The sequence below is a fragment of the Microtus pennsylvanicus genome, chromosome 18 (assembly GCF_037038515.1).
Source record: "Microtus pennsylvanicus isolate mMicPen1 chromosome 18, mMicPen1.hap1, whole genome shotgun sequence".
NCBI lineage: Eukaryota > Metazoa > Chordata > Mammalia > Rodentia > Cricetidae > Microtus > Microtus pennsylvanicus.
In genome coordinates this window covers 4,107,501-4,226,546 of record NC_134596.1, presented here as the reverse complement: position 1 = coordinate 4,226,546, position 119,046 = coordinate 4,107,501, and the positions used below count along the sequence as shown (strand labels likewise).

General features: G+C 50.0%; 3 protein-coding genes and 1 pseudogene across 6 annotated transcripts in view; 3 read left to right on the top strand and 1 right to left on the bottom strand.

The window, feature by feature from the left end:
- The first annotated feature begins 18,355 nt into the window (after window positions 1-18,355).
- On the top strand, window positions 18,356-95,234 carry Abcc8 (ATP binding cassette subfamily C member 8). Of its 2 annotated transcripts, none has more exons than XM_075953021.1 (39): window positions 18,356-18,600; window positions 19,795-19,936; window positions 23,668-23,789; window positions 29,285-29,451; window positions 31,683-31,925; window positions 32,708-32,896; window positions 40,059-40,223; window positions 42,667-42,822; window positions 45,371-45,505; window positions 45,754-45,916; window positions 55,315-55,355; window positions 56,730-56,875; window positions 57,929-58,034; window positions 58,170-58,286; window positions 58,645-58,720; window positions 59,266-59,371; window positions 67,233-67,262; window positions 68,563-68,601; window positions 69,424-69,522; window positions 70,344-70,428; window positions 71,127-71,207; window positions 72,587-72,724; window positions 73,836-73,961; window positions 74,767-74,866; window positions 75,416-75,657; window positions 75,750-75,916; window positions 76,901-76,970; window positions 77,427-77,584; window positions 79,378-79,470; window positions 89,466-89,568; window positions 90,202-90,315; window positions 90,580-90,700; window positions 90,799-90,929; window positions 92,533-92,611; window positions 92,817-92,925; window positions 93,139-93,242; window positions 93,887-94,020; window positions 94,273-94,335; window positions 95,002-95,225. In XM_075953021.1, exons 1-39 carry the CDS (start codon window positions 18,453-18,455, stop codon window positions 95,137-95,139), a joined length of 4,746 nt encoding a protein of 1,581 aa, XP_075809136.1. In that variant the 5' UTR covers window positions 18,356-18,452; the 3' UTR covers window positions 95,140-95,225. The 2 variants fall into 2 exon arrangements, with proteins under 2 accessions (XP_075809136.1, XP_075809135.1); XM_075953020.1 differs by having other exon boundaries at window positions 18,374-18,600; window positions 67,230-67,262; window positions 95,002-95,234.
- A 3,402-nt stretch (window positions 95,235-98,636) lies between these two features.
- On the top strand, window positions 98,637-101,945 carry Kcnj11 (potassium inwardly rectifying channel subfamily J member 11). The gene has a single exon (XM_075953022.1). The coding sequence runs from the start codon at window positions 99,305-99,307 to the stop codon at window positions 100,475-100,477; it is 1,173 nt and encodes a 390-aa protein (XP_075809137.1). The 5' UTR covers window positions 98,637-99,304; the 3' UTR covers window positions 100,478-101,945.
- Window positions 101,946-106,806: 4,861 nt separating this feature from the next.
- LOC142837842 (band 4.1-like protein 5 pseudogene) lies at window positions 106,807-108,032 on the top strand (annotated as a pseudogene).
- Window positions 108,033-108,946: 914 nt separating this feature from the next.
- The window catches only part of Ncr3lg1 (natural killer cell cytotoxicity receptor 3 ligand 1), a 14,031-nt gene continuing 3,931 nt past the window's right edge, over window positions 108,947-119,046 (bottom strand). For all 3 annotated transcript variants that reach the window (XM_075952576.1, XM_075952577.1, XM_075952578.1), the window contains 3 exons: window positions 117,330-117,650; window positions 115,251-115,329; window positions 108,947-114,255 (listed from right to left, as the gene is read on the bottom strand). In XM_075952576.1, coding sequence (XP_075808691.1) covers window positions 114,228-114,255; window positions 115,251-115,329; window positions 117,330-117,650 — 428 coding nt within the window. In that variant the 3' untranslated portion in view covers window positions 108,947-114,227. The remainder of the gene's footprint in view (window positions 114,256-115,250; window positions 115,330-117,329; window positions 117,651-119,046) is intronic.

Genomic DNA, 119,046 nt, shown 5'->3' with positions numbered 1-119,046 from the left:
GTCCCTGGCAGAGAGGTGGGGAATGAGGGTGTATGGCAGGGCTTTGCCCTGTTCCACTCAAAGGGGTACCTCAAGGTGTAGAGTGACCCAGCTGCTGCCAGAGCCTACACTGCGTCTTCCAAGGTCGCCCAACAAGTGCGACAAGGTGGGACAAAGATGTGAGTTCACCTCCTGCTCAGAATGTGTCCCAGCTGAAGCTTAGGGAAAGAGAAAGAAGGTACCAGCAGGAACAAGACAGGGCCTCTTCGAGAGAGTCGCCATCCATAATGAACCCAAAATATACAGAGTTAATTACATAAGGATTGGAAAGTTCCAGACAGCTTGTATGAAATAGGGCTTAGGTCAGGTCCTAGGGGACAGCTGAAGCCAGAATTCACGGGGGGACTGCGTCGGGTATGGGGGTCCTCTGCAATGACACAGACTGCTCCCCACAAGCGACAGAACCCCTCTTCTCTACCGCAAACTCAAGGGCTGACAAGAGGTGCTGACTTTATTGATGCTGGTCTGTAGGCATCAGAGAATCTACTCCCATCCCCAGATACTCCTCAGTAAAGCTGCTGCCAAGAAGGGTGACTTGTCAGAGTCCCAGGATGTAATACTGTCCTCTCCTCTGCATCACCCCATAGAAGCACGAACCTGGACAGCTGGGGGCCCACGGATGGTCTTGACCCTCGGCTCTAAGCATCCCGCCCCTCTCATTGAAGTTGCATCCCATGGCTGGTCAGGTTGCCAAGCCAGCTCTGAGCTTCACACCTCTGTCTCTGGGAAGCTGAGGCCACAGCTGTGCCCGGTGGTGCTCCCTTTGGGCCTGGGCAGCTGGAAAGCATCTTCCCAGGCAGGTCCAGCCTGCTCCTCGCTCTCACAGTCATCTGAGGATCTGCTCCCAGAGTTCCGTGATTGTTCTCTCCTCTCCATGGTCGACATTTCTTTGATCCCAGAGCCCTGGGCTAGCCTGGACTCTGTGAAACCAAAAGGAGCAGAGCCAGGTGCAGAGAGAAGGCAGGTGGCTTAGTTGGTACCAGAAGCCAGCAGTGAGGGGGTCAGTCCTGCTGGGGCTTTACAGCTGGCTTTAGCAGCGTTGAGATCTGCTAGCTACACACATCCCCCTCTTCAGGAGGCCAGTTATATGGTACGCTCCTTCAACAGAACCAGTATTCAGTCTCAGCCCTTTCCCTGGCTGGCGGAGTCTATGATGTGACACGCTCTGGTAGTGTTGGGAAGGGAAGGAAGTCACAGCTCCAAAGCGGCCACGCATCAGGGTCTGCTGTGTGCTGTGGTGGCTATTAAGGGTTGCAAGTGCATTTGGCTCACAGTATGTCCTCTTACCACGGTACTGTCTCTCGACCTGTGTGTTAATGCTCCTCTGTTGGGTGCTACCGGCAAGGGGAAAAACTAAAAGTGGGGGAGCTTTGGGTCTTTGAGGGCTGTATGTGGTAGATTGTGATGTGTCTCCTGCAGGCTCAGGCGGGGTTAAATGCTTGGTTTCCAGCTGGTGGCACTGTTTTGGAAGGTTGTGGCTTCTTTAGAAAATGTAGGGGAGCTAGGGGAGATGGAGGAAGTGGATGGCTGAGGCTGGTCCTTGAGGCTTTATAGCTCCTGGTCCCACTTCCCGTCTGCTCACTAATTCCTGGCTGTCGGAGCTGCCGCAGGCTCCCAACCACCATGCCCTCCCCATCATGAGGGACTACCTTTTCCCAGCTGGAAGCCCAGATCAACTCCGCCCACTTTTTTTGGACCCAGCAGTGGGAGGGTTAGAATGCAGGAGTGGCTTCCTAAACGTGGATTATCAGACTCCCATCTCTCCGGCGCCTCTGCAAGGTGCTCCCACCATTATATCCTGCCTCACCACAGGCTGGACAGCAACCTATCTGCTTGATCATAGGTCCTCCAAAGCCATGAGCCCCATCTTTCCTCCTTTTAATTTGATTGCTCCAGGTATTTCCCTACAGTAACAGAAAGCTAACTTAGGTGGAGATCACGGGACATTAGCTGCAGTATGACTTGTAACCAGGTGAGATACTTACATTGGAGATTACATGGAGCACTGTACTGGAATCCAAACCTGAAATCAGTCACAACATCCGTGCAAAGGACTGTAGGAGGGAGATAATGCTGTTATCTTCCGTGGGAAACCGAGGCACCAAGCATCCTGTATCAAGGCTGAGCTTCCACAGGGAGCAAGTGGCAAGCTAGGATGCAGGTCCAAACACCACGGCTTGGTTCCCCTGACTGAGCATTGCTTCAAAGAAATGAGAAACACATGGCTGCCACATGAAAACTGTCCTCAGGAACAACAGGGGACCACTCCCTTGCTTCTCTTTCCCCTGTCTGTTTCATCTGATCTCCCTACTGCAGAGCAAGCTAAAACTGCAACAGGATCGCAGCTGAACTGTTTGTACAAACTCTTACCTGGCTATTACAGCCCTGTGTGACCTGGCCCCTGCCCCCTTCTCTAGCCCTGTCTCCCATCAGTTGCTTTCTTGGCTCTGGCCACACAGACTCTGGTTTCTCTGAATCCTTGTGCTTGCCAGCTTTATTCATTACATCGTCTTCAAACCCTCAGGAGCTTTCTGTGCACCCTTCAAATCCTAGACCATCTGTGAAAGGAAGCCTAGTGTTTCTTTAGGTATGGCTGAGAACTCAGTGAGTTGTGAACTTTAGGGATGAAACTAACAGAAAAATCCAGCTCCAGAGGACAGTTTAAGTACTGGGAAAGAATCCAGGAGTGTTTGAGGAGGTCTGGAGAGCCAGATGCTGAAATAAAGGCACTGGGACCCTGTTGTGGATTCCTGTATCAGCCGAAGTTCCCCCAAAGAATAAGGAACATACATGTACACAGTGGTTCGTGCACACACAAGTGTGCACACACTTGCACACAGTGAAATACACACAATACATATAAATATATGGAGAACTTTTAAGTTGTTTATTATGTTACTTTTTAAATTTTTAATGATTTATGTGTGTTTTGTCAGCCTGTGCACCACATGCATGCAGTGCCCTCCGCAGCCAGAAGAGGGCAGTAGCAGATCCCCTGGAAGTGGAGTTAGTAGATGATTGTAAGCCTCTGTGTGGGTGCTGGGGATCAAACCTGGGTCTTCTGTGAGAGCAGCCCATGCTCTAAACTGCTAAGCCCTCTCTGCAGTCCTTGCTGTGTTCATTTTAAATAATAAGCACATACAAGTATGGGCTCAAGCATTTCTAAGGTCTCTGAGGAAGGCCCGCATGTTGGGGCCATATTCAATGCAAATATAGACTGGTCATCAGCAGAATGTGCTCTTCCTTGGGAATATCAGCTTGTTTTAGGTGCACCTGGGCAGGGGGGTGGTGTATGTACACAGGTACGCAGAGGCACACACTTGGCTATTTACACGGGTAACATGGGTCCTACAGCTTGGACAAGCCCTCTTGCTCACTGAGCCATCTCTCCAGCTGCTGTAAGCTTGTTTCCTGTTGAGACTGTGAACCGACTAAACAAGGTCCACTACATTATGGAGGGCAATTACCCAGAGTCCACTGTAAATGTTAATCCCATGTTAAAAACGCCTTGATGTGTTTGCCCAAACGTCTGAGTGCTGCGGCCTGCCAAGCTGACACGCGAAATTAACCACCGAACCATCTCATGGCTCTGCCGCACTCTGACCAGCTTCATTCTCGGATGCCAAGGTGGCTGCTGGTAACGACACCTCTGTCCTTGAAGCTCAAAGTAGAGTATGGCCGCCCTGATGGCTCAGTGAGGTCAGCACTGCTCCACGTGGACTCCATAAAGAGGCAGGGTCTGCTCAGAAGGAAGACAGGAAGGAAGCGGCCCCCAAGATGCTGCTAAAGGCATCTGCAAAGGACCCCACTCAGAAGGGTCTTCCTTTGCCTTTCCTTCCCTTGTCCCTCAGCCTGGGAGGAGCCTTCTTCCCCCATGTTTGTGTCCCCAGCTTCTGGTGGCGCAGGGGTTGTGACTTGGGACTCCAGGACTGGGACACTGGGGTTTCCATCAGCCAGTCAACTGCCCTGAGAAGTGAGACTTGATATCCTACCTTGGCCACATTTATACTCACTTTCCTTGTTCTTTTAGTCCTAAGATGTCACATAGTGGGATTGTGACGTTCAAAAGAACAAGGACAAGAACTTTAGAAAAGCCCGTGACTCATTGATCACTATTAACTTCTCAAGAATCTGGGGTTCAGGCCACAGAGAGTAGGCTGGGACCATCTCACCTGGGGGTGGAGTTTCCTAAAGGCACTCTCTGGGCAAAAGGTAGTCCCTTACCCTGACTCTGGGTCCCACCTGCACCTGTGTCAATTGAGGGCCCACTTTCCCTCTCCGCGTGTAGCTCAGTGCAGAGCCTTGCACACGCGTGTACACACACACACACACACACACACACGCGCGCGCGCGCGCACTCTTATCCTTTCTCTAGGGGAGTAGGTTATCATTGGCTTAGTGTATATGCTTACACACATGCTCATATGTGTATGCTGAGTTTTAAACATTCATCTTCATTAATTTTATCCTGAATCCATAGAGCCCCTGGCAACCATCATCCCCTCTCTCTCTCCCTGTGTGCCTAGTGGAGGTACCTCCTCCAAATGGACTTCTACAGCATTTTGCCTGTATGTGGTAGGTTTATTTTGCTTACTAAAATTCCTCAAGTAGAAGGGAGGTGAAAAAGAGGACATGATGGTGAGGAGAATAGAGAAAGCCCACCCCTGTGTCAGCACACATCTGTAATCCCAGCCCTCAGGAGGGAGAGTCAGAAGAACTGGCTCAAGGTCATCCTCAGCCACATATCAAGTTCAGTGCATTGGGGCCCGCCCGAGCTACGTCTGAGTTTAACCAAAACAAATACGAGAGATAAAGGGACTGGATATTATCGAAGTGCATTAGATCCACAAATGCAAGCCCCTAATTTTGTATGGTTAACACATATTCATAAATATGTTTAAAGGTTTTTACTATGATTTAATTTCTTCTGTGTGCATATTTGTATATGTGGTATACATGTACCATAGTACATGTATGGAGGTCAGAGGAGGCTTTCAAGAGTCAATTCTCTTCTACCGTGTGCCATGAGATCCAACTCGGGTCATAAGGCTTGGTGGCAAGCGCCTTTACCCACTGAGCTGTATCAACCACACACACGCACGCACCTGCTCTCGTCGTTCACACATTCGTGCTATGTGCTGGGGTGGCACTCAGGGCTTTCATCACTGCACTGTCAGCACTGAGGTGGCTTGTCTGCTCCCAGTTCCCTCCTTTTTAAAGCCTGGATACTGCATACCCCAGTCTGCCCTCAGCTGTGAGGAACATTGTGAGTTACTGGAAACACCCCAAAAGGAGAGCAAGCTCCTTCGATGCACCCCACTTTTCTCCAGGAATTTGTACGCTGTCCAGCACACAGTAGGCGCTGAGTGTAAACGCATCACTAAAGAGTAAAGAGGGACACGGCTGATGTGTGTCAGGGAGGAAGCCGGAACGAGTTCATAAACATCCATTTTTCACTCCGCTGAGCGAGCAAACAGCTGTCACCGCCGGAGGGTGAACACCGCCCCTGATTGACTCAGTCACTCATCTGTCCGCTCATTCATTCATCCGAAAGCAAATACTGATTGGGATTCTTCAGCTCTACGCCAGAGCCAACACCTCATGAGTCTCAACCCAGCCCTACAGATCTCCCAGCGCAACAGGGGAGACTGACCCAAATGGGGACCATTGCATGCTGGGTAACGGCAGTGTTGGAAGCCCAACACAGGGCTGGGGCTAGAGGTGGAACTTTCAGGAGACCCACCTTGTGTGTGGGGGGGGGGGGCAAGGAAACCTTCAGTAGGAAGGGACACTTGAAGCCAGTACTGAGAGTTTAGAAGCTGGGTGTTGGCGGGCAGGGAGAGCGGAGATGCTATCCTCACAGTGAGGACATACATCTTGGCGTCACAGGCGGCTTGTGTGCAGGAGTGGAGTCTCTAAGGGGAAGCCTCAGTTGGACACTCGAGAGCATCAGCAGTCTGTCCCCTCCCACATCCTGCTCCACGACCTCTTCATGCCGAGACTCACAAGCTCACTAGTGTGTCTAGAAAACGCGTCCCAGCTCCGCATGTGTGCACACTTCAGCAGAGCCTTTGTAATTTCCTCTCTTCACCTGGGCAGACTGGGCGTCCGCCACCACCGCGCTACCCTCAAGTTCCCAGCAAGCTGTGTCTCCAAGCACTGGTCTCCCCACTGTTTCTTTTCTCTTTTCCTCTTCTCTTCAACACCCGTCACCATTTATCTCCTTTTCCCAGGCAGCCCATAAGCTGGGAGCAGAGACTGCCTGCTGTCCCTAGCCGGGAGGCTGTGACTCTCACACTTCAGCATGCCCGTTACCCGCGGGCAAGTTTGGGTGCTTCCCTTCCAGACGCCATGGGTTGGGGTTGTCCTGAAAACGGACACCTCCAACAAAACACCAATTAATGCTGACGGTCGGGGGCACTTCAAGAGCCGCTCTGACCAAACTGGGTTCCAGCAGATGTTCTGCACCTTACTGGGCTGTGTGACCTATGACAAGTCACTTAGCGTCTCTGGGCTTGTTTCCCGAGGACACAGTACCACTCGCATTGCTGTTACAGAGGAACCTAACCGGTACACAGCAACTCCAGAATGAATGTTCTTTGCTGACTTTCTCACTACAGCTCACAGCACCCAGCTGAACCAGTTTATTTCTCCAGTTAGACGAGCAATACCTCCACCCATCCTGTCCACCCCAGCACCCTAACTCCCATCCCCCCAGAAGCTAGTCTCTTACAACTGGAAAAGAATTGGATGAATTTCCAGCTTCCAAGGAAAGGGCAGCATTTCTCTCTAAACCACCATGGTTGCTCTTCACCTTAATATTAATATTAAATATATTCACCTATTTAAATTTTTAATGTACACATTACAGCTAAAAATAGACTTGGCTCCACATAGGCCATGTGGGAGCACTTCAACAATACAATTGTAGAGCAGATAAATGTCAGCTCATGGCTGTGAGTCAGACTCAAGGTCGCCGTCCACCTGAGTGGAGGAGTCTTCCCTGTACACAGAATCAGTGACGGTGCTGCCCAGCCTCAAGACGCTCACATGTCCACTGTCACCAGTACACAAGTGTCTAAGTCCACAGGCTGCTGTGATAAAGGCACCATGAACTGGATGGCCTAGAACACAGCCTTAATTTCTCATGTGGTTCTGGTGGCTGCAAAGTCCAAGGCCAGGAAGCCAAGAGATTTGATGCCTGTGGAAGCCTGTTTTCTCCCAGAAGGCAGTCTTCTCCCTGTAACCCACATTAGGGAGAATGTCAATGAATGTTTGGGGGCATTTTATAAAGCATGAGTCTCATCATGGAGGTGAGTCCCTTGAGACTCAAAGACCCTGCCTCCTAATGCCATCGTCCTGTGCGTTAGGATTGGGAGACAGAAACATTTAGTCTTTTGCAGCAAGGAAGTTACAAACTACATAAGAAGTGGGCTTGTTCTGCGAACACTGCTTCCAGAGCTGTCTTTACAGCCACACTCCGAGTCAAAACCCTGCCCATACAGCTGACTCCTACCCTTCTTTTCGCCTTGATATTTTACCTACCCATGTCAGATACCCATTTCTCAGAAGGATGCCCCGAGAAGGAAACTGGACACAGTCACCTATTCTGAAAGGGACCTTGGACCACTGAGTTTTCCTTTCTGCCTGTTTCTCTCCCTGGTCATTACCATGAGCTACTGAGTACCAGCCTCAGTGCTCACTCAGGGTTCAGAACAGGACTTTTGCGACAAATGAAAACTGGCTTGGACAGGATCTGAGGGGTAAAATAAACTGACCCATGCATGTTTTTCCTGCATGTTTCTTTATTCCTTGGGGGAAGATGGAAAAAGGAGAGGGAGCAGCCTAAGGGCAAAGGGGTGATGTCCATGAAGCTTTCAGTTTATATGGGCATACAGACAAGTTAGCAGTCCCATAGGCGGCAACAATAGTATCAAGCATGCATGTTCACAGAGCCACAAGAAACCTGTGGATCTGGCAAGGAGGCACCTTATGTCTCAGAGGGGGCGTGGCTGTGAGGTTCCCCTGCAGCTGAGAACACAGCCTTGGTAGCTATACTAACCTGCGGGCTTGATTTACATTAGCATCTAGCTGGTTGGATAAAGGAATCTATTCTGGGGACCCTGCTTTTGACTCCAGCAGGGTGAGAATTTTTCTCTCTGAAGCTAGTTTTAGAGACTCAGACATTTTCCCGGCATAAACAGTTAATTTCTTGGGCTATGATCCTATATTAGTGGAAACCAAGGTAAATGCTAATACAGAATAGTAGTAGCTGTTAAGTCAGAGCAGAAGACCAGCAGATTTCACCTTCCTGAGTCTGCTGTTAGAGCAGACATCGTACCTCCTGTATGAGGTTCCTTTCTTATTTTCAATTTTTATTTTTCCATTCAATTATTTACACTTCCTTCCCTCCTCCCAATCCCCTCCCACTCCCCTGCACCTCCTCCTCACTCTCCCACCCTGCTTGGGGGAGTGGGAGGGTGGAGATGGAGGAAGGGCAGATATAGGAGCAGGGAAGAAGATATCTACATTAAGGGATTCATTTTAGGGTTGGCAAGAGACTTGGCTCTAGAGGGGATCCCAGGTGTCCACGGGGATGTCCCCAGCTAGGTCCTTGGACAGCAGAGGAGAGGGTGCCTAAACTGTCCTTGCCCCACTATCACGCTGATGATTATCTCGAATATCATCATAGAATCTCAGTCCAGCGATGGATGGAGATAGAGACAGAGAAGTCATCAGAGGCTCCTTTCTTATCAGCGACTACTGGTAATAAAGAAAGTGTGTGTGTGTGGGGGGACTTTTTTATGTAGATTTGACGGTGAGAACAAAGGTTTGACTGAATGAATCCTTTTTCCACCACAGCTTCATGGTGTGGGGGAGGTATCCAGTTACCCTACACTGCTGGGAGACTATAGAAGGGAGAAATGCTATGATTTCACAAGATTTTTTACAGAATTGACAGTGACTTATCCAAAGGACAGATGACCCCGTAGCTCTGCACAAACAGGTCCTCCAGGCAGAGTGTACATAAATACCTCCAGTCCAGTAGCTCTGTCAGCTGTGTATTTACTATACAATACTTGTGGGCTCGCCACAGGTCATGATGCTCCCACATGGGCCACACAAGAGGTGGTGACCAAGCCAGTAAGGCCATGACACTGGGTAGGAGATAAATTTTTAAAACTCATTTTCTTAGGTATTCAAGCAGGAGTGTCCCACCTTTCTTCTGTGGTGGTTTCTGACCTGTGAGCTGCATGAGAGATGATTCCCCTTGCCTATAGCTGAAGTCTGGAGAGGTTGGTGTGCCTGTGGTCCCATAGCTGGCCAGACACCCACACTCCCACAGTACAGACTTCAAGTCCAGGCGGGCTTTACTCAGGACCTGGAGTTAGGTCTCCTTGACTGAGATGTCCAATCTTGGGACACTGAACTATGAATTGTCATCTATAGGTGCACTGGGCCTCATTCACAGACATCTTTGGGTGTGTGTGGCCCTCCAGCCACTATTAGACACTCTCTGGGGGGATGGCAGTTATGGGAGGAGGCAGAGCACTGGTCTCAGCCCATCTTTGGGTCAGTCCTCCAGGCTGGCACCAGAGGCCAGAGAAGGGTGTCCTCATCAGCTTTTCCTGGGGATTCTGCTGCTTTGGGAGGTGGAGAGGGAGCAGGCAGCCCATCCAGGATCTCACATCACTGGCTAGCCTCGAATCTTTAGGGTATCTTGACGATGGTATCTTTAGGGGTCCTGAAAAGAAAATTGGTTAATTGTCAAGTCCCAAGAGAGGTAGCTGTATCATCTGTTGTCCAGTCTCTGGGTAATGGCAAAGTGCAGGGCTTGTCTCAGGTCCTGGGCTATAGCAGTCTGTTAGGCTGGATCACCTCAGCTAGCCTCCTCAAAACTGTCCTGAGCAGTCTGATATCCAAAGCTGACCTGTAAGTGATGCTATCAGCTGAGTGGCAGCCTATGAGTCAGGTGGAATTGTTGCTGTGGGGCCCCATCTTCTTCCTGGGACTTCAGAGATTACTGTAGGAAAATTTATTGCTCACTGTGGAAAACTTAAACATTATTCATACTAAAATGGAAAGTTTGAATTACAATAGACATGTATTCGAAGAAAGGTACCATAGAGACAGAAATAGGTATGGGGTGAAGTAGGATTTTTGAAAGCAGAGTTTTGATTACGTTAGTCCCTAGATATTTATCTTCCTTCCGACCCACACCAGGTACTCTCCTGATATGAGACAGGAACTCTGAATTTTTCTTTTAACAACATGCTTGGCTTTAGAAAAGGATAGTCACTGTCCAACTACAAAGCCAGCTCTGATTTTTAGGTGAGTCGGGACTACCATTAGATTGAGAAGTAAGGAGATATGTAAGTTCAGTTAGTGAGATTTTTACCCTTCAGAGAATATTGGTATTATAAATTGGATTTTTCTTTGCTTGGTGATTCTTTCTGGATAGCTATGTTTTCCTTTTTAGGCGTCTAGATGTCCAAGGTCTTTTGACCTCTTGAAAATGGGTATTTTCTATTTTCCTGCAAAGACAAGAACAGAACCCTGAAAGAGTTCTCCTCTAAAAGAAACAAGAATCTGATTTAAAACAACAATAATAACAACAACAACCAAAAAAAAAAACAACAAAAACAACCAAAAAACCCAAACAAACAAGAATCTGAACTTGTCCTTAACCAGGCTGAAAGGTTATTTTGGCTCATGGTTTGAGTGGTTACAGTGTATCATTGTAAAGGAAGCGTGGTGGTAGAGCGCCAGGTGGCTGGTCATGTTGTAGCAGCAGTGTGGAAACAGAGGGAGGGGCCAGGAAGCAAGGCTACACTCTGCTCTCCAGCAGCTCATTTTCTCCAGCTAGCCCCCCCCCCCCTTCTTGAAGGTTCCACAACTTCACAAAATAGGTGGGAACTGAAAGTTAAACCATATGAGCCTGTGAGAGCATTTTGACACTCAAACCACAAGGTAGATTGTGCACGGGAGTTGTCATTCTTGGTTGGGTGACCCTAGAGAGATTGCCTCTTAGACCAAAACACTAGCAATGCTGTTTGTGGTGATTTATGCCTATCAACCCAGCCCTAGGGAAGCTAAGGCAGGAAGATCAGGATTTCAATGCCAGCCTTGACTACAAACCAAGTGTGTTGGTTTGAATGAGAGCAGCCCCTATGGGCTCATAGCTGTTAGTGCTTGGTCACCAGGGAGTGACACTATTTGAAAGGATTAGAAGGTGTAGCCTTGGTAAAGTAAGTACATCACTGCTGGTGGGCTTTGAGCTTTCAAAAGCCCATATCAAGCCCAGAGTGTCTCTCTTCCTGCTGCCTATAGATGTGGGTGTGGAACTCTCTTCTCCAGCACCAGGTCTGTCTACCAGCCGCCATGCTTCCTGCCGTGGCAGTAATGAACTAAACTTCTGAAACTGTAAGTAAGCCCCAGTTAAATGTTTTCCTTTATAAGATTTGCTCTGGTTATGATTCTCTTCACAGCAATAGAACACTGACTAAGACAGCGAGTTTGAGGCTATCCTGCCCTACATAAGACCCTGTCTCAAACAACTTTAACTAGCAAAAGCAAAATTTTTTTTTTAAATTTTTTTATTGATAAAAGGAGGATAAAGAAAAGAAAAAAAAACAAATTTCCACCTCCTCCCACCAGCCGCCCATTTCCCTCCCCTTCCTCCCACTCTTCTCCCCCTCCTCCCACTCTTCTCCCCCTCCTCCCACCCCTCTCCCCTTCCCCCCACTCCTCTCCCACAAAAGCAAAATTTTAATTTGTATTAACATCCCTCGTCTCGATAGGTCAAGAGAAAGCAAATGTTAGTCTTGATTGTTGTTAGGAGCTTCTTCGCCATGCCTCTGGTTTTATGGTGTCGAGACCAGGGTAGGCTGCCTCTTGCTTCTGCATCAACCCTCCATTCATGTATGATTGAGGGTCCCCGGCCTCCACCAGTCTGTGCCTCCTCCCTGGGGTGAGGGAAGCTTGCCCGATCTATATGGATTACCTCATACAGTCTGCACACACCATCACTGGCAGTTAGGTCCCCAGCCATCTCTCCATGAAGCAAGTAGCAAGGCACCATCTGTCTAGAACTTTCTCTTCTCTCCTGATGCAGGGCAGAGTATGATAGGGAGAGCAGACACTGCTGCTCCCAGAGTTCCAGGCAGAATGTTTGTCTCTACCTCAGTTGTCTCATCTCAGTTCCTCTGCGGAACCACAGAAGCACTGCCTGTGTGCTTCCCCGCTGCTCGCGGCTTCACAGTCATCAGGAAAGGGGCAGGATGAGGTATCTTTCTCCATCGGTACCAATAGCCTACATTGCTCTCTGTACTTCTGCCACGTTCTACAGCCTAGGGGTGACGGTTCAACGCAATCAGTGTGACAGGATGGGCAAACCGAAGAGGAGCTAGGCCTCTGGGCATACCTGTGCAGGGGTTTTCAGAATAGACTAATAGAAACGTGTAGGTGCATCTTAAGGGTGGGTCACACCATCTCATGGCTAGGATCCCCGACCAAATAGGAAAGAGAAAGAGCGCTAAGCGTCCGCATTCACTTCTTTCACATGACGACCACCTCATGCTCTTGCTGCCACACCTCCCTGCCACAGTGCACTGGACCCTCAGACTCTCTTCCTTAGATTCTTTCTGTCACAGCAAAATATAACTAAATACAATACCATGGATACACACTGAATTTGCTTTTGTTTTTCACCAGGCCATTGTTGCTTGGGAGGAGTGAAAAGATTCATTTCCTGAATTGCCACCTATCCCACCATTGGCCTTATCATCATGAAGAAGTGCTGTGTCATGGTCACTAGTCACCCAGTTAGCCACATCAGCACCAGAAGAGACGCCTACCCTGCCTGCCAGCGGGTAAGGATCGAACCCCTAAATTCAGGTCAGTTTTCTGCCAGAGGATGGTTATGAATACTCAAAGTGGGGTACTCTTGCTTATAGAGCACACTTTCAGTCTTCCTGCAAGAGAACTGGCAGGGCCCCCAGAGTGAACAAGCCCAGAGGCCACCCCTCACTATACAGACACAAGCAAGCCTTTCTCATCCTTAAAGAATGCCATATACTGAGTGCTCCTCCATGTCTGTGTCTGGGAGACGTTTCCTTCTCAGTGTGTAACTCCCTTCATTCTCCATGCTTGCCCACTGCAGCCCCGGGAAGGACAACACTCTGCTCTTTGCTTGCATTTTCACTGGCCCTGTACTGATGAGCATGTGAGGTGATTCCACACTGCTGAGTTGATTCAGAGCAATCTCATCACACAAAGCAATCTCATCACGCCTCCGTGGGCAGCTGACACCGTGCTTTTCAAAGGAACTCCCAAAGCAGATGTCAGGCAGTGGGCTGTGTGGTCTCACTTTAGGGCTAGACGGTGGGAGCAGGTGTCCAGGGCAGCTGTATGGTGGATGGCCCTGGGGTAAACAGTCTCTAAGACCTCAGACTAAACGCTCTTCAGGCTATCTGCAGCTCTCTTCACTAGAACTTTATGGACCACACCTTTGGTTTATTTTCACAGCCCAGGAGAGGCAAGTGTAGGGCTGTGGTAGACACTGAATGACCACAGAGAACCTGCCTCCCCCACATGCAAAGCTCCGTTGTAGCGGTGATTAATCCCAACCCATGCAGGTTTTTTTTTTTCATTAAGAAATGAGGAATTTAAGGCTCAGAAAGGAATCCTGTATGGTCGTATGCTGCATCATGGTGGGGACATGCCCTGAGAAATGCCACTGGTGATGCGCACTGAGTCCACAGCAGAGCCTACGGCGGATGATATGAACTGAGATGTCAACGGGAGCAGCAGGCAGTCTAGTCTAGTAAGGTGCCCAGTTATGGATGCAGTCCCCAGCTGCCTAAAATGTTATGCTTCAATGACTAACCTACCAAAAGAGACAATATAGCTGAGCATGTAACTGCACAAACAAAGGATACTGCAGAAAATGTGGAGAAAACTGAAAGAAAAATCCAGCCTAGGGCAGGAAGGTTATTGTGAACTTGAGGCTAATCTGGATCCCACAGGGTTACGCAGCAAGATCCCATCAATGATATAGAAGAAGAGAAACAGGAAGAAGAAGGAGAAGGAGGAGGAGGAGGAGAAGAAGAGGAAGAGGAAGAAGAAGAAGAAGAAGAAGAAGAAGAAGAAGAAGAAGAAGAAAGGAATTACAGAGCCCACAGCAATGGCGTGGATACATACAGACACTTAAAGAATCACATCCATAGGTAAGAGCAATAATGATGCATTAACTTTCTTCACTCTTATACAGACCAGGGCCCTGCCCATGAATTAGTGTTGCCCACAGCAAGCTGGGTCTTCCTACATTAATTAATAAGACAGTTCCCCACAGACATGCCCACAGGCCAGACTTATCTAGGCAATTCCTCCACTGAGGATCTTAATTGATTCTACGTTGTAGCAAACTGACAATGAAAAACTATCAGGCACTGGAGAGATGCATCTGTGGTTAAGAAGACTCCCACGGGGTTTGCGGAGCCCCTGAGTTCTGTTCCCAACAGCACCCATGCCAGACAGCTCACAACCACCAGTGATTCCGGCTTTAGGGCTTCCGAGCTCTATTCTGACTTCTGCTGGCACAAGCATATGGACCTGTTTTTCTTTGTCTGTCTCTATAATTTCTGTCTCCCTATTTTGCTCATAAGTAAAAACAACTAAAGGAGATCATAAAGAACAAATTGGAAAGGATGAAGTCAAAGTACTGCTATTTGCAGATGATACGATAGTATACATAAGTGATCCCCAAAATTCTACCAGGGCACTCCTACAGCTGAATAACACCTTCAATTAAGTGGCTGGATATAATATTAACTCAAAAAGATCAGTAGTCCTCCTATATACAATCTATAAATGGGCTGAGAATGAAATCATGGAAACATCACCCTTTACAATAACCACAAATAATATAAAATATCTTGGGGGTAACTCTAACCAAGCAAGTGAAAGACCTGTATGACAAGAACATCAAGGTTTTGAAGAAGAAATTGGAGAAGATATCAGAAGATAGAACGATCTCCTATGTTCATGGATCAACATAGGAAAAATGGCAATCTTACCAAAAGCAATCTACAGATTCAAGATAATTCCTATCAAAATCCCAACACAATTCTTTACAGACTTTGAAAGAATGATACTCAACTTCATGTGGAAAAATAAAAAAAACCTAGGATACTTAGAACAATCCTATACAATAAAAGAACTTGCGGAGGTATCACCATCCCCGATTTCAAGCTGTTCTACAGAGCAATAGTAATATAAATCAATGCTATTGGCATAAAAACAGACAGATTGGTTAATGGAATCAAATTAAAGACCCAGAGGTAAATCTACACACCTATGAACATTTGATTTTTGACAAAGAAGTCAAATTTATACAATAGAAAAAAGAAGGCGTCTTCAACAAGTGGTGCTGATCTATCTAACTGGATGTGAGCATGTAGAAGAATGCAAATAGATCCACATCTATCACCCTGCACAAAACTCAAGCTTAAATTGATCAAAGTCCTCAACGTAAATCCATATGCACTGAACCTGATAGAAAAGAAAGTGGGGAATAGCCTTGATCACATTGACACAGGAGAACACTTCCTCAATATAACACCAATAACAGAGACAGTGAGAACAACAATTAATAAACGGGACCTCATGAAACTGAAAAGCTTCTGTAAGGCAAAGGACACCATCATTAGGACCAAATGTCAGCCCACAGAGTAGGAAGAGTTCTTCACCAACCCCACATCAGACAAAGGGCAGATATCCAAAATATCTAATGAACTTAATAAACCAGACATCAACAAACCAAATAATCCAATTAAAAAAATGGGTTATACATCTAAACAGAGAATTCTCAACAGAACAATATCAAATGGTCTAGAAGCACTTAAAGAAATGCTCATTATCTTTAGCCATCAGAGAAATGCAAATCAAAACGACTCCGAGATTCCATTTTACATCTATTAGAATGGCCAAGATCTAAAACACGCATGGAGAGCATGCGGAACAAGGGGAACACTCCTGCATTGCTGGTGGGAGTGCAAACTCATACAGCCACTTTGGAAATCAATATGGTTGCTTCTCAGAAAATTGGGAATTGATTTACCTCAAGACCCAGCTATACCACTCCTAGGGATATACCCAAAGGATACTCAGTCATACCACAAGGACACTTGCTCAACTTTGTTCATAGCAGCTTTTTTCATAATAACCAGAACTTGGATACAAAAGAGATGTCTCTCAGCTGAAGAATGGATAAAGAAAACGTGGTACATTTACACAGTGGAGTATTACTTAGATATTCATCATGAAATTTGCAGGCAAATGGATGGAACTAGCATAGATCATTCTAAGTGAGGTAACCCAGACCCAGAAAGACAAATATGGTATGTATAATAAGTGGATATTAACCGTAAAGTAAATGGTGACCATGCTACAATTACAGACCCAGAGAAGTTAAGTACCAAGGAGGGCCCAAGGAGTGGATACACTAATCTCATTGTGAAGGGGAAATAGAATAGACATTGCTACTGGATGGAGGATTCTGAGTGTGGATGAGAACCGGAGGGATCATGTGGGGGGAAGTGAGGGAGAGAGTACTAGGAGAGACAACTGGAATGGGGAGACATCTCCGTGACAAGCTAGAAACCCAGTGTAATGGAAACTTCCAGGAATCTATGAGGGTGACCCTAGCTAAGAGTCCTCGCAAAGGAGATACAGAGCCTGAAGTGGCCATCTCCAGTAACCAGGAAAAACTCCAGCTGACAGCAACCCAGCCTCAAACTCCTTGACCTACAATTTGTCCTGCTTACAAGATGTGCTGGAGTAAAGGTGGTGCAGAAATTGTGACCAACCAATGACTTGTCTGGCTGGAGACAAACACCATTAGAGGCAGTCCATCCCTGACACTGCGTGGAGGGCCAGGACCCAGAGGCTGGACAGCTCAGAGACCCAGAATAGAACCAAACATGACTGGCAAAAAAAAGAAAAGTCAATGAGATGATTCTTAATGATATTCTGCTATACTCATAGTTAGTATAGCCAGTAGTGATCAGAGAGGATTCACCCAGGTACTGATTGGAGCAAATGCAGGTATCTACAGCCAAACATTAGGTGGAGCTCAGGGAATCCTATAGAAGACGGGGAGGAAGAATTGTGGGAGTCAGAGGAGTCAAAGACACAAGAAAAACCACAGAATCAACTAAACTGGGCTCGTTGGGGCTCACAAAGACTGAACAGACAACTGGGGAACCAGGGAGTCTGCATGACTGATCTAGGCCATATGTTACAATTGTGTAGCTTGCTCTTCTGTGTCTGACTCTGTTGCCTGCGTTGGGACCCTTTCCTCCCGTTGTCCAGCTTTAATAGGAGAGGAGGTGTCTAGTCTTGCTGCAACTTGATATACTATAGCTGGTTGATAACTGCCATGGCCTGCCCTTTTCTGAAGAGAAACTGAGGAGGAGTACATGGGGGTGGAGAGAAGGAACTTGGGAGACACTGGGAGGAGGGGCGGGGACTGTGGTGGGGTGTAAAAAAAGCAAAACATTTAAAATAGATATATTTTATAGGATTATAAAGATAAAAGAGATGAAAGTAGTTCTGTTTAATGTAGGTGTTTAGTAATTTGGGTGTGTATTATACATGTAAAATTGCCACTGTGTTTCAATGGGTTATTTTTTTCCCCAGGGTATCTGTTAGATACTCAAATTCATGGATGCTTAAATCTCATCAATAAAATAGCATTGTATTTGAATGAAAGTTGTGTGTGTGTGTGTATAGTAAATATATATTGTGAATATGTGTTTGTATGTATATAATTATCACAGGGGCAGAGGAACTGGATTTAGGCTAGCTTTTCACTGGCTATCAAGGAAACTTTGGGTAGGTCATGTAACGAACCACCTTGCTTTCTTTATGGGAAAGATCAGTACTGGCCCTGAGGTTCCTCTGCAACCTCATGCCAGAGTCACTTGGAAAATTCCCAAGCACTCTCCTAAGTTTAAGTTTTTCACAGTTTCTCTGGACCCAATCTGGTGCGGGCTTGTACTACTCTGTTCCCATGGGGATCTCTCTGATCTCCGTACATCCATCTGGGCCGTGCTGGTCGGATTTACTTTCGGGAATCCCAAATCCACGCACTCCGGGCTCATCCAGATCATCTTGGTTATGACTCCCACTGAGACACCACGGTGTCTGCGCACCCAGGCACGTGCGCATTGGGTGAGACCCCACCCTCACCCCACCAGAGCAGCTGGCGGGGCGGGATGGGGCGGGGCCCAGCGGCAGGTGGGGGCGGGGCGGGACGGGGCGGAGCGGGCCATGCAGGAGGCCTGGGAGCTGCGAAGAACAGAGGCGCGGGAGGCGCGTGGAGCCCGGACCGAGCCCGTGCGCGCGCCGCCATGCCCTTGGCCTTCTGCGGCACCGAGAACCACTCGGCCGCCTACCGGGTGGACCAGGGAGTCCTCAACAACGGCTGCTTCGTGGACGCGCTCAATGTGGTCCCGCACGTCTTCCTGCTCTTCATCACCTTTCCCATCCTCTTCATCGGTGAGCGCGCCGCAGCGGAGGAGGGCGGGAGGGCGCGCGGCCTGGGGTTGGAGCGCGGCCCCGGCGGTCCGGCACCCGCTCGCCAGTCTCCCTAGGTTCTCTGCTCTGCGTCTCCACTCTTGTACCCTTCCCCCATCCCTGAACCCGCGCCGAACAAAACGGGCACTCACGACTCAAGGGGTCCCCAAGTTTTGTCACTGCAGCACCTGACCAGGGATGAGGCCCCGCACGAGCCGTGAGGGGGGTCGGCCACACCCTGAATGGTGCAGCGGCGGGAGCCGGGTCACCCCTTTCCCAGGCTCGCACTGTCACCGCCGAAGCGGGACTCTGACGGGAGCGCAGGCTGCAGCAGGGGAGGTTGGTGGTGAAGGCCCGCGAGCCCCGCTCTGTCCCGGCGTGAATGGACCGTGTGCAGAAGCTTCTCCTGGGCCCGGGATCTAGTGCACGCTGGGCGATGAGATAGACTGGAGGTGCCGGTACCCCAGTACTCCACAGAGCGCGAATCTTTGGAGTGCAACTTCCCCAGGACCATAGATCAGCTTGGGTGGGATTTAGCAACCCAGAGCACTTGCCAGAAAGTGGTCTACAAACTTGGGCGCCCCAGTCAGGACAATCCTCTTCACTCTAGTCTCCTCCTCTCCCAAGACCTTGATTCCTCCCAGGCCAATCAGCTCTCTTCACGGAGGGTGTTGACGTGATTCCTCAAATGTTCATTTACTTTAATTAAGAGAAACAACCACTCTTAAAAATCCTTTGGGGAAGAAGGGCGAGGTGGTCATCAGACTGATTAGTAAGAAGTTGCTGAACTGGGCTACCCTGACAACCCCGGTTCTTGGGAGGTGGAGGCAGGAGGATTGAGAATTTAAAGTCATCCTCAGCTACAGAGGAAGTTCAAGGTTAATGTGGGCAACATTAGACCTGTCTCAAAAATAAAAAGCTGCTGCAGAAGGAATTTGCTAGTTACTGATAAAGATAAATGCTTAGCTAGAAATAGAATACATGCCTACATGTGTATCAGAAATGAAGCAGAATGGATGACCTGTCTCACAAGGGTTCCGTGGGCTACTGTTTAGGACCATGCTGCGGTCCAGGCTTAGACATTTAGTTCATCTGCTTGGCCATGCAGAAGTAGGATTTGAATATACACTCCCTATCCCCACGGTGGTCCTCCTACCTCTGCATATTTCCTCGCAGGATGGGGCAGCCAGAGCTCCAAGGTGCACATCCACCACAGCACCTGGCTCCACTTCCCAGGGCACAACCTACGTTGGATCCTGACCTTCATTCTGCTCTTTGTCCTTGTGTGTGAGATCGCTGAGGGTATCCTGTCCGACGGGTAAGTGAGTGAATGAGGAGGGAGTGGATCGGCTCCAGGGAACTTCTGGGAAAGCCCAGGGAGACCCTCTCTGTGCCTGATCACATGCCTTACACAAATCAGTACCATGACTATTAGATCCCATAACCCTTCGTCTGATGTGACCTGTGCCAAGCCCTAGACAGACACGAAGCGCAGTCAGGAGGATAAAGGGAAGGCAGATTTCTGTAACCGGCCCCTTTAAAACCATTCTAGAGCTTGTCAGAGTGTCCCCAGCTGCTGTGGATAACGCCTGGTCTCTTCCTCAAGTGTCTGAAGTGGGTGAGAGGACAGTTCAGCATGTCACTTGTTCTCACTGAAGCCGTTTCCTTGGTCCTCATTTGTTTGTGAGATTCAGTCCCTGGATTCTCCTGGCACTCATGTTTGTCACCATACAGTCCCGCCGACCTTTGACCCCATTCTTCTCCTCACTTCTGCAGATCAGAACGTGTGTTCAGGTCTCAGTTTGCAAAGCTGTCAGGAAGACTCCATGGGTGTCTGGTGACATCTTCAGTGTTGGTCCTCATTGTATTCACAGTGCAGGGCACCCCAAAGCTCTGCCCAGAGAGCTCCATAAAATGATACCACAAGGACAAGGTCTGGGAGGAGAGGAGAAGGCAGTGTTAGACGGGTTCCATGGTGGAGGGGGCTCTGGAGCTGAGCCCAGAGCGGTGACAAGTGTTCTGATGGGCAGAGGAAGGCGTTAAGGAGCAGAGAGACTATGACCCAGGAGGAAGAGGGACAAAGCGCAGGTGCACCGGGCTTGCGCACAATCTTGATTTGAGACCCAGAGGACAGCTTGATGTGTGGAGATGGCCTTGGGCTCCAGGCTAGCTGTCGGGGGCAGGAGGGGTGGAGAATGCTGAAGCAGTTGCCATGTTGAAGGGAGCCATGGGACTGAGGCTGAAAATCAGATCTAGGACTCAAGAGAAAGCGTTTGGATGGCGCCTGCCTGTCTGAGTTGGACTTGACTCTTAGTTTTGAGCCCAATAGAGATGCCCTCAGCACAGCACTCCTGAGAAGCCAAAGACCTTGTTGGTGAAGCCAGAGGCAGGCCAGGTCAGATAGGTGATCGTTGACTGCAGCGGGCTCAGAAAGCCACACGGGGGGATGTGGAGCAGCCATCTTTAAGACAGAATGGAGAAGTCAGGGAGCCTCAGAGACTGTTTCAGGTGGACATTGGGCTGGAGCATCTGAGGTCCAGCTCACCTGAGCTGTAGTTAGTCCTGTCACCTCCTGCTCCCTAGGCATCCAGGTGTTGGCACTAATGTCTTGCCTTGCCTCCTCGAGGCATTGTGTCCTGCTGCTGACCAAAGCCTTCCAGGCCAACAAGAATACCATAAAGTGTGCTTATGCTTAGTAGCCAGGGACCAGTCAGTACCCCTGCCTCAAGACCCTTCCAAACTGTCACTGGGTACCTAGGAAGGGTACTTGTGAGCCCTTGGGCCAGGAATACCCCTAGGTTATAATTGACTGACAGGAAAATACCCCACTGAAGATAAGGGGGGCCCAGACCCTGCTCAGTGCCAGCTGTGGGAATTGATGTCACTCCTTACCTTCCCGTACCTTGCGGTTTCTACCTGTGAAAAAACGAGAACTGGAGCCCTCACTTGCCTCTCTGGGGAACAGGGTCCTGAGTCCAGCCTTAGAGCCTGGAGCAGAAGATGCATTCCCAGGACACGGGCACTGGAAGGAAGTAGCCCAGACACCTGCGTGCCAGGCCCACCGAGTGTGTCTCCTCCAAGGCACAGTGCGTCTCCAGCAGGATTCTGGGCTCCTGGTTTTTGGGGAGGTCATCCCTGATTCAGCAAGTGTGAGGAAGGAACACGAGGGGCCAGATGGGTGAGGTGATAGACCTGCCCTGTGGTTCCCCATTTCCACACTGAACTCAGGCGTATTTAGTGACTGCCTGAGGTGTCTTGAATCTGTAGTGATGCCGCCTCCTCAGGAGCTTGAGCCTGTGAGTTCATTCAGAGCAGCCAAAGCTTGCAGGGTGATGAGGGGGCGGGGATGAGGCGAGTGCTTTCCCAAATTGCCCTACACGCGATAGACATAAAGAAAACTTTTACCTAATTTCTTTGCTATTTCTTTCCGAGTCACTCAGAAAAACATTTAAGACTGATTCTAACTGATACGGTGGCATAATTGTTCCAATTACCGTTAATATTAAATTCATTCTAACATTATTCCTAGCACAGAGGCAAGAGTTCTGAAGCCCCCTCACCCAGACAGTGATTGTCCTCTGCATTTTCTCCTTTGCGTCTCCTCTCTTAGCAAGACGTTTTACTGAGAATATCAAGGTGAAAGGACATCAGTTAACAGACTCATTTAACAAGAAATGGGAAAACTACCTTTGCAGGGACTCAGCCTCTCCCCACTGCTCTGCGGGTCAGCCACCCCTTCCTCACTGTTCCAAGTATCCCGTAAGAAGGAAGGAGCAAGCTTGGAAAGCCGTGTTCCAGCCGTGCCTCTTCCTTACAGGGAGGTCATGCTCTACAGACTTGACTTTAGCACTTCAGTAACCAGAACCGCACGGCCACCCTCAGACTAACCCCTGGAAAAGGGTATAGAATTGGTAGCCTGCTTCAGCTGATCATCTTATAGCTCTTTTGGTAATTTGTGAATCTTTGTCGAACAACAAGGGGAGGATGTTGTTTGCAAATAGCCCGTGGTGGTTCCATGCCTGCACTTGGACCTCCCCAGAGGCCCCAGACGTCTGGCATGGTACTCTATTCCTTATGGCACGAGTCCTCTGCTGAGCAAATATTTGTCCCTTCAGAGCGCAGCCTGGTTCCACACCCTCTGGGGTGTTTCCCCTAGTTGCCCACCCCTTCTTTGCCCTCCCTCAGCCTTCAGGTCTTACATCTGGAGTAGCCCTTCCGTGGATTGTTGAGCTCTGGTCTTTGCTTACTTTCTCCAGGGTAAGGGCGCTTGGCCTGCTGGATCCAGCAAAAGATAAAAAAAAGGACATTTCTGAGGCAGGAGGCTGAAATGGACCCTTTGGGAATGCAGAGGGTTTCCAGCACTGCTGGTGTAGAAAGAACAGGTTGGGTGGTGCTAGAGAGGTTGCTGGAGGCCCTGTCGCCTGGGACTTTAGCGCTGGACTGGACTGGGTCTCTGGTTTGTTGTCTGTAGGAAGACCATGGTCAGGAGAGCTAAGGCAACCCTCCGCACTTCTTGGCTGAAGCTGAGGTCTGAGAGGACAATGTGTATTGTCACCATGCCTGCCTCCTGCCAGCACTGAGGCCTTTGTGGTCAAAGCAGGAGGGTACTATCTAGTAGTCTCTGCCCTCCAGCCCAGAGAAAGAGGGCAAAGGTGCGGTCTTGGACATATGACTTAGCCAATCTGTGCCTCAGTTCCCTTGGTTATAGAATAGGGTGACTGGGTGTCCACATCATGGGAGCTTCATTAAACAATTAACTACTCATTGGATCATGTTCGGCATGGGGCATATACTGAGAAACATGGACCGCCATCAGCACCATCAGTACAGTGCTTGCAGACACTCTCGGTGCTTACCTGTGCCACTCACGTTAAACGGGCTGTTTGGGATCCAGGCCGGGATACAAAACTACCAGCATATGGTCATCCAGGCCATGGTTATCCGAGGCCCTACTGTGTGCTGAGCAGGAAGCATAAGCCCTGTGCTGCTCTCCTGGGTGCTGGCCTCATCCACATCCTCTCTGATTTTCTCTTTCTTCTCCCATCCCAGGGTGACAGAATCCCGCCACCTCCACTTGTACATGCCCGCTGGGATGGCGTTCATGGCTGCCATCACATCTGTGGTCTACTATCATAACATCGAGACCTCCAACTTCCCCAAGCTTTTGATTGGTAAGGATGGGGAAGGCCTTTCCGCCAGCATTCCCTGTGCACTTACTCCAGGCACCAACCCAGGCTGGGAGTCAGAAGGAAAAGAGGTCTCTGCCTCCACAGAGCAGAGGTCTGGAGGAGGAGGCAGAGGGGCAAAGATAGTGGATCAGCCAAGGAATGGGTGCTGAGGATGCGATGGAGACAAGCAAGTTTGTGCAGGAGGAGGGTGGTGGGTGTGGTTGTCTGTGCAGGGTGGTCAGGGAAGCTCCAAGTGGAGTCAGCCTGCAGAGGTCTTCTGATCTGAACGTGCCTGGCAGTGAGGGCAACGTGGCCAAGCCCAGTGAGCAAGGCCCCCTGTGGAAATCTGGAGCTGACTCCCAGGGGTAAGGCCAGTGAGATGGCCCCAGGGTAGGAGATAAGGGCAAGCTGTGGATCGGAGTTTCGGGCTTGTGGGATTAGAGATGTCACTGGACCATCAACTCCAGGTCAAGTGTGCGGTTAAGTAAATGAGCCGTGTGTTTGGGGGAGGGAGGGAGATGTGTTCAGCAGATGTGGGTTTATGGATGGCACCTAATGCCTGAGCCTGGATGAGCTCTCATGGGGAGCGGGGAAAGGCTTGAGGCCGCCTGACTCTTAGACACTCAGGAAGGAGTAAAGGCTTGCAGCTTCTGACATGGATGACTGACCGGGGTTCCAGGCAGAAACAGCAGCCATGCCGCCTGCCCTTCTTGGAGTGTGCAGCCTGGGCTGGGCTCTATGCCCATAGCTCCCATGGTCTGTCTCACTGATGTCCACAGTAGCTTTGCTGGAGCTGTAGCTTCCCAATGTTGCATACAGATATGAAACAGAAAGGTTTAAAACAACACCAGCAAACACTCACTGAGCGTTTCCTTCATGTCACACTCTGTACTATGCATCTTAAGCCTTGTTGCAGCCCTATCAGGTGGGTCCCACTGTGGTTTTCCTTCCACAGAGCAGAAGCCTGCGCTCAGGGGTTCAGTGACTTGGTCTAGGCTACCCAGATACTCAGGCTGCCTCATGAAAATCAAGCAACTGAGCAGGCTTCTGTCTGCTTCTGAGGGTCCTCAAAGCTGTACGTGTAGATCTGCTACTGTGTAGCCTACAGTCGTTTGCAGTTACAGTCTATGGCCAGGCTGTGCCTCTGGTGGTCCGTCAGCAAGTCACGGATGTTCATAGTCACAGTGTGTAATAGACACTAGAATCTGAGCTCTCTGTGCTCTGTCAGTGACGTGGCTGTCTTGTCTTGATGCAGGCCACGTTTTCTAATATCTATGCACAGGCCTGCCTTCCCATATTAGGTGTGAAGCTCCATCAGGATCCTCCAGCTGTGGCCCTGCCCCCAGGACCCCATGTGAATGAATCCAGTATGCCTGGATTAGCACCCAGAAGGCAGATGTTAGCTCCACGCTTCAGAGAGCAGTCCCCAAGAGAACCCTCCACTTATAATGGATCACCAGAGTCAGGTTAAGCAGAATCTTGCAAACACTGTCGGCACCTGAAAGCCAGCCTCCTCATTTCCTAGCAAGTGCCTGGTTCTGTCTTGGGAGCGCAAATCATCACTATGGGTGGGTCCGTGCTTCCCAAGAAACCGATGACTTCTCCCATTTCCCAGGCTCCCCTGGTTGGAGTTTTGCCCCCAGGAGAAGCTCTACAGTTCCAGAAATTCTAGATTGGGTGAAAGGGGGTGCTGAGCTGTGGGGATAGAGGACAATTCATGGAAAAACCGCCCCCCCCTTCGAAGGCCCACATCTGGTCACCAGTCTGGAGTCCCACAAGAGGGTAAATCATGATACAGCTTAAACTATTCCATACAATGTAATTCTGGGGCCCCAAGAAAGACAAGAACAGAGAACTGGAACTCACAGCAAAGAGAGAAGGGCTCCAGGCAGAGCTGAGGATGTGTGCAAAGGCCCTGAGGAGCCGAGAACACAAAGGGATCTGAGAAAGAGTGGCTGGAGTAGGGAAGTCAGGGAGAAGACCATCGGCAGGCTGCAGGCCTCATAGAGGTCCTGGTCCTCTCTCGGGAGCAATGAGCAGTTGTTTGCCTTTGGTCTTGGTTGTGGTTGCTATTGTGGTTGTTGTATTCTTGTTTGTTCATCTTATTTTTGTGACAAGGTCTTCCTGTGCAGCCCTGACTGACCTTGGGCAAGGTTCTCTCGCCTCTTTTTGGGTTTTGTGTGGTGTGTGTGTGTGTGTGTGTGTGCTCATGTGTATGTAACATAGTGCTGACCATGTTAGCCATTGCGTGTGCATTGCTGTGGAACATTTACACAGCCACGCAGCCATCACCACTGTCCTTCTCTAGGACTTTCCCAAACCAAAGCGCTAAACTCTTTAAACATTAACACCTTCCCTCTCCCTTCCCTAGCCCATGGACCTAGCACTCAACTCTCTGATTTTATTAAGGACTTTTTATCCTTTTTTATTATTTTAGTTAGGATTTCTATTACTGTGAAGAGACACAGTGACCACGGTAACTCTTATAAAGGAAAACATTTAACTGGGGCTGGCTTACAGTTTCAGAGGTTTCATCCATTATCATCATGGCTGGAAGCGTGGTGGCATGCAGGCAGACATGGTGCTGCAGAGGTGTCTGGGAGTTCTACATCCAGGTCGGCAGACAGCAGGAAGTGAGTGTGTGACACACTAGGCCAGGCTTGAGCTTCTGAAAGCCCACTCCCAGTGACACATTTCCTCAAGGCTACATCTACCCCAACAAAGCTACACCTGCTAATAGTGCCACACTTATGAACCTATGGGAGCCAATTTCCTTCAGACCATCACAGTAACTTCACTTAGTTATTATTATTAAGTGTCCTCTGTCCATATTGTAGCCTGTGCCAGAACTTCCTTCCTCTGGGACTGAGTGATATCCCATTATCTGGCTATGGCACATCTTGCTGTTCATTCGTCTGCCGGTGGACATTTGGGTTTCTTCCCTGCCGTTACTATTATTGTTACTATTGTGGAGGGCTCTTTGCTTTGGTTCTTTTCATTTTGCTTTTGTTTTAGTCGTTTGTAGTTTTTTTTTTTTTGAGACAGGATCTCATGTTGATCAGTTTAGTTTCAAATTCAGTATGTAGCTGAGGGTGGCTTTGAACCCCTGACCCACCTCCCAAGTACTAGGATTATAGTTAGAGGACCACACTCCTGGCTTTGAGTATTCTGAGCATCAGTTGTGGCCGTGGGTGCAGTGAGGGCTTCTGAACATGACCTCGTGTGGTTCTGTGAAGGCCAGGGTGGAGTAGAGGGAGAGCAGTGAATGGGTTCAGAATATGCAGGTGTACTATTCAGAACATGGCAGTGGAGGGGTGTGGCACTGAGGAGAAAACTGGGGAGAGGAGTCGGAGTATCGAGAGCCTAGAACTCCACCTCCCACTCACGCCTATGGCCAGGCTCCCGCTGCTCTCAGGCCAACACCAAGAAGCTGGTGGGTGAGGGCGGCTGTGCCCAGTGACAGGTTGGAGGTTGTCCTGTGGGAGGACACTCTCTGTGGGTGCGGGCGGCTGTGCCCAGTGACAGGTTGGAGGTTGTCCTGTGGGAGGACACTCTGGGCTCACCCTGGCTCCACCATTAATTTCCTCTGTGCCCTGGCAGAGGACACTCGGGCTCTTTGAACCTTGGTTTCCCATCCGGGTAGGAACACTAAGTCCTCCTTGGCTAAATCACAGACTTGTTATAGAATCCTAGGGATCAGACATGGGGGCACAGCTCAAGTCTCTGCCCCAGTAGGCGGCTCTCTCATCTGGGCAAAAGATACCCAACACATTGAAATAACCCATGCCAGGGATGGCCCCCAGCTGTGGATCCCCGTGGTCTGGAGCAGAGCACACATGAGGGGCCATCACCGCATTCCCCAGGGTCCTTTCCCTCTCTCCTTTTGCCCACACTCAGACCTGGTCACACGGTGAGGCCTGGTGTCTTGACCTGCTTCTCAGCCCACAACCAGGTCAAACAGAGCTCATCTTTTTCTCAGAGGCTGGCCTGACTGCTCGGGTGTAGGCGAGATACAAGCCTCCTTCACTCACTGTGGCTTGGTTTGTAATATGTCTAGGGACAAGGGGTGCTGGAGCTGCCTGAATCAACATCCCCTTTGGGACCGCTTACCTCGCTGTGTTTGGTTTGCTCTCACAAGTTAACAGTGACAAGTTGGCAGTTTATGGGGAAGGGTGAAGATTTAGGGCAGAATTCACCCAGGGCTTCTGAAGCAGATCAAATCTGAAATCCAGCTCTCATGAAAATGTCAACAGCCAATGCCCAAAGGGCAGCCATGCTACACGGCAGGCTCCCTGTACTAAACGATTTCTACACACAGCTCCCAAACACCTTTGGGCGGTTCTGTCACTGCCCCGTTGATGGATGTGGAAATTCAGGTCTCAGGGGGTTACAGTGCCATTTGACATTACAGTGTGGTATTGCCAGTCTACAAAATCTACACTTGGAGACTCTGCAGTGACAGAACCCATAGTGTTTTAGGTAAGTTTCTGATTTTGTGTTAGGCTGCATTCATGGCTATCCTGGGCCACAGGTTGAACGCACTTGGTGCTCTGTGGTTTACCGAGGCCATCCGCTGTCATGTGTAAATCTAGGTGAGTCTGGAGGCAGGGTTCCACCTCTAATCACTAAACTGCACTCTTCCATGGTGCTAACAGTCACTCTTTCTGTGTCCCCCATAGCCCCAGGTATCCAGGGAACATTACTGGGGTGTTGTGGGCTCCAGACTGAGGACAGAGATTGGCCCTTCACCTCCTGCCCATCACAAGCTGACAGTGAACATGCCTGATTCACCTCTGTGGGCCTCAGTGTCCTTATCTAAAACAACCAGGCTGGGTTGAAAGATCCTTACGATGTTCCCATATTTGGAATTCCACCTGAAGTCACCGTAGACTGGCGAGCCCAGCTCTGCTACTTAATGCCGCAGTGGCCTTGCATGGGTTACCCAGCATGGGTTAACCAGTGCCCTTGACTGGTTGAGACGAGCGTGACAAGCCACTTCCCTCTCAATGTTGTGGCAACATTTAAACACATGAGAAAACGTGTTTAAAGTGCTCACCTGGCTCAGTGCCTGTAACTTATAACTTAGCTGACTTTGAGAAGCTATTTCTCCATCCTTGTTATACGCCTGACCTGTTGGACTTAGGATATCAGTGTTTCTGAGCATGTCTGTAACAAGTGTTAAAATACCCATTCTGAATCTCCAAGCCACACTAGATCTGATAATGACTCATACTTGTAATCACAGCACTTGGAAAGTAGAAGTCAGAAAATTAGAAGTTCAATGACTTTCTCGGACACGTATGAGATCTGTCTCAAAAGTCAGCCCGTCTATTGGTTATCAGAGGGGTGCTGTGACAGTCATGCATGCACACCCCCTTATTAAAAATGGGCTTGAGCACCCCGTGCCTCCTGAGCATGCGTTCTCTCTTCCCACATGCTTGCATGCTTGTAGAGGCCCACAGTGCCGTGCTCAGGCAACCTCTCTTCTGTCCCCTCAGCGCTGCTCATCTATTGGACCTTGGCCTTCATCACGAAGACCATCAAGTTTGTCAAGTTCTATGACCATGCCATCGGCTTCTCTCAGCTGCGCTTCTGCCTCACGGGGCTTCTGGTGATTCTGTATGGAATGTTGCTGCTTGTGGAGGTCAACGTCATCAGGGTGAGGGTAAGCAGGGGAGTGGGAAGTGGTTCTGACCCCACGTGTGCTTTGCATGTGGGTGGGCGCTGCCGCCATCCAGCAGAGCTCAGAGACCTCGATGTCTTTACTGCCCTGGACAGGGCACTGAAACCATAGGTAGATTGCAGGGGAACCATTCCATCAGAGCCCAGCCTTCCACCCCATGTACCCAGAGAAAGAAGATGGCTTGACTCCCGTAGAGAAGAAGAAGCATAAGGGGCTGTTTTTCTCTGCTTCTTTTTTGAGGGGTAGGGATTCAGTGGAGCATTTGTGAGTGAGCAGAGGCCACTGGTCATGTGCCTTTTATGTTCTGTTTTGTTTGGTTCATTTTTTGAGACAAGGTCTCACTATGTAGCCCAGGATACCATCAAACTTTCTATCCTGCCTCAGCCTCCCGAGTGTCTACCTGTGTTCCTTGCTTTGTCTTCCTCTTTCTTCTCCACCTTAGAGTACACCTTCTCCTTGCCCTGGTCCTGTCCCCCACTCTCCCAGGTAACTCACACTAACAGCTTACTTACTTCCCGTATTATTTTTTATTAATAGGACATCATCCACATCTATCTAAACAACTATCTCTTTAGTGGTTTCCCTCAGTACAAATAATTAACTATGTTTATTCCTTCAATGCTTGTTTCATCAAAGTGAATCCTATTATATACGGTGTCACGCTCTTCTCCCCAGTATTTCTTAGAACTCCCTCCAAGCTTCCTGAAATGCAAGTCCAGTCTCTCAGTGGCTGCATGACATTCCACTATATAGATGAGGTATAATTGGTGCAGCCATCGTTCTGTGGGCGGGCGTTCACTAACAAGCTTCCCTCTCCATGTATTGCCACTCTGTCCTGCGGGGGAGACACCAAGGAAGGGAGCTGCTTACGCAAAGGGCATCTGCATGCATTTTCAAGTGAAGCCAGTGTTATTGATTGCTGCCATAAAGGTGTGAGCTACCCACAGTGAGTGACACAATCCTTTGCCTGCCCTCCAGCCCCTCCTGGTGGTGGTGGCCCTTTCTCACTTGGGTCTTCTGCTACTGCCAAAATACTTTTGAATGTGCCTATCAGGCTCCTCTGCTTTTAGCTCGTGGTCCCCAGGAAAGCCAACCTCGGTACATTCCTTCCCACAACTGATCCTCACAGAGACCCTGGGATGTACACCTCACTCCCTTTAATAATGTGTTAGACAATGTTTGTGAGCATGTGCAGGAGGTTTGAGCCAGGTCCTCATGACTTCAAGCTCTGCAAGCTCAGTAGGTGTTCGTTACTCTTACTGTTCTCTGACAGAGTAGCTAATAAATGCACCTTGCGGAAGTGAGGGTTTACTGTGGCTCGCTGTTTAAGGGTAGAGGCACTGGCAGGAAAGGCATGGTAGGCAGGAGTGTGAAGCAACTGGTCACACTGCATCCACAGTTAGGAAGCAGGGAGAAGTGAGTGTTGGCTGGTGTCTAGCTCATCTCTTTCTCTCCCTCTTTCTAAGAGCACTTTAAATTTATATTAAACATTATTTAAATTAGCAAGGCATAGTGGCACACACCTTTAATCTCAGCACTTAGGAGGCAGAGGCAGGCAGATCTCTGTGAATTCCAGGTCTACCTAATGAGTTACAGGCTAGCCAGAGCTACATAGTGAGACTCTTTCTCAAAGAAATGTGTTTTAGTTCCATGCATGCATGTGTGTCTGGGGATGACGGGGTGGGGGGCATTGTGTACATGCGTGCAGGTGCCTGGGGGAGACCATCGCATACCCTGGAGCTGAGGTCATAAACAGTTGTGAGCCACCTAGTTGTGTGCTTAGAACCAAACTGGAGTCTTCTGCAGGAGCTGCTCTTAACAACCGATTCCTCTCTCTAGCTGCTGCTTTCTCCTTTTTATTCGGTTGGGAGCACCAGTCCTGGAATGATGCTACCTACCCACGTGTAAGGTGGATTTTCCTCCTCAGTTAACCCAGTGTGGATATGCCCTACAGACATGCCCAGAGGCCTGTCTCCTAGGACATGCTGACAGTCAATATTAACCTTCACCCTGCACAAAACACAGTGGTGACCTCCATTCTTCCCTAGCCTCAGTGAACAGCCGCAAAGCACAGAGGCCCAGAAGGCCCTTTTCCTGGAGGCCATAGAGGGCCAAGTGCAGACCATCACGCCTAGACCCTGCTGGGTGGTGGGAAGGGGAGGAGTGGCACCCGCCCATCCTCCACCCCTGCCCTCCATCCGTATGCCCCACAGAGGTACATCTTCTTCAAGACTCCAAGGGAGGTGAAACCCCCTGAAGACCTGCAGGACCTGGGCGTGCGTTTTCTGCAGCCCTTTGTTAACCTCCTGTCAAAGGGGACCTACTGGTGGATGAACGCCTTCATCAAGACCGCCCACAAGAAGCCCATCGACCTGCGGGCCATCGGCAAGCTGCCCATTGCCATGAGAGCTCTCACCAACTACCAGCGACTCTGCGTGGCCTTTGATGCTCAGGCGGTCAGTGGGTCCAGTCACACCACCCGTCGCCTGCCTTCCCAGGGAGTCACAGCCAGGGATTTTGGAGGGCAGTAGGCCAAACTCCTGGGGATGGAAAGAGGCTCACCCTCAGTAGCAGGGGAGAATTCTAGGACCAAATATTCATAGGAAGGTCAGAGTGGGGATGGCCCTTACAGTTTAGGCCAGCATGTCCAAAACACTCACTGTCAAAATGGGGAAACTGAGGCTTGGTAAGGGATATGGCTTTATATGACTCGCGCTCTTCATTTTGAAGTACGGTAGCTGCAGTGATGGGGGTTTCCACCCAGTGTGGGAGGCAAGGTGTTGGCATGGTCTCTACCCTGTTTCTGCAAATTTGACCATGAGAAGGTCAGTTCTTGTCAGTAATGAGGAAACTGACGCCCTGAGAACCTCCATGCCCCGCCGGTAGCTCCGGACTCCCTGTCCAGTGTTCCTTCACTGTGTGTGCCTGGCACTCAGGGCAGTATTGAAACATGGTAATGAGTGAACATAGCAGGTGCCAATCCATCAAGATGGCGCTGTTCTGATCACATGACCCCCTCCCAGCCCTGTGACTTCATATGCCTCAGGCCTCAATTTTCCCATCTGACCTGCCCTGTCATAATTCATTGATACCATGATGTTCTACTGAAGTTTGCCTGTTCACAGACAGCATAGCTGCGGGGTTCCCCAGGCAACAGGATCTAGGGGTGATGGGATGAGGGGCTCTGCATGGCTGAACTCTCACCGACTCTGATCTGACTGTGGGACTCTCTCGGCAGCGGAAGGATACGCAGAGCCCACAGAGTGCCCAGGCCATCTGGAGGGCTCTCTGCCATGCCTTTGGGAGACGCCTGGTCCTCAGCAGCACATTCCGCATCCTGGCTGACCTTCTGGGCTTCGCCGGGCCACTCTGCATCTTTGGGATTGTGGACCACCTGGGGAAGGAGAACCATGTCTTCCAGCCCAAGGTGGGCCATCGTTGGGGCAGGGCTAGGCACCCTCTAGAAGGTTTGCCCACAACTGTCTTGTGCAGGTATACGTGTGAGCTATGTTAGTCGTGGCTGACTGGGTTGGGGTCTCTTCAGGAACATCCACTTCTAAAAGAGGCTCTGTGTCCAGTCGGCCGGAATGCTGTGAAGAAAGTCTGTGCCCCAAGAGATTGGAGGGGCCTGACTGTCAGCCCTCTGCCTTTAGTTTGAGAATCCTGGCTCTTGATGTTCTGTAGGGGCATCTAGGATGGCTGCTGATGCAGGAGAAACTGTGCCAATCCCATGGGCAGCCCTACTTCCTGCTCACGTTCCACTACCCCAGTTCTGTTAACATATTAGACTTTCCTCTTTGTTACTATCTCTTTCTTGGTTTTTGGAGACATGTTAAACTCTATGCAGTGGGACTCCTCTTGGACCCTGATCCTCCTGCCTCTGCACCTCCTAAAATGCTTGAGTTTGAAGGTGTGCACTGCCATGCTTAGCCTATAAAGCTTGTTACCTATCCAAGATACTTGAAACCCAGTAGACTACGTGATACTCAGTGGTCTTTTCTGCTCAGAAGGTGCCGCCACTGAAATGTTTTGGACAAGGCTATACATGTGTGTGTTTGTATGTGTGTGTGCGTATTATTATATTATATTAAAAACATATGATCTGAAGGGACCTATTAAGGCACCCAGGGGACCAACAAAAGCAGGAAGAGGGGCAGATGGGGTGAATATGAGCAAATTACTATGATGTATGATAATGTTGCAATGAAACCCATTTTTTTTTAATCAACTTGAAAACTAATGTTAAAAAGGGTTGAAGGGTCAGCAGTTACGAGTGTTTGTTGCTTTTTCAGAGGACCTGAGTTGTTTCCCAGTATGCATGTTAGGTAGCTCACAACCACCTGTAACTCCAGGAGTACCTGCATACATGCATGTGTGTGCATGTGCGTGCACACACACACACACTCACACACACACACACTCACACACACACGCACACACACACACACACACACACAGAATAACTCTGAAAGGAGTGTCAGAAGCCTCTTCTAGGAGTGGCTGAAGGCACTTGATTCTCTGCAGCCACCTGGGTGAAGATGGCCGCAGTGAGAAACTTTGTCCCCAGTGAGGTGCTGCCTTGTAAAATCCCAGTGACAAGTCTATTGTAACATTGCATACATACACAGGCCCTGGTGCTACTGAGAGTAATTAGGGCTCCTGATAGCTGGTGGTGCCCTGTATAATGTTTATTGTCCCCGAACACTGACCTTGCAGACAGCTGTTAATCCTCCAGAGATTTACAAAGTTTTCTCCAAACATAATTAGTCCACAGAGTACTTCTGAGTCTGAAATCCCAGACAGACCCAGTCTGCGGGTCTGACTTACCCAGAATACATTTATTGATCCTAACGTTTGCTGGCTCTAGGCAGGGCTGTGGGGTCCTGGAGAATTACGATCACGATCATTAGCAACAGTGCTCACCTAGCGTCCAGCTAGGACACATACCTGGCTGTAGGCATTTCCCACATTCTTGTTTAATCCCTAAAGGAACCCTTTGGGATGGGTAAAGGGGGATGGGCCATGTGTATATTGAGATATAATTTTCATGACATGTAATTCATGGGATAGACACTCTTTTTCCTGTTTGCAGACGAGAACCGTGGCACTGAGCCAGGCTAAGTAACTTTCCTCAGGGTCTCTCAGCCATATCTAACAGCCTGAGAATTTGAACCCTGCTGTCTTGCTCTGAAGTATGGACTCTCAAGCCATGACACCAAGATGACTATTACTATCAGACTGTCACCGTGGCTCCAAGGATTGTGAAATCCAATGAGGGAGAAATCTAAATAAACTATCTATAGCTACGTATGACTTTGAGGGGGAACATAAACAGCCTTGCTACATAGTAAGGCCCTGTCCCCCCCCCCCCAACCCCAAGAGAACGGTAATTGAATTTCTCAAGCGAGAAACTGTATTAGCCAAGTAGGGACTTTTTTTTTTGTCTGTTTGTTTTGCTTATTTAGCTTTTGATGCTTTTGGAGGCCTTTTCTGGGTATAAATTTTCCCCTTTTTATTACAGTGTGTGTGTGTGTGTGTGTGTGTGTGTATACACACGTGCATGCGCATACACCATGTCATACATGTCGGGGACAGAGGACAACTTACTGTAATCAGTTCTCTTCTACCACATGAGTTTTCTGAGCCATCTCCCTGGCCTCTTTTTCTGGCCTTTGGAGCCTCTGGCTTTTACCAGGAGAGAGCGGGAGCTTATTTCTCTGCCCCCAGCAGTGGCATCTCCAGCTTTAGTCTGGCCATAGACAACCTCAGAATCCTCCACCTTCTCTATTCTGCATGTTAGGGGGAAATAGCCCAGACAAGAGCCCCCATTGGCTTGGCAACCATCTTCCTGTGTTTCCCCACTCTTGGGGAATGTCTTCTAAGGAGAAAGCACCCCATGGAGATGGTGGGAGCGGCCCTGAGAAGGTTGTTCCTGGACCTGCCTCCCTGTCTCAGCCCCAGGGCTGGCTAGGGTTTATTGCCTTCTTGATGGAGTGCGCTTATCGGCACACAGATCCCTGGGACAGATGGCTCTGCCTCAGTGGCAGCAGGTATTATCAGATTTAATACTTGTTCCCTACTGCACAAATGCAATCAGCAAATTTCCGACATAGAAACAGAGTTGAGAGTAAACACAGCCCTAGCCTCTGGAACGCTCTAGCTCTCCAGCCCAAGGTTGCCTCCTGCATTTAATTCTCACTTGGGCATCAGAGCTCAGAAAATGTTGGAAGAGCTCTTTCCGTGCAGCTGTTTGTTCTTTCTCCTTCCACGCAACTCGGTCCCAAACCAACGTTGTTGGGGTCGTTAGGTGTGGGGACAAGGGGGAAGCTAGCACAAGGCTTCAGCCCATGTCCAGCCTGCTCTAGTCTGCAGAGTTGGCACCCGCTGTTGACGCTGTCAGCAGCTGTCTGTCCCTGCTTCCCTTCTAGGGCACACAATTGTCAAGGAACAGGCTGCCTTTGGCATCCAGAAGGATAAGCAGTTTTGATTTGCTCTTTAGACTGTAACCCACAGAACCCACTCGGAAGAACCTGGCCCCACTGCCATCTCTTCCCAGAGAAATCTGGGCTCTACCGAGGATCTAATTCTTTCCAGCCCCACTCTCTTGCCCAACCCCCTCTCCAATCTGTCACCTGCCAGGGATGCCACTGAGTTGGCGGGAGGGTGATGGAGTTGAATTCATAAGGAATGACTGGTATCTGAACCTGCCAGCACCATTCTGGGCTATCAGCTGAGCCTAAAAAAGATCAGCCCGAGGTTGGATCCAAGGCCAGAGCTTTGACCCTTCTAGGCTATGGTGAGAAGAACATGCAGACGGCTTATGTGTGTTTCCAAACAAATTCTGTTAAAAAAAAGTGATATCCTCTTTCTTTCTCTCTCTCCTCCTTCTGCTCTTCCACTTCTCATTCTCACCCCCTTTTCTGTCCCCCTCCCTCCTCCCTGGGTGACCATATTCGTCTCTCTCACTCTTGGTGACATAATGATCGTTAATGTCTTGCTGTTTCTGTGGTGTGGGGATGTCAGTAGCCTCTTAATGACAGTGTTCACATAGTGCCTGTGGTGGCCGTTTCCCTGTCACCGACTCCTCAGCTTTGTGTCTCCTCCTCCAGGAAGTTCTGGATTCAAGCCACAGCACCGTGTATGCACACACACATGTACACATACACCACTACACAATACATACATACAGACAGACAGACAGACACACTAACACCACACACTACATACACACACACAGACAAATAGACGGATGCATACACACGACAGAGACAGACATAGGCAGACTGATAGACACACGACACTACACACGCTCACATACACATACACACACACAGACAAACAGATGCACACACAAACATGCAGAGACAGACATACAGACAGGCATACACACACACACTTTGGGAAATGGTTCTTCAATGAAGAATGAAGACATGACCACATGCAGTCGGTAATCAGAGGCAGGAGGATCAGCACGAGTCCAGGGCCAGCCTGGGCAGTCACTGGCACTGAGTGTGGAGGCTCACATACTGATTGCTTGTGCTCTGAGTGCCATTTGCCCACAGCCCAGGGACCCTCTAAGCTCCAGGGTCAAGGACAGGGCCTTCGAAGCCTTGCCCTGGGAGGCAGTGGCAGGCCCGTCCTCCCAGGAGTCCTGCTTTCACATTTCCGCTCTGGAATCAGTCCTCTGCATCCAGAGGCCTCCATTGCAGGCCTCCGCTGTCGGATGAAAACAGGGAGCATGGGAAAACCTAGGTACTGATTCATTTAAAAGAATATTTTAGGCCCAGAGAGATGGCTCCATGAGTAACGGCACTTGCTGCCGAACCCAGCAGCCTAAATTTAATCTCTGGGGCACACATGATTGAAGGAAAGAACTGACCTCCCAGGTTGCCTTCTGAGCCTACACGTATGTTGTGTCACACATGCACCTGTGCACCTGGGTGTGCACAGAATAAATACATTTAAATGTAGCTAATTTCTTTTTTTAAAAAAAATTATTAACATCAGCTTGCCAAAAACAAACAAACAAACAAACACCTTCCTCAAGAGTTTGTAGAAACATCAGCCTAGGTCGTAAGGCTTTCCAAAGCCCTTGTCTTCCATCAGTTATGGTCCAGGTCTCTTCTCTCCTGCCACAGGCCTTTCACAGGCCTCCCAGAACCCAGAATGTCCTCTTTTCTGCAAGAGTTCACGAGGGTCTCTTAAGCTTCTTGCTTGGCCTGATACCCGTTTATTCCTTTTCTCCATTTTTTGAGACTGGGCTTCATGTGCACAGCCATTGGTTGCCTTAGTAACGATGATACTGAAAGCATGCTTGGTTTTCAAATAATGGTTTCTGTTCTCCAGAGCTGACAGGATGCTGGGATAGGAAGACTTAAGCAGGACTGGGTTTGACAGTAAACTGTAAACAGCTCGTTGTGCCTGTGTTTTTTGACCTAGAGCCAGCCAGATGGGCATATTTCCATCTGCGAAAAGATGCAAGTCTGTTTGTGATAATAAACTGTTGGAGTGTGACTCCAGGGCACACGGCCAGATGAGGTCTGGACAGAGGGTCTGAGGTGGTGTTCTAGCACAGTTCCATATTCACATGATGGCTCTAATGAGGACATAGCCTGTGTTAGCCACGTCACCACCATGAAACTCTGCTTCCTCTTGTGTAAAGCAGGGCCCCACGTGGTGCCCTGCTCCCTGAGTAGCAGAAGAATGAGCACTGTGCTTTCTGATGTCTTGTCTCTCGCGCACCCCCCTCAACCCTCTAGCCCACCCCACCCTCCTGCCTTCCACCCTTCCCTTTGATGGTTTCTCCAGTGACATGGTGACTCAGAAGCTCAGGACCTCGGCAGGGCCGTCCTTAGAGTGCGTCTCATTGGTCTCCTGGGCTGGCACTTGTCCTGTGGCGCTGGGGAGAAGTGGCTGTGGGCAGGACCAGGCAGTTCCGTGGGTTACGAAGGCTGGCAGAAAAATCACCACAGATGCTCTCCACAGTAAGGTCTTCCACCATCCTGGCTCCTAAGCCAAGATTCAGGAACTTCTGGTTCTCAGAAGTGTCCCCTACAGAGCTCTGCTCTTGTTGGCCTGATCACCGCCAAGGCCATGATCTTGAGTTTCTCCTCGTTTTGTTCCCATCTCTCTCTATGCTGGAGGACCTCCCACATCCTTCCAGATGTCCGCAGTCGGGGCACAGTGTCAGAAAGGTGAGAGTGTTGTCTTCATGGGAAGATTGACGTGGCTGTGCTGGAGGGTGATGGCTCACCAAGTTCAAAGTTTTCCTGGGAGCCAGCGGGTCTGGAAACAGACAATGCTGGTACTTCCTGGAATCTTTAGCACAAAGGCAGAATGTTTTTCATGATTATTATCTGGGGCCTTGCTGGAGTTCAGAGAGGGTGACTTAGACTTAAAAAGAGGTCCTGGGAGTTGAAGGGCCAGGGCTCCCGTGCGTTCTTCTCAGCTGCTGTCAGTGTTTTGTTCCCATCTTTCCCCGGGGAACAGTCAGCACCAAGTCCCTTCCCCATTCCCCTCCCCACACACCCCGACTCAGAAGTCACTGCCCAGCAGATGGTTGATTGCCGTTCTGAGGCAGAGAATGCACTGTGCCGTTTGCTGTAGCTGCTCTGTCTGGGATCCTCCGTGATCTGTTCTCTTCATTCTTGTTCCTCCCAGATGCTGAGAGTCATGTACGGTTGAGGTCAGAACTGAACCCCATTCTGTTCCCCCAGGTGGGAAGATGACAGAGGTAGAGGCAGTCTTTGCTGCAGAAGATTTGGTTGGATTTGTCAGTCTAGCAGTGTGTGTGCACAGTGTATGCACGCATGTGGGGCCAGAGGCCAATGTCATATGTCTTCCCCAATCACGTTCTACTTTATTTTTTTTATTTTTTTGGTTTTTCGAGACAGGGTTTCTCTGAGGTTTTGGAGCCTGTCCTGGAACTAGCTCTTGTCGACCAGGCTGGTCTCGAACTCACAGAGATTTGCCTGCCTCTGCCTCCCAAGTGCTGGGATTAAAGGCGTGCGCCACCGCCGCCCGGCTTCTACTTTATTTTTGAAATCCTGAAGTGTTTTATTTGTTGTGTGTGTGTGTATTTGTGTGTGTGTGTGGTGAGTGTGACAAAGTACACATGTGCAGGTCCAGGACAACTTTTTGAAGTTGGTTTTGCTCTTTTGCCGTTATGTGGGCCAAACTCAGGCCTCCAGGCTTGCACAGCAAGCACCTTTATCCACTGCACCATCTGACCAAATCTGTCTTATTTTTTGAGAGCGGAACTCACACTGAAAGCAGAGCTCACTGATTCAGCGACTGGCTGGCCAGCTAGTCCCCAGGAATCTTTCTACCAGGGCTGGGGTTACACACTGCTGCATGCAGCTTTTTCATGTAGGTGCCAAGGACTGAACTTCAGTCCTCAGGCTTGCAAAGCAAGTACTTTCCCAACTGAGCCAATCTCCCGGCTCCTCACTGAGCTCTTCATTACAAAGAATTGCACAGGCTTTGCAAACACGGAGTTTCCCACAGTAATCCAACCATACAGCATGACCTGTACTGACGGGGTTGCTTTTCCAGCAGCAACTGCCACCGCTGGCTTTCTCTCTCCACAGACACAGTTTCTTGGGGTTTACTTTGTCTCGTCCCAAGAGTTCCTTGGCAATGCCTATGTCTTGGCTGTGCTTCTGTTCCTTGCCCTCCTACTGCAAAGGACATTCCTGCAAGCCTCGTACTATGTCGCCATTGAAACTGGGATCAACCTGAGAGGAGCGATTCAGGTACTGGCGTCATACCCTTCTTCACTTTCGCGGCTTTGCTTAGTCTTGTAGATCAGAATAATTCTGCTTTTCCCATGTTTAGAACGAACCATTGGCTGTGGAGTGGAAAGTACCTTGGGGCTGGGATGGGGACTCGGAAGCAGTGGTGGCTCCGGTTCGGCCATGAACTAGACTGATACAAGATGCCAGCTGCTTAGTTCTTGGCTCTTCCCAGTCCTTAAAAGTGGGGGCATCACCAGTCAATAGTGGCATCCTCTCCTGCTGGGTAGACTGTGGCCTCAGACGCCGTCTCTAACTCTGGAGGTCTAGGGGATAGCATGCTTGGATGCAGATATGCAAACATATCATAACATATCAACAAAACATCTAAGGTCCATTTGACCTCTCCAAGGCAGGGTTCACAAAGAGAGATTGGTGACGTGTAGGTCTAAGCTCTTGGTCCTACCTTTTAGAATAGATTGGCAGGATGGTCAAAGCCAGAAAGGACTCAGCACCATGGAGGACAATACTGATGAGAGCCATCCCAAGCCTCAGGACTTCCATTAGGACTTGAGCTAGGTCCTTGTATGGAGAATCCTGGGTGGGAACAGGTCGCATAGGATAAAAGCTTGTCAGTGTTCCGCACGAGTCCAGGGCAGTGCAGTAGCTATACACTCATTTGAGACCACTTGTCTCTGTCTTGAAATTCTCCTCGTGCAAAGAAGAGAGAGAGGCCAAGTAGCCACTTCTACCATCCCTGATGATTGTCACAGAGCTGCACGAAATCCCAAACTTCCTCATCCATTAACGCTATGCTATAGAGAGATTAGATGTTGGAGTCATTTCCGGGAACATGGGCTGATCCCTTGAGGGTCATTCAGAAGCACCTGAAAGGGGCTGAAGAGAGGAGGAAAGCCCACTTAAACTGGGGCAGTACGGGCTGCGGTTGATAGTCGCATTGATGGTGCGGATGTGCAGATGATGCCGTCCAGCTCCAGCGGCTTTCCAGGAGGAAACGGTATGTGCTCAAGAGTACCAGCAGGCGGGAAAGGTGGGGACACCCATGACACCCCAAGACCCTCTCAGGGTCATGGGGGCTCAGAGCTAAGAAGCACCAAACTCGCCCAGTTCTGGTCCCCAGCCTTGGCTCCAGTCCTCCAGAGACAGGCTAGCTTGTGCCACCACAACCAATTTTATGGTTGGATAGCCTTGTCATCAGATCTGTTTTCTGTTTGTGTGCCATAAATCACAGCAGCCCAGTGTTTTCCAATTATGCTGAAAGAGCCCCCAAATGGGATTTTAATATATCATCCTGTAATTGTTTTTTTTATCTAGCTGAATCTTTCACATTAATAAGAGAGAATTATTTATGTGCCACAAAGAGGAAATGATAACATTCATTATGAAAGCAGAGAAGAAATAAAAGACTTCTTTCCTTTAAGAGATTTCCAGAAAGTTACCTACAGAAAATGTGTCCTCATATATGAGAACCTGTATGTAAGTTACCAACCAAAATTCCTAAGTTATACACACACGCACATACACACAGGAATACACACAGACACGCACATACACACAGGCATACACACACACGTGTGTGTGTGTGTGCCAGCGTGTACAGTTGGTTGTGAGTTCGATTCTTAATAATGCTGTAGTCACTGGTTGGCCTTTGAAGTTTAATTGCGTACAACCAGAAAGTACATGGAAAGTACGTGAATCTGTCCAAAAATATCACCGTCATTATTTCCAGCCTTCCCCTGCTGTATCCGAGAGACTTGTGCTTTCAGAAAACCCGGCCCACAAACAAAGGCAAGCTAAGCTTAGCACAAAGATGATTTAAGGCTTTGCCGCAGAAGTGGTGCAATTGTGCCCAAGAGCAGGCGCCCTGTGGACATTTAAGATAGGGCAGGATTCTTCCTTTTTCCAGAGCATGTGGCCTGAAAACCCGATCTTTCTGGAAGGTGCTGACAGCGAGCACATAAAGCTTTCAGATCTGAGCCCTGGAGGCAACCATTACTCTCCGTACTGCCCTGCGGCTGACTGACCCAGGTCTGCTGAGGCTGACCCCTTGCTTTGTTCCATGGTTCTCTGACAGCATGACCTGGCCTGGGGGTGAGGTGACCCCACTAAAATGGGCTGCTCCTCGAGCATCATTTTTATGTCTCTGAAATGTGTTCTGTGCTGGTCTCCAGGAAATCAAGAACATAAATAGATACGAGGACCTGCTTTTGAGATTTAGGAGCTAATTATGTCTTGTCCCTCAAGGGAGAGGTCACACTTGCTGGAGAGTAGCTGCTTTGGCTTGGATTCCTGCCTCTCGACTTGCTTGATCTATGGTATCAGTCATTGCACAGATATAGCGTGGGGGCTCTGTAGGAATGTCGGAGAAGCCACTGGCCTTCCCCGATCTGGAGTGGTGACAGATGGCGGTGACAAACGTGAAGCCCTCTGCTCTCTTTTCTAGACCAAGATTTACAATAAAATCATGCAGCTGTCCACCGCCAACCTGTCCATGGGGGAAATGACGGCCGGGCAGATCTGCAACCTGGTGGCCATCGACACAAACCAACTCATGTGGTTTTTCTTCTTATGTCCAAACCTCTGGGCTATGCCAGTACAGGTATCAGAATGTGCTGGGAAACTCTTGTGCTGTGGAGGTAGGTATTGGGGAGGGGGAGGAGAGAGGACACAAAGCTAGAAGCTATTTATGTCCATTCTGTATTCGCCTGTCTGTTTCCCGGGGTCTGTCCATGTGGTAAGCTACTGGTTTCCCCCAGTGTCCCATGCACTACAGGCCGTCGGGACATGTCTCCGTGATCATAGAAGGTAGTATCATCAGGACAGTGAAAGTGTAGCCCGCTTTAAACGACCCGTAGGACAGTTATACAAGGAACGGATTTATAAGTACTGAAAGCCGTATTGTAGGGTTTCCGGTGTAGCTCGGTTGGTTGCACGATTGCTTAGGTGTATGAGTGCCTGGATTCAGCCACCGCCCCACATATTCCAGGGATGGTGGTGGAGGAGGCCGGCGGATCAGAACCTCGGTCACCCTCAGCTACAGAGCGTGCGCAAGGCCGTTCTATTGAAGTTATTTGAAACGGAGTTTTGCTTTGTTTCCCAGACTAGCCCCAAGGTCCTAAGTTCATGTGGTTTCCTGACTCAGTCTCCTGAGTACCTAAGCATACTGGCCCACAACTGATTTTCATTTTCAGTTCATCAGAGACTGTGCCATCATGCTTATGAAACTGACCAGCACACGAAAAATGAGGGCTGGGATGTAACTGGATGGTAGGGTTTTTGTGTATCATGCGTAAGCCCTGGGTTAGTTCCTGGCCACCACTTCCACCCTGACATACAAATGATATTATCTTAACCTCGTGGCAAGAAAAGCCCCCCTGTTTGGGGTTCTGGGCCTGGCCTGGTGACCCAGTGCATCTGGGCTTTTTAGGATACTGAAAATGGCATTCTGGTAGGCAGTGCTAGTGTATACTGGAGGTCCCAGCACTTGGAAGACTGAGGCAGGAGGATTGCCTCAAGTTTTAGGCCAGCTGAGCTATAGAGTGAGATCCTGGAGTTAGTGACCTGGAGGCCCCTACAAAGAATCTTGGGTACCCTGGAAGGTTTCTGGGAGTCTGTGCAACCCTGACGGCTGAAGGATATCTTGACTACTTCCATGCAAACACAGCTCATGTAAGAATGAAGGGTTGTGCCAGGCAGAATCCCAGGGAAGGAGGCAGTGGAACTATCCAGTAGGAGGTTCATCTCTTATCATGGCCCTCTACCCACTGCTTTTAATGTCAGATACAAGGAGGAGGGCAGCGATGCGGTCATTTCACAGCCTCTGTTACCTGCTAATGAAGAGGACTTTCTGTGATTAATAGAAGGAGTAGCTCCTCGGCCTATTCCGTCCTAGAACTGAGGCAGAGAGCCTCCTGCCAGATTGGCACAGGGCTGACAGACTGCAGGACCAAGCCAGGCGGACTTTCTTTTCTCTCTTATTTCAACTAAGGAGGCCAGTACATCTGTCCTTCTATAGTAAGCCATGCAGTTAAAGGTGCTTGTCTGACTACAGCCTGGAAAAACGGGTATCCGGGAACTTTGGGGGGGAGTAGCAAAGATGATTTACATTTTCATGAATAGTCATGCCATATGTAGGCAGTCATTTACATAGAGCTAGAAACAGAGTGAGTTCTCATTTCAAAGAAAGCCGGTCAGGTTTAATAAAAATTGAGAGACACCAGGCTTAGGTGTGGGGTTTATACCTGTATTCCCAGCTTCCGAGGGACTGCACAGGACACTCTCAAGTCCCAGGTAAGCCTGGGCTATGCCACAAGACCCTCAGAACAAAAGACACTAGTCCCAGCTACTTGGGAGACTGTGTTAAGGGGATTATAGGTGGAAGGCTAAACCGATTAAAGAGCAATTTAGTGCCGCCTAATGCCTATACAGGTAACTTAGTGAGACCTTGTCTCAAAAAAAAAATTTTTTTTAAATGGGTCAGGTGGAACATGGGTCAACAGAAGAACATGTCGGGATGGTATTGGTTAGTGATAGAACCCTTGCCTAGCATGTGAGAAGCCCTGAGTTCAGTCCCCGGTAGCAAAAAAAGGGTTGGTGGTGGGTGGCAATACAGTCAGTCGGTGGAATGCTTGCCTAGATACTGTAATCCCACCCAGGTAGGTGGAGGCAGGAGGATCAAATGGCAGGAGGCCGTCTCCAGCTACGCTGCCAAGCCACCAGGACCACGGATGCATGGCACATTCTCAGTTTCTGTGCAGTGCTGCAGTTCTGCCTGGCTTGGATACTGCAATTCTGTCTTCACTCATGGGTAGCTTACTTTGAGTGAACTATACGTCCCAGCAAATGGAATAAATGGTGCTGACCCAATTCTCAGACCCTCCTCGGGAAAGCAGACTTAGTGAGGAAATCAGTCCTTCAGCTAACTTTTGGGTAAATGACCCTGGTTACCAGCTCAGAGCCTCAACTGTGTGTGTACCCAGTATATTGCTTTCCCATACCTGGTCCTGCACCCTACTCCATCCCCAAGGTGTTTGAAAACTGGGGCACTGAGGCATGCCACACTCGCTGAAGCTGATGGTGGGGATGGTGCCATTGCCTGCTGGCACAGCAGCCCTGGCACAGAGTTCACCCCCCATCACCTTCTCCAGATCATTGTGGGTGTGATCCTTCTCTACTACATCCTCGGTGTCAGTGCCTTGATCGGAGCAGCTGTCATCATTCTCCTGGCTCCTGTCCAGTACTTTGTGGCCACCAAACTCTCCCAGGCACAGCGGAGCACCTTGGTGAGTGTCCCAGGATACGCATGTCCCGTCTCTGCCTTACCCTGTGCCTACCTCCCTGGCCCTCATCTTAGTGGATATCCTCCCCACACTCACAATCCAAGCCTCAGTTTCTATGAACTGCTCGTAACAGGAATGTGCTTGTAGGACAGGAGCTGGGCAGATGGGAGGACATGGGTTTGGTACCTTCTCCCTGGCTGAGCTAGGGACACAGGCATCCCTCTAACACACCACCACCACTCCTGCCCCAGGAATATTCCAATGAGAGGCTGAAGCAGACCAATGAGATGCTCCGGGGCATCAAGCTTCTCAAGCTGTATGCATGGGAGAACATCTTCTGCTCAAGGGTGGAGGTGACTCGCAAGAAGGAGATGACCAGCCTCAGGGCCTTCGCTGTCTACACCTCCATCTCCAGTGAGTGCACCTGCCTGCGAGCCTAGGGCATCAGGCCTGGGTGATGGGGGTTGGGGTGGGGGGTTACAGAATCCAGAGGCTGCTTGGCTGACTGTGGTGGCTAAACTCCCAGAAATCAGTGTTCTTTAAAAAAATATTCCTGGTGCATGCCTTTAATCCCAGCACTCAGGAGGCAGAGGCAGACAGACAGCTGTAAGTTCAAGGCCAGCTTAGTCTATAGAGCGATTTTCAGGATAGTTGAGGATGTCCACAGAAAAAAACCTATCAGAAAAAAGACCCCCAAATTCTTTTATACTGTTTTTACTCATGTCTGCATATGTGTGGGTCTGTGCACATGAGTGCAGGTGCCATTGGAAACCAGAGGTGTGGATCTCCCTGGAGTTGAAGTTACAGGCAGTTGTGACTTATCTGCTGTGGCTGGTAGGCACCAAACTGGGGTCCTATTTGAGAACAGTACATGCTCTTAACCATTAAGCCCTCTTGCCAGCCCAGAAATCAGTGTTTAATTGATGTATGCAAATGTGTGAGGGTCTGCATTAGCTCTAAGACACACCAGTGAGAAAGGACCATGAGGTCGCTCTTCATGGAGCTGGCACAGTCTTGACAGGCAGCAGAGAGCAAACAAATAGCAAGAGTTTCTGTTGTTTTCACCAGCGCAGCAGCTGCATCTGAAGCTACTGCTGACCCAACCAGCAGCTGTGGCTTTACAGTTATTGCCCATTTCTCGGGCAGCAGCCTGGCGGGACTCCGACATCCCACTGTATCTGCCTCCCGCTACTGTCATCGAATACAGTTTTTAAGTAAATCTTGGTTGTTCCTTTTACCAATAAAGATTCAGGAGTCAGAGGTTGGGATGAAAACCTGCTAGCTCAGAGAGATTGTGGAGCAACTACTGACCTTTCCCCTTCAAAGGCATCTCAGAAAGAGAGCATCCGTCTGCTCCGCCAAACCAAAAAAGACTGCCACACAAAGTCCCTCTCTGCTACTTCCTGTGCATCCTCTGTCCGTCCTCCAGACTCCCTCTGACTCTATGATTACTTTCTGTCAACTAGTTGCGGGCTCGGCCTCCTGACCCAAGGTTGATTTTATTTAATTAATGCAAACACAAACTCTTGATTCAGAGTGTGATCAGAATATTCCGAAGCAGATTTCCAATTCTTTTTTTTTTTTTTTTTTTTTTTTTTGGTTTTTCGAGACAGGGTTTCTCTGTGGCTTTGGAGCCTGTCCTGGAACTAGCTCTTGTAGACCAGGCTGGTCTCGAACTCACAGAGATCCGCCTGCCTCTGCCTCCCGAGTGCTGGGATTAAAGGCGTGCGCCACCACCGCCCGGCGAAACTAGATTTCCAATTCTTACGAATGTGAAATTTTTTCAGAGTCAGAAGTAGCTGTCACTGCCCCCAAGGAAACCATCGTCTCCTGGGAGTATGCAGAGGAAAGGGCTATCTGTACAGAGCAGAAGCCCAGGCTAGCCTTTCCCTCTGCATAAAACATTCTGTGTTTAGAGAGATACACATATGAAAAACACTTTTCAGAATAGAGTGGAAAAAACCTGTCAAACTCTAAGCTAACTAATAACAAAGAAGTTAAAAATCCACAGGCGAAACTTCACCATCAGAGAGAATCAGCAGCTTCAATAGTCCCCATAGACAGGGCTATGGAGACTGCTCAGTGGTGAACTGAGTGTGCCAGTGTGAGGACCTGAGTTTGAGTGACAAGCATACAGTCTGTAATCCCAGTGCCCTCATGCTGAGCTGGGAGTTTGCAGCCAGAGAATCCCTGAGCTCAGGAGCCTGATAGATTGCCATATGCCGAGCAAAGCAAGCGACCCTATCAGAGACAAGTGGAAGTTGAGAATGGACATTGGAGATTGTCCTGTGGCCTCTACACATGTACCATGGCATGCGTACGCCTGCACTCACATACACACACACACACACACACACACACCATACACACACACACCATACACAAACACAAAACAGCAAAATATATTAAGAGAGCCAGGTATCGTGACCCACACCTGTAATCTCAGAACTTGGGAGGTAGAGATAGGAAGATCAAGATTTCAAAGTTGTCCTCAGCTACACAGTGTGTTTAAGGCCAGCCTGGGCTACTTGAAACCTTGTCTCAAAAAAAAAAAAACAACACCAGATAGACAGACAGACAGAAGAATTCTTCTTTCAATGCCTTGAAATAATAAATTATCCAAATGATAATGAGGTTAGCATGTTTTATATGACTAAAGAGTTTTTTGTTTTTAAGATGCAAAGGCAACAGAACTACATAGGAGATTATTGGGGAAGAAAACTTAAAAGAACATTCTAGAAGATAAAATTTTAGTTACTAAAGTTGACTCCATGTACAGTCTCCTGGCCAGAAGGAGGGCTCATGGAGGTCAGATGATCATGGGGCACTGGTCCAAGTTTGATTCAGAGCGGATGCTAATTTGTTCTTCGTGAACCTACCCCATAGTGGTTGCTTTCACAGTTTGTTATTGGGATATAGACATGTAACCTCTGTCAGACTCTGCTTCCCTGACCTGTCCACGTTAACAACCAGTAAGAAGGGCTCCTCCCCCAAAGAGAAAAAGGAAGCAAGCAAGGAAGTAAGCAAATCAATTCAGTGAATAGGTTAATCAAATTGCTATAGATGAAGAGAGATTAGTGATTTAGAAGCTCCGTGCAGTGGTGAGTTGGGGCAGTAATGGGGGACATGGTGGGAATATCACTTAGACTCTTAGAGCAGGTCCGTGGTCCTGGCATTTGTGCTGCCTAAAGTGAGGCTTTGATGGGACCAGGTAGCCACCATCAAACAAGGACTGCTTAGCCCTGAGCATCCCAGAGAGTCAGTACTCCCCACTCCCTACCAGGTCTAGCTATAGAGTTTGGTCCAGGTAGCAGTGGCTCGGACACCTACCATGAATGACGTATAAGGCTACATAGGGAGCCTTAAGACCTGGTTGTCTCAGAATAGAGCCATAGGCATGGTCAGGTTCCTGGTCTTCTTCCCTCATCTCCCTCCTCTGACCTGATTCTCAGAGCAGGTACTAGGCACTCCAGGAGATGGAGACATTAGAACAGACCGTGAAGAGAAGCAAGTGTCCCAGACCCGGGCCCACTTCCACCTTGCCTCTGTTGGCTACCTGCCTTCCCACATGGGCTGGTTTATTACCATAGCTCTACCCTGAGTACAGCCTGGTGAGTGAGAAGGAAACTGGTACTGAGGAATGAGATTGGTGTGGGAGCTTTTCCCCATAGCTAGGAGACACCTTTTCCCAGGGATACTGGCAGCTCTGCCTTAACTGTCACCATGCACGCATGAGTTATCACGTAGTAGCCCATATACAAGCATAATTAGAATAATAACAACGCTGCCTCCTCTCGTCCCTTCAGGGACCAGTCTGTCGCTCTGCTTGTCCCTTAGGCCTCGTAGATAGGTACAGGTCTCTGTGCAGGCTCCTGCTTGGCTCCAGATGCCCTTGCTACTTCTCGTCCTTTCCCCAAATCCTGCTGACCTTGAGTCCCAAAGCCAAGGCTTATCTTGCAAGATCCGGGTGCAGCAGACAGCAGCTGTCAGGGCCGCTAGGCTTTCCATCTCTCTAGGCATTTTATCTGTAAATTTTGATTAACATAAAATAGTTGTACATATTTATGAGAGACAGTGAAGGCTTCGATGTATGTTCAGAATGTTCATACATCAAGCCAGTTCTTTAATGTACCCACCTCATTATCACTGCTCCTGTTAAACTCTTTGGAGATAGTCTCCAGGCATTCAGAAATATGTAAGAAGTCATTGGGAGCTATGGTCTCTGGGCTGTGCATGAGAATGTTAGAAAAGAAAAGTAGGTAGGACACAAAGACAGCTAGGGCAGGTTCTCTCTCACGTGGAGGCTCGGGTGTAAAGCATTAGTGAGGAACTTGCCACACAAGCATGGGGACCCAAGTTTGAGCCACAACACTCACATGGAAAACAGCAAGTGGGGGCCTTGCTTGTAAGTCCAGTGCTGCGGAGGGAGGCCCGAAATTCCCCGGGGCAACTGGCCAGCCAGTTGGGCCTCATCAGCAAGCCCAGGTCCCATGGAGAGATCTAAACAGTGGATGCCTTCCGAGGCATGACACTTGAGGCTGGCCTCTGGCCTGCACACACACAGTCTGTCTCAGTTTAGGACAGTGGCTAGACATGGAGAGGCGGCTACATAAGGGTATGAAGCTTAGCTGTCTGAGTGCAGTGACTGGGAATGGAGAGGCGGCTCCATGAGGGTATAAAGCAATGCTGTCTGAGGCTTAAGTGTAGCTCCCTGTCCATGAGCAGAAGTGCTGTTTGCTTGGCGTGCCTGTCCTTGCTGGGGTGTCTGTTCTGAGAGGGAGAGTCGGGTGGGGACCCCTCCTAGCTGCAGGTACATGCTTCGTGCTTCAGGTGAGATCTTGCTGTCACCTTCCAGGACTCCCTACTTCTGTTTCCAGGGACCAAGTCACAGGTCATTAGGTTGAGCTAATGGGAATCTCGTATTTTCGCCCTTGGCGCCAGCCATGGGTTCCTGGCAACGTGAAAGCTTCCTGGCGTTGTGTTCCCATGGGGCCCAGCCTGGGTGTGCTGGATGAGTTTCCAGTTTGGTTGTATACACACCCTGCGGGTAGGCTTTGGGGCAGACGTGATTCCTCCTGACATTTTGTGATGGTTTTATAGACGGGGTCACCAAGAGTTCTGGTGTCTTGGACAGCCAGTGGGGGGAGGGGCTAAAAGAGGCCTGGGAACTTCTACCTCCCCAGCGTCTCAGAGGAGTGACAAGGAGACCTTTGTCCTGCCAGCCAGCCAGAGTGCCACCACCTCTCTGCTGAGCTTTGCTGAAACCCTGGGTGAAGAAGGTGTGGGCGCGGCTCACACAGTCTTAGGGGACACGGACTGTGACTGTCATCGGTGGTCCTGCATGTGTCAGGACCACAGGGTCAGTTCCAGATGTCCGTCTTCTGTGTTAACTCACCTGGCCTGTGCCTGTGTTTCCTTCAAGCACTTTTTGACTGACTGAGAACTGTCTCCTATGTGCCAGGCCCTGTGTTTGGCACTGGTGAGAAGGCACACGAGTCCTAGCCAGATGTCGTCTGTAGTCTCCTGGGGAGGCCACCGCGCAGCAGTGCAGTGATTGGGAAGAAGAGAGGGGGACACTCTGAACGCCCATAAAAGTTACGAATTGTGCTCAACCTCATCTTAGAGGTGGTGAGTGTCAGAGAGCACCTGTCGGGGGGGGGGGTGGCCCGAAGTGGTTCCCAGGATAAGCTTGAGTTGCCTGGTTGAGGCAGGAGCATCCAGGCACAAAGGCCTCAAGGTGGGAAAAATGCTGGTGGATTCCACCTCAGACTTCCTTTGGTAGAACTAAACGAACTCACAGAACATGTGTCACGTGTCAGGCCACTAGGCTGGCTCCTGGGGCAGGGAGCCGTGGAAGGAGCTTAGGAAGACTGAAGATGTGATTGCCATCTCTGTCAGTGCTCTGTGCTCAGGGATCTGGACCCCAGACAAGCAATGCAACAGTCTCAGCTGGGTCAGCTCAACCCTGTGGAGGGCTGGGGACACTCCATAGGCTGCCTGTCTTAACTGTCTTGTCTCTCTGCGGCCTCCTCGATGGAAGCCCTGGCTCATTTGTTTTGCTCTTGTTTATGTCTTTGTCTTTTTAAGACCATTTCTAACAACTGACCTGGAACTTGCAATGTGGCTGAGAATGTTCATGAGCCCTGATCCTCTTGCTTCCACCTTCGGGTGCTGGGGTTCCAGATGTGCACATCACACCCATCTCCTGGTCCTCTTCTTTCTCCAACTCCTCTCCTTCGTTACCTGTCCTTCCTTCTGCCAAACAGTGTGGCCGCTGAGGGTCATTTATATGCATCCTTTCAGGTTGAGCAGCGAGGTTGACTGAGGAGGAGCCAGGAGAGCAGAAACCAGTCCTGCTGGGCCTCCTGCTCTGCCTTCCTCTCCACTCTGCTGACTCTGCTCACATCAGAGTAAATGGAAAATAGCTCTCATCCACTTCAAAATACATTTTCCTTCCTCCCAGCACAGCTTGCAGCTAGGACGGAGCTGAGTGCCCGTCCTCTGTCCTCCCTCCACAGGAGGCAAAGCTGGAGTTAACCAGGGCACAAATGGCCGCTGTGCCTCCCTGGCATGTGACTCTTAAAATATTTATGGCAACGTAGAAAATGAAAAGCTTCTGGTATACAGTGCCAGGCTGGTGCCCACAAGGCTAAGAAGCATCGCTTGGACATAGCCAGGGAAGCCAAGGACTGGGTCTGCTCTGGTTTGGGTGGGTTTGTTATCTTCTTTGCAGAGGGAGTGGGGAAAGCTAGCACAGAGTTCGGCTTAGGACAAAGATTGCTAAACAATAATTATTGAATTGAGTGAGGGATCTTTGTAAAATACTCACATCTATGTACCATTGCGGATGGGCTTCACCTTTATAGTGGCTTTTTAGGACAGGGCACATGAAATTAATCTCATGCTAACTACCTAGGTATAGTGAAACACACCTGCAATTCTAGTGCTTGGAAGGTGGAGATGGGAAGTTCCGTAAAGTCACAAACCACACATACACACATACTCAAACACGCAAACATACACACACTCTTTCACACACATACACACACACACATACTCAAACACGTATGCATACACACAAACACATAAATACATTCACACAGTGTACTCACACATTCACATATGCTCACGCACACTTAAACACACAATACACTCAATGCATATACCCATACACACACACACACACACACACACACACACACACACAGAGAGAGAGAGAGAGAGAGAGAGAGAGAGAGAGAGAGAGAGAGTTTGATTTTTGCTCCCTTCACCATGGTGTTGGGGTCCGATGCCCCAACATAAACTATTTTTTACTCTCTGGACCGGTGTGGAGGCACAGGAATAATTATTATTCCACAGCCTGTTCACCCCTTCTCCCTGCCCCACCGTTATCTGCCATACTCAGAGAGGTGCAGGGCCATAGTCCCAAGACCCCAGTCTGCAGCAGTGACATCCCCAAGGTGGCCACATCCCCCCATGGTGATGGGGTGTTCTTCTGAGGGACATTGGAAACTCAGCAGCCGATGATCCCACTCCCCTAGCTCCCACACCAGACAGAACCTGGGACCTCTAGCGGCAGACATCCTTCCAGGGGAGGGTGAGCAAGCCAGAAAATCACATTCTCATCCTTCTGCCTCTCCTGCAACAGCCAGCACAGTGCAGAAATTAATTCTGTCACAAGCAGGCTCCACATTGCTGCATCAGCTCTGAAATGTTCATTTTTAATTTATTTATAGCTTGTCTCATTCCTCAAAGGAGTTCAGGCATCTCTAAAAATAAAGACAATAAAACAGAAAAATATACGTATTTAAAAAATCATGGCCACGGGAAACATGCATTAGAATAAAATATCAATTATCACACACTTTCTGCCTGCCAAGTGTCCCCCAGAGGTGTACACCATCACTTACTAAAGTGGCCCCTCCTGCTGGAGGTTTCCAGCCTGCCCTATTCTGGGTGGCTTGTTGCCACAGCTGGAGCTGTGTTCACAGGGATGGCGCTGGGGCTGGTACCATCTTGCCGATAGCCTTCCTTTCTCTTGAGTGATTATTCAGGATAAATGCCCAGGAGCTGGATTATAGGATCAGAAGGTAGGGACTTCTCGGTCGCTCTAGCCACATGGAGCTAGATTGCTTGCTTTGCAGGCTGTTATCAACCCCCAATCCAAATCCCGGCCTGCCCTGATGCAGCGAGGAGAGCCCAGCATCAGACAGAGGTCTCTTGGATTAGGGCAGTGGCTGGAAGGTGCTTCTTTCACTAAGTCCTCCACATTCGTCTTTTATCTTGAGAGGGGCAGGAGTGGGGCTACTCCAGGCTTGCAGCTATGTGGCTGGTGACAGTCACGGGTCCAGGACTGGCCGGTGTGTGTTTTCCTCTTTTGCCAATATCTCCCCAGCGGCTGCTGATTATGCTATAGCTTATCCCAGACCCTCATACCACGGATATAACCAGTAATGTTTCTACAACCCCAGAAAACCCCATAAAGCAGGTGGCAGCGTTGTGTGGGTACCTCTGGAGAGCAATCCTGCCTTTGTCAGGAAGGGCAGTTGATTAGTACAGGTACTGAAGTACATGGCCGTCATTAGTACTGGTACTGAAGAAATGCCTTTGAGTCTCACAGGAAGGTTAGCACTGCCCAGGGTCTTCCCTGTATAGGGTGTGGCCATCTCCCCTTTCAGAGTAGCAACTCCTCAAAAAGATGCTTGATAACTCCCCCAGGATCTTGTTCTCATCACACCAGGGTTTTTCTGGGAGAACAGTGCTGGTCTCCTTCTGGGGGAGGGGGCTTTAAGTGCAAGGACCGTGCATGCCCTTCCTCCAGGACGGGATTCTCTGCAGCACTGGCTGCACCTCCAGTGCTTCTCTGGAAATTAGCTCTTGCATGAACGTTCCTGCTGTAGCGGGACGGCCAGGCAGCCTCTGGACTTCAGAGTTTGGGGGACTTTGCTATTTAGCAGACAGGGCCCTGTACAATGGCCAAGCCTTTGGCTGCAGGCCCCGCCTCCTGGTCTTTGAACTTTAATCTGAGTGATTGTAGAACCAGCCTTTTCCTCGCTGGGCTTTTCTGAGAGGATGGGAGAAAAGTGGATGAGACCTTGAGGTTGAACTTTAAATTTATTTAGTTTATGTGTGTGTGTGCTCACACATACACATGCACACAAACATGCCAAGGGCATACATGTGGAGACAAGAGGACAAACGTGGGAATCTATTCTCTTTCTACATTGTGGACTTCAGGGATTGAACTTGGGCACGCAGAGTTGGTGGCAAGTGCTGTGACCCACTAAGCTACCTCACCAGCCCCTGAGGCCGTACCTTCTAACAGAATGAGGACGGTGCCTCTATTCCAGATATCAGCTACCCAACCTGAGCATGGAGTCCGAGCCTTAGATCTAAGGAAGACCCTGATTTATGCTCTCAGCCTCTAGCCCCTTAGTCGGAAGGAGTTTGCAATCTCTCCCAAAGCAGACAAGAAAGCTTCTGTTCCGCACAGGGATGTGCAGGAGGCCCAGGTAGAGGAAGGAGCGGCCTTTGGGGCCTCCTAAGACACAGATGCTTACCACTCAGCCTTGTAGCCATGTGCTGGCCCTTCCAGGAGACTTCCTCCACTAATTCCTCACCGGACAGAAGCAAGGGCCGGGGTAAGGGGACAAGAAGCCCTAGGAAGAAGCAAGGGAAGGAACTGCCAGTGCCGTCCCTCTAGACGAACCCAGCAAGCTGGGCGTCAACCCATATCTCTACCTCCGCCATCCCAGCCACCTTCTTGTTTCCACCTCCTTCCTCCCCAACCTCACCTTGTGCTTCCTTTACAGTCTTCATGAACACAGCCATCCCTATTGCTGCCGTCCTCATCGTAAGTGGATCCTTCTCTTCTGCACAGGGCTGGGGAGAGGGCAGGAGGAGAACCCCTCAGGTCCCACCCTTTTGCACAGGGATCCCCAAAGTTGTGTCCGGGGTGGGGGGTGAACATAGATGGATCCCCTCTCACTCCACACAGACAGGGCCCTGTCTCAGGTCTTGAGGAATACGAGACATAATACTTAGAGGAATGGAATTAGATAATAAGGCTGGGGATGTCGCTCAGAGGGTAGAGTGCTCATCTAGGATGCACGAAGCCCTGGACTCCAGGCCAACACCACGTAAACCGGGCATGGTGGCACATCTGTACTCCCAGCATGTGGGAGACGGAGGCAGGAGCTCAGTTCAGTCACTCTTGGTTACACAGTAGGTTCAAGGCCAGCCTGGGCTACACAAGACTCAGCCTCAAAAAGAGGGAGGAGGAGAAGGAAGAAGAGAGGTGATGTTTGTAGAATTTTAAAATGGCTATTTGTTAACTGCAAACCCTTACAAGATGCAGCATATCTGTTGTGGAAATGACGAGAAGGTTTGGAAAAAGAGTAAAAATGGAGGCAGATTCCACCCCTCCTCAGCACCTTCAGGGTGTTTCTTCTCGTCCTTTTAAGCAGACGATATGTCACTTCTACAGAAATAGAACCATGTTGCACACACAGTTGTTTAACCTGCCTTTTTAGATGTAGGAACAAGCCACACACGGCTCCCTTATTGTGGGCTGGCATGATGTGTTTTCTCCTGGGCATCTTTGATGGAAGCTGTGCCTGAGCTCAATGCCCTACAGCATAGGCACCAGGTCTACCCTGGTGCCCACACGCCACCCCGCCTCCCCTCCCCTCCATGTTTCAACTGGTTTTTGTTTTGTTTTGTTTTGTTTTTTTTTTTAGAAAGATATCGATACTTCCCCTGAAGCTGGCTTCCCTGAGCAGCTCAGAGTGCACAGGCTGTCAGGCCTGGTTGGGAATTAATTTTCAATGTGATTTATTGAGCTGATTCCTGGCCTGCACTCTGGGAACTGTGCTACAGATCCGGTCAGGTAGCCAGGGACAGACCCAGGAGGCGACAGTTTTGTAGCAACTATTTTTGTGCTTTTACCAAACTGAGGGCTAGGGGAACTAGCAGCCAGAATTCTAAGTGGAACAGGAACAGATCCAACCCCAGGGCTCCTCCCTGCTTATTCCTGGCTCAGAGGGGTGGGGCCACAGGGAACAGCCCCACCCCTAGCACAAGTCCTGAGTTTGCTGAGGATGTTTCCATGAGCGGCTGAGGAAGATGGCTGTAACTGAAAGCTTCCTCACAGTCCCTGTCCTCTCTTGAGCTTCCTTTCCAGGATACACGCCCGAGTCACCTGTCCTCCCTGTGCCTTTATCCACAGACCTTCGTGGGCCACGTCAGCTTCTTCAAAGAGTCGGACCTCTCACCCTCAGTGGCCTTTGCCTCCCTCTCTCTCTTCCACATCCTGGTAACACCACTGTTCCTGCTGTCTAGTGTGGTTCGGTCCACTGTCAAAGCCCTAGTGAGGTGAGAGAAGGATCCAGGCAAGGACATCCCCGAAGCTGTCCATCACAGGACACACCTCCTTGTCATCCAGGCCTCTATTGAGCAGCTGTTACGGGAAAAGACTCTATGATCCTAACATAGCAATTATCATGGCGTCTGGCATATAGTACATGCTTTCCAGACACTAGCCGTGGTGAATAACTGGTCTTAACCCCAACTAATAGTAACACTAGCTAACCTTAATTTGAATGGTTTAACTAGAAAAACCCAACACCAGCCAACCTGCAGCCTTATCATCCAACTAATTGTCTTTGACATTAAACTAACCCAAACTAAACAAAGATATCTACTATAGGTCAAATCTAGACTACTATAGGTCAACCTTGAAAAAAAACAAGTCTTAGGAGCTGTGGAGTGTTAACTTGATGGTAGCGTGTTTACCTAGTATAGGCAAAGCCTGGTTTCAGTCCCCATCACTGGTGTGTGTGGGGTGTGTGTGTGTGTGTGTGTGTGTGTGTGTGTGTGTGAGAGAGAGAGAGAGAGAGAGAGAGAGAGAGAGAGAGAGAGAGAGAGCGAGCTTGGGTGTGCTGGTGCACACCTGTAACCCCAGAACTTGGGAAGTAGAGGCAGGAGGATCAGGAATTCAAAGCTGTACTAGTAAGTGTGGGGTTAACCTGGGCTATATAAGACCTTGCCTCAAAACAAAACAATGCAATAATACGAATATTAACGGGCAGCTGGTGGAGGGGTGTTAAGATGACCTAGTGGGTAAAATCTGGTGCCCTGAGTTCAGCCCCCAGGACTCACATGGCAGGAGAGACCCACTCCCTAAAGCTGTCATAGCCCGTGTGCTTCCCCAACCCTACCACACATAACCAATAAATAAATCCTGGTAACGTCGGTTACTCAGTCCCTTGGAGTTGCCTACTGCTCAGCTCCCCTGCAGCATGGTCTTTGTGGAGGCACATTTAGGACCAGGTACCCACGAAGAGCTGTTTTCTCAGCTCACACTTCCTCCTCTCCCCTCCTCTGCCCTGGGCAGGGGTGAAGGGTATCTCTTCACTTCCCCTTCAGCGTGCAAAAATTGAGTGAGTTCCTGTCCAGTGCAGAGATCCATGAAGAGCAGTGTGCCCCTCGAGAGCCTGCACCCCAAGGCCAAGCTGGCAAGTACCAGGCAGTGGTGAGTTCCCAGCCTCCCCTTGCTGCTCCCAACAGTTTTATCTAAGTCCTGAAGCTTATGTCTAACTGTGTTGAGCTCTCACATTCCCCCAGAAGGGGTCCAGCCCAGGGGCCCTCACCTCCTGACCATTCACAGCCCCTCAAGGTTGTGAACCGCAAGCGCCCAGCCCGGGAAGAGGTTCGGGACCTCTTGGGCCCACTGCAGAGGCTGACCCCAAGCATGGATGGGGATGCTGACAACTTCTGTGTCCAGGTGAGTCCTCAACCCTGAACTCACCACACACCCACCATCTTCCAAAAGAAGCTTAACACCACAAGACCAAGAGCCTGGGTTCTGGGTCCTCCATCCAAAGTCTCCCTGCCTGCTGAGAGGAATACCGAAGCCAAGGACATGACATTTCCACTCCACTCATCAGGGGAACTCACTCCTGACACCCACGAGGGTACCTGAGACAGGGCTTGATCCCGTCCTGTCCTGCCCAAGAAAGCACTGAAGGGGTTAGACATAGTATCCATTGACTTTCATAGGGGAGGGGAGAGAAGAAACACTCCATAACCAGAAACCCCATTGCCTTCTGTTTCTTCTGTTCCATGGGGGATGGACGATGAAGATCATCGGAGGCTTCTTCACCTGGACCCCTGATGGAATCCCCACTCTGTCCAACATTACCATCCGTATCCCCCGAGGTATGGCCCAGCTCACTCCTCCAGACATACCCCCCCCCATGTCCCAAACAGAGGAAAAACAAAATCCATATTTGCTAAGTACCTGCCCACTGCTGCCTAGCTGGGTCTGAATTCTAGACAGAATCAGGCTATGCCCTCTAGGTGCCCATAGACAGAAACAGACAACTGTTAAACCATCCACTGCCAGGTATCAGGCTTGAGTAGTCTAGGAGGATGTATGGACCTGGAGGTTCTGAACAAGGGCATGTTCTTATCAGCCTGGGGCAGAGGGTCCTAGGGGGGTGCCAGACTGGCACTTTGGGGAGACTACAAGGAGATGAACTATCAGGAAGCTCTGCGGGGAAGTGCAGGAAGAATCTGGCCTGCTAGAGAAGGCTGTAAGCTTCAGAAAGAAAAACTCAGGAGAAGAGGGCTGCTTAGCCCTTCCCGGCAGGGGAGGCGACAAGGGGCCCAGGGCTGAGAGCACCTGCCCGTCAATTCTTCTGGGTGACATTGTTGAGACTCCACCCCGCGCCTCTCCCATCTGCTGCCCTTCATTCACACAGGCCAGCTGACCATGATTGTGGGGCAGGTGGGCTGTGGCAAGTCCTCGCTCCTCCTCGCCACCCTGGGGGAGATGCAGAAGGTGTCGGGGGCCGTCTTCTGGAACAGGTACCGTTGGCTTTTCTCGCTCCAGCCACCTCTCTCTGGAGGATGCCTCCGCACGGGTGGGCACTTAGGAAATGCTCTTCTTTTCCTCGGTGTCGTCACGATCGCCCGTCAGCCCTTGCTCTGCCATGTGCCAGGTTTTTGCACAATTCTATGCACGAATGATTTCCTTGAGTCCTTATAACCAGCAGAGTGTTAGTACCAATTCTCATTTTATAGATAAGAGCTGTGTTTGCTGTAATCCACACAACTAAGCAAGAGGGAGAGGGGAGATTCGAACTCAGTTATGCTCACTCTTAAATCTCATATTTCCCCCCTGACAACTTTGGTTTCAGGTTTTTCATCAGCAAAACTGACTGGGCCGTTCTGGGTGTGTGTGGAGGGCCCAAAGTAGCCTAGAGAAACACTGTTTCCAAAGATCACTATCTTAATTAAAGAGTCTGAACCTTGGGCAGAGTCCTTCATGACTCTATTATTTATACCCACCTGCTTCCAGAAGGCGGTGAGATCAGCTGATGAACGATGGCTATCAAGTGGAATCTAACAGGCAGGGACGCTGAGATATGAGCAGGCTGGAGAAGTGTTCAGACCCGCAGCAGGAGACAGCTGCAGCCACCCCACAAAGCCTGTGCTCTACCATTGCCAAGGCAAAGAGTTGCCCCAGTCCCCCAACTTGGGCTCACAATTCTTAATCAGGGCCGCAGTCAATTTAGCAGGAGGGCCAGTTTGTCCTGTGGGTCATTTTTTAAAGGAAATTACCCGAGATGCCAGGTTTTGATAAGCCTGAGCAGGGAGCTTCACAGAAGGACTTCAGACATCAATATAGACTTCATATCCACTGCCTCTTTTCCAAACTGTCCCTGAATCTCTCTCCCTGCTGTGGCCGTGGCCTAGCAGGTTCCCTTTGGGTTCCCCAAACATCATATAAGCCTTGAATTCCCACGGGGATTGGATCCTATGAGGGAGCAGAAGCGTCCCTGTCTCCATTCCACTGAGAGATCCCTCAGCGGTTCCCTGGGAAGCCCTGGGACTCATGAGAGCTCACTATGCCGGCTTTGGTAACAACAACTCCTCGAGGCTTTGGGTGAGGAGCCCTTGCCTGTTAGCTGAGCGTCTGCGACAGGAAGACAGGAGCCTCAGTGAACTGAGCTGAAGGAAGTCAGTGTTTGCTGGGTCCGTGCTGTGGACCAGCCCCTTAGCAAGCACGATCTCACCAAAGTCATCCCCTTCACGGCAGCAGCTGAGGTTCAGAGGGTTTGGGTTGCTTTCTGTTGGCGTATACATCAGAGAATGCCTTGAGGCTTGGCCATTGCTTCAGGATAGAGTGCCCTGGATCCTGTTGCCAGGGAATTATTCTCTAAATGACATGTTGGGGGCCATATGGGTCCAGTTTCTCCCCAGGGAAAACCTTTTCTAGAAGGAATTGCAGAGTTCACACCTGGAGCTGCCCCTGGGGTTCTCTGGCCTGTGTCCCACACGGCTCGAAAGCCAAAATGTTTCTGAACCTGTCTGCTGCCTCGTCTTCCTCTCTCTTCCGCCCCACACACCATTACAGCCAGCTCCTCTGGACACCAGAGGTGGCAGATGCTACCCCAGGGGTCTGCTGACTCTACTCCTCCTCCAAGATGCTCCAGTTTTAGGGTCTGGCTGCTGCTTCTGTCCCTTCAGGGGGATGCAAAAAGCCTCTCCATGGTGACTAAGCCTGGGTACCTCCCATGTGCCAGGCCCTGGCCAGGATCTTCGTTGTCTCTGTCAGTTCCCTCACCCTGAGAGGCAGATGCTGTTCTCCCCATCCAACAGATAAGAAACTGAAGTGAAACAAGTTACCCAATTCTTGTCATGGCTGAAGTAGAGTCTGCATCCAAGTGGGCACCTGAGCTTCCACTGAGGCCGAAAGGGCGTGAGGGCGTAGGAAGAAGTAACATCTCATCTGATGACCTGAACGTTATCAGCCTCTTTGCGCTCTCTCTCTCTCTCTCTCTCTCTCTCTCTCTCTCTCTCTCTCTCTCTCTCTCTCTCATGCATGCATGAATGCAGGCACATGCTCTTCACAGAGCCACTACATGAATCCTTGGGCTTTGCACACATCAAACCCCACCTTCCTCAGTGGACGGACACATTTGAGGCACGGAAGAAGACTGAGGTCATAATAGGCTGACCTGTAGCTATCCCTAGGCGGCTCTTAGAACCCATTCCTGACTCAATTCAAACTCTGGCTTCTCCACACCAATACATCAATCTATTGATCTCACCTGTGATGCCAGGCCCTGTGCCCAGCAACAGGAATGCAATGCTACTTAAGATTTGGGTCTGTTTGCAACAGAAGGCGAGAGAATCAGTGTGGCAGCAGAGCACCCAGAGTACAAGGAACCCTGTAGTCCAGGGGGAACCCCTTGAGGATGAGTGTGGGCTCCTCTAACGGAAAAGGTAGGGTGGGAGAGGAAGGTATCCCAAGTGAGGCGACTGCACAGGCAGAGGCTGGCTGACCGTGAAGAGCGTGGCTCTGGGTGCCTGGAGCACTGTGTGGGATGCAGTGATGAAAGGGACGGAGGGAGGGAGGGAGGGAGGGACTGATGGAGTGGCCTGACATAGATTAGATATACCAGGCATGAGAAATAACACTGAGCTAAAAGACTGTAGAAGTGCCTGCTTCTGATAAAGGATGAGGGAATGGGGGAAGGGACCGGAGAGGAGGTCAGTTAGGAGTTCATTATAATGTTGGGGGGGGGGGAGACTAAACAACTGACTGTTGGCTTCTGCAATTTGTCCTGCAATAGCCTGGTACCCATCTGGACTCCTTTATCAGAGCAATGAGCTAAGAATGGGAACTGTGTGTTCGGTGCCTATCATTCCTGGGAGGATACCCGAACTCAAGATGTTGGACTTCAGGTCTTCAGAGAGATGTTGCACTTGCAAAGTGAGCCAAGAACAAAATAGCTTTTGACTTAGAGGTCTCTCCTGATAGTGTATGCCTACAGCCAGAGGCAAGGGCCATGTCAGGACACTCTTCCTTACCAGGGTCAAGCTCTGGTGACCAGGCAGCCAGAAAGTTCCAGGGGGCACAAGGCAGGAAGCTGGGAGATTAGGGAGGGGCGGTGTAGAGAACGCTCTGGGGAGATGGTTGTTGGTACAACTGTTCATTTATTCCTGCAAGGACCAAATGAGCTAAGTATGGCTGAGCAGCCTGGAGCAGATGCTCTGGGCCAAGCTGCCTGAGTTCAGATTTGATCTTTGTGTTTTGGAAAATTCCATAAGCGTTCTGTACCAGTTTTCCCTTTTAACCCATGGGGTTGATGAGAGGATTAGCCTAGCATGTAGCGAGAGCCCTATAAATATTATGATAAACATTATTCAGCCATGTGCCTCCTTGCCAAGAACAAATTTCCCGCACTGTGCCCTAGCCCGTCTCCCAGGAGAAACCATAGTGAGCTCCCTGGAGACAAGAACCACATTTTTTTTCTCTCCAAATCCATAGTCACTTTAGTAAATGAATTCATTTACAAATGAATGAGCCAGAGACTGCTTGGGACTGTGTCTCTCTCCTACAAGCCTTTGTTCAAGTTGCTCATGTTCCTGATGGGAACTCCAAGCTTCTTCACCCACTTTGGGATGGAGCCAGCCCCATGACTGCACCTTTCACTGTGTGGTGACCTGTCTGTGTGACTCTGGGCCCCTTAATGTTCCATGTTTCCCCAGTGCCCAGTGCAGATCTGGGGCCCTTCTCTGTGTAACTCTAGGGGATGGAAGTCTGGCCTTTGCCCTCTAAGAACTCCAGGTAGATAGAACTCTGTGGAAGGAGCCCTGGAATGGACACTGAGACTCCATCAGCTGAGACACATCAAAGCTGGAGAGCTGTCCTGAGCAAAACTTGGTTCTGGGTCTCTGAGCCATGTGACCCACCCCCCCACATTCCCTCTCCTGAGTCCTCAGCCTCTTCCTGGCTTCCTGCCTCAATGAATGCCAACCTGGGAATTTGCAAGCTCTCCGTGTAATATCTAAGAAGAAAACATGTTAATAAAAAGTCAATATTAGCAGATGCACTCAGGTATAATTTGTTTCCCAGGAAGTGAAAAGTAAGGCCATTAGTCCGTAGTGTGACTTGTAATGTCCCCAAAAAGTCATCAGGAAGTAGGCCTTAGGAAAGCACAGGGTGGGGAGAAGTTCCCACCCCATGAGGAAGTACAAATCTGTTTTTCCAGGACTCCCTGCCACCTTTTCCCTACCACCCGCTGAGATGCCCACATGTGACCTGTCACTGTGTGTGGCTATGCCCAGTAGGGGCCCTCCTAGCTCTGGACCTTTCTCAGAGTCTGCCTGTTGATTTGTGGTGTTTGGCTCAAAGTTGCCTGACTCCTACCCTTAGTTGTAGCCAAGTGTGTTGAGGAGGGGCTGGGGGCTCAGGCACTCCTAGGTCTCCTTGAGGCAGGCTTGGGAACCAGGTGGTGTTTAACTCCTCACTGCGCCACTCCCTCGCTTCATGACCTTGGGCAGGTGGTGCTGCCTCCCTGGAACTCAGTTTCCTCCTGTAAAACAATGAAAACTACCCTGCCTTTTCTGTCTCAGAGGTCTGGCCTTGGCACTAACTGTGCAGGGGACTGTGGGTGGGAGGTAATGCAGGGCAGTCACAGGCCTGCAAGAGGGAGGAACAGTGGACTTTGGAGGCTGTAAGTCCCATCCTCATCTCACCTCAGTTTCCTCCTGTTCCCTTCTCATCTGTTCCTGGGACCTTGAATGAATGCTGGGGCTGTTGGCTACTCTGCATCCCCATAATCAGAATCCAGAGAAAGTAATTTAAGGGTGGTAAACAAATTGTTTGGGCTTATGGGTACAGCCCTGTGGATCTCTGTGAGCCTGAGTTTACACAGCAAATTCCAGGTCAGCCAGGCCCTTATGGTGAGTGAGACTCTGCCTTTAAAACACATAAACAGAATCCATAGCCTTCGGCTCAGTGGATTCCAGTGAGCCACAACAGCACGGCAGCTGGGGAAGGGTGAAAGAGGAAGCAGCTTCCTGACTGGCAGGAAGCAGGGGAGGGTGAAGAAGGCAGGACAAGATAGCCACAGGGTCCCACCCTAGTGACCTGCTTCCTCCAGGTAGGTCCCAGCTTCTCCAACCTCCCCAAAACAGTAAGACCAAAGGGGAACCAGTGTCCACCACATGAGCCTGTGGAGAACATTTTATATTTATATTTTTATATTCATTTTGTATGTTTGTGTATCATCTTCCTCAAAATTCTCTAATACTTTGGTTCCTCCTACTTTCCTCTGGGATCTTGTAATTCTCTGACTTCTGTCAGTCTGTCTGATTCATGCTTCAGAATGTGAGCCCTGCATGGCAGGCTCTGTGCCTTGAGGCTTCATAGCGTACAAAATGCAGGCAAGGGAAGCAGAGTACCCCTGAGAGAAAACGGTGAAGAACTTGCCGGGCAATTGGAGGCTGGTACTTTACGATCTAGCACCTGCAGGCTGACGTGTGGTTCCCAGCATTTGCTGGACAGCCGCACTCGCTGCTCCAGTGAGCTCCAGCTCATGGGAGTCCTGTCTCAAAAACCAAGGGGGAAGTCACTCTGTGTGGACCTCTGGCCTCTGACTGCATGCGCCAACATGTGCACATGGCTATATGAGCAAGTACATATAAAACACACGCACACACTTGAGCATTCAGTGAGAGAGCATGCTTGCCAAACGTACTGTTCTTTGCTTTTTAGCTTAAGATATATACACAAAGCCTTAGTAAAGTTCCTGCTAGAAGTTTAGGATTACAATAGAAAGAGGAAGTAAACCTAGATTAGCACCTCAGCTTTGCCTCTTTCTGACTCTGTTGTATGAAGCCTATTCTGCAACCCTGAGCCTCAGTGTGCTCATCTGTAAAGTGGGGACAGGATTCAGTTGTAAGGTGAGACCAGAGTGTGAATTCAGGCTCCTTGACACTGTGCAGAGGAATGGCATCTAGCAAAACCCGCCTCCATCTCTCTTTCCTAATGATCAGTCACTGTTAACAGGCTCCATTTATTACAGCTCTGTCACGTGCTAAGCACTGCGGGGGCTGGAAAAGATATTCTTCCTGCCTTTAAATCCCACTGGGCACCCCAGGCTCGCTCAGGAGCTGATGGAGAGCAAGGCAGTCCATTAGGAGAGCTAATTGAGCAGCCAGGATCAAGATGATCGAGTCAGGGCTGAGTCAGGGCTGGAGGGGGTGTGCTGAGTCCTCAGGGACGCCACAGAGATCCAGACCACATCCTTAGCTTCTCTGGAGGAAGCCCCCCAAGAGAAACTCATCTGAACCTTGGCCTTAGGGCAGGAATTTGTCAGCGCTGTTTCTCTGCCTCGTGCTCGCAATCTGTCCATGACAGCAATCTGGTGGTTAGAGGTGCTAGGTTAGGCTGGGCTGGGAGAATGGGCAGGGACCACAAGACCCAGAGGAAGGGACCAGGAACTGGTGTCAACAAATATGTCATGGCCTCGCCTGGTCCTCCCCAGAGCAGGACAGACACCTTGCCTGGTCCTCCCCAGACAGGACAGATAACCTTGCCTGGTCCTCCCCAGAGCAGGACAGACACCTCGCCAGGTCCTCCCCAGAGCAGGACAGACACCTCTCCTGGTCCTCCCCAGAGAAGGATAGATACCTATCAGGTTTTTGTCACTTTCTGGCTGTGTGATTTTGAACAAGTTAACTTAGCCTCTCAGAGCCTGTCTGAAAAATGGAGTTGAGAAATCAAAAGAAACCTCAGTGTACATTAAAAGTGATCATTCTAGGGTTGGAAAGATGACTCAGAAGTTAAGAGACCTAGCTGCTCTTCCAGAGGACCCAGGTTCACTTCCTGGTACCCACATGGCCGCTCACACCTGTCACAGCTCACACCTGTAACTCCAGTTCCAGGGGATACAACACCTTCTGACCTTGGGCTAGAGGGCATGCATATTTACATACAGGCTTAATGCACACATATAAAATAAATAAATAATAAACAAATACATAACAAATCTAAAAAATATCAAGTGACCATTCTATTACAGTGTTCATCAGTACTTATAAAAGCTCAATGCATGATGGCTGTCTTCAGCATTGTTAAAATAAGATACCTGGGTGTGGTGGTACAGGCTACAGTCCCAGCCTCTGGTAGGTGGGAGCAGGGAGATCATCTTTAGCTACAGAGCAAACTTGAGGTCAGTCTGAGCTATATGCAGCCCAGTCTAGAAATACTATTAATTTAGAAATTGTAATCACAAATGAATATGAATACAGAGAAGATTGATTTCCCACATGGGTAGATCACAAGTGCACATTCCATTGGTGGAAGATGTTTCTGGAATGTTGAGAGGTATTGAACTGGCACAGGAGACAGAGCACAGAGAAACTTGGCCCCAAGATTTAGATCACTGTTTAGCAAATGTGCCCCTTACTGTGAGAAGCTTCGCCTCCCCGCACTGACAGATTTAAACCACCTGCCGTGCACACAGACGTTTTCTACTTTTTAAAAACAGTTGCTCCAATTATTTTTGATCTGCCATTAGATTCTGCAGTGTGAGAAGCATTGTGTGCAATGGTGACTGTAGGGGGCTGTGGGAAAGTCAAATTCCCTCCCTGGTTTCAGTTGTCCTGGGTACAAAACCAGTATGGTGCCCAGCCAGCCTCATGGCTGCCCCAGGTCAATGCCAGTAGCAGCAGCTGGGCCTGTGCTGTTTGGACGGTACTCGGACGGACGTGGAGATTGAGATGAGTCAATTCTGCTTCCAGGAAGCCACCCGGGCCCCTGGAAAGGGTGGGAGGTGGGAGGAGCAGGGACTGCTTCTCCATGAAGCTCCGGCATGATGGAAGGCAATCGGGAATTAACTGGTGTTCATCTTTCTTTTTGACCCAGCAGCCTTTCGGACAGCGAGGGAGAGGACCCCAGGTACCGCCTTGGGACAGGTTTGGCATGGGTGGGGTGCTGGGGCCTGTGGGTGAGAACACTAAGTGTGAGTCCAAGGTTGTGCAGTCACAGGGTCTCAGAAGCGTGAGGCTAAGCCTGGCAGCTTCAGTGAAGGCAAATTGGTTACAGAGGGGAGGACAAAATCCTTAGACAAACAATGCTTGTGTGGCAGGAGCCCGGGCTGGTGGTGCACCTGTAATCCCAGTACCTAGGAGGTGAAGGCAGGAGGATTGGGAGTTCAAGGCCAGCCTAGAAGACAAGAATCCCTGCCTTTAAATAAAAAATAATTATGAGGTAGGAAACAAATAATTGGAAAGATAGTTCTTGAAAGGCTCCAGGAATATGAGAAAAACAAAAACCTTGTCTCTAAGAAGCAGCGATGGGCATCCTTCATGCTATACACAGAACATTCAGTCATGTTAAATATGCTCAATGAAAGACTAAAAATTCCAATGTTAATGGATGGTTGACAAAGACAGCACAGCCTTCACTCCTTCCCTGAGAACACAGGCAAAGCCTGGAGGCTGAATGCTGCACTGGCGAAGCTGATCCTCTGGGCAGCTCACCAGTCAACTAAGGCTTCCCACACAGCCTCAGAGACACCTCTTCTGCTACTTTCTGCCTTGCCTGCCACCTCGTCCCCACAGGCCCAGCCTCTCAAACCATAGTGGTTGTACCACTTGAGCCCAAACCCAGACGTGGCATGTGAAAGTCCAGATGTGCCCAACGATAATAAAATAACAGCAGTTCACGCTGGAGCTGTTGGGAGCAGGCGGTGCCCAGGAGCACCAGTGCCCATGTCTCTCTCTGGCTGATTCCCCTACATGCTAAGATTCTTCTGGTGTGCCATGTGGGAAGGGCCGCAATTCATGCTTGGAACTTCTCTCTCAGCTTCCTGATTGTAGGTGGCCACCCACATGGTACAGATTCTGTCGACTGCTTGGCCCAACCTGGCTGGGGTCAGAGCACCCTGTTGGCCTGAGGTCTTGACTTGCTCGTTTGAACCTAGAGTCCAGGGTGAGGCTGAGAAGTCTACCAGGCTACTCCTCTGACCCAGGAAGTTTCCCCGCATGGGGCCTTCCCACCCTATTCTCCCCATTAAATGACCCGACTGCTGGGTTTCTTCACGTACCCACATGGTCAGGGAGTGAGGCTTGCCCGCCTCACCACATCTAGGCCACATCTGCAGACTGGGTGCCAGAGCCTGCAGAAGCACGTGGTGGGGTTTGAAGGAGCTAAAATCTCCATGGTGGGGCTGACCTGTGTCTTTCTCCCACTGCAGCGGCCCAGAGCGGGATACAGCGGCAGACTCTGATGTCAGGTACCTGTGCTGAGCGTGAACGCCTGACCGGCAGGCTTCCTCAAAGGAAGAGCCATTGTGCTGGGAGCAGCTGGGTCCTGGAAAGAGCTCTGTGCTCCGCTGTGTTCCGGGAGTTGCCATACCTGTGGATATCATACCTGTTTATTCTCAGCGGGAAGCGGGGCCTTGGAAACTGCAGCACACGGAATGTGATTGCCCCGGCCCTGGTTCTGTAAAAGTGTCCTTTGTGCAGAGTTCAGCAGCTGCTGAGGGATTAAAGGAGCTGGGTCAGGAATTGCTTGGTTGGGTGACAGTGTTGGGATGGGGCTGGTGGAAGCTAGGGTAGATGGGATCAAAGTCCTGTTCATAGCCACCCGAGGCTTAGGCTAGGGCTTCCACTTGGCCTCAGAACACTGATTCATGTCTTGATGCAGTCTTGCCTGCTTTAGCAGGCTCTATCTGGTCTCCTCTGACCTGGGAGATTTTCCTCCCAAAGCCTATGTCATGGGGGACCTTCCCCATTCTCCTTTCAGAAAGAGCCAAGTCCTGGGTCTCCCCGTATACCCATGTGATCACACAGTGAGTTCCCAAGTTAGGCTGTACTCAGACCCTCACATGTGGCTGCATACTGGGTCCCTGGGATTAGAGGTACAAAGCGGGGTTGGAGGAACTAGAGATCCTTTTGGAGGATCGAGGCCATCAGAAAGAGCAGTGCAGGACCCATCACAGATTCCTGTCACCTGACCTGGCCATCTCAAGGCCTAAGCCATTGATTGGCCTGACAGTTGCTCTGAGAATGAGCCCCCAGGGAAGAGCATAACCCTCACCACCAGTTTGTCCTAGGACCAGAGGCCCTGTGGCCTATGCATCTCAGAAACCATGGCTGCTAAACGCCACTGTGGAGGAGAACATCACCTTCGAGAGTCCCTTCAATAAGCAGCGGTAATAGCATCTGACAGAGGACTGGGAGGGCTGGGTGTGGTCTTGGCGCTTGTGGGCATCCTAGAATCCAGCCGCCACTATCTAGTCCGTCTGCAAAGGGTCCAGAGGTGCCTGGTTCCAGCAGCCCCTTCCCATGTGTGAGAGGAGGGTGAGGACATTGCTGCTTTGTCCAGCTATGGGAGTGGGGCTAAGCTAGGCATGGTTAACCTTGTAGCTCCCACTCTCCTACGTGTGCTTATCCCTGGCAGTAATACTCTTATGCCCATTTTCTGGGCGAGGGAAGCAAGGTTCTGAAGCTTAAATACCTTACCCAAGGTGAGCCAGTACATTACTGAAATGGGTGTCAAATCCAAAGCTACCTAAGGACATGTGTCACCAAGAAACTCCCTGGATGCTGGCTGGCTCCTGCTCAGACGTAGAGCTGGCCAGAAAAGGATGAGAAGTGCAGGCTAGGCAAATATTTGATCAACCATCATCATTACCACCTCCAAACAATCAGCAGCGGTTTTCCCAGATGGTGCCCCAGCATGAGCTCTGGCTACAGCATTTCCCACTGCTCGGGGACCATAAGCCCCATCTCATCCCTCACTCAGCCTATTTGCTTCCATACGATTTCATCCTTCAAATATTTAACTTGCCCCAGGCTGTGTGAGCGCTGACCTTAGCTCTTTTATGCTCTCATGGTGTTTGCTTGCCCTAGGCAGGAAGTGCATTAAAGCCAACACTCGCCGGGCACAGCAAGCCACAGACTAATGACCATGAAAGGATTCAGGCCCCACTCTGACCAGGTTAGTCAGCTAACCCCTGTCCTTACTCTCCAGGTACAAGATGGTCATTGAAGCCTGCTCCCTGCAACCGGACATAGACATCCTGCCCCATGGAGACCAGACTCAGATTGGGGAACGGGTTAGTAGCAGATCCCACCCTGCTCCCTACCGTGCTCCCACTGTTCCCTGAGGTCCTTCTTAGGAAGAAGAATGGTAGAATTGGACAAAGGAAAGGCCTGAAGAACTTCAAGTAGTGTGAAATTGAGATAACTGTTGTGCTGTGTTACGTGTCTTCCCCTGGGGAGGCATAAAGAAATCTCTGTTTACCCCAGATATGGCACCAACAACAGACCCAAAACCAGTTCCATCCAAGTCTGTCTTAGTGAACCTGTGAGTCTATTGGGGGTTAATTAAGGAAGTATGACTGTTTCAAAGGCAGCTGCATCATCCAAAGCCCACTCCAACATGGCTAATAACTCACAAAAGCTGCTTCCCTGCAGCAGCCTGCATAACTTACTGCAGAGTGGCCAGTTGGAGTCTCTCTTCTGCAGCAATTGCATTGCTTTCTGCTGTTATAACCATGAATCGTGTAAGTTTCAGGAGCTTTCTGAACCTTGTGAGTTTTCCTTACTTCCTGAATACCATTAACGTTCCTTAGCTCCCTGAGTCTTATAAGCTTCCTTTCTCTATCCAGGAGAGAATGCTTCCGTTCGGAGAATATTTACACAGCACCCCGACTGTTGTCTGGGGGTGACTCCATCTTCTCATAGAGCTCCAAGTGCACAGTGAGAACCTGAAGGGCTGAAAGCATGATCTTTTCCTCTGCTTTGGTGACAGGGTATCAACTTGTCTGGTGGTCAGCGGCAGAGAATCAGTGTGGCCCGAGCCCTCTACCAGCACACCAATGTTGTCTTCTTGGTGAGTGCCCCAGCTGAAGCTCCCCTTGGACACACACATCTGACTGCCTGGTTCCCTTACACTCATCATCATCCAACACCCCCTCCAATCAGGAACAAATTTCTCCTGCTAGATACACAGCGTCGTCTTGTAGAGAAACCAAGGCAGGCAAGAACAGTGCAGATAGCTTATTACGGACTTCCCATTGAGCCTTCCAGTCACCTTGAGAGCAGGCAAGCCGTGGTTAGAGACTACGTATCTAAAGGACCAAACAGCAGCCCCCACCATCAGAGTACAAACACCATTTCCCAGCTTGTGCTCAGGTTAGACATTGCTAATGAATTTCTGAGTTATTTCTCTAGGGAACTCAGCTTGGCCTCAGAACCCTCCTCAACACAACACTCTAAGTGTCAAATACGAGACAAAACGTGTCCCCCCCCCCCCATGACTCATGTACCTTGGTTGATACTGAAGACTCTTAATACCCAGCCCTTGACCTTGAAGATTTGAAGTTTGATTAGGGAGACAGACTCACATATGTACAGGAAATATAGCCGGTTCAACGCTAAGCTATGATGGCCAGAGTGTTCAGGGAGGGCTTCCTGGAGAGAGCCTTGAAGACTCAATTAAGCAAAAAGGAAATAGGCATTCAGACAAAGCCTCGGCACAAGCGACCTCAGCTTTCTGATCCTGGCTTTATTCTGTGCCCCGACCCTCAGCACACACAGCTCTCCTCCCCAGTGATGCTTCACGTAATTCTTAGACCTGACACACAGTCAGCAATTTATGAGGTTCTAGGTCATCCAAGGCCCCATCTGATATTTAAATGACCGTGAAGAAGAGTCCAGTGGCTACCTTCCTACATTCGATAAGTTCATTGGTCACAGGGACAGCTCAGGATGTGAGATCCTGGGGATCTTGCAGGCAGGGGTGTACAGACTACCAGACCTGGCTCTGCACAGGGTTGTCCCTGGGACAGAGAGGATAGGACACGGGAGCAGGACCTGTACTTAGGTGGATGCTGGATGGAAAGCGCTTCACGCAGAAGTCAGATCAGCGTGTCACACAGAAAGGACAGCTCGGGCAATTGGGAAGGACAGATGAGAAGTGGGAATAAAAAGGGGGGCTGAGCAAACTGGAGAGACCTGGGGCACCGTCCTGAGGAGTTCAGGCATCGTAGGAGATGGGTATCCATGGATGCCGCAGAGGGCCAGAAGCCGACTGATAATGTCTGTTTAAGGGTGATAAGTAAGACACTGGAGCCCTCAAGAGGACATGTGGGGATTTCAAGGCTAGCCACAAAGCTAGCTGGTGTCGGTACCTAGATCAAGCTTCGATAGGACTCTGGAGACTTCTGCTTACATCCACCTGTTCCCCACACGTTGTATCATCTCTCTCAGGATGACCCTTTCTCAGCTTTGGATGTCCATCTGAGTGACCACCTGATGCAGGCTGGCATCCTTGAGCTGCTCCGGGATGACAAGAGGACAGTGGTCCTGGTGACTCACAAGCTACAGTACTTGCCTCATGCAGATTGGGTAGGGAACACAAGAGGACAGACTGTGGAGCGGTGTGTGTGTGTGTGCGTGTGTGTATGCATGCATGTGTGATCTTCAACAGAACCGGTCCAATCCCAGCAGCAATGGCTGATGGTCACAAAGCACAAGACACCAGCCCTGGGTGGTTTTGTATAGGCTAAGAAATACTGAATAGTCCAGAGACTTGGTGTCACCTGCGCCTGCAGACATTCCCTGCCTGGCTTGGCTGTGGATGATCCTGTTCCAGCCGACTCCCTGGATCACTGGCCTTCAGGGATGGGTTGGGTGGAGCCTCAGTCAGATGCAGAATGCTGGAAGAACAGTGGCAGCAGTCCTGCAGACAACATTCCCACAGAACATGGTGTTGTGACCCCCACACTGATTACTCCCCTCCCCGTTTTTCAGTAGGTAGGGCATAGTTTTTCTCCATCTCATTGGGATTCACTTAATGCTAAGATAAAGATGATTGACCACCTGCCTACTCCTGTGTCAAAACTTCTGTGGATAGCAGCCACACATCTGAGACCCTCTCTGAGCTTCAAGTCTGAGCCAAATAGGTCTGTTAATTAATTTCTTTCAAAATAAACCTTCCTTGTGGAGTGAGAGCCCCCTCCTCTATGAAAAGAAAAAAAAAACAATTTTAAAGCTATTAAAAAACAGGTTAAATGGCTTCAGAAAGCAAAGCACTGTGGTTGTATTGGAGAATAATCCTGAGTCCAGTAAAGCAAACATGGAGGTGTCTGCCCCATGAGGTCCTTGTGCACAGGACCTCAGGATGGGTGGGTGCCAGTTAAAGCTGGCTCTGTATGATGGTGACGTTCGTGCTTCAGATACAGTTTGCTGTACTCCAAAAGGGCACAGACACACTCACTTAGACTAACAAGCATGTTACCACAACTGATAGACTCTACATCAGGAACAACTCGGGGTAGCGTACAGTTGGCCTGCTCAGTGTCTGGAAACTGGCCAAGGTACACTCGTTAGCTCTGCTGGGACACCCACTGAGAATGATGTTGGTGAGGGTGGGTTACCACACTGCACAGTACATCAAGATGGCCATCCCTCTGTCTCAGACTTCTCTAAGCTACCTATATTGTGGCTTCCTTGGCAGATCATCGCTATGAAGGACGGTACCATTCAGAGAGAGGGGACACTTAAGGACTTCCAGAGGTCTGAGTGCCAGCTCTTTGAGCATTGGAAAACCCTCATGAATCGGCAAGACCAAGAACTGGAGAAGGTGAGAATATGGGGACCAGATAGCCATCCTTAAATAGAAGGTTCTACTAAATCTGAGCTCAGAAGGCCCGCTGGTCCTCATCACCCCCATGACGTCTCCAAAAGGACAGATGTAGGGTTGTCTTGAATTTGCTCTTCCAGGGCATAGCTGGCACCTGTGCAGGGACCCAGGACAGACTCAGATGCACACAGATGTCCAGATACCACTTAGCTGAAAGACTCCTGAAAACCAGCTCAAACTATCTAAACAAAAAAAAGGGGGGTGGTGGTGGTAAGGAATTGTTGGTTCATGAAACCAGAGAGCCCCAGGAGAGTTGTGGCTTCATTCGTCACTGGTTTCTCTCTGTCTCTTTGCTCGACTGCACTCAGATCTGCCCCATTTTCACTGCAGCGGCACGGTGTCAGTAACCCTGGGCTTTCTCACAGCTCAGCAGAACCTTCTTACTCATCCAGTCGTGGGCTCACCCTGTTAGGATGCTGGCATGTGAGGGTTAGCCAGTCCACGGTCGTGTGCCCACCTGAGCTGCTTGCATCTCGGAGACTAAGACAGGGCAGAATCAGGTGTGGTGGTGCATACCTATAGTAAAAGACTGGGGAGGATGAGGCAGGAAAATGGAGAATTCAGGGCTGATCTTGGCTACATAGACTCCTTCACACACACAGAAGAATATTCCCCTCTGAGATAGCAGGTGCTGTTGGTTGATAAAGAGAAGAAATAAACTCTGGCACTAATGTAGCTGTCCCCAACCTCTCCTTTCCCACAAGCACCCCCTGAAGACACTGGCCGGTGTCCGTCTGTCTTTCAGGAGACAGTCATGGAGAGGAAAGCCGCAGAGCCGTCTCAGGGCCTGCCCCGTGCCATGTCCTCCAAAGATGGTCTTCTACTGGATGAGGAAGAGGAGGAAGGTATGGACCACCAGCCTGGGAGTGCAGTGAACTCCCACCATAAGCTAGTTCCTTTTAATAACTGACAAGAAGCAACCTTCAGAAAGGTGTGTTGGGGCTTGCAGGTCTAGGGATATAACCCGTCGTGACAGGAAAGGCGTGGTGACATGAACGAGGCTGGGGGGTCACTTTGTATCCCCAATCAGGCAGCAGAGAGCCACAAATGTTCAGCTCACTTTCTCCTTTTTATTCAGTTTAGTACTGCAACTCATGGACTGGCGCCACCCGTGGTGGGCAGGCCTTCCCAACTTCATTAGCCTGTTGTAGATAATCCATCACAGCGTGCCAAGCGACTTGTCTTATAGGTGATTCTACTTGACAGTATTAGCCATCACACATGGAGAGACTAAAACCCAGGGTTCTAGGCATGGTCGCGTAGCGTGGTTTGATGGCGCATCTTTCTTTTTTCTATATGCTTTCCCATCTCAAAGTGGGAATAAGATGTCCCCTGGTTCATCTTCAGAGAGTTGGGATCTGTGAAGCTACAGGGTGGGTTCTTGCGCCCCACAGAGGAGGCCGCTGAGAGCGAGGAAGATGACGACTTATCCTCGGTGCTGCATCAGCGAGCTAAGATCCCGTGGCGAGCCTGCTCTAAGTATTTGTCCTCTGCCGGCGTTCTGCTCCTGTCCCTGCTTGTCTTCTCCCAGCTGCTCAAGCACATGGTCTTGGTGGCCATTGACTACTGGTTGGCCAAGTGGACTGACAGTGCCCTGGTGCTGAGCCCTGCTGCCAGGAACTGTTCCCTCAGCCAGGTATGATTGCAGCCCACAGCAGGGCTGGCAGAGAGAAGGGGGGGGGCTGAGCCCACAGACAACCCCAGGATACTCTCATCCCCCCACCCCAGGAATGTGCCCTGGACCAGTCTGTCTATGCCATGGTATTCACCGTGCTCTGCAGCCTGGGTATCGTGCTGTGCCTTGTCACCTCTGTCACTGTGGAGTGGACAGGACTGAAAGTGGCCAAGAGGTTGCACCACAGTCTGCTCAACTGCATTATCCTGGCCCCCATGAGGTACTCCAGACCCAATAATACCAGGGCAGGACACTATGCTTTGAGTCCCAAATCCCTCCTCTATAAGATGAACACTGATGGCCTCTGTCACAGGCTTGTGGGGATGACTCAAGCCAGGGTGTCCTTATGCAAGAAACAGAGAGAATTGACATTTACTCGGCAGACCCTGTGAGCATTTATTTTACATGATTGGCTCATCTGATGTTCACATCAGCCTTCAACATGGGCATCTGCAAACTTTGGGTAAAGGTTAACTCCCTTCCCTAGGTGGTATAATCTGTCCGTCTCAGCCCACAAGTTCCTCTGCTTCCACTCTCCCCTCCCTCCGCAGCCTGCAGTTTCTGGCACTGGAAGCAGGATTAACTGTTCAAATTGCCCTCATGTGATGGAGCAGAGCTCAGAAAGTGCCAGGTGTCTAGAAGCTATAACATCACACCCGAACCACAGAGACAAACGTGTTACATGGTCTCATGCCTTCCAGACCTCTGGGACCCTACTTCACAGCCCCCTGCCTGGCTACAACCGTACTTCCAACTTTTGTTATCTCTCTGTGGCCCATGGACAGGGCAGCCTTGTTGACTTATTCTCTGTTTGCCCCCAATCTGAAGTTTAGCAACTCTCTGGTTGGGTTGGGCCAACTCCAGGACAGAGTGCTGACAGTCAGCATAGCCTCTCACTGTCAGCCAGTTGACAGGCTGTCCACGGGGACCTACGCTTCTGGGAGAGGACTCTGTGTCCCAAGGGATCAGCTGCCAAGTGAGTCAGACTGAGGAGGACATCCGTGACTACCTGTGAGGGAAGGAGGCTAAATGGAAGCCAACACCCTTTGAGTGGCTGTAGGACTTCTCAAGGACACAGCCAGATATTTGTAGACCCACGAAGGCAACTGCTCCGAGGAAGCCAGACCTACAGATGTTCTAGGAACATTTAAATCATCCCATAAACAAACTAAATCAGTAAAAAGTGGTTCTTCTTGCCTCCTAGGTTCTTTGAGACCACACCCCTGGGGAGCATCCTGAACAGGTTTTCATCTGACTGTAACACCATTGACCAGGTACCGACTATGCCATGATTTCCTTGGGACCCCAGGGGTTTTTCCTCTTGGATGCTGGTCTCTCTGCATAGATGATCAGAGTCCATGTAGAGAGCCCAGTGTCCCTTTGTGGGGATCCCGGTGTCCCTGTCTGATGGACACTGCCTTGGGGTCTGGGGCCTCCCTTGAAGGCTTTGTAAGTCTGAAGGGAAACCAGGTCTTTTTGGCTTCTATCTAAGATTTCCCTGGCTCAGATATTCTGAATATTCCCTTGAGTTCAGCCTATTTCCTTTGTTGACTTATCTCACTAGACGGTGAGAAAAACAGAGTCTTGACTCCTGCCCACAGAGAGCTTGCAGGGTAGCGGGACAGATGCGCTATGAGCCTGCCATAAAACGAAAGACAAACATTGTGGCACGTAGTACTCCGAAGAGTCTAATACAGAAATGTCCCCGCTGTCTCCCCTCACCTCCTCAGCACATCCCATCCACGCTGGAGTGTCTGAGCCGATCCACCCTGCTCTGTGTCTCTGCCCTGACTGTCATCTCCTATGTCACACCCGTGTTCCTCGTGGCTCTCCTACCCCTAGCTGTGGTGTGCTACTTCATCCAGAAGTACTTCCGAGTGGCATCCAGGTGACAGCGGCATTCTAGTCTGGTGGGTAGAGGTGTGGGAACAGGGATAGGAAAGTCCTTTGTGGTGGCAGTTTGGGACGCTTGCCAGAATCATCATCGTAAAAGTAATAGAGCTGTGCTTTCCCAAAATTGGAACTAGAAAGAGCCAAGAGGAATGGAGGAAATGCCTCTCCTAGCTACCGTCGGTCAGCACATGTGCTATACAGTTCATATCTCAGTTGTTTCCTTGGGAGATGTGGTCAGGATGGAATTGCTAGGGCAGGGTAAATGCTCATTTATGTCCTTCATTCATCTGTCCCAATGGTCACCGTGAGGACTGTATGATCCCAGGAGCCACGCTGACTTGGGAACCAGGCTGGTCTCTATGGGAACACCGGTGGCACCTGATGTGAGAATATGATGGACTAGGGCTCTTGCAGCTACTCTCGTGGGTCAGATCTGCCCTTGTGAGGTTAGGGCATGCCACACACACACACACACACACACACACACGCACACACACCCATATTTCCTCCTCGAAGTATTCTAGAGAGTTCTTCCTAAGAGTTATTCTGTGAAACTCACTGATTCAAAAAAAATTAGAATGAAAAACTAAAAGACCACAATTACTTAAACCGCCGATTACAACCATTATTAAATCAATATCCCGATTCATAATTCGCATGTTAGAAACAGTGAGGTAGAACCGAGATTAGGAATGGGTCGGGTAGAGCGCTTGCCTGCCATGCTCCAGGCACTGGGCTTCATTCCTAATATGTATGTATACATGTTTGCATACACATACATGTGAATGTATGTATGCATTCTATTTTGATCTATAACATGAGTTATCGGACTATATTCATAACAGCTCTGGGAAACCTTTGCTTTGGTCATATAAGCATGTAAGTATTTGTGATATAAAATGTACTTTTTTTTTTTAACTCCAGGTAATGTCCATAAAAGTTAAGTACCTTTTCCAAGTGTGTATAGTTGATAAGAAACAAGAGTCAAAATACTGCTTGGTAACAAAATCATTATGTTTAAATGCATTTTTTTTTACTGTAATCACCTGCTCATAAGAATCAGCATTGATATAAATGACTTTTTGTCTGAATGGCCTGGAGTTTCTGAGCACCCAGGGGGACATTCTGTGCTGGCGTTACCAAAATGACAGTGTCTTTCCAAACATTACACTGCACTGTTCACTTGAAGTATTTCCACACGCTGTAGCACAAGCTGCCCCACACAGTTCATCCCTCTGCCGGGGAAGACATGCTCGCCCTGTTCCTGGTACCTGACTCTTGGAACAGTGTCTAGGGAAGCTGCTTCTTGTGTCCCAGCTGGCCTACTTGGCATATGAAGCATGGCTATAGGGAGCAGGAGGCCCCTTGTTGCCATGGAGACGTGTAGCCTCCTCTCCCCACCCAGGAACTATATATTTAGATCCTAGCCTAGGATGCCCTGAGGCCTGTAGTTCTTAGGAAACAAGGAATTGAGACCGTCAAATCTGGCCTTCCTGTTCCTTTGGCCAGCTGTCCCCTATCCAGGGTGTCCACCTGTGATATGGAACCAGATGGGAGGTGGACATTGCCCAAGGTGAAAGGACCTGGGCTTAGCGGGCTCTGTTGAAGCCCTCCGCGTAAGCATCTTTGCTGTCCCCAGTAACGTGATGGGACCATCCCATCACTGTCTCTCTCAGCAAGGAGAAACTGAGGCTGAAGGCGAAGAGGCCACCCAGCCCGGCAGCTGCGGCTGCCCTCCCGCTGAGGCTGAGCACACGCTGCCCTGCTAACCGCTGCTGTCTGTCGCAGGGATCTGCAGCAGCTGGATGACACCACACAGCTCCCGCTGCTCTCACACTTTGCTGAAACTGTGGAAGGACTCACCACCATCCGCGCCTTCAGGTACGAGCCCAGAGGCCCCCATGGAGGGGTGGACTGGAGTGGGGTTGGCCTCGGGGTCACAGGCTGTGAGACACAAATCAAAGGGCCCTACTTAGGACGGCCCAGGGCGTACGCGTCTAAATCATGTCCTAGGCCTTGGGCAATGTCCATTTGCACGGATGGGCCATGTGGGTTCCAGACCCTAGCCTTGCAGACAGCTGTGGGCCTCTGTGCTAAGGCAGGGCATGGTTAACCAGCTTGGCACAGATGTGGCCTCACTGGAAAGGCCCCTACACCCGGAGCCAGCCCAGTGTGATTGTTCCCACTGCCCAGGTAGGGAAACTGAGGCACTGAGCAGTCACATGACCTCTCTGGGAAATGGCCCCACGAAGCCCAGATTTTAGCCTACTCACCCATCTGACACGGTGAGCTCACGTGGCGGACAGTCCCCACAGGCCATGTGACTACTTCTCTACCAAAGGGAAGACTTTGGGAGCACAGATGGGATGCGGCCAGGGAAGGATTCTTAGAGGAACGGTTATAGAAGCTGTGACTCAGTGGAATTTTCTGAAAGTCAGTATTCCTGGCATGGCCTCACTACCCTGAGTGGTGGTGTTGGGCTGGGAGCAATCTCAAGCTCTCAGAGACTGGAAAAGACCCTGACTCCTCACAACCACGAAGTGGGTGAGTCTCCTGGAGCCCCTGTCCCTCCTCCCAGCCAGATCAGAGACCCTGACCCACATAGTTGGGCTCTCCTCTCCAAGCCTAACCCAGACGGTAACAACAGGTTATTTTAATGGCCATGTGACACCAAACCCTACTTTAGGAGCAACCCTAGGGCTTAAGAGCTGAGGGCCCAAGACCTTCATCTCTCCTGCTACCTGTAGGTCCAAGGTCAGCCCTAGAGAGTGTGCCCTGGGCTTTGGCACAGGCCTTACTTGCTCCTGAGGCAGGTGGGCCTGTGGGAATTCACCCCTCAGATGTCATCTGGGGAAAGCAGAGCACAGCTGTGCCCTAGGCCAGGCTGCCTTCTCTGGACACCCCCTACCCCTCACAAGCCTGTCCATCGCCACCCGGAAGCTCCGAAGCCTGGCACAGGGCTCCAGACTCGGCTCCCAGCTGTCCTAGGCTGCTTCACCTTTGGTTCTAGCCTCTGCTCTAAGTTTTAAAATGTGTCTAGCTGCTCTTGGGCTGGGTCCTGGCACCACAGACTTGCTTGTCTAAATGGACTAGGCGTCTGAGCAGATTCCAGCGCTGTCATTCGACCTTAGATCAAGCCGGGGCTCAGGCTGAGCCTTTGGTCAGCCACGAACCTGCTGCCTAGTCCACCCCCTGCTCCTCGTGGTGAATGATTCCTACATTTGAAAAGACTTTTAATCACTGCACTATGTGGCTCATTTGCTGGCTTTAGCCCAGAAGTCTGCCCCAGTAGACACTAACTAGCATTGTTGACTTCACACTGGTGGAGTGCCAAGGGCTAAATATTACACACGAGTTACTCACAGTCATCCTCACAATAGCCACATGGCATAGGTGTGAGTCTAAAACCCAGGCTTCTCATTGGTCATCATCAAATAAGCACTTCCTGGGCCTGCCATACAAAAGCAAAGTCTGGTAGAAGTGGCTCCTCCTTCCGAGGAGGCAGATCCATACAGAGTGGTGCGTCCCAACACGAGGGGACTGGGACAGAAACAGCTGTTTCCACAGTGACCTACACTGGTCTCGGTGTGGCCCAGAGACCCTCAGTCCACGCTGAACATCAGTGTCCCCACGATGTTAGCCCAGGAAGAAACCGTGATCCTAGTGTGCTCCTGGCATTTGGTTGCCTGTCTGGGTTTGCACTGTTGTAGAGCTCTTTCCCAGTCCTCAGGCATAACCATCAGCTGCCTCGAATTCCCTGTCATGTACATGGGCCCTCAAACCCCATACGCTCCTCACCCTGCCCTGGGCACGCGTGCACGCACATGCACATATCAACACGCACTTACACAAACCTTTCCCGTGCCAAAGCTTCGGACTCACCTCAGACCTGTCACCCACACACACATGTTCACCACTTGATTGTGCAATGCACACTCCCTGTACCTCAGAGATGCAGTTTCTCATCCTCAGATTCATGTCCTCTGCCCAGAAATAATTCAGTAGAACAAATAGTATCAGGAATAGGCATATGCCCAACAAGGTGTGGCAGCCCCCCTGAGTGCCCAAGTTTGGTTTTTCCCAGTTTAGTGTCAAGATGGCTTCTCATGGTCTCTTTGTTCATCATTAAACAAGTACTTCTAAGCGTCTGAAGGAGGTGGCAGAGGAGCCCAGACCATCAGAGGAGGCAGGTCTGTGTACTGTGATGCAGGAGAAATGACCAGGCCTGGAGGTTGAGACAGAAAGCCCAGAGATCTTTGTCCAGAACAATCCTACCTGCCTGAGAGGGCCAGGCCTTATCAGAGGGTCAACTCACTTGTCCGTAATGTTTTCACGATAGTGCCAGGCTCCGAAGCTGCACGCACACACACTGCCCTCCTCACACCTCCCCAGTCTGGTGAGCGAGCCGGATGGTGCTCAGCTAGAGGAGTGAGTGTTCCAGCAGACTCTGAGCAGCTAACAGGCTGCAGAGACAGGCTTATAGAGGTGCGGAGTGGCCATTGAGGGGTAGGGAGGAGTCAGGGTAGCCCCTGGGGTGGGGGAGAGGAGCCATGGAGGTGTCTCTGAGGAGGCAGCAGTTAAGGTCAGGCCTGAGAGTTGAGAAGGGACCAGATTTTTAAAGAACAAGAGAGAAAGCTTCCAGGTGATGGAAGAAGCATGAATCAAGGGCTTGGGGGTGAGAGATGTTGCCATGAACCCAGAGCAGGCTTGGGAGGCTGCTGCATCGTGGTGGCAGGAGATAAGGCTGATTGTAACTGGCCCTGACCAGGACGTGGTTTTTTATCCTGGATACCATTGATGTTCTCAGTGGGGACACATTTTGTGACTTTGAAAGAATAAGCTGTCTCCCCTTAGAGAGAAATACAGGACACCTGTGGGCCAGAAGCAGAAGAGAGGCGGACAGAGGGGTAGGTGTAACACCCGATTTGGTGTTACACCCTCGGTACAGTTCGCGCGCCACTGTACCGAACGCGAGTCGGGCAAGGGCCTGGAGATTGAAAAGAAGACACAGAGAGACCAGGGTCATTCGGAAGGAGATCAGCCGAATGCCACTTTATTCAGCGTTGGGGGAGTTTTTATCTACCTGACTGCAGCACAAGGATCTCCGCCCAGGCAGGTGGGAAATTACCATATTATCAATGGAATGAATGCCCTGCAGCTAACCACGATCTCCACCCAGTCAGGTGGGAAATGACCATATTATCAATGGAGTGAATGCCCTGCAGCTAACCACCAGGCGGGGCAAGCATAGCACAGATACACACAGGAAGCTTAGTAAGTTGATCATAAACTGTCCCCACAAATGCACCACAGGAATAAGGGAGACCAGGGCCCTACAGGTCCCCCTTTTGTATAAATTATGACTAGGCCTGTCTTGGGTGGCATTGGACGTCAGGCAATACCCCTTACCCGTCATGGGAAAGCATCCAGGTCAAAACACATTTCCTGTCTTAGGTTGAGGCAGCCCCCCAAAAGCCTTTCCCGTCTTTGGCTCACTAGTCATCCATCACTGAGTTCAGCCAGATTTGTGCTGAAAGATTCTCTGGGGCAATAGCTAAGAGGACTTGCCACGTGGCAACATTGACCTGAGCTTGCCTTTGGCTCTGGCATCATGACCATGAAGATGATGCTCCAGCATATGTAAGCATCCTTTAAGGAGACTGTGCTTGCTCAATCCTTAATAATTCTGCCCAAATTGGAGCCTTTTAAGTAAGGTCTCAGCACTGGTGAAAATAACCCTGGTATAGCTAACTAGAATAATTTTGAGAGCCAATTTGTAAATTGTACACCTCAGGGTCCGTAAACAACAGCAATAAGCTTATTACTGTAACATCTAGCAGTGGTCTTTAACCACAACCAAGAGCAAAATTAACTGCAATATTCATTTGTAAATTTAGCTCAATTTGAATGGCTACGGCATTTGCAACCTGCCCTGAGAAGGTATCCTTTGTGCTAGCAGGAAGCAACTGACTGACTAATAAAAAATCCAGCAGCTTAGCTGCTGTGGCAGCAACAGCTGTGGCTGCCGATATAGATAGGTAGAAGGGCGAGGAACAATCCTTGGCACTCGGACCACCGCAGCCAGCTCCTCAGGAAACCCGCAACTCTTCAGTTGACAAGCCAGAATCTCTTTGATCTCTCGGCTCTGTCCTGTCTTCAGGCTTTTGGACAGGAAAATCCACAGCACGCACCAGCCGCTCAGGTACCCATATTGGATTGTCAGCATCCTGCGGGAAAACACAAACAGCCCCTCTTCCCCACACCAGTACAGGATCTGGACCATGCCAGGTGCCATCTGATAGATTCTTCCATTTGACATGAGGCATCCCGGAAGAATCTGGCCGCCAATGCCTGTCAGCGGCAGTATGAGATTGAGCATCAACAGTCAAAAAATTTAAAATGTATAAAATAAAAGATAAATGATCTCTGGGGGTGGAACCATATTCCCCCTTTTTTGTTTTATGCAAATAGGCTTTGAGCGTACGATGCGCTCGCTCCACTATAGCTTGTCCTTGAGGATTATAAGGTATACCCGTTTTGTGAGAAATTGAAAACTCAGAACAAAATTTAGCAAAGCCAGTGCTAGTATAGGCTGGTCCATTATCAGTTTTTACAGTTTTAGGAACTCCCATGTAGGCAAAAGCCTGGAGACAATGACTTTTTACATCTCGTAATCTTTCTCCTGTGTGAGCTGAGGCAAAAATGAGATGAGAATATGTATCCACGGTTACGTGAACATATTGCATGCGCCCAAAAGAAGGAACATGGGTGATATCCATTTGCCATAAATGATTAGGGGCAAGCCCACGAGGATTAACTCCCAAATGGGGAACAGTTAAAAGTTCTGTACACAGAGAGCACTTTTTAACAATATTAGTGGCTTGCTCTCGAGATATCTTAAAATGAAATCTTAAAGATCCAGCATTGAGATGAAAACGATTATGAGCTTTTTCTGCAGCTTCATAAGATTCCTGACTAACTACATAAATCTGACGAGTAAGCTGATCAGCCAAAGCGTTTCCCTCACTCAAAGGACCAGGGAGGTCAGTATGAGCCCGCAAATGCCCTACGTAAATGGGTACAGATCGGGCCCAAAGCAAAGTTTGAATAGCCAATAACTGCATCTGGACTCGAGATACAGAGGCAATATAAGCTGCAGTTTCCAACGGTGCAAGAATTTTGCTTATATACTGACTGTCAGTAAAAAGGTTAAATGGAATATCAGCATATTTCTCTAGGGCCATCTGGACAGCAACCAATTCAGCCACCTGAGCAGAGTTAGTATTAACAGACTGAATGTCAAAATCAGGAGGGGAGGCTACTACAGCTCTCCCGGTGGAAGATCCATCAGTAAACACATTTCGTGCCCCTGCCAGAGGCTGCAAAGAAATAACTTTAGGGAAACATACCGGATGATTTTTAAAGAAGGTGACTAATTTATCAGAAGGATAATGATTGTCTAACTTGCAGGGATTAGTGCACAAAAATAAAGTCCAATCTTTAGCAAAATTTTGTAACCAAGTTATTTCTGCCTGGGTATAAGGTGTAATAACCTTATCAGGTAACATTCCAAAAGTTTGCAAGCTAAGCTTATATCCTTTCTGAATAACACGTAGCACAGCTGATGGATAAGAGATAACAATTTTTACAGGCGACACATGTTCATGTACCCACAGGATGGGTCCTTGCTGCCAAAAAACTCCAGTAGGACTATGCTTGGAGGGGAAAATTATCAACAGTAGTGGCTGACTATAGTCAATATAATTAATATGAGCAGAGGCAAGCTTTCCTTCAATTAGAGTAATACATTGCCTTGCTTGAGGTGTTAACTCACGAAAGGAGGTTGGGTCTGGATTCCCCTGCAGAATGTCAAAAAGTGGTTTTAAGTCTCCAGTAGGAATTCCCAGACTGGGCCGGACCCAATTTAGGTCTCCAAGCAACTTTTGAAAATCATTCAAAGTTCGTAGTCTATCTAGGCGAAGAGTAACCTTCTGCGGTTTTACTCCTGTCTGCAACAGCTGATGCCCCAAGTATTGATATGGAAACTGTTGTTTTACCTTTTCAGAAGCAATAACTAACCCAGCATGTGCTAGGCATTCTCGCAAGTCAGCAAAAGCCTCAAGGACTACTTTTGGGTCCTGTCCAGCTAATAGGATGTCATCCAAATAATGACTTATATACAGTTGAGAATATTTATACCTAATAGGGGCAATAACCCGTGCCACAAACATTTGGCAAATTACAGAACTATTGGCCATACCCTGGGGCAATGTTACCCATTGGTAGCGCTTGTAAGGTTCTTTGAAATTTATAGAAGGTACACTGAAAGCAAATTTATCAGAGTCTTTTGGATGCAAGGGAATGGTGAAAAAACAATCCTTCAGGTCAATAACTAAGAGATAATATCCTGCAGGAATACCCACAGGCTGAGGCAACCCAGGTTGAGTTGCCCCCATAATTTCCATGCAATCATTTACTGCTCTAAGATCTTGCAATAACCTCCATTTACCAGACTTTTTCTTAATAACAAAGATAGGGGTATTTCAGGGAGAAGTGGATGGCACTATGTGTCCTGCTTCTAGCTGTTCCTGGACTAGAGTACGAGCAGCCTGTAATTTTTCTTTACTCAGGGGCCATTGCGCTATCCAAACAGGTTTTTCAGTTTTCCATTTTATAGGAATGCTTTCTGGCTGCTCTGCAATGGCCCCTAGGAAAAATTTCCTAACCCTGCATGCTGTCCAGGTGACTGTTGTATTATTTTTTTGTCTGCTAAAATCTGCACATCCCCCTGCAGATTTTTGCCCAAACCCTGACCAGGGATAAAGCCCTGCTTCAATAGCATACGCTGCACAGGTTCAGTGGTCAGAACTGCTCCCATAGCTTGTAAAACATCTCTTCCCCACAAATTAAGAGGAAGGTGTTCCAGGACAAATGGTTTAAAAATGCCCTTATGGCCTTCTTCGTCCTCCCAATCTAAATATTGAGTACTGCACTCTGGAGAACTGGCCGTTCCTACTCCCTGCAAGGTAGTAGAGGCTGGCTGTAGAGGCCAGGCTGCAGGCCAGTGCCTTTTAGCAATCACTGAAGAATCAGCCCCTGTATCAGGAAGGCCTTGGAACCTTTTCCCATTGACTATTAAAGTAAGAGTGGGGCGATTCTCTAAACTAGAAACCCAATAAGCTCCAGGGGATCCTGTGGAGCCAAATCCCTTGTCCCCTCGTTCTTGTTTAAAGAAAGGATTAGTAGAGCGAAACATGGGCAAAAGCACTAATTGAGCTATTCTCGCTCCTTGAGGGATGACAAGGACTCCCATACCAGCTTCAATCATAATTTTAATTTCTCCAGTAAAATCACAGTCTATAATTCCTGGTAAAATTTTGATTCCTTTGAGCGCAGAACTACTTCTACCCAAAACTATACCTACTGAACCCTCTGGGATAGGTCCAAATACTCCAGTCCCCAAGGCTTGCACACCCATTTGTGGGGTCAATACTACTCGGGCGGAGGTACAGAGATCTAGTCCTGCACTTCCTGAGGTGCCTCGTACAAGGTCGCTGACAGTGAGGCATTTCTCTGAGGAATGAATCTGATGGGAGCTGCTGCTCCGCTCATGGCCCCGTACACTTGTGTATTGGGGGCCCGGGGCAGGCCCCTCCCCCCGTTTTTTGACCTGGGGATAAGATTTCCTTGACTGTCCGTCTTAGAGTGACAGGCGTTGGCCCAGTGAACTCCCTTATGGCAAATTGGGCAAACACCTGGATTCCTTCTAGGCTGATTAATTGCTCCTTTACCAGCAGGGCAGTTCCTTTTGAGATGTCCTGACCTTCCGCATTGAAAACAATTCCTAGGCCTAGCTCCACCCTGGCCTTCCTTGAGGGCAGAAACAATGACCTGGCCCATCACGTGGGTGCCATCAATGTCTCTGCATAATCGGATAAAGTCATTCAAATCTCCATCTCTATGGGGGCGTAAGACTTGCTGACAGAACTTGTTTGCATTTTCGAAGGCCAAATGTTTAACGACTGGCATAGCTGAATCCACATCCCCAAAAATGCGGCTTCCCACCTGTAGAAGGCGGTCAATGAATTTAGAATAAGGTTCTGAAGATCCTTGAAGGATCTTTGAAAGCTGTTCTCGTGATCCTTTGTTAGGTAAAGTTTTCCAAGCTTTAACGGCCGCTGCAGCTATCTGAGCATAAATTGCAGGATCATAAGCAATCTGTGCTTCTAAGCTAGCATATTGTCCTTCCCCAGTTAACATGTCAAGGTTATTCTGGGGGAAACCTGCTTCAGCATTTTTGCCTGCAGTCTTTTTGCAATTTTTCTGCATTTCACCTCTCCATAACAAATAATCTCCCCCTGAAAGACAAGCCCTGCAAAGCTGCATCCAGTCATTGGGTATAAGGTTGAGTTCTGCAAAGGATTCCAATAAAGCTACAGTGAAAGGAGCATGAGCTCCATAGTCTATAACTGCTTCTTTTAACTGCTTAATATCCTTAAAAGCCAGAGGGTTATGTTGCCTGGTCCTCTGTCCCTGTTGATCAATCTTTTCCACAACAGGATAAATCTGCTTCTCTCCACTTAGATAATTTAACCTGTCCCGGATCTCTCGGATTTCTGCCTCTAAGTCCATAGGGGCAGAAGCAGTAGTGCAAGGATTATGCGGAGGCGGTCTCATGGAGACATCTCCGTTTGCTTCCTTCCTTTCCTCTTTTTCTAACTTTTTTTTTATCAGTGCGATCTCCTTTTCTAAAATTTCTTCTTCTTCTTCTATATCCTTTCTATTACTTCCTGTTCCTAAAACTTCCTGTTCCTCAAAACTCTTAATAGAACTCACAGACTCTATTTCCTGAATCTCCTCAAGGGTTTTGTTTAAACTCTCTAATTGCTCTTTCACTTTAACATCATCACTGAGAAGAGCATCTCTGACCAAGCGCCATAGTGAAAATATCGCCACGGGGAATTCTTGTGGCCCTCGCTCTTTCAGTGCATTTTGAAGATCAGCCTTTACCTGCTCCCAATCAGTAATATTAAAACCCCCTGCATGTAGGAACCAGGGACTAAACTCTAAAACTGTCTTAATGATCTCTTGTGCTGTCTCAACTTTAATACCGGTGCCTTTATTTTCCAAAAGACCTAACAACTGGCCTGTTAACCGGCCCTTTAACACAGGAACAGAATAACTTGCACCCATAACCAATACACCCTCGCCACACAATTTCTTACCTGCTGGCCAGCCTTCCCGAGGGCGACCTCTCAGGGATCCCTACTTCCCGATCTCGCAGATGGGTCTAGTTGCCGATGATCGTCCCAGTGGGGCCTCCAATTGTAACACCCGATTTGGTGTTACACCCTCGGTACAGTTCGCGCGCCACTGTACCGAACGCGAGTCGGGCAAGGGCCTGGAGATTGAAAAGAAGACACAGAGAGACCAGGGTCATTCGGAAGGAGATCAGCCGAATGCCACTTTATTCAGCGTTGGGGGAGTTTTTATCTACCTGACTGCAGCACAAGGATCTCCGCCCAGGCAGGTGGGAAATTACCATATTATCAATGGAATGAATGCCCTGCAGCTAACCACGATCTCCACCCAGTCAGGTGGGAAATGACCATATTATCAATGGAGTGAATGCCCTGCAGCTAACCACCAGGCGGGGCAAGCATAGCACAGATACACACAGGAAGCTTAGTAAGTTGATCATAAACTGTCCCCACAAATGCACCACAGGAATAAGGGAGACCAGGGCCCTACAGGTAGGGACCACTTGTGAGGTCAACCTAAGAGCAGGCCTGTTTGGGGGCTGCTGAGAGCCCTCTGTAAGTGACAAGAGTGCCCACCTGGACACCTCCCACCGTCACATCTGGCTCACCCTCCAGGTACGAGGCCCGGTTCCAGCAGAAGCTTCTAGAATATACAGACTCCAACAACATTGCCTCCCTCTTCCTCACGGCAGCCAACAGGTGGCTGGAAGTCCGCATGGCAAGTGCCATCCCACCCTGGGGCCTGGACAGGGTTCTGGTAGGAATGTGGGGCTGGAACAGGGGGAACATAGAAGACAGAAAAGGGGCTGACTGATGGTGGGGACCGAGGGCCCTCCTGTTCTCCAGCCCTGGCAGCCCTCCACATCTAACCTGCATCTCCACCCCATAGACCCCAGAAGTGTTCTAGGAACAAGGAAAGTGGGCATGTTCAGGATGTAGACATTAAGGACAGTGGAGGTGTTGGGACTGGGGATGCAGCTCAGCTGGGGAGTACTTGCCTCTCCCACCATGTCTGTAATCCCAGCACTCTGGGGTTAGCAGTAAAGACTATGAAGTTTAGTAGTCTGGGCTATGAGATCCTGTCCGAAGTGGGTAGCTGGCAAATGTGTGCCTTCAGTAGGCCATTGCTACACACACGTGAAGGCTTATTGGAGCCGGTGAGACACGCTTTCTTAGGAAGCAGGGTGCACAACCTTGGAGTGAACATTACCTCCTAGGCCTCAGCTTCCACCAGCCCCTTGTGTGTATGCTGTGGGAGTGTGGGGCCGGGCTCAGGCTGGTTGAGCTACTCTCTGCCCCAAGGTGAGGCTCTGACCCACAACAGCCCGGGCCAGCCGCTGTCCTTTCTCAGGAGTACATCGGAGCGTGTGTGGTGCTCATTGCGGCTGCCACCTCCATCTCCAACTCCCTCCACAGGGAGCTCTCTGCTGGCCTGGTAGGCCTGGGCCTCACCTACGCCTTGATGGTGAGTGGCAGCGGGTGGGGGAGGGAGGAGTCAGGTGCCCTCCTGGGAACCCAGGGCGCTGCCCTCCACTGAGATATGGGGGAGACAGTGACACCCACCTAGGCTTTGCTGAATGACGGATGAAGAGCCTCTCATGGCTCCAGGGTGCCCCTGCCCAGGCAGTGTCCAGTGGCTCCTAGTCCTCCTCAGAGTAAGCAGAGTCATCTGGGAGGCCAAGAGGAAAGTGGTGACCACCGAGCCGTTGTGACAAGTTTGCCTGCATAGGTCTCTAACTACCTCAACTGGATGGTGAGGAACCTGGCGGACATGGAGATTCAGTTGGGGGCTGTGAAGCGTATCCATGCACTTCTGAAAACTGAGGCGGAGAGCTACGAGGGGCTCCTGGGTGAGAACCTGTAGAGGGTATTCCCGGAGTGGGGAGGTAGCCTTTCGGGGTTCTAGGAGGGGCCTACGTCTGGTGTCTGACCCCAGCCTGGCCCTCAGCACCATCGTTGATCCCCAAGAACTGGCCAGACCAAGGGAAGATCCAAATTCAAAACCTGAGTGTGCGCTATGACAGCTCCCTGAAGCCCGTGCTGAAGCACGTCAATGCCCTCATCTCTCCAGGACAGAAGGTCAGCTGGGTGGGACCCCCTCTTCCTACCCTCAGACCCCACCCATCACAGAGGCAGACATCTCAGACTCCCTTAGTTTAGGGGGCCTCTTCTCTGCAAGGGATCCATAACTCTCCCTTGAGCCTCAGAGCAGAGGCTGAGAGAGCGGCTGCCAGTGTCCAGCACTCTGAGTCCTGTCCTCGTTCAGCCCGTCTCTGCCGCGTCTCTCTTTCTCTGCCCTTGTCTCTCTGTCCCTCTTGGTACCCTTTTACCTTACTGTCATTGGCTTGGGCAGTATCTCTACCCCTGCCTGTCTCTTCCCCTTTGGCCCTTCTGTGTCACTCTCTTGGTCTCTGTATCAGTCCTTCATGTAAGTTCTCTTAGGACCTGAGAAGCAGGAAGCAGTAGGATCAGGCATGGCCTGACTGCAGGTGGAGAAGCCAATCCATCTCCACACATGACACTCACCACCCCACATTGTCCTGCCGTACATGTGCACATGGGAGCACGCCAGGGCCTTCCCTCCTGGACCGCTACCAAACAAGATGCAGGTCTTCCCTGCAGACTCATTCCTAGGCCTGCACAGCTAGCCATCTCTACCTGTACTCTACTCTTGGGTCCCCGAGAGAGCCCCCTCTCAACCACCATAGGAAGCAAGCTCGACCCTGGCTCCAGCCTGGCCAAAGAGAAGCTGGTCAGAAAACCAAGACGAGAGGAGACGCTGTAACCTCCATACCAGCACACCCCTCAGGGTCACAACACTGTGACTTCCTCCACCTATACATGCCCGGGGCCACAGTGCTGTGACCTCCCACACCCGTGCATCCCCCCAGGGCCACAGTGCTGTGACCTCCCACATCCCCACATCCCCCAATACTCCAGGGCCACAGTGCTGTGACCTCCCACACCTGTGCACCCCCCAGGGTCACAGTGCTGTGACCTCCCACACCTGTGCACCCCCCAGGGTCACAGTGCTGTGACCTCCCACACCCGTGCACCCCCCCCAGGGTCACAGTGCTGTGACCTCCCACACCCGTGCACCCCCCCAGGGTCACAGTGCTGTGACCTCCCACACCCGTGCACCCCCCCCCAGGGTCACAGTGCTGTGACCTCCCACACCCGTGCACCCCCCCAGGGTCACAGTGCTGTGACCTCCCACACCCGTGCACCCCCCCAGGACCACAGTGCTGTGACCTCCCACACCCGTGCACCCCCCCAGGGTCACAGTGCTGTGACCTCCCACACCTGTGCACCCCAGGGTCACAGTGCTGTGACCTCCCACACCCGTGCACCCCCCCAGGGTCACAGTGCTGTGACCTCCCACACCTGTGCATCCCCAGGGTCACAGTGCTGTGACCTCCCACACCCGTGCACCCCCCCAGGGCCACAGTGCTGTGACCTCCCACATCCGTGCACCCCCCCAGGGTCACAGTGCTGTGACCTCCCACACCCGTGCACCCCCCCAGGGTCACAGTGCTGTGACCTCCCACGCCCGTGCACCCCCCCAGGGTCACAGTGCTGTGACCTCCCACGCCCGTGCACCCCCCCAGGGTCACAGTGCTGTGACCTCCCACACCCGTGCATACCCCAGGGTCACAGGGTGCTCCTGCTTCTCTGCTTCCAGATTGGGATCTGCGGCCGCACAGGCAGCGGGAAGTCCTCCTTTTCTCTGGCCTTTTTCCGAATGGTGGATATGTTTGAAGGTGATTTGTGTGTTAGCTGCCACAAGTGTGCCCACAGTCACCAGGCAAGACCTCAGTCCTGGCCTCTAGTTGGGATGTCAGAGGAAGCCCCATGACAGTCATTGCCTTTCGGGATCCTCGCTGGGATCCGTGTCCCAGGCTGAATCCGTTCCCAGCACCACTCCTACCCTGGTGGCACATGACCTATGACATCATCACCATACAGGGCGCATCATCATTGATGGCATTGACATCGCCAAGCTGCCACTGCACACACTACGCTCACGCCTGTCCATCATTCTGCAGGACCCGGTCCTCTTCAGTGGCACCATCAGGTGAGAGCTCCGGGCCAGCCTTGCTGTCTGAGCACAGATGGGGAGTCTCCAGCAGGCCTCCTTCTCGGCCTCCTTCATTAGGCTTAAGCAGGCGCTTTTGGGTCCCCCACAGAAGCTCACTGCCAGCTCCTCAGTGCACCCCTCCTGCACTAGGTTGTTCTGGGGATGAAGTCAGAACCCTGCTCCCTGAGGGCTCTGTGTGCTTCCCCACAGATTCAACCTGGACCCCGAGAAGAAGTGCTCAGATAGCACACTGTGGGAGGCCCTGGAGATCGCCCAGCTGAAGCTGGTGGTGAAGGCGCTGCCAGGAGGCCTGGGTGACTGCTCCTTGCGCAGATGGGTTTGCAGGGGAAACTTCACACCCATGGCTAAGATGAGCCCCCAGTTTGGAGCTCTGAATCTAGCTAAGAAGTCGGTGACCATGTAGCCCCACCTTTCAGCATACTGGGTTCAAAGGTTAAACAATTTGCCTCTGGTCACATAACTCACCTAGCTCAGAGTATAGCACGGGACATTCAGGGTCCCTGGGAGATAGATAGCAAATCCGCCATATCACAGTGTATCTTTAGTCCTGCTTTGCCTGTCCACCTGCCCTGGGGAGGAGTCACAGTGGACACAGATAAAAGACAGGCATCATACAACCTATTGGGAGGATGCTGCTCCAGTTCAGGACCAGTCAGAGCCATGGTGTAGGTACCGTGGGGCTAGACACGCTTTGGCATCGCTGGTTCAACCTTCTGGCCCAGGCTTCAGGATTGCCCAGGGCCAGCAGTGCACTGCCCCAGGATGGCCACCGCACATTGTATCCATGCAGGTGACAGCCCTGTTGTATCGGCTGCATCATCCCTGCACATACCCTGACACAGCCGCATCCGTGGGCCCTGTACATGTGCTGCTTACATCTCACAAGTCATGGGGCTACTCTGTTCACAGCAGAACTAACCTGGTTCTGCCTCTCCAGATGCCATCATCACGGAAGGAGGGGAGAATTTTAGCCAAGGCCAGAGGCAGCTGTTCTGCCTGGCTAGGGCCTTTGTGAGGAAGACCAGCATCTTTATCATGGATGAAGCAACTGCCTCCATCGACATGGCTACGGTTGGTCCTGGGGTGGCGTGTTAGGGAGCAGCTGGCGTAGACTGGTCCCTAGTCTCAAGTTGACATTTAATTCATATCAAGGGGTAGGTGGTGAAAGCAGGTCCAGTCCTTGAGTGTTGAGAACCTGGTCAGCCCTCTGGGACTAGAGCCAGAGAGAAGATGGGCATAGAACTAGGAGCTGGGGTGAATCAGAACCATCCCAGATGCCACCCACGAGCAGATGAGTCACTTGCTACTACCTCCACCTGACAGGAAAACATCCTCCAGAAAGTGGTGATGACAGCCTTCGCAGACCGCACTGTGGTCACCATTGCGGTAAGGGGCCATTGTGTGTGGTGGAAAGCTCGCCTTTGGGACTGTCACCAGTGGACTCATTCCCGTAGACAGGAAAAGACCCTAGAGTCCTCAGGACAGGGAGTCCAGAGAGCTGGCAGAAGGCACAGCAGAATTTGGGGTGTCTAGAGATTTACACTTTTACTTGCCTCAGGCCTTGACCCTATTTCTCTGGATTCCAAGAGAGACTGTTGCCTAAAGCCCTGTGAGCTAGGCTGAGGGCTGCTTCTCATTGAGAGTGAGAGCCTGGAGCGGGAGTCTGTAAGTCTTGAATATGGGCGGTGGGGGCTGAGCTAAGGTTTTATGGAGGAGAGAAGGGTAGAGGGTTTGGATCACAGCCACCCCAGGTTAGAAGCACCGCCTCAGACAGGAGATAGACGGGCTGTGTAGAGTGCTTTCCTGGCAGCTGTGAAGCCTGGGGTTCAGTCCCCAGCACTGCAGAAACTGGGGCGTGGTGCTAACACTGTGATCCCAGCACTCAGGAATAGAGAACAAAAGTTCAAGCTTACCCTTGCCTCAGGTCTGTCAGAGCTACATGAGAAAAGAAGTGGGGGCGGGGCAGAGGCATAGTGGCCTCCTGGCTGGGGGAGGACAGGGTTCCTCGGCTGTCCCGCCCACCACACACACCAGCTCCTCCTGTTCACCCAGCATCGTGTGCACACCATCCTAAGTGCAGACCTGGTAATGGTCCTGAAGAGGGGTGCCATCCTGGAGTTTGACAAGCCAGAGACACTTCTCAACCAAAAGGACAGCGTATTTGCCTCCTTTGTCCGTGCGGACAAGTGACTTGCTGGTGCCAAAGTGCCACCCCACGCCCTACTCGCTTGCCTAGGATTTCTAAGTGTAAATCATTTGTAAATAAATTAATTATTTGCTACTGGAGGCCTTGGCTCTGTGAAAGGGGCAACGGGTACCCCGTGGGTGCAAGAAATCAGCCTGCCTTTGGAACAGAGCAGATCTGAAGATGCCATGTGAACAGAGACAAAACCATGTTTCTGATCTGTATCAGGCAGTTCCAGCTGCCGTAACAAAATGCCACAGTCTGGGTGGCTTTTCTCAGGAAAAAAATGTTCCTCGAAGTCACTAGTCAGACTGGATTAGCTCCTACCACAACCTCGCTGAACCTTCATTATCTCCTCAAGGCCCCAAATGAATGTAACTGGGAGCAGTATCCTACTTTAGGGATGGAATTCAGTCCACAGCAAGGGGGTTAACGACTCAGTGGCAGCCCCATCAGATAAAGGAGCAGGTCGCCATCCAACTGGGACTCTGCACTGCCCACATGAGTTATAATGGTGGGGTCTCGCACCCAGCATCCCCTCTAACAGGAACTCAACATGGCTTAATCAAGAACTTGAGTTCACTGTGGTTACGTGACTGGAGGAATGCTTCTCCAGGTGTGTCACATCAAGATGGTGCCTCCATTTCTGAATCCTATTTCCCTTGTGTCTGATGACAGACGGCCAGAAGTAGCTTGAGCTTACACTCTGTCCTGGAGCCATCAGGAGGAAAATGAGGTGTTCTTTCCCAATACTCCAGTGAAGCCCTGGACCCGAATCTCAGGGCCTCGCCTGGTCACGCCCTCACCCCCACCCAGTCATTTGGTAGAGTTCTGGAATAACTCTGCTTGCCGAGCCAGGATCTCAAGCCACTATCTCCGCCTCGCTCTTCCCCCCACAAGCATTCAAAAGTGGGAGAAGGGTGGTCCCTGAGCCGTCCCTGTACAAGTCAGCCAGGTGGTGGCTCAAAGATGCCAGGGACTAGACACCAGGAGACCAAAACAACAGCTTGTCCCAACCCTGTTGGCACCAAGAAATGGCAGGTGCTCATTTACATACATTTGGTTATAATTTGCATCCCGCCTGCATATTGCCTCATTGACTTATGAGACCCTGGTTTTGCCAACCTAGGTCTTCATCTCTCAGGACTGCAGGAGGGCCAGAGCTCTACAACATAAGGAAAGTTCATCAGTCACCAGAGGGAGCCCGGCAAGGCTGAAGTGCCCAGAGCAGGGGGAACTCAGTCAGGGAGAGCTCAGCCTGGCAGGCTGCCTGGGAAAGGCAGGATTCGTGCTGGGTGTAAGAGGGAAGAAATTAGATAATCAGAAAGAGGGGTGGAGAGAGGCGGGGATCATGAAGAAGTGACAGCGGAAGTGGGCTTGCCACGTGGTTCATGTGGGGTGTGGTGGGATAAGGCAGTAGGGAGACATCAAAGACCCTTAATCCTAGGGCCATGCGTGTGGGATAGGCTTCTGGGGGAAAGATCTGGACAAGTACAGTGTTTGGGGATATGGTTGTGAGCAACAGGGAATCAGAGGAGGCTGAGCCCTTTGGGCAGCCTGCTATCTCCTGGGGCAGGGATTAGCTAAGGGCATACAGAAGGGCAGGGCCTGCCTTGCCAACCCTAAGATGCCTCTGTGGGACCATCAGTTCCTTCCACTCGGGACTTCCAGGAGCAGACACAGGAAGGGTTAAGGAGCTCTGCTCTGCCAGGGAAGGACTCACACCCCAAGGAAGCTGCAGAGGAAGAGCATGCCCAAGGCCATCCTGGTTCAAATCCTTCCGCGATGATCTAATTAATGGCCCACCAGCTCAGACTTCTATCTTTCCACCATGTAGGCCATATCACATCCGGTCACTATGATCAGAACAGACTCTTGCATATGCCCATCAAAGCCTGCTCCTGCTCCACCCTATCCTGGTACTACCTACTGGGCCAAGCAAACCTACCTGTGATTCCTCCTTTCCCCCAGGGACTTGTGAAAGTTGGCTAAAGTTGCCGGAGTTCTCCAAGGGTCCTTTTTTGATGGCTAAACGTTGAAGTGGCCCCAGATTTCCCGTGTAATTGTGTCCTTGGACTTCCTAGTCTCTACTCAACTTGTTTGATGTTCTCTGCCTTGGGTATAATGCCCAGTTAGTATAGTATTGATCTTACTCTTTGTAACAGGGGCCACTCAACCTATAGGTGGATTTGGAGAGAAAGAAGACAACTCTCTCTCTCTGAACGACCCCAACTCAATATGAAAATGTTCTGTGGTGTTCTGAATTCCCAGTACCACTGTTACTCTAGCCCCTGCCTCAAGCCCTCACGCAAGTCACAGAGGGGGCTGAGTTTGTCTAAAAGAATCTGAATCCCAGAACAGGCCTTTGCATTATAGGTGACCCAACAACCTTCAGGGAGCGCTCTATAGTGACATCCGCAAGTGGTTAAGAGCATTGTCTGCTCTTCCAAAGGTCCTGAGTTCGATTCTCAGCAACCACATGGTGGCTCACAACCATCTGTAATGGGGTCTGGTGCCCTCTTCTGGCCTGCAGGCATACACACAAATGGAATATTGTATACATAATAAATAAATATTTAAAAAAAGAGAGAAAAATAACCACTTTTCTCTACAATAACCTCAGTCACCCCCTCTGTGCTCCAGCTCTTTAGACCCAGATTCCCCCACCACCCATGGTTAAAGGGGAAGAAATCAGGCTGAAGCCGTACAGAGTACAAAGCAAATGCGGCAGAATCAGTCCTCTTAAAAATTCAGGGGTGGTAGCCACTGCCCCTGCAATCCTAGTACTCTGGCAGTGGAGGCAAGAGGATCAGAAGTTCAAAGTTATTCTCTGCTAGATAGCAAGTGTGAAGTCACCTTGGCTACTAGAAATCCTGCCTCAAATAGGTGAACAGACAAATAAACAAACAAACAAATGTAGCATCAAGAATAACTCTCAAATGGAGGAATAGTTAGTTGAGGAGTCCCGAGGCTATTGTTTTATCTCATCCCAGCCTCAGGATTGAATCAGTCACTCTCACTGCCTTCTTTCCCCGGGAATCAAGTGCTGTGTGAGAGACAGGTAAGAGCCAACTGCGGCCTGGGGAAAATAGAAGTCAGGGCTCCAGGAATTACTGAGCCAAACTAAGAGAATTTCGCAAAAGGAACGTCTTTAGAAGAAAGCGCGATAGACTGGCTGAGGATGGCAGCAGGCGAGGGTGGGACGAGAATCCTCTATGGGAGGGGCTTATGCCCAGGCCCGTCCCAGTCCTCCGCTCGGGAGCCGATCTGGCGCCCCCTGGCGGCGGAGTCTGCACTTGCTCTCGGGAGCCCCCAGCCCGCAGCCTCCCACCCCCACCTCGCATGGGTCGGCGCCCGAAGACCGGCTCGCAGACAGACACAAGCCCGGGAAGCCGGCCGGGAGTGAGCACGGGAGTGGGAGGGGGCAGGGAGGTGGCCGCGGCTTGAGCAGCAGGAGCAGGTGCGGCAGCGACAGGCGGGGCGGGGACGGAGCGGCGGAGACCTCGGGCGGGCGGCAGGGCAGCAGGGAGGCCGCGACACGGAGCCAGTGGGGGCCTGGGCGGTGGAGGGCGAGGGGATCCCGAGCGCAGCTGGTGGCGGGGTGACTCGAAGGGCGCGGGATCCCAAGGAGACAGAGAGGACGAGAGCTAGAGAGGATCGGGGAGAGCGGCGGGGGCGCTAGGGGAGAGATGGGGTGGAAAATCGGGGGACACACCTGGAGGGGAGACTGGGTCAAAAAGTGAAGCTGGAGTCTGGAGGGGACAGAGTGGGTGAGACCAGAGAACAGCGGGCGATCGAGTGAGGGCTGGTGAACTGGGAGACCCGGAGGTGATAAGTTCTGAGGAGGTTTGAGAAGAAAGGCTGGGCCAGGGAAAGGGAATTCAGGGGAGGTTCAGGGGTGGTGGTAGGTAGCTTAGCGGGCATCCAGGGCCAGGTAGGCGCAGGCTGGTTTGGGGGGTTCAGTAAGCAAGGAGCAGGTGGAGCCGGCATTTGAAGCTGGTGTAAAGAGAAGCAGGACCTAGCTGGGGGCATTTCAGGCGAGAGGGTGGTACAAGCTTAGGATAGCCCAAGGAGGAGAGAGCCCACAGAGGGGACCCCACAAAGAGACCATAGACCAGGTCGGTGCAGTGCCCCTCATGGGGGAAGCCCCTTCCTGGGGCCAACGGAGCCATGCTGTCCCGAAAGGGCATTATCCCTGAGGAATATGTGCTGACCCGGCTGGCAGAGGACCCTACAGAGCCCAGGTACCGTGCTCGGGAGAGGAGGGCCCGCTTCGTGTCCAAGAAAGGCAACTGCAACGTCGCCCACAAGAACATTAGAGAGCAGGGCCGCTTCCTGCAGGATGTGTTCACCACGCTGGTGGACCTCAAATGGCCCCACACGCTGCTCATATTCACCATGTCCTTCCTGTGCAGCTGGCTGCTCTTCGCCATGGTCTGGTGGCTCATTGCCTTCTCCCACGGTGACCTGGCCCCCGGAGAGGGCACCACTGTGCCCTGCGTCACAAGCATCCACTCCTTTTCATCTGCCTTTCTCTTCTCCATCGAGGTCCAGGTGACTATTGGTTTCGGCGGGCGCATGGTGACAGAGGAATGTCCTCTGGCCATCCTTATTCTCATTGTGCAGAATATCGTAGGGCTAATGATCAACGCCATCATGCTGGGCTGCATCTTCATGAAGACGGCTCAGGCCCATCGGAGAGCAGAAACCCTCATCTTCAGCAAGCATGCTGTGATCACCCTGCGCCATGGCCGCCTCTGCTTCATGCTTCGCGTGGGAGATCTCCGAAAGAGCATGATCATCAGCGCCACCATCCACATGCAGGTGGTGCGCAAGACCACCAGCCCTGAGGGTGAGGTCGTGCCTCTCCACCAGGTGGACATCCCCATGGAGAATGGCGTGGGTGGCAACAGCATCTTCCTCGTGGCCCCGCTCATCATCTACCACGTCATCGACTCCAACAGCCCTCTCTACGACCTGGCTCCTAGTGACCTGCACCACCACCAAGACCTGGAGATCATTGTCATTCTGGAAGGCGTGGTAGAAACTACAGGCATTACCACCCAGGCCCGCACCTCCTACCTAGCTGACGAGATTCTATGGGGGCAGCGCTTTGTTCCCATTGTGGCCGAGGAGGACGGCCGATATTCTGTGGACTACTCCAAATTTGGTAACACCGTTAAAGTGCCCACACCACTCTGCACAGCTCGCCAACTTGATGAGGACCGCAGTCTGCTGGATGCCCTGGCTCTCGCCTCGGCACGGGGGCCTCTGCGCAAGCGCAGTGTGGCTGTGGCGAAGGCCAAGCCCAAGTTTAGCATCTCTCCGGATTCCCTGTCCTAAATTGCAGTCCCTCGGGCCCCCACTCACTTATGTGGGCACATGGAGAGTAAAGTATGGTATGTAGAGTGGATGGGGTGCGAGCCCCGTGGCCAGGTGAGGGTCTGCTGTGTGACAAGACCCTCCTGGGCTCAGCCTCCCTGCCGCTGTGTGCCCACGGTGTTACAAGGCAGTTGTCACTATGCTATTTCTGGCCCCAGCAGGAGCCTGTACCGGGTTATTTTTGTTCCTGCTCCTCCCAGCTCAGAACGGGCTTTACCCCTGTCTTTCTGCCCAACATTGGGGAGGCTATAGAAGGTTCAGGGCTCCTAAAGTTAAGGTCTCAAAGCCACTCTTGACCCTTCACGACAGGTAACTGGGGGAAAGCCACCCCAAGTTGGGTGTCTACTGTTGTCTCTGTAGCCACTAAGAAATACCTGGCCAGGCCCCAGCCCTATTCATGCCTTGTAAAAGAGATGGTTGAAGAATCCCTGCCAGTCAGTGGAGGAGGCCAGTGTGAGAGCATGGGAGCTGAGGGGCCCACACAGGCAGGGCAGGATGGTTGCCCAGGCTGCCCTCCATAGGGCACACTGCTGCCAGAAGGGGACAAAGCAGGGGGGAAATGACTGGAGATCTTGTGTCCCACCTACTGCCTCATTTTGTCCCCACCCCGAGAGGCTGGGAAGTGGGGTGCTGAGAAGGGTCCTGTGCCTGCCATACAAGATGCAGTCCAGGCACACTCTGCTCCTGGCTCCCCACGGGTAGCTGTGAGTCACGGCTTCTGGAGGATGCCGGTGGGTAGGGATGGCTTATCTCACTTGCTAGAAAAAGAAGTACTGGAAAGTTCAGCGGGGAGGGAAGAGAGCTCCCCGAGGCAAGGCCCTGAGCCTGGGTTCTCAGAGCAGGGTCATGTGTCTTTGCCCAGAACTCTACTGCCCCATTCACAATAAAGCCTCCCCCCTGCGGCTTGAACTCGGGGCTTTTCTTGTGGTAAGGCAGAGGGCATGCTGCTGGAAAAAGAGGGCCCTGCCAGCGTCTGCCACCCGACATGGCCCTGGCAGGGAGGCCCGGAAAGCAGGCTCTTCTTCCCTGACCTCGGGAGGGCTTCATCCTCCCACCTCAGGCTCCTCCTCCCACCAGCTCAGTCTGTCTGGCCACCTTAGCCGGTTGACCTCCACCAGACGTCGTAAGTGAGGGCCTGGCCTCCCTCCTGAGACTCTGCTGGGGGCGGAAGTACCCCAGGGAGGGGCAGAGAGGTGTGGGCTAATTAGTGTAGGGTTCAGCTCACATCCCGAATCCCGGCGTATATGACTCTGTTCTCGGTTGTCTCATCCGTGTTAACAGTCCCTACCTCAGTGAGTTGACTCGGAGCAGGTGGAAAAGCACATGTAACATGCTTCAGAAGTGCCGATTCATAACAAGTATTCAATAAATGCTAACTCTTGTGATTGCTGCTGAACTAGCCACGTGATGGGAAAGCTCACTAAAAGTATGTTATGGCAAAAAGGTGTTTTTTTCCACTGCCTCTCGGTGATGCATTGCTCTGCCTGCGTGGTGCCCCTCCCAGTTCATATCTGGACTGCAGGGCTGGTGTCCTTGTCTCTGCCCCCCTCACTGATGTCCGCCTGCCTGTCACCTGCTCCATAGCTGCCAAAGTGGGTTGAGTTGTGATCTTCACTACTGTGTGGGATATTTTGTAGCTCCCTATCTCCTCATCAAGGATGGTCTCCTCTGCTGATAGTAATAAAAACCCCAGGCCAATGATTCGTCTTGACCAGCCCTGGAGAGAGATCCCTTCTCTCTTCTGTGACGTGGGCCATCTTCTTTGCCTGTGTTTAAGGGTCTTCCTCCCCATTCCTAAATGTATGTCCTCTCCAGGTCAGTGCCACGTCGGCGTCTGGAACTAAGTAGATGATCAGCGAGAGAATGAACTGTGGGTGGATGGGCTGTGCACATGACCACAACCCAGGGCTACAGGTAGAGCCACGCTAAAGATGGCTGCCCCAGACAGGGAGGAGCTGCCTTGGAATACTTCGGAGGCAGGGATGGGTGAGCCAGGAAGTTGCTGCTACCAATCTGACCTCTGAACTATCCTCTCCTTGCCCTCTTCCTTCACACACAGTCCCCAGTGCTGATTCCACCTTAGCAGAACTAGCTTTTTCCAGTTTAGAGAGAAAGGGTTAAAAAAAAAAAAAAGCCCCCTCCGCCTGGGACTCTAGTTATGCCTAAAGCCACAGGGAGGAGCTAGAGTCACTTGCAAAATCTGCTGAATAGCAGCAGCCTAGGTGGCCCTTCCAAATAACCTTCCTTCCATCTCCCTGATAAGACAGCCTGAAGCCTGTAGAAATGAGGTTATGGTGCCACCTGCTGGCTGCAGAGAAGACCTACACAAAACCAGAAAATATGGACTGCTGGAATTGATTTCCACTATCGGAGATCCCAAGCCTGAAAGTTTAGTTCAGAGAGAAACCAGAAAATTCAATTCTTGAAGAGGTAGCCAGTCAGTATTGCTAGTTAAGAATAAGAGGGGAGCCGGGCAGTGGTGGCGCACGCCTTTAATCCCAGCACTTGGGAGGCAGAGGCAGGCGGATCCCTGTGAGTTCGAGACCAACCTGGTCTACAAGAGCTAGTTCCAGGACAGGCTCCAAAACCACAGAGAAACCCTGTCTCGAAAAACCAAAAAAAAAAAAAAAAAAAAAAAAAAAAAAAAAAAAAAAGAATAAGAGGGGAAATGTGCTCAGGGAAGCCTGGAACTCCCTTATTTGAGAGTGGTAGCAGGACCACTCTGTTAAGAGACAGTCTCAGTCATGCCCAACGAACCCACGCCAGCACAGAGTCCTCACTGGCCTATGCTCCACTTGCACGGACACCCGTCCATCTCTCTTGCCTTTAAGTCCACTGTGTGAGAAGTCAAGCAGCGATAGTGCAGCCTGGGGCGGGACACACAGCAGCGCTCGGTCCCCAGCTCAGCATGCCAGTGCCATTTCCAGAGCATGAGGTCTGAGTTGTACAGGGACGGAGAGCCACGCTGCTCTCTTCTCCTCAGGGACTGTTTGTTGGTCTGGCAATGAACAGGCAAGGTAAACTGGAAACCCATTCGTGTCTGACACCTGGGGATGGGCATCTCCAGGGGGCGTCCCTTCTGAGATGACACCCAAGCTTACAGAGCACCCTCTCTCCCCCTGCAGGTGGCCTCTTTACAGATTTGTCATTCATCTGGGTTCCTTCCTGACATCTTCCGTGGGCAGCTTCTTGTCACCAGGGGGAGGCATCCCTGTCTCCCCACAGGTCTCAGTGTCCCCTTCCAAAGTCTTAAAATCGTACAGCTTGAGTTATCAATGAATGCAGGTGACTGAGAAAGACGACGGGAATTCTGCACATCCGCCATGTCCGCCATGTCCTCACATCCCCAGACTGCTGTGGGTCTGAAGAACGACAGGTCTATTCCTGCTCCAAAGGAGAGCGGGAGAGGAAGAACAGTAAGAGCAGAGCCAGAGACCAGGGCAGGGATCTAGACTGGCAGCCTCTCTCCCGGGCCCACCTGCCTGGGGCACTGCATACGCTCACAGGAAGGGAAATGGTTCCTGGGGCACTGCATACGCTCACAGGAAGGGAAATGGTTCCTGGGGCACTGCATACGCTCACAGGAAGGGAAATGGGGTCCGACTATGCTCCATTCTCCCCCCACTCTTGGCAGGCCCAGTTCTGAAGTGATGTGAGTCCAGGGTGTGATCTGTCTGTCACCTCACCTTGATTCTTTCTAGGTCCTGGTGGTAACGAACCGAATGTTAGATCCTGAGTCAGGCCCCGCCCATTTCAGCCTCCGTGCTGTCATAGATAGCATGTGCCTCCGTCATCCTCACTGCCTCAGAGCTCTGACAAGTGCCACCAATGCCTCAAAGGAAGCTGAGGGCTGTGGTGACCATCGTATATGAAGGACACACATTAAATAAATCCTTCCTCAACCACACAGCAGCCAGGGACAAATAGCCTGCACCTACATCCTATGGGCTACTTACGTGACATGGGACCTTGTTCGTTTCTCAGAAATAAGAGAGAGGAGTTCCACTTCGTCTCTTCCTCCTCACCAGGCCGTCTGTCTGCCTACGGCATTAATAACCCCCCCCCCCCAATAAACTCTTTTCCTCTGAAGTGCTGCCTGACTCAGCACCTCCCAGAGACCACGGGACTCAAGTGCATCTGCGCCCCACGGCCCACTCAAGGCTCGGCCTGTACAGGTCAGCACCAGCAGCTCTCTTCCACCGCTGGCACAAGGTTCACTCTCTTGTGTTAGCTCTGAGCCTCCCCACCCTGAAGCCATCTCACTTGCTGCAATGCAAGCGCGCCTCGAACTCCCAGACCCTTGTCCTGCAGTCAGAGCCAACCAGAATCGGGGGAGCTCTACCTGCCTGCTCTTTGTCTCCATTTGGTCAGATGACATTATAACTGGAGGAGGAGGTGAGGTATTTCATGGGAACTAAGAGAGAAACAAACACCACACACTATTAGGACAGTTTGCTTGGGGTCCACTTCCTGCTATGCCCGTAGTTTCCCATCTGTCTTGGGGGTAGCATGCAAATCATCTTACTGTAGAATCCCTTACTCTGCAGTGTGCCTTCATGGCCTATTATGGGTCATCGAGAAAGGCCACCCAGAGAGAGATTTGAAATCAGCTAAGAATCTGTTCTCCACCATCTTCGGATAAAAACTACCACTGTCCACCTTGAGGCAGTCAGGAACGAGCCGAGTCTTTTGTGGAGTCCTTCAGTCTTTGCTGTGTCACTGGGGCCTCGGTGAAGCAGCCACAGAGGTAGAGTCAGAAGTGCAAGTGCTTCAGGGGTGATTCTTTGGAAGATACAGAGCAGAGCAAGCGGGAGGGAGGCTTTCGGCTCATGGTACAGGCTGGTGAATGGAGAGGAGGAAGGAACCAGGAGAGGTTGAGTAGGAAGAGCCTCAATCTCTTGGAGAGAGACACTGCCCCAACAGGGACCTCCTGTTGTGCTCAGTCAGGCTGGAGCTATCCAGAAAGAGAATATTAGCTAAAATTCTGCCCGGCTCCTTGGAAGGATGTCAGCTGACTCCAGTACCCAGGGCAGACACTCTCTCAGCAGGGACCTTGCAGCTTCGCGTGCCTCTATCACATTGCTATTGGTAACAGTCAGCTTCCTGAGAACTGTATCAGTCAGTTTTTGCTATGTAACAAGCAAACCTAACAGAGGCTCAATAAAATAAGTATTTCTTAGAAAAAAAATTCTCCTGAAATTCATAAGGAAGTACTAAAGACCCAGAAAAGCCAAAACAATCCTGAGCAAAAGAGAAATCCCAGGGGAGACATAATATCTGATTTTACATTGCACTGTACAGCCGTAGTAACAAAGCCAGCACGCTATTGGCACACTGAGATGGAACAGGAGAGAGGGCCCGGAAAAAAAAAAACCCACACACCCATAGTACCTGATTCTCAACAAGGCACCACAAATATATGCAGAAGAAAAGACAGTCTCTGCAACACACGATGTGGGGAAACTGGATATCCGTATGAGAAGAAAGGAGCGTCCCCATCTCTGTCTCTCACGTTGCACAAACGCAACTCACAAGAAGACTTTAATGTAAGATGTGGGGGGACTGAAACGCCTAGCGGAAAGCAAGAGAGTGGCATAGACACAAACGGTCTGGAAAGACTCCAGTGCCTTGTGAACACCAATAACTGGGAAGCCGAGTGTAGCGAGCTGAAAGCCTTCCGCGTAGCAAGGGAAGCAACACTGTGAAGACATCCTGCAGAAAAAATCTGTGCCTCTTGCCTTCTGGGTCTTTAAGTTTGGGAATTCACAGGACTGGATATTTGCGAATGGGTACATTGCTGCTTTGTGAGATTCAGAGTTCTGGGTCAATGAAGGCTTGCTTCACCTCGGTGGAGCCTCACCTGGACAATTCTCTTGAAGGTAAGACAAAGGCAGTGCTGAACAGTCTTGTGTCAGCTTGTCACTAGCTAAAGTCATTGGAAAGGAAGGAACCTCAATTAAGAAAGTGCCTCCAGGGGATTCTGTGTCTCTTGAGATCCGTCCTCCCCTCAAGCCAGCTGGGCATCTCTCCCAGGTGTCAAATGCCAGCCATTCTGTTGCTACATGGTCTTCACCTCCCCCACCCCCCCAGTATAGTGGCAGAGCTGAGCTTCCTGGCTACCAGCCTATGTGCAAATACACCGAGAAGCGACTCTGAGAGGCACAGTGCACTGCACCTACACTCTTGCCGCTGGAGATGCCAAGTCCATCATCACATGCAGGGTGTCTCTTCTGCCTAGTGTGGACTTGACAAAAAAAAAGGCCAAAGGGAAAGAGCTGTTGGGTCAAATTATGTATCACCTGAATCGATGGAAAGTGACTATTTTGGTGTGAGGTTCATGGATTCAGCCCAAGTAGCACATTGGTTGGATGGTACAAAAAGCAAGCAAAAATTGGTTCACCCTATTGTCTTCATCTTTAAGTTTTATTTCTTGGAACCAAATAATCTTCATTAAGAGCTAACTGGTATTTAATTGTTATTCAGTTAAAACAAGATATTTTCAGTGGGAAATTAGTCTCCCTTTGATACAGCAGTTTGGCTGGCAGCTTATGACCTGCAAGCTGAACTTGGTAATGATGAATGTATGGGACACAGTCCTGGACTCACCTCTGAGTTCAGGACTGAAGAGGTGGAACTGGCTACTTTTTGAGAAATGGGAGGGATACAGAGGTCAGACACCAGCACAAACTGAAACCAATGATCTGAATAAAGTCAACAGCTAGAAGTGTATCAAGTTGATACACATGTGGTTAAGGCTAGAGATGGGAATGACTATGGCTTGGAACTAACCCCAACAGGAGTCCTTGTTTTTGAAGGAGAGACCAAAATCAGCTTATTTTTCTGGCCCAAGATAATCAGATTAGATTTTAAGAATAAATTAACTCCAGTGGTCATGGAAGATGAAGACCAGGACATGGAGCAAGAACAAGCCTTTGTCTTTGGATCATCCAAAAGCCTGAAGACCCTTACAGAAAGGCATTGTGGAGGACTATACCTTCTTCTGCTTCTGAGGACCTGTTCAAAAGAGTTTCCATCAATCAAGATTTATCTGACCAGGATCACGATTTAGATGTAACGGAAAAGACAGTATCAGACTACAAAACTAAAAAAACGAGAAGGTCGGCCTCCGTTGACAGAAGGCCAGCAAGCGGTGCTGCCGAGATTACCTACCGAGGACAGCAAGCACAAGGGAGCCTGATGATCTCAGTGTGCAGACTGCTTCAACCCACTGTGATAATGACTCCCAGCAAGCTTGGGGTGCAACGTCTCCTCCCTCATCCTCTGATCCTCTGCCAGTGGCGGGAGAGCACCTCCACAGAATTCTGCTGCAGACTAACACAACAGGAAATGGCTCTCTGCTACCAGTGAGCACCATCGGCGTGGTGGAAGCCAGGGGAACACAAAGGTTGTGCCACTACCCTGGACTGTGCACAGAAGCTACTCTGACTTTGTACCTGAGCACAGCGTGAGGAGTGCTGGAGACCATCAAGATGCTCATTTTCCTGGTCACGACTGAGATGTGAGTTACGCCAGGTTGGCCGTGGATTTTACGGCATTTCTAGAGAACGGATTCCATTAGAAGTGCTGGAGAGAATTCAATTCATACGGAGTCACTGGTTACACAAAGCTGTGGCTGACTTCTGTGGAAGTGAAGAGAAGCTGCAAGCTGACATTGACGATGGCAGATGCTGTGTTGAAAGGGTGCGCGTGCCTCTGTGGCCTTGGTAGGGTTTCCCTAATCTCAGCATTTAGCACATCGCTCAGAATATCTCTCAGGAGGTCTGTGTCAACGGTAAACTGTCAGTTGTCCTCCTCCTAAGTAAATAGAATTTCAAAGAACAAGACACACAAAGCACACCTACAGGGTGTTCGGTCACGGCGCATCGGCCTTCAGTGATGCAGTAGTCATACTGTTCTCATAGTCTGCTTTCTAGAGTGACCTGTGTTATGATTTATGGTGTGAGAGGGACCCTGGCAGGTCCCATGGCAGGTAAGCACCATGTGGGCAGGAGACAAATATGCCATGCAGATAGAGTTTGAGTGTGGAGTTTATTGAGAGGAGAGTAAAAGGGAGGGAAGGGAGAGAGACTGAGAGAAGGGGGAGAGAGAGAAAGACAAAGGCCTAATTGGCTCTTCAGAAGAGCAACGTAAAGATCAGGCGTCGGCGGAGTTTGTCCCGTAAAGGGACCTTTGCACCTGCGTACAGTCAGCACACTGCTTACCATGGGCAGCAGGGTCATGCACTGTGCCGGGTTCCCAAGACTCAGGGCTAAGGTGTGACTGGATACTAACAACCCATGTCTTAATTTCAGCTAAGTACCTGTGGTTTAATAAAAAGTTACTGCATTTTATTTTTATTATTGTTATTACAAATTTTCACCTCCTTCCCTCCTCCCATTTCCCTTCCTCCCTCCCCCTCCCTCTCCAGTCCAAAGAGCAGTCAGGGTTCCCTGCCCTGTGGGAAGTCCAATGTCCTCCCTCCTCCATCCAGGTCTAGGAAGTTGAGGATTCAAACAGACTAGGTTCCCACAAAGCCAGTACATAGAATAGGATCAAAACCCAGTGCCATTGTCCTTGGCTTCTCAGTCAGCTCTCATTGTCAGTCACATTTAGAGAGTCCGGTTTGATCACATGCTCCATCCATCCCAGTCCAGCTGGCCTTGGTGAGTTCCCATTAGATCGACCCCACCGTCACAGTGGATGGGCGCACCCCTCGCGGCCCTGACTTCCTTGCTCATGTTCTGCCTCCTTCTGCTCCTCATTTGGACCTTGGGAGCTCAGTCCAGTGCTTCAATGTGGGTCTCTGTCTCTATCTCCATCCATTGCCAGATGAAGGTTCTATGGTGATATGCAAGATATTCATCAGTGTGGCTATGGGACAAGGCCAGTTCAGGCGCCCTCTACTCTGCTGCTCAAGGAACAAGCTGGGGACATCTCCTTGGACACCTGGGAACCCCTCTAGAGTCCAGTCTCTTGCCAACTCTCAAATGGCTCCCTTAATTAAGATATATACTTCCCTGCTCCCATATCCACTTTTGTTACCTCGTTTGGAGAGTTAAGTCTGATTTCTCTGGGTAGTTAACAGGTAGTTAACTAAATGGTTACATTACTAGCAGATAGTTATACCAAATGCAAAATGAAAAGTTTTTTTAGATCATTGCTCTTTGTCACTGAAATTTCTTGACAGATCACCCAGTCTCATAACGCCCTCATAATCTGGCCTTATACAATTTTTAAAATTAAAAAAAAAGAAAAGAAAAAGAAAATTCCTCTCTAAGATCAGGCTATAGGCAAGCCTATAGGACGTTTTCTTAATTAGTGATTGATGGAAGAGGGCCTAGTCCATGAAGGGTGGGGCCATCCCTGGACTGGTGATCCTGGGTTCTATAAGAAAGCAGACGGAGCAAGCCAGTGAGCAGCACTCCTCCATGGCCTCCACATTCCTGCCCTATGTGAGTTCCCGTCCTGATTTCCTTCAATGATGAACAGTGACATGGAAGTGCAAGCCAAATAAACCCTCTCCTCCCTGAGTTGCTTTGGTGGTGGTGTTCCCTCACAGCAGCAGAATCCCTACCTAGGACAGAGGCTTGCCACATCTGGAGAGCCAGCCTCATAATGATGCCCCAGGAAGGCTGCCTAGCACCCACTTTGACCCAGGAACAGAGTGGCTGGCTCTGAGGATTGTTTTTTTCTGGAGTCAGGGTACTTATTAAACACCATGTGGGTCTTGACAGAAAACAGAAGAAACAAAGAAACCAAAGTAGCATGCAGGTCCGGAGGAATTAACCCACAGTGTTTCAAACAATCCAACCCAGGCCCAGAAAAGGTGCTGCAGCCATTGGCGTGGAGACAGCTCAGAACTGCCTCCTGCGGCTAGAGTTCTTCAATCTTTTGGAGACCTTGACTCAGGTACAGCTGGATTCTTAATGTTGTCACAGAAAATTCAGCTTCTGACTCACTGAAGAAAAGAATTACAAAACAAACCATCGAGGAGAATATTTGGAGTTTATTACAAAGAGATTTTACTACACATTGAAACACAAGGACTGAAAAAAAGGCACTTGAGAAAAACTAAAAAAAGTGCCCTGAGGTCATGTGTTTCCCAGAGAACAACCTTCCTTCATAGTCTTTACAATGCTAATACACAGAATTTACTATTTCTCTTACTTGTTTGAGGCAGTGTCTCATTGTGTAGCCCTGGCTGGCCTCGAACCCACTATGTGGATCAAGCTGGCCTCAAACTCACAAAGCTCTTACTCCCAGTGCTAGATTAAAGGTATGCAATGCCATGTCTGGATTAGACACAGAAGGACTTTGGAAGTCACGTCTCTAAAAGGTGGTCCCTGAAGTGCACCTGGCAGGGGAACAAGTCTAGGTTGTAGAAATACAGGTAGTTAGCACACCCCCACTGTAAACAAAGCTCTTCTTACCTAGGAGGTTCCCGAGAACACATGGGGGAGGAGGGAGACCTTCCCTAGGGTCCTGGACGCGCAGGGCTGGTATCTGCTATTTTAACACCCTTCACATAAATGTTCCTATTGTTGACCACAGTCACACGATTCATAAATGTGAATTATGGCTGAAACTTTTTTAAGCTGGTGAGAGGCTCCAACCAGACTCCCCAGCAGGGGGCTCCATCCTCTCCCCATTCTCTCCCCCGATTTCCTATCCTGCCTCATATAGCACCAGTAACAGTTCTAGTTTGGAGGACATTAGCTTCCTGTTCCCCTAAGCTTTGAATCTTAGAAGGCTTATGTAACACATCAGAAGCACAAATGTCTTTAGCATACAAAGGAGCTAGCACTGATCATCGTCAATGCACAGAGACCTCTTCTCTACGAATTCATCATCTATTAGTGAAGAATAACTTAAGGCGTTTTGTTCAGTAGGACGACATTATAAGGCCTCTCAGGATTTTAGCACCGTCTCCACAGACCATTTCTCTGCAGTGCATGTGCATCTCATACATATGACAACAAAACACGCATTTCAAGGCAAACAGGCAGATACGGACTTCAAGTAGCAGGACTGTGCTTGTGAAGTCTTTCCTTGGTCACAATATATTTCATATAAAAGAGAGAAACCATGGATCACTTGGCTTTGTAAACTTTTGAATAATACATCAAGTTCATATACACAGCTTTACAAATTCCTAGTCAAAGACACTAAAAAACACTTTAAAAAACTTTCTTACAAATATGTCACTTTAAAACCATCAACATATGCAGTACACTGGTGGGATTGTTGGGGGTCTCTCGTCTCACTTGCACGTAAGGAGACCTTGGGGTTTCCTTCCTATCTATGATCCACATTCCTGTTTTACTGTGTATGCGTGTGAGGGGGAAGGGCATGCCATGGGAGGGTGTGGAGGTCAAAGGGCAACGATACAAAGTTGGCTCTCTCCTTCCGCCTTCACTTGTATTCTGGGAATGGAACTCAAGTGCCCAGACTAAGCCATCTTACTGGACCTGATATTCCTTCTGTTTGCCTTGATTACAGACAGACAGACCAACAGACAGACAGATGATAGACAAATAGATAGGTATAAATAGCTGTTTTCTTCTCTTATCATACTGCCCTAGCTAAGATTCCAAGAAGTATATTGAATAAGAGCAGAGAAAGTGGACATCCTTGTCTCCTACCTGAGTTTAGTGAAAACACAGTAATTTTCTTTTCTGACCTCCACACCCATGGGCAAGCTCACACACATGCAATAAATAAATAAATTAATAAATGTTAAAAAAAAAAACCCACTTCCTTTCTTGGTATGTCTTCATCTAGTTTTGATATGATGCTAATGCTGACTTTCTAAGAGAGTTTGATGGTCTTTTCTTTCCTATGTTCAGAAGGCTGGTGTTAGTGCTTTATTGAACCTTTGGTAGCTTTGACTGGTGATGTCAGGGCTTGAACACTTTTTTTTTTGCGAAGAGCCTTTATTTTAATACTTGGTCTCTCTGCATGTCCAACGTATTGGAATAAACAGAGAGCCCCGAGCTCAGTTAGAATAGGGTTTTATAGTAATAAAGGTGGGGGTGAGAGGTTTCTGAGGTTCAGGACACTTGATTGGCTCACATTTGTCTAGGGATGTCCTGGTGAATGTGTGCTGGCAGGTGGTCCTATCTACAGCAGTTGGAATGTTAGGCATTTGCTTTGGATGGTGCCCAGGTAGTCTCAGTTTATGGTCCTTCCTGCAACCAGGTATTGCTTCAGGGTAAACTACTGAGACTCAGGCCTCTATTAAATTTATCGATGGCTGAGTCCTACTCTGGTAGGTGATAATGGTTGGAAGTAAAGAACTTGCTTTGGGTGACCTGTTCATATTCACAAGCACCAAAGACAGGACCCAATCTTTGGTCCTGCTTGCCCCTGGTTTTAAGGAGGCAGGGAACTACTTAAATTAATAAATCCATTAACTGACAACTCTGGACCTAGTGTATTAACAGACACTATAGGTAGTTATCTCGTCCCCCATGCCAGGAAGGTCCCCCTTGTCTCAGCCTTTCAACCTACTTTGGTCAGTGGGTATGGGACGATGTGTTCCTTTCCACAACTGCTTCAAGCTGACATTGGGGCGTTGTTATCCAGGCCCAAGCAGGTTGAAAGGCTGGCCACAAGGGGGAGCATTTAGGCAATGGGACACTCATCAGACTATTGAAGGAACAGGGAGTGTTCACATCAGCTGGACTGGTTCACATCAGCTTTCAGCAAGTTCAGGGTTCACAGTTATTCAGAGCAGGCTGTGGTCAGCACTGATGCCTAGATTCATCTGCCAGCTAAGTGGAAGCCTATTGAGATAAGTTTAAACTAGCAATAGAAGTTTAAATTTATTTACTTAAAAACCCATATTGTAGAAAAAGAACAGATAACGGGCATCTGTAAACAGAAGGAATAGACTCATACCTTTGAGTCCTAGCAAGAACTACAGATTTGTTAGAAGCATGTATATTTTTCTGCTGTCCAGAGAACCATGTATGGTTTGGACAGAGATGAACACTACTTTGTTTGAAGACATTGTTGCTCTTACTGTTATTATCATTACATAATCTCACTTCTCCTAACAGATCTGTTTAAATTATTTATCTCATCTGGGGTTAACTCTGGAAGACCATATATACCAAGTCATTCATCCAATACTTTAAAAATGTTCTAGTTTAGCGGAATGCCTGTTTTTAAAGAATGTCCTGGACTCCCTGAGCTTCTGGATGGCTCCTTTCTCATCTCTGATCTTATTAAGGTGGGGCTTGGCTTTCTGCCAGTAGCCCGAGTAAGGATTTGATACAAAAGGACTCTCTGGAGTCATTAACATACTTTTCCATTTCCATTTGATTAATCTCTGCCTTAATTTTAATTCCTTCCAACTGTAGATTTGAGGTTTGGCTTGAGCTTGTTTTTCCAAGGCCCTATCGTCAAGATATTTATCTTAGTAGACACTTAGAGCTAGAAATGTCCCTTGCAGACTGCTTTCATTGGAAGTTTTGCCATACTGTGTTTTCATGATTAAGAATCTCACATAGAAAACAATCCTAAAAATTGATCTTTAAAAATTACAGCTTAAATTTTCTTAGCTGACAGCATGTCAAACGGCTGGACTCCACATCAAGGAGCGGTCCACTTGCGAAGGACACTGAAGGATGAGGTAAAGACAGAAGAAATGGATGCGAGATTCAGGCCAAGTCACGGGCTTTGTGCCCTTTTCACTCAAGGGTTCCTGCTAAGTGGTAGCAGCCCCTGCATAGCAGCTAGAGAAAGGCAAGAACAAAAGACAGCAATCAGCGTCACAAGAAACCCTTCCATAAAACCTTATGAGCAGGTTTCCCATTGGCTCAGGCCTAGCCAGGAAAGTAAGCCCCAGAAAACAGTTGGCCTGTGTTGGGTCAGCAGCCTTTCTTTTCTTCGTCTTTTAAAAACAGACTTGTTTCTGTGTGTTTGTGTGTGTTTGTGTGTGGCCTACATGAGTTTCTGTTCACCGTATGTGTACATGATCCTGTGGAGATGAGCAGATGTTCCCAAGGAGTTAGGAGTCACCATGTAGGTGCTGGGAAATGAAAACCCAGGCCCTATACGAGCATCAAGTGCGCTTACCCGCCGAGCATCTCTGCAGCCCAGCAGTCCTTATCTTCTTCTCTGACTATCCCAGTTCTCTGAATGCAGTGCAATGAGAAGCATCAGCCATGCAGATGGTACCTCGGCAGGCCCATAAATGATGCTGATACACTTGACAACCTAGACCCTTCTAACCAACACGTTTGCACTGGGTCCTGATCCTCTAAAGCAACTGCACTATTCTCTTTGTTTGGATCAGAAATTTAATTTAGAATATCTAATGGGGACTTAGAAATTCTTGGTCCCCCACTGAAAACTTGTAGTCAGTTAGCCCACGAAGGTGTTAACAAAATGTGAGCACCAAGGTCACTGACTCCCTCTGTTTATGACTTGGTGTGTGGCAGGACACTACAGTCCATTCATAGTTCAAAGCCCTGGTCTCAACAATAGGGTCAGATGCGATTCCCAGTGCAAGTTGTATCCCATGGACAGGCAGAGGCTCCACAGTCCTTCTACAGAGTCACGGAGAAGAGACCAGATGGGAAAACTTTTTCCTAAAGCAACATCAGAAAACGACACAGAAGCCCCAGTACCCATCCCCAGAGCTCCTGACACTGTCTGGTGACTATTATCACAAATCCCTGAAGCCAAGTTCTAGACACGGGCCTGTGCTTTGTCTCAAGGTACTTACCATCTCCAGAGCCAAAAAGCTAGCACTAAACCCAGCAGAACACTGGGAGAAACAATAGTAACATATATCTCCACAGACCCTGAAGAGAGAGAGAGAGAGAAAGAGAGGGAGGATGTTAGGCTTGTCACTACTGTCAGCTTGATAGGACCGAGACTCATACCAACCCTCTGTGCACATCTGTGCAGGATTATCTACGTTAGGTTAACTGAGGAAGGAGGACACACTTAACTGTGCCTAACATTGCTCAATAAGTTGGGGTCCTTGACGCTCAGTGCCTTCTGTGTCCTGACTTCACACTGCGGCCACCTGCCTCAAGTACCTGCTGCCATCATTTCCCTGCCTTGACAGACTTACCCTTGAATGGGAAGCCAAGAAGAAGCCCTTTCTTCGTTGAGCTGCCTTTGTTGGGGCATTTTCTGACAGCAACAGAAATAGTTACAAATACAAACACACACACACAAAAACTTACTGGACCCAAGACTACACAGGACTGGTGCTAAAATCTGTGTGGCTGGTGCCAGTTCTCATCGGAGATCAGCCACCAGGCCTCTGTGCCACCATTCCTAAAACGTACATCTGGACATCTGTGTATTTAGCACAGCAAAGTACGGTCTGATGGCGGGCTCGGTGGTACACACCTGAAAGCCCAGCCTTAGGGAGTTCGGGAGTTCAAGGCAATTGAGCTAAAAACCGAAACCTTGTTTCAAACATAAATAAAGGAAGGGAGTGGAGATGTGGAGATGTCGCCCCACTGTGGAGTGTCTGTCCCGCAAGCACCAAGCCCTGGGCTCAAGGCCCAGCACTGCATTAAGCTGGGTGTAGTGACACAGACCTATAATTCTAGCCTTCTGGAAGTAGAAGCTGGAAGATCAACGGTTCAAGATCATCCTAGACTTCATAGCAAATTCAAGGTGAGCCTGAACGGAGGGTCTGAGACGACTCAGTGCGTTAAGGTAATTGAGTTGCATCATTGCTTCCACTTAAGGAGAGAACTGACTTCAGAGTTGTTCTCTGCTGCCCACACGTGCACCATGTTGCATGCCCCCACACACCTACATACAAACTTTAAAGGAAAGGAGAAAGAAGGCATGGAGGGAGGGAAGAAAGAGAGAGAAGGGGAATTGAAGGAGAGAAAGGCGTATGCGAGAGACAAAATAAGGTCTAAGTAATATCACACATTATATGTCACACACAACTTTATGGGTTCTAGACTACATCATATTCAATCACATCCACCCAAACAAAAATGCATATTAGAAACACACAGCATATTTAAGTTACATGCGTACATGCTTCTAGTCCTTACTCTAGGCACAGTGCCATCTCCCACAGCTCACCCGGCACAGCCACATCTCTCTCTCTCTCTCTCTCTCTCTCTCTCTCTCTCTCTCTCTCTCTCTCTGTCACACACACACACACACACACACACACACACACACACGGCCCTATTTGATCCTTACCTTCTGTATTCCTTTCAGTTAAGAAGAGATGTTTGATCAGCAGGGTCATCTCCACAAAACACTAGAGCCACAATCAGGGCAGCCCAGATACGAGCTCAAATCCCTCGCCCTACCAGGATGAGCTCATAACTGCAGTGGGTGTGCTAGCCTAAGACTCTGGTGCTTCGTAGGAAGCCTTAACTATCATCACGTCCTTCCATGGACTCCTCATCTTGATACACACCTCACAGACTACTGACTGAGGGACCTATAAAGGGACTAGAAAGTGGGCTGGTGCAGCTGCTCCCTGGTCCCTGACAGTCTCTTATCCTCAGAGGATGATGCTGGCCCTGGTCTCCAAGGAGCTGGCAAGCTGCCCACTCCCTGTCACAGGAACATCCAGATTCTTAGGCTGTTCTGAGCTGACAAACAGCCCTGATGGCACTATCCTCCCCGCTCCCCATCTACTTCTGGGCCATCAGCACAGGACCTAAATCTGGACTGCTGACTCTGGGGTCCGAGCTGAACTAGAAGCCCCAAATTTCCTATCCTTCCCCAGCAAAGATCCTAGACTTCTCAAAAGCCCAAGCATCCAGTCACGTGTCCTCAAGTGTGTGTGTGGGAGCAGGAGGATGCTTACCTTTCTCGGGCAGTGTGAGATTGAGCTTCTTGGGGACAAGCAAGGATCTGTGTGACACCACACAGTGGTAGATAGTCCCACGGTCTTGCAGAGCTGGCTTCAGGGCCAAAGAACTGGTAACACTGAAGGTGCCATCCTCATTCTTCACCGTGGGACCAGTGACGATGCCGTCAGTAATCACTCGGAAGTGGGGATCCTTCAGGGTACATCTCCCCCACTTGATGGCAAAGGTTTCTGGGTAGAATCCATCCAGCTCGCATATAATGCGCTGCCCTTCACCATTTCGCTCCGCTTCCACAAACAGTGCCATGGCTGGGTAAGCTGCCATAGAAAAGAGCCACAATTTGGTTAGAGCCAACCGCCTGCTTCTTTCCTCACACCACACTGAATGGCTTCTATCCCAGCAATGAGCTTAGGGACCACACAGTTTATCACACCAGACTGGGAGCTCTCTGGAGGTTGACAGGGAAGACCTTATTGTTATGTTTGACCCCTGGCAGGTGCTCAGGGTGGTGAGTGAACACATTAATCTCTTCTGGGTATGCTGGTGGCAGTGCCAGCAGGGTGCTGGCATGTGTGTGCCCCATCTACACAGCAATGTTGTCAAGCAGAGTTTATGAAGCTATTGTCAGACACTTTTCAGATTATGAAAAAGCACTGGAGCATAGCTTCAGTGGACACTACTGATTCTTAGCATGCTTGCCTTGGAAATGCCCTGTGTAGTTTAAAGAGACACCGCAGGAGGATGCAGTCATTTGGATCTATTCAGAGGGGCACGAGCACCTTTCAGGAAGTGTGCTTAAGGACAGCCCTGTGACACTGACAACGGGACAGACGGCCAGCCTGGTGAGCAGGCACTCGCTGCACTACAGGCACAGGGAGATGGAGGCGGGAGGCTCAGAAGGCAGGGCCGTCTGCAGCTACACCGCAAATCCTGGCCAGCCTAGGCTACCTGAAACCACTTTCCAAAAAAAACCAAATAAGAAAATAATGTCAGGTCATAAACTATGAAGGAAAAAACAGTAAGTTAGTATACTAAAAACGCAACGCTTCTGTGTAGAAGTTGGCAATGTAAAATGATAAGGAAGACTTTAAGAATCTATTTTGTGAAATACACAGGCAATAAAGGTCTTTTATCCAAAATAGACAAAGTACTCAGCCACACAGCAAGTTCAGAGCCAACCTCCTGGGATGCACGAAACTGTCTTCAAAGAAAGAAAGAAAGAAAGAGAGGAACAGACTATGCCAGCGAGTCTAACTAAACACCCAAATGCACAACACCCTGACATCAGGTGATGGTAATGGCACTGATCTAAGTAACTGCAGATGAACGCCCTGGGGTCGAAGGCAAAAGCAGTCACAGACACGCACTGTGGTAAGGTTGGCTTGAACAGCAGAAAAACACCTACCACTGCCCATGCCACCTTCCAGCAACTTAATGAGACCATGTCCAAAGATATTTAATGTTCGTCCCAGTCTCTCAGGTTGGAAGTAGCAAAGTGGAATCAGCTGAGATCCGAGGAGCCCAGCCTGGCACGAGCTCCTGTCCCAGCTGCCTTCCAGAGGCGCGGAGTCAGTGAACATGGACAGGTATAGCACTTGTTTCTGAGGCAGCCAGCAGCCAGCGGAGAGCAGGCTGCTCACCAGCCTCATCCTCTTTAGTATTTGCCTTTTGACATGGGTTGCAACGGACAGAACTGAAAACCACGCCCTCCCC

What these genes read in the sequence shown, in the direction of transcription:
- Abcc8 (XM_075953020.1), top strand. Translation starts at nt 18,453, where the DNA reads ATGCCCTTGGCCTTCTGCGGCACCGAGAACCACTCGGCCGCCTACCGG. An exon ending in AGCGAGGGAGAGGACCCCAG is followed by an intron (nt 67,263 to 68,562) that starts GTACCGCCTTGG and finishes CTCCCACTGCAG; the next exon opens with CGGCCCAGAGCGGGATACAG. An exon ending in CCTCCATCGACATGGCTACG is followed by an intron (nt 94,021 to 94,272) that starts GTTGGTCCTGGG and finishes TCCACCTGACAG; the next exon opens with GAAAACATCCTCCAGAAAGT.
- Kcnj11 (XM_075953022.1), top strand. Translation starts at nt 99,305, where the DNA reads ATGCTGTCCCGAAAGGGCATTATCCCTGAGGAATATGTGCTGACCCGG.